This window comes from Lepidochelys olivacea (genome assembly GCF_965140295.1).
Source record: "Lepidochelys olivacea isolate rLepOli2 genome assembly, chromosome: 2".
Taxonomy (NCBI): domain Eukaryota; kingdom Metazoa; phylum Chordata; order Testudines; family Cheloniidae; genus Lepidochelys; species Lepidochelys olivacea.
In genome coordinates this window covers 9,384,091-9,528,269 of record NC_140412.1, presented here as the reverse complement: position 1 = coordinate 9,528,269, position 144,179 = coordinate 9,384,091, and the positions used below count along the sequence as shown (strand labels likewise).

Here is a 144,179-nt window from a genome sequence, read left to right as displayed (position 1 = left end):
CAGTATCATCCCTCTTCCCTTCCACTCATTTCATAGCCCAGTAACACCATACATACATTATTGACTAACTCCCTTATACAAAAAAGGAAAAACCAGCGAACATTCCTGAGCTTTCCACCTCCCCAGTTTGAACATTTAATATTCCTGTCTTTAAGTCTACCAGCGATGCAGCAATTTGGCTCTTTCTTTCCTAGGATAGGACGGAGCCAATGGTAAGAGCTATAAAACCCACATATCCCTGTTGTAAAAACGAAACAGCATTTACTGGAGTTGCCAGGCTGGGTCAGAATGGCTGCCTGGCAATGACAGAAGATAATAGTGTTACAGCTGTCTGTTACAGGCTTGCTTCTAAATTCATTTAATTAAAATTAGACCATTTATTTTAGCAAGGAAGCAAAGACACAGAATTTTGCCCATTTTGTCATTCTTAAATATGCTGCTTTTTAGCTGGCAACCCTTATTAAAAACGTAATAGTGAGTATACATCCTGCACAGAAACATACAAACCATTGGCTCCAACAAATAGCTTTGAGAGACTTTGGGTATTACCGTTTTCAAACCTGACCAGAGTACCACTGACTGTATCTTTGGGGGCACATAAACCACTCCTTTGCTGAAACAGCTTAGGCTGTATCTTCGAACAGAAGTGGAATGTAATGTATTAAAAATTGATTCTGCTTTTCAGATGTGGATTGGCGGCAGAGGACTATCCCAGGGCAAAACCCGGGGAAAGATCTATGTGATAGATGCTGAAAAGAAAACTGTGGAGAAGGAGTTGGTGGGCCATGCCGATACGGTAAAGGCACTGTGCTCCGCAGAGGACAGATACGTTCTCAGTGGTTCTGGAAGGGAAGAAGGGAAGATTGCTATTTGGAAAGTTGAATAGATTTAACTTTTCCAAGTGTGTGTAAATACCACTGTTGGAAAACTTAACGGTTTGGATTTTGTTATCCCAACTTCACCCTTCAAATGTTTTTAACAATGCATCAGTGTTATTTTTAATTTATTAGTATAATTATTTCAGTGGTAACTACATTATTGTAGTATATAGAAACAAAAGGGGATTTCTGTTTGCACCCTGCCATGATCAGCCACGACCTGCACACTTGGTAAGGAACTGGAACACTGAGTAGAGAAATCACTGGATTTTTAAACCTCAGAGATTATATTTTACAAACATTGTCATGAAAGGTCAAGGTTATGGGCCAAGTTCTTTGCTAAAGTAAATTGACTTCAGTGAAGCTGAATCGGCAGAGAGTATGGCCCAATAATTCAGCTTGATCTAGTTCTTAAAGATACATAAGTATCCTCCTACAAAATAATATTATTGATATCTTGACTACTTGACAGCTTGAAATGTTTGGAAAAATATAGAATTTGGGTGATAGAATTTGGGTGATAGAAGTACTGTAAATTCAAAGTATCTTTCTAAGCTGGCAGCCACATTAACACAAGGATGACTTTTTTCCTTCCTGCTGTATCTATATTTATGGTGCATTATTTAAAATGCTGACTTTCCCTAATAGCACTTATAGTCTGCTGGTGTGCCAAGATAGCTGGATATTTCCAGTTACGGCAACTTGAAGAAGTAAGCATCCCTTTAAAAAGCAAGTGCAGAATATCTGGGATCTGCCAGGTTCTTAGGAATGGAATCAGTGCTGTAGTAGCCCTGTCTTTGGCAAATTTAATTTCAATATATTCTTGCTAGTGGCAGCAGCATTTGTTGGAGCTATGCAAATGAACCCCACCCCAGTACCACTCTTGTTAACTGGGACTACGCAGCTGCCTTAGCCTGTTTGGGCTTCTTGGCCCAAAAGACCCTCTGTAATTTAGATTGCCTGCACCAGACGTGGAACAAATCTTTGTTTCATGTCCTTGAACCCTAGCCAGTGGGGAAGTGCCTTCCAAATCATTAAAAATTCTACTGTTGATCTACAACTAAGGCTGATTTGGCAAAAAAAAATTGTTTTGTCCACACTTGTTTTCCGGAGCCCTAGTGACTAACATGTTTTGGGACTGTCCCAGGATACAATTCTTTTGGCTAGAAGAAGGCCGGAGGATTAATATGTTTTGGATACCTCCATAAAAATTACTTCCAAGAGCTGTGTTTTGGGATATAGCTCATTATCTTGGAAACATCCCAGCTTCACAGAATGCTTGGCTCTCCAGAGCACTGCTTGTAGACAAATGACTGATACTCTTTAGCTGGAAGAGCAGACTGCCTCCAGGGGTAGCAGCGTGGCACACAGACTTTGCTGACCTGGCAGCTAAAGAGCGGGTAATGTTTTTTGGAGAGGAGGGACCTCAGTAAACTTTGAAAAGATTGGGTCTGACTTTTTAGAAACCTGATGGAAACTGAGATGTTGCTCTCCTTTCCAGTCCCTGCCCCCCTTCCTGCCTTTACTTTCCCTCCCTTTCCACTCCTTTACTCTTTTGTTCTTTGTCTTTTTGCTTTTGTTGCCCCCTTATTTTGGGGGAGGAGGGGTGCACAATGACAATTTCAATGAAATATAAACAGAGAAATAAAACCTAAAAAGACTGCCGCCATTATTTAGCTCAAACATACCTAAGAAAATAATTCAACTTATTTTTAAGTTACATGAAGGCACCATATGCTATCACACAGATAATGCAAAATAATTGAAAGTAAATGCCATTGTACTGTGGTCTGGTGTTCCATTTGGCTTATGCTTCCTAGTCCTTTCCTTTCAGGAAATGTGTGAGTTGGAGAACTATATATATGTACAGAGTAGTTGTGTCTATATCCATGCAGGATAAAGTGGGATATATAATTTCTATAAAATACTGTAAATAGATGGAAAAATCAGCTGCTACTTTCTTTGTTCATTATATATAACCTATAGTAGTGCAGGGCTAATAGAAATATTGTTATATAAACTACTGATAGTCTCTGCGTTAAGTTTTTCAGTCTGGCTATTTTATGGTGATTGAAATTCTCTCGTCATTTGTTCAGTCACTGAAAAAACTAATATGAGAAACAGAATATTAAACACTATTGCAATTCTAGCCTCTTTGTAACTTGTTTTTATTTCCATGTAATTCAACACACCACAAGGACCTAAATTTAGAGTCGGGGCCAGCATCTGTTGGGTGTAGCAGAGATAAGGCTGCAAAGAAGATGGCTGTGGCTGTCTGATACTAGGACTGTCTCTGTACCAGGTTCTGCTCGGTTCTATTCCAGGCTGAAGGCTGCTTTACTCTATGCTGGCTGGCTATGGTTCACTATAACTGCTAAGCTTCCCTTATCCCTGACATGCCTCCTATGCCAGGGACTAAAACAGGCTGTGAAGGAGCTGGCTATCCTGGCTTTATCTCATCTGGGGATTCTCCCATCCCATGGAAGTTCTAAGTTGGGGGCTCCCGCGCCCTCCCCTAAGCCTGCTGTGTCCTCATTCCTCCTCCTCCACCCCTCCCCCACCTGCAGTTGATTGGGAGGTGCAGGGAGGCACTGATAGGAGGAGCTGCTGGTGGGTGGGAAGCACTGGGAGCCAGAGGGTGGGGGAGGTGATGGGGGCTGCTGACATATTACTGTGGATCTTTGGCAATGTACATTGGTAAATTCTGGCTCCTTCTCTGGCTGAGATTGGCCACCCCGGCCTATGATGTCAGCAGAGACGTCGGGGCCATTTTCCCTTCTCCTAAAGGAAAGCAGTGGAGCCAACACTCTCTCCTTCTGGAGCTTCTTTTCTCTCTCCAAATATTCCCTAATTCTTGTTCCTTGGTAAATATAACTTTCCCTGCTAATACATCTCAAACCCTGAGAAAGCTGAAAGTATATTATGAGACTGAGTCATTTTCTCCCCCAAAACATGGAAAGGAGCTCCTGGGCTGGTACTGGCAAACGAAATGACTTCTTTACTGTGTGAGTGGTTTCTCTACAGGGAGATATATGTAAGAGCTGGCGATCACAAAGTTAGCTACTGTACAACTCAACCCTGTTACTTCATCTGATCATCCATTCGTAACTGCCTTCGTTGTCACTCTCCCAAAGCATTTTATAATTGGCTTGCCTCATCAGTGGGCTGTCAGTGCACCAGGAGTGAGCTCTCATCCTGGCAGCGATGCCCCCTGTGATACTGGGCAAGCGTTTGCCTCTGTTCCCCAAGTATAAAAGGGGTAGAACAATACAGTTCCCTTTCTGACACCAGTGTGGCCCCACTACAGAGCAGCAGCAGATGTTCTGGGCCTTGCAGTTCTGCTTTCCAGGGAGGGAGACATTAGTGACCGAGTCTGGATATACTCTTAAGGGCAACTCGCTTTATTTGCACACGCACGCACACCACAGTCCTGAAATGAAATGGTCAAACAGCAGGCGGGGCAATCCTTCAGCCACAAATCTCAGCTCAGCACCAGTGTGTGGTTTCCTTGGAGCAACCCTGCCTCAAGAACTGACTCTAAGCAGAGCCCTAGGGAGACTGCAGACTCTCCTGCTGCTTGCACAGTGCCCTGTCTCATAAAGCTGCCTCCACACACAACTTGTATAACTCAAAACTAACCACAACACACACAGCATATCTTCCCAAGAGTGGAAACCTGCTCACACGTCACAAAAAAGAACTTTAACAGACAATGTAACAGTGCAGCCTAGTGCCACCTGCCATAATACTCGGGAATTCCTGGCTCCCAATCCCGTGCTCAGACATACTCGCTCTATAGTAGTATTAATAAGAGTGTTCTCTAAGCCAGTTAGAACACAGTATGGCAACACGATCACCTGCCCTCCATATCTAATACTGAGTTTATTGATCTAGTCCCCTTTATAAGATCTGTATCTCTGTGTATAGCCATGTCTCCCATCAGTGTCCCCTGATAATGTTAATACCCAGTTCTCTTGATCCTGTTAGGCCTTTTTCCTCCAATCTTTCCTCAGTTTTGCTTGTCTGCCTTTGAGGTTACTCACTACTTTTTCCTCTTTTTAATAACATGGACCCAGATCCTCAGCTGATCTAAATCAAGATAGCACCAAAGGCAATCAGTGGAGAGAGGCTGATTTACATCAGGTGAGGATCTGTCCCATGCTGCTGAAAACTGAGTGCAGTGTTTCAGGGATCGAGAAACTAACCAGAGGCAAGTAGAGGTGGATAATTTCCTTGCTCATTGGAGCACTCATGTTACTCTTAATATGATCTAATATAATATGCCTTTATTTTGCTATAGTATTGACTCTTACTCAGTATTATCATACTAATCCCCCAGGTCCTTCCCAGGGGTGCTGTTGTGCAGCCTATATCGTGTGTCATTTCAGTCCTTCCTGCATAGATGTCATGCTGGATCCACTTCAGAGGTGGGCAAACTACGGCTCGCGGGCCACATCCGGCCCGTGGGACCATCCTGCCCAGCCCTTGAGCTCCTGGCCGGGGAGGCTAGTCCCCGTCCCGTCCCCTGCCGTCCGCGCTCCCCCGCAGCCTCAGCTCACTGTGCCACCAGTGCTCTCTCCCACTGGGTGGCCCGGCGGCATGGCTGGCTCCGGACTGCAGGGCTGCGAGCTCCTGCTGCTCTGAGCAGTATGGCGGGAGGGGTTGGGATAAGGGGCAGGAGGTCCCAGGGGACAGAGGTGTGGATAGGGGCTGGGGTAGTCAGGGGACAGGAACCATGGGGGTTGGATGGGGAGGGATCCTGGGGGCGGTTAGGGGCAGGGGTCCTGGGAGGGGTGGTCAGGGGACAAGGAGCAGGGGGAGTTGGATGGGTTGGAGGTTCTGAGGGGGGCAGTCAAGGGGTGGAAAGTCGGAGTGGGTGGATAGGCGGCAGGGGTCAGGCTGTTTGTGGAGGCACTGTCTTCGCTACCCCGTCCTCCATACAGTTTTGCAACCCTGATGTGGCCCTTGGGCCAAGAAGTTTGCCCCCCCGATCTACTTCAACAGATTTCAGCTCTCTTCTGTAACTTACCAGAGTGAATTGTATCTTGATCATGTGTTCTTTAAACCATTTACAATCTCTCTCAACTTCAGGACAGCCACAACCTGCATTATTATAGTTTCCTTTCAGCTTCCAGTGAGGATGAGGAATAGCACTGGTCCCAGGAACCAATCCCCCCTCGATACCTCTACCCAACTTGACACTAATCAGGAATATTTACTCTAGTCCAGCCTTGTGTTTCCATTCTACCACATACATAGGTTGAGTAAGCAAATCAGAAACTATATCCTGCAATCACCTGCGCTGTCACTGAACATCTAACTGACTTCTGTGGCTACACGTAGGGTAGATTCAACCCTGGTAGTATCTACTGATACTGTTTGTGGAATGGTCTCGAATGCTTTCCTGAAGGCAGCTGCATTGCCTCTTCGGTGCTGTGCTATCCCTTTGAAAAAAATAACTTGGTCCAGATCCACAGCTGATATAAATTGGTGCAGGTCTATTGAGGGAAATACTAATATATGCCAGCGCAGGATCTGGCCCAGGATCTCTAGCTTCTATTGGGTGGTACCACCTTGGTGGTGGTTGCTCATTCTCCCATTGGCCTTCAGGTGCTCACAAGGTCACTGCTTTCTCAGCTCTTGCTTGTTTCCAGAAAAGGAGGTTAGACTGCATTTTAATTGCCCTTGCCCCCTTTTTCTTCCTACTGCCTCAAAAACTGGATGCTGAGAGGAGCCCACTCCTATAGAAGTCAGTGGAGGCTGCAGGCACTCAACCCCCTTTAAGAATCGGCTGTTTTTCCTTTTGTAATCTCACCATCCTTCATCAGGTGCTGCCAGCTAGCAAGGCCAGTGGTCTCACTACAGCTAGGTCTTTAGCACTCTAACCTGAATTTCACAGGCTTAGCCTGAATATATTTATCTCAGTATCTGGCCACTTTTCTTTGTTTTCTTGTTCCAGTGACATTCCAGTAGTATCTTGTTTTGTGCACCTTGGGCAATGCAAGCCCAGTGCTGCCTCAAGCAGGCTCTGCAATGGGGATCTCTTACATACCTGTAGTTATTTAACGTATGCAGTGTTACTGTGTCGGTCTCCGATATTAGTACAACAAGGTGGGGGAGGTAATAGCTTTTACTGGACCAACTTCTCTTGGTGAGAGAAACAAGCTTTTGAGCTTACACAGAGCTGCTCTTCAGGTCTGGGAAACTTAATCAGTGTCACAGCTAAATACAAGGCTCATCTTGGATTCAAAGTGGTGTGGGTCTCAGATGCTTCGGATGAACTTCCTGTGAGCAGAGGATGTATGTAAGTGTTGCTGGATCCCTCTGGGCCTACTCTGCAGATGCCATGAATCTGTTAAAGCCCACAGTGGCAGAGACCTGGTATTTTAGTGCAAGCTGTAACAGCTCATGCTCATAGCTCTGGAGAATCCCCCGTCAGTACCTGGTGTGTAAGCTAACAGGGAGGCCATCCTATAAGAGCATAGAAACACTCTGGTGTGCTGGCTTCTGGGGCAGATCCATGCTGGGAATCAGGGAGCTTGTTTGAGCTTCGTGTTCCCATTTCAAAAGTGAGTCTAAAAACCGTTTCATTCGGACATCGAAATGCAAAGGGGAAAATACTGAGCTGCAGCTTAATGCAGCTGTTCTTAAGCAGTGGCTAGTTAAGTGAAGTGCCACAGGCAGGGAAAATGAAATCTCATTGGGCTCTATTCTACAGGACTGGAGCGGTTTTTGTGTGTCTAAAAAAAGAAATAAGATTGTTTCTTGACACAGACAGCAGGGGGCACCACTGACTTAACTAAATAAACTTAACTCTTGGAGAGAAAATTCAAAGCTTTTTGCAGGGACCCAATGCTCAATATCAGGTATTCTGCAAGCTATTTGATGGGAATATTTTTGCCTTCATTCTTCCACTGACTTGAACCTTTTGTTGCAGTTATTTTCACATGTGAACAGTAAGTGTAAACTGACCATTCTAATCTGGTAGCATTATTTGCACCATAAAAAATGGATTAATTTAGAGCAACACTCTTTGAGTGTAGGCAGCTGTTTTAGGTAAACAGATGCATCACATACCACATTTTAAAATGATTCACTCCTGGAAGTAGGAGCCAGCAGTAGCAGTTCCTGGCTGGGGAGGTGAATACAGGCCAAAGTAATTCATTTTCATTACTGCGGGACACACTGGGCAAGAATATGCTCAAGTCAATCTTGAAGGATTGCAGATTCCCAGGCCGGCTATGGGTGAGGGCTTCTGGCATAGCCCAGGAGCAAACCCAATAAGTTGTAGGAGCGTCTGGGCTTTGCTGAAATACCACAGTCCCTGGGGCCTTGCTGCCTGGAGCCCCACTCCCAGTGCCTTTACCTCTCAGTGCGGTGTCAGCCACTTAGCAGGTCACAAGCTTGCTGGGAAATGCTAACGGGGTGAGGCATTAGAGGCAAATCCTGCCAGCTCTTCCTAGGGGACACGCCAGCATTACCGGCAGAGTGACAGAATTACGTGAGTGTTTTCCAGCCCTGTGTTCCCGAGTCTATGCAGGGAGGTGGCTGATTCATCAGGCTCCGGCCACCTTCCATGCTACAAACCTCATCTGCACTTGTGCGTCTTCCTGCCATTGTCCCTGCTGGGCTCAGTCGCTGCTCGGCCACCTTCCACCTCGGCCTAGAACCTTGCCTGTTTCTTGAGAGAGCAGCAGGACGGTGTGTCCCTCTCCCTGTAGCCCTCTTGGTGCCCTGACAGCATCTCCAGCCCCATGCTGGGGCTGTCCCTGTGCCTTCAACAAGCTGGTTTCCCCCTGCTCAGGCTTCAGCTCTGTGCCGTGTTCCCCACCTGTCTCGCCACAGCCAGTGCTGGTGGCAGCCCTTACTGCACTATGTCCCACTATGCTTTTCTGAAGGCCTTTGGCACTAATCCGCTGGCACCCAGCCCACGTGCCTGCGGCCCCTTCCATTTGGTCTTGCAGCTGGGGGATGGCACAGACACCTTGTGTCAGAGTGTGGGGGGCACTGATTGGGATGGTCCCTTTTCCTGCTCGTCAGCTCCCTGCCCCCTTTAGCGGCTTTAGGTGAAGAAAAGCAGCTCCCCAGGGCTCTTGGGTTGTGCTGCCCGGCAGCTGCCCGCTGGGCTAAAGCCCTACATGGTGCGGCGGCCAAACCAGACGGGCTGGGAATGCACGAGTGGCAGCACTGTGGGGTAGCGTACCTGGGGCCAATCAGCGTGCGCAGGAAAGCCCAGCCTGAGGCAATGCCGCCATGATTGCTGGGTGTAAAGCGCTTGTGTAACCTACACACCTCCTGGGTGGGGTGTTTTGTCCCAGCCCGTGGCACCGAGACCAGTTAAAGAGAGAGGAAAGCAATAACTGAGGCTGCTCTATGCCAGCTGGCGTTTAGCTCGTGCTGTAGAGGGTAGAGGCTCATGCACTGAGCTCCAGAGGGCCTCGGTTTGATCCCGCCTGCCGCCGGCTGGGGTCTGTGGGCATTACATGCGCTCTGCTAGCTCCCCGCACCCAACTGCCGACCTCATCGGCCCTCCCAGGGCTCGAAAGGGGGCAAGCAGGTGTGCATCACGGCCTAGGGCACAGTGCTCACCGCTCCCAGGCCTGCCTGGAGACGTGCACAGCTGCTGCCTCCTCGGGCGGTGCCCGCCCTCCCCCCTTAGAGTGTCACGTGGGCCAGCCTGGCCTTTCCTTAGCAGGCAAACAGCTGTTTGCCTGCTTCGGCCACTCCTGGTGGGCGGGAGCGGGGGCTAACGGTCACTGCTGGGCCTTTTTGGGTGGGGCGGGGCAAGGGGCCTTGCTGCTCTCCGGCCCTGAATTTCCCCAACACGAGGCGCTCGGCCAGGCCCAGCCCACTCCTGGGCCTTTCAGAGCCACGCTAAGGGTTGCTTGTTCCTTTAAAGCTACAAGGCCCAGCAACCACTCACCCACCCTCCCGCTTTGCAGCACCAGGTTGAGCCAGGAGTGTGCTCAGCAGCTCCCCCGCTGGCTGGCTGCTGTATCGCAGGAGAACGAGGCACGTGCTGCTCCATTGCTCGCCAGGGTCAGCACTTTGGTAAGGACCGCGAGGGGGCATTGAGCTATGCTGAGGCAAGACCACATCAACCTGGCCCGGCGAGCCCAGGGCTGTAACGTGCCCAGCTCTGGCTGGGTGCATGCAGCCATGGCTCCCCCTCCTTTAACCATGCAGGGGTCCCTCTGGTTCTCTGCTCCAGGGGCTGGTCTGGCCCCTAGGGCCCATGCACAGGCGAGCCAGCACTCAACCCTAGCCAGCCACTGCTCCACCTTTCCTCCCCCCACCCCCCGACCTTCTCTGACCCAAGCACCTGTAGGGAGGGGGGTGGTGCAGCAGCTTGCTCTGTGTCTGCTGCGGGGCCCCCACTCACGCTGCATTTTACTCCCTTTGGCTGAGCAGAACACAGCAGCTGCCCTAAGGCACTGAGTGCTCCTGTGGACCTTTCCAACGTCATACACCTGCCCCAAGGTCAAAGCTGGCCCAGCGTTAGGGTGTTAGCCTCAGGCTCAGCATACACGAGCTGTGACCATGGGCAGATCAGGTACTCTGTGTTCCCAGGTGCACAGGGGGGATTATAGCACAGCCCCAGCTCCCAGGGTGGTGCAAAGATGAAGGCTGTGAGGCTCTCAGCCTGGAGTAGGCCACACAAATGATGGGAGTTGCAGGGAAGGGGGAGGGGGAGAAAGAAATAAATCAGGCTGCTGGCAGATGAGTCAAATCGGTGTTAGCTACTTGCCTGGGCACTGGGGCACCCTAAGGGTAGAGCTAGGTGATGCAAGGCTGCTAGCTGAAGAGCCCTTCTGTTGTGGCATCTGAAGTCAGAAACCCCTGCTCCCTCTACCCAACAGGGTGTGAGCAGAGCAGGTGGCAACTGGAGTGAGTGAGGGGTTATTGCAGGAAAGACTCATGCCTTCACCTCGCTAAAGGAGGCAGCCCCCCCCCCCCCCCACTGAGTCCTGCAGCCAGTCGGTCCACTGTGCACAGGAGCTGATCAGCTGGGAGCAGGTTCTTCAGTAATAAACCAGGAGGGCTCTTCTGACCAAGACAGCAGCTGGCTTTGCCCTTCCAGAGGACAGATAAGGACAGCAGCTGTTCAGCTTTGCCTCTAGCAGAAAGGATTAAGTCTCTGATTGTCTCTGGTCAGCTAAGGACTTCCACAGTAGCACAGCCTGCCAAGCCCATTAACTTGATGAAGACCAACCTGACCTTTCTCTCCAGCTGCCCCACAGACAAAAGTGCATCACATGCAAGCAGATCCAGGGTAATGTTTGCCCTACAAATAGACCCTGGCCTCCAGGGATGTTTCTCATCAGTGTCAGAGAATTTCCTGGCAGCATTCGGGCAGGCCTCGCATGCAGAGCTCAGCCCTCCGAGCAGCATGCCTGCCCAAAGCCTTGCTAGCCTTCCGTCAGTCCCCTCACAGCACACAGGCCAGAGCAAGAGGGAGGAGCGTGCACTTTCAGGCAGTGGTTCTCAGGGACCCGAGGGAACCAGATCATGTTTCAGTGTTTCCAAAACATTTTCAAGTTTTTAGCTTTTCATCTCAGGGTGGGATAATTTTTCTGGCAACTCAGCTATTAGAATCCAATTTTCTGTTCCACCAGCCAGCCCTACTCATAAAATACTACACAGAGTGCAGTGAACAAAGCAGCACACCATGAATTAGCATGCAAAATATTATTGCTCTGTGTTTGTACACCACCTCCCATAATGGCATCTCCTGGGCCATGTCTCCTAAACAAATAGGTAATAATGCTATTAAATGAAGTTCACAACCCAAGTCCCTCCCCAGGAGGAGTCAACAAGCCAGTTAACAAACCAGAGGCAGAGAAAGACTGAAACCTTCCATAGATGGAGATTAAAGCAAACAGTTCAGCTCTTTTCAGACTGAGACACAGTGAATAAGGGGACATGATAAAAAGATATACAAAATAATACATGGTATATACAAAGTAGAATGGGATCCCATCCCACTGTCTTGTACTGAATGTGTGGAAAGGACAATAAATCAATTAAATTAAAAGACAGCTGATTTAAAAAGGAAATACTTACACAATGCAAAATTTGCCAGTGGAACTCATTGCCAAAAGATACCATGGAGAGATCATGAATTGCTGAGCAGGATTCATAAAATGATTAGATATTTATTTAGATAAGACCATTCAGAGTTTTAAAAAAAAGTTTGGAAGAGATTGACACTGTCAAGCTTTGGGTCATAGATCAACCTATAATGGATGGGTTTGGAAAGAAACGTTCCCTATTGGCAGGTTATTCCATAACTGCCTTTGCTGAAAGGCTTCTTGCACCATTGTGCAGTGACGGTTGGAGACATACCACCAGACCAGGAGTCATTTAGTTGTTCAGTTCTGTAACCAGACTGTGATAATTTACTTTCAAACTGTTGGACTATATTTATAAGCGCTTAGGGTGACCAGATAGCAAGGGTCAAAAATCAGGACCGGAGCAGGGTAATAGGTGCCTATATAAGAAAAAGCCCCCAAAATGGGGACTGTCCCTATACAATCAGGATATATGGTCACCCTATAAGTGCAGTTACAGTCCGAAGCATAAAGAGCTAAGTCTTATTAGTGCCAAGGTAAAAACCAGGTATTTTGTTCAGAACTAGACAGCAGTAAATGCTCATTATCAGCCAAGGAGGAGGAGCAGCAGCAGCATAGCAGCGTGAGACAGTGCGTCTGGCACAAGTAGCAGTGAACATTCACTCCTCTCTGGTTTGAGGGAGCAAGAGCTTGGGCTTGGGCTTGTCACCTCCTGGAACAGATTTTAATCTTGGAGTCAGTGTTGCTATCGCTTTAGAATTCTATCAGAGAGGTTTTTAATGTTACGGGGCTAGTCTATGGTTTGGCATCACAACCATTGAATGCAGACAATAGCTGGAGTGATCCAACCCTCCCTTTTCTCACGTCTTCAATGGCACTTTTCCACTGATGCCAAAACCACCCCATCCCTCCCCTGTAACCTCCTTACATCACTAGCTGTTCCCCATCCTCTGGTGAAAAACATTATGTACAAGAACACTGGGCGAGGCTGCTCTCGCAAGAGGAACGGGGCTGATTCATTGGTGCTTTTTAAAATCCCCATTTGGGGAACCCTCTCCTTGGGGGAGATCTGTCATCCAGCACACAGGGCAGAGCCCAACACATCAGAGAGCCAAGCTGTGAACAGGAGCATTAGTCATTTTTCCTGAGCTAGACAATGGGCATTTTCTCCTCCCTTTGCAATATTCTCACAGGGTACTGGTTGTATCCCCTGATGCAGGGATTAGTAGAAGGGCTTGCAGTTCTTTCTAGATCCTGGTTAATTCAGGACACTTTCCTCTCTCCTAGGATTTAGTGCACACCGCAGTGTACCCCTCCCCTCCACTGTCATGAGTAAGGCAAGGCCCATCTTTCTTCTCCCCCTCAGAGGAACAACTTTCTGAAGTGGGTTCTCCCCTGCTCAGCCCCTTTCTTTCCAGAGGGAGAATCTCTCCCAGAGTCATTTCAAGCAGGACTCAGCAGCACAAAGGTTGACCAAGATGATCATCTCTACACGCCAGCAGCATACCAGTGGCCAGCAGAATCTTTGTGGAGTCAGTTGAGATACATGTGTAACAGGGCCTTGTAAGAGGAATTAGAAGCGAAGCAGCCCCATGGGCTTTGCCTCCCTTCTCTTGAAGCACAGAATGTGGGAAGACACTCCACTGAGGTAAACAGAGCTACTAGGAGCTTGAGTGTCTTTTCTTTAAGCAAGCTGCCTGAGCACTCTGCCATATCAGAGAGGAAGGCTACCATCTGTAGACTATACTCTTAACGGGTACATTCACAGGCATCACAGAGCAGACCAATTGCCGGAGGCTTAAGACTTCTTCTGTGCTAGGTTTTCCTTTTCTTTCACACTCCTTATCCCCTAGCACTTCAGTTTTATAGCTTGGCTGCTCTCAGATCTCCTCACCCTTTTAACATTAAGTCAGGCTCTGGTTTGGCATGGATGATGAAAATCCTATGCGACTGGGACGGGTTACTTCACTCAACTCCTGCGTCATGCAATTGCTCAGGGCAGACCATGAAAGGTCCTGTGAATGCCAACAGGACATTGCGCACTTCTCTTCATTCCTGAGTGATGGGGGAGGGGCGGGGGTTGACAGCACTATGTTCATGGAAGAATTCTTCCATTGACCTACATATAGCCTCTCAGGGAGCTGGAATAGGTACAGAGATGAACGAACCCCTCCAGTCACTGTAGTGAGCATCTATAATCAAGCACTGCATTGCTACAACGGTGCCACTCTACCATTTAAAGCGTAGACAAAGCTTATTTTAAACCCAACGCTAGGAAACACAGGCTATGTGGGTAGATCGGGATAAGACCAAAATGCATCCAGTCCCCACTAGACAAAGTGAGCTAAACGCTGAGCTGGCGTAACAAGTGCAACTCCATTGACTTCCATGAAATTGCACCTGCTTATACCGGTTGTGAGTTGTCCCCATGAGAAAGGGTTCAGCATAAAAACCTTCGAACAGACAGATAGCGTCGGAGGTTACAAGTGAGACCGTACTGAGAGAGCTTCATGTTGCAAATTTGCAAATGTCAGCTGGTAGGGCTAGTCTGATTACTGATGTGTCTGCAGAAGCCTTCAAGACTTCCTCAGTCCTGCCAGTTTAGCAATAAAACCGAAACTGATGGTCAATTTGAACTCATTTCTTTGTACAAAGGCAGACAAACACTGGTTTCAAAGCCAAGCTGGGCTTTGTTTCCTCCAGATAAAAAGACAGATAGACTGTGGATTCAAACGTGCCTCCCAGCAACATGGATCCTAAGTAGGTCAGAAATATGGGTAAAGTTATTGCCTAGTGATATTGCCTAGATCACTCTGTGCCATCTTAGGTAACAAACTATGGATGCAGAACCACTGCCTCCTCACCTGAGCAAACCAGTTTCCAGAACATGAAGTCTGTAGAAGTCCTAGGAATCAAAGTCACCAATAGCAATCTCTCCAACATAAGGTACCTCAGCCAGTGCAGAGACTAAATGGGGGTTTGCAGTCAGGCAGAATCTACAAGGCTCAGACTACAAAGTCTGGTATGCAAAGCCAGAAGAGTTCCCAGAAGTCACCTACTACAGGACAGGCCTAACAAAGAAAACAACAGAACGCCACTAGCCGTCACCTTCAGCCCCCAACTAAAACCCCTCCAACGCATTATTAAGGATCTACAACCTATCCTAAAGGATGACCCAGCACTCTCACAAATCTTGGGAGACAGGCCAGTCCTTGCCTACAGACAGCCCCGCAACCTGAAGCAAATACTCACCAACAACCACATACCACACAACAGAACCACTAACCCAGGAACTTATCCTTGCAACAAAGCCCGTTGCCAACTGTGCCCACATATCTATTCAGGGGACACCATCACAGGGCCTAATAACATCAGCCAGACTATCAGAGGCTCGTTCACCTGCACATCCACCACTGTGATATATGCCATCATGTGCCAGCAATGCCCCTCTGCCATTTACATTGGTCAAACTGGACAGTCTCTATGTAAAAGAATAAATGGACACAAATCAGATGTCAAGAATTATAACATTCATAAACCAGTCGGAGAACACTTCAATCTCTGGTCACGCGATTACAGACATGAAAGTCGCTATCTTAAAACAAAAAAACTTCAAATCCAGACTCCAGCGAGAAACTGCTGAATTGGAATTCATTTGCAAATTGGATACTATTAATTTAGGCTTAAATAGAGACTGGGAGTGGCTAAGTCATTATGCAAGGTAGCCTATTTCCCCTTGTTTTTTCCTACCCCCCCCCCCAGATGTTCTGGTTAAACTTGGATTTAAACTTGGAGAGTAGTCAGTTTGGATGAGCTATTGCCAGCAGGAGAGTGAGTTTGTGTGTGTGTGTTTCGGGGGGGAGGGGGGGAGAAAGCCTGGATTTGTGCTGGACATGGCCCACCTTGATTATCATGCACATTGTAGGGAGAGTGGTCACTTTGGATGAGCTATTACCAGCAGAATAGTGAGTTTGTGTGTGTATGGAGGTGGGGGGGGGGTGAGAAAACCTGGATTTGTGCTGGAAATGGCCCACCTTGATTATCATGCACATTGTGTAGAGAGTTGTCACTTTGGATGGGCTATTACCAGCAGGAGAGTGAGTTTGTGTGTGGGGGGGGGAGGGTGAGAAAACCTGGATTTGTGCTGGAAATGGCCCAACTTGATGATCACTTTAGATAAGCTATTACCAGCAGGAGAGTGGGGTGGGAGGAGGTATTGTTTCATGGTCTCTGTGTATATAATGTCTTCTGCAGTTTCCACAGTATGCATCCGATGAAGTGAGCTGTAGCTCACGAAAGCTCATGCTCAAATAAATGTGTTAGTCTCTAAGGTGCCACAAGTCCTCCTTTTCTTTTTGCGAATACAGACTAACACGGCTGTTACTCTGAAAGATATAATAGTACAACCCAAGCCCAGTACTGCTCATGTCAGACGTGGGTTTTATTATTTTATAGACCTGCTATTGAAAAAGATAAACAATCTCAAGTGCCTTTTAATGGTCTAGCTAGCTACAGACATACATTTTTGATAACTCAGTAAGTGACAGCTTCTCATTACACACAGGAATAGTTCAATCCAAAGGAGAAAACCCAAGCCGCTCTGTGCTTATGTAGGTTTACTACATTCCAGGCTGGTTTTGGTGTTTGACAGATGGTATGTTCTAATATTTCTAACTGTGTCATGACAATGTCACAAGTGTTAGTCAAATATGTGAAGGGTGTAACATGTTTGGACCACTGTCGAGGCCCGAACTGTAACACTTTGCATTTACATTGTGTTGTATAAACATTTAATTAAGACTCTCAAACCTTGAATTTTCCTCCAGGGCAGATTGGAAGAGGCCCTGGAGGTTTTTCACCTTCCTCTGTAGCATGGGGCACGGGTCACTTGCTGGAGGATTCTCTGCTCCTTGAAGTCTTTAAACCACGATTTGAGGACTTCAATAGCGCAGACATAGGTGAGAGGTTTTTCACAGGAGTGGGTGGGTGAAATTCTGTGGCCTGCGTTGTGCAGGAGGTCAGACTAGATGATCATAATGGTCCCTTCTGACCTAAATATCTATGAATCTATGAAAGGTTGAGGATTATTATTTTCATTTGACAGCTGAGGAATGTGAAGAAGAGAGAGTGGTTAAATGACTTGCCAGAGACTGCACAGAAAGTTAATATTAGAGGGCAAGAGTACTTGGCTCAGTCTTGAAACCAAGTCACGCTCGCAGACTCACCAGAACACTTGGCTAAGATATGCACCATACGTGCGTTTTCAAGGACAGTACTAGCCCTTGTACTTAGGATTCAGACATCACACACAGGAACACATACAAACTCTTATTTAAATGTTTATTAACTTTGAACTGTAGAACAACAGACTGGAACACAATGCAATGTGGAGTAGAGTATTTCTAAACCCATTTTTTTCTATGCATAAATGAAAAAATCAAGATTATACAAAAGAGAACAAAGTGCAGAACACAGTAAAAGTTTCTCATGCAATAAAGTTTGACCTTAAAAACAGAAAATAAGCTTAACAGTGTAGAAATAAAAAAATCATGCTGTCTACTCAAACACATTCATCTGTGACATTGCTTTTCTTTATCCCTTTTTCCTCATAAAACTTATTATGTGTTTAACACACGCTTATAAACATTGCTAAACTCAGCAAGAGCTATTATAGTGCCCCAACTTAATAAGTTGATAAAAAAATAGTTGTCATATGGCCAGTCCACAATGGAACCAAATTTTTTTTCATTAGGAGAAGCCTAGATGCAGCTTTCTATTCATAGGAGGCATTTTAAATAAGCTGGTCATTTGGCTACCAAAATGGTTTAGTGTCTATGTTACATCAGAAAGAAAAATTAGGAACCACCGATTTGTTCAGAGTTAATTCCATCTGGGGTTTGATCGACTAAATACAACTTGGAAATTACCTGGCACTAGTGGGTATTAAATCAATAATACTAATAATAGTGTTTTAGGGGCACATTCCTAGATCTTTAAATGTGATTTTAAAATTTGAATAAAAGGAGCCAGAGTTCATGGAACGTGAACTCGTGCGGTGGGTTCTCTCTCACGGAAGTTTGCACTGGAGACCTGGTACGTTTATATTCGGGTAAAATATTTGTTGGGGAAAAGATTTGTTAGCAGTTGTGTTACACTGACAGCAGCTACAGCACTGCAAGTCATCTGTTTACTGCTGGCATCAGAAGTGACAGCTCCTATTGCCATCGGGTTAATCAGGATGCTGTATGATGCAACAGGTTTTCAGTCCCCTCTGCATCAGACAAAGCTATTTGTCCCCCAGAGGGCCATAGCAACAGTTTGCAGACTGGAAAGGCAAGGTTAAAAGCAAGACAAATGTGAAGGTTGTTCAGGTCTAGAAATTCAAATCACTCTTACAGGAAATTATCTTCAATTTAATCAGGGCAAAACCAAGCATCTTAATGGTGGTACCTTTCTGCCCTGACTGGCTGAAGTCATTCATGAGTGAAATCGTGAAAGTCCTGATACAATTTCCCCTTGCTGAAGTGAAAAATCCCTTAAAATAAAAACAGTTCAACATTTGAGTAAGCAGAAGATGCATTTGCAATATGCTTATTCTGGATGCAACATGAGAAATAGGAAATTTTAGGTAGCTTATCCTTTGAGAATGACCCTTTTCAATGCAAATTTACAAATTTGCAGTGTGGTGGCTTAAGCTCAAGGACTATCTGTAGCCATAAAAATCACCTTAAGGAAAAATAAAATTTGGTATTTCTTACACAGTCATCAATACCATTCATGTGCAACATCTGGCGTGCATTACATTTATTTGGCCTATCAACAGAAAACAAGGAAAGGACAGCTGCAAATAAAAACAATCGCTCTTCCACAACAGATACTTCAGGTGCTTGGAGTTTCATGCAAGTGTTCTTTAAACAGGATATATATTTTATAGCTTAGTTCATCTTGCAGCAGACTAAGAAGTGGGGGAAACGGGAAGAACTCAAGTGAAAACACAACATTACTTAGTACAATTCAGGAAGAGCGTACAATCACCAAGGATATTTTGACCCAAACTATATAGTTCAGTTCCTAGTTTTATCTCTAGTTTAGTCACTGAACGTTTTAAATTCTATATATAAACTAGAGGTAAAACTAGGTACTGAACCACAGGATGTCACGCAACCAAATCACATTAAATTGCAGTGAGGAAAAATATGGAAATGTTGAACAAAAATAATCTGGACTATCAAAATAGGTTTCAAGGAGGGAGCCTGCCAGTTGTGCTTCTGTTGTCTGCAGCAAAACTATTTAAACTTCCTCCTCCTCCTCCTGCCGTTTGTAAATTTAGTCTTAATCCAGAGAGCTGTTAATGGGTATTAAGGGCCTGATCCAAGGCCCACTGGAGTGAATGAAAGTCCTTGCATTGACTTCCCTGGGCTTTGGAGCAAGTCCTAGATCACTGAAACCCACGAGTAGGTATGTGGATTCTAGCGAGACTATTTGCCTTCAACAATGTACTTCCCCATACAGCCACCTCTGACATGTAGTTATTGAACTGCTCTGGGACAAGAGGAATTCCTACGAGAGTGAGACTCCCCTGCTATAGTATCCATGCCCCTTTAAAAAAAAAAAAATTAGCTTTCTCGGGAACATTTGGCATGTTTCACAACTGAATCTGTCAGCCAGAATTTCCATAGTGAAAGTCTCTCATAAACCTGTGGCTAGTGATGGGGAAATTCTGATTCCCAGGAGCAGGAGTCTACGTTCAGAGTGTCCCTGCTGGTCAGACTTCTGAGGTGGGGAATGCTCCATATTTTATACAAAGGCCCATCTATGACAGGCCGAAAAAGGACACAAGATTCAGAGAGTTGTAATTTGCACTGGATTTGTTGTTTCTCCTCCAAATGCTTCTTTGCACCTTGTTGTGAAAGACATATGTTTTTCCTTGCCAACAGTTGTCCTGAACTGACTGTTGACAGAGTGGATCAGAGATAAATCAGCTTAAAATTATTTAAAGGTTATTTAGGTAATAAATCTCCATGCAAATAATTTGAGTAATTGTAAGAAAACATTCCTAAGAAATTATTGCTTCTATTTTTTGAAATCCTTACTGAGCTGCTTGGTTCAAATACGATTAGACTATGATAAATCAATGCAGCCAATTCAATTTTATAATTTCCAAAAATGGTTATGTTTAAGCCTCTCTGACTTTACGCAGCATAATGCTAGACTTGATGCCTACCAACTGGATATCTCATGCAAAGAGATACTTTTAACTAATTTAACCTTTTAAGAACATGAACCTAAAGCTGTTAAGTGTTATCAAGAAACAGATTTTTAATCAGTGGATGTAACATATTATATGGTAAAGAGAAATACAGGAAGAATTAAACAAAACTTAAACCTTACCAAAACTTAAACCTGCTACAGTATGTATCTTATTTGATACCATACACAACGTGAAGTGGACTTAGTAGTAACAGTGGCAAACCTAAACACTATTTAGAGTCACCAAGAAGTTAAACAACTCCCTCAGCTTTTTCCTCCCTTCAATTCCACAATAAGAAATAAGGTGATTACACTTTGATGGGTTTGACTAATGCAACCTTAAAGTAACAATCTCTTTGCAGCTGAAGATAAGGGATACGCTACCTACCCCACGGAAAAGCCTGGGTTACAAAGGGAATCTCTCAAAATCGAAGAGCTCTAGAATTAAAAACCGCCGATAGTCATCACTAAGCAGCAAGCTGTCCACGTTCAAAGCTGAAAAGCATCTTTAATTTCGTCAGGCTCCATAACCTGGCTAGGCAATGGAACTAGCTACTATGGTTGCAAGTCTTTAAAGGCCTAGGCAGGGCTACCCAAACACGAAGTATTGCCAGCGGGACACAAACGTGTTTACACTGAATGATGGTTTCCCTGGGATCTTTACTTTGCTGCAGCGCAGTAAAACGTCATGCTACAAAGCAGCATAGCGAGTTTACATTTTAATGTGATAATCTAAACAATGCTTTCCCAGCCCAAACTATGCACACTCTAGTCTCCAATTCTTAGGAAAGAGGCTTGGTAAAGGCTGGCCAGCACAAAATTCCATCTGACCTGATTGAAATCCTCTGGATCTGAAACAGAGCTCCACCCCAAAACCAAACTTTCACCTCCCTCTTTTAGAGGTCTGTGCGTGTGTGTGTGTGTGGGGGGGCTGAAGTAAGTGTGCCCAATTCCAAAAAGCAAAGTTTTATGATCCCTCTGTTCGCTATGTAGCAAGAGGCAGCCAACTGCTCTTTCCAAAGCTAAATTGTCACCAGCTGATGATGCCAGTGCACATTTTGGCTCAAGAAAGTGCTATGCTGGGTAATGCTAATTTAAACAACATCCAGTGAAACATTTGTCAAAAGGGAAAAGGACCAGATTGGTATGAAAGATTAAATTGATAGACAAATCTCACACGCAATGGGAACTTTAAAACTTGTTTTATGTGTCACTTACTAAGAACTACTGAGTGTGTCCGTTTAACAAAGAAGCAGAATCCTTAGAGTATTTTAAAATAAAATATTGATGCCAGACTTTAAAACTGTATAATTAGGTTTGTATTTCACAGGAATGCCAGTTTTATGGTGAAACAGCACTGCATTTCGGTTATATGTGAAGCCTACTAGACGATATACACAGAGATGATAAAACTCACTCTAAGAGTTCAGTGAGAAATATTTCTAGCAACTGATTTCTTCAATAAGGTCTTAAATGCTTCAGTAGTATTATTCTCCTATCTGAACACAAAATTCAGAAGTGTTCTAATAAAAATATTCACAGAGAAAAAAAAACAAAAACACAAAAAACCAGATTTCTTTTCCTTAACACACTTCAAACAAGAGTCCTGTGCAATTCTGTATACTTGATAGAATTTCATAGCACTCAAATGTAAAAACAGTATATTCATGCCTGTCAGAGGGAGACATGAGTACTGCCTAAAATCCTTCAGTTAAGAAGAAAACATATGATGCCATCAGTAATTTATCAATGACATTGGCAAGACGGCCAGTTAGCCTCAACTCCACCAGAATATATATTGTCTCTTAAATACACTTACAATTCAAGTAATTAAAACGGCTTTTCATTTTGAAATATATATATATATATATAACTTTGCTTTCGAGTGACTATACTGCAGCATGATTCAGTCGCACATTCTAAAGTACTGCGACTATTTAATGAGTTTGAGGCAGCAGAAATATTACAACAGTGGTCTGGATTTGCTTGACTAAACCTGTGAACTTGCTGAGGTCTCTTCTGTTCCACCTGGAAATGAGTAAATAGAGTTAGGAACACTTCTTATAAGGAAAGGACCGGAAGTTTGTTGGTTTTGTTTATAAAGACATTTTAAAAGGCTGTTGCGTCCGAGTTACAGCTACCCATGGTTTTGGGCATTGCTAAAAATTCAGTTAAGCATTTAAGTTAAAAATAGTGATCTTTCCTATCGCTCTTCACAGGAAGTTTCTTTGCACTGCAGCTATGTCCTGAATCCAGTATTATGCAGGAGGGTAAAGAGGTCAGACTGAAGGAATCAGGACAGAAGCTCAAAAGAGCTCCAGTATACAATTCCTGTGTAGGGACAGGAACAGCATTACATGCTCCTGGATTGGATTTTAAGGACCAAAGCTCTTTATGACACAGATTTTTATATAACCAGACTATGGCATAAAGTTACAGAGGTAGGCCTTCGGTTTACCTTGTTGTACTGACACTGACTATACTATTGTGATTCCCAGCCAGATCATAGAAGGATCATAGAAGTGCAATCAACAACCTCCTTCCTCTCTAAAGAGGATCCTCACATCAATTCCATGAAGCCAACTGAATGAAATTCCCTTCTCCATGGCAGTTTCATCAAAATGAGATGATCAATTTTAAATGCCGAAAGAAAAATCAACCCTAGTAAGTTCAACACACAAAACTCCCTGCTAAAATTGTCACAGCATGTTCCAATGCCACTCATTAAATTCTGCACTCACTGCAAATGCTTGCTGCAAGTGCTGATCACCTTCCCAGCTGCTGTTACTTCCATCAGCAGCTAAACCATACACGCAATACCATCAATTTCTGACAAGCAGCAGTACTTGGGAACAGATTTGTTGAACAGTTCGAATAAAAGAATTGACAGCAGTTCTCTTAAACTGTAGTAATTGCTTTTTTAAAACGTAAGTAATTGCAAAGAAAAATACTTGGTAGTAATTGCACCCACTAAAATAGGATGAAATCCAAACAAATGTTAAAAAATTGTAGCTGTCAAACCAAATATTGTGTCTACAGAAAAAAAAAAAAAGAGAAAGGCGTCTACACATCTGATTCACCTATTACATTAGCAAGATCTGAAATGTTCAGACAAAAAAATTAGCGAAGCCTATGTTCAAAATAGCTTTTGTTTTCAATTACAGTCTAAAAATTGCAAGCAACCTTCATTTTTCTAAACTGCTAATTGTATACACTGTGACTCTGTCATGACATTTTAAAAAACATGCAAGAACGAACAATGTACCTGCAGATTTATATATTTGAAATCTAAGTGTGTTCTTAATTTAAAAACTGTTCAGAAGTGACAATTTCTAAATTGTAGAGAAAGCAATCAGCGTAATAGCTATCTGTTCAAACCTATCCTAGGACTACAAAATTTCATCTACGTTTTTGCAGGAAAGAGCCATTTTTTGCTGCAGTTTAAGCAAAAAGTAACTACTGAAGAGAGTCAGAATTTTTTCCTTAAGAACGTCCTCATTCATGCACCTGCATTCATGCACCTGAACTGCTTGGAATGTGTATAAATAACAATGACCAGTTCAAACTATTGACTCGCTTTCCAATTCTGACGAGGCTGCCCCTTTACGCGAGAGCTTTATAGCAGTTGGTTTCTCTGCAACCACACCATTGCTTTCGGTGGTCTCTGGAGGGCTCAGTCCTTTCTGTTCTTCCTTTGGGTCCTCCGTAACATCAGGATAAATCACCAAGAATGTAGCTGTCAAAAAGCCCAGGAAGGATCCTACTGATGCCACCACTGGAATAACCTGGACTGTGCCTACTACATCCACCACTCCACCAAGTGCTGAGGCCACCAGGATCTGGGAGATGTAAACCTGGCATGACAGGATAGCACAGTCTATGCCAAATCCTCGCTTTGAGTTTCCAGGGCTGTGGTGAATATACTGAAAGACAAGGAATGTACATTAGAAGTCAGGCATCTAAGCATAAGCAATCTTCCCAGACTTCCTGAACCACATCCTCTCCTGGACACACCATCTCTCTACCCGAGACAGAGAGGGGGGAAAACGCTGAATAGTTAAACAGGCAACACTTTCACTTCTGCTTGAAGATTAAATGGTACAAGGAGGCAATAAAAATACTACTATCCACACAGCTCCTATTAAGGTCCATCAGATAGCTGGAATCCCTTATTCTGGAGTGATAATTCCTGCTCATTTTGCACCAGACAGGCCACTGATCACTCCGGTTTAAGGGCCTTTGCCATCTCAGTTGGCTCCAAATTAAGTTTTTATAAAGGTCATTTTTTAAAATGACTTGACCAGTAGAAACTTCGACGATTTTAAACAACGTAAATGAAAACAGATGTGTCCAAGAAGTATGTTTACAGGTTGGAACCCAAACACAGCAGTGCTAAGAATATTAAAGTGAAGTTGACTGCACTTCTGTTGTCCTGACTGATTTCCAGCAGAATCTTTGCACTTAAGATACCTGTGGTTGTATCTCCAGACTATTATCAGAGCCTCTAACATGTTTATAATACAGCAGATGGTGCTTAAATGGGACAGCTCTGTAGCCAGCCTACTCTCCCAATTAAGGAGACAGGTCCTTTGAACAAAAAGCTTCGCCAAGATTTAAGATATAGTAATGAATATGAGTGCAATGATTGCATTTATAGTGTCACTTTTTCCTTTTAATCATTATTTGACCACTCCTTTTTAATTAAAAGGTCTGCATGTGCATTTCATATGCATTTAACCCCTTTTACACCATCACTTATCAACTTGGCATCAAGCTAGTATGTTCCCACTGAGCAGAATTTATGTTAACTGTGGCCTGATTAAGTAGCAGTCATTACTGTTCGCTATCATAATCTTTTCACTGGGGGATGCCCCAACAAAGCATATATCCCAAGCAAGTGGATGTGGCAAATCTATTTGGAACTGCTGTGATTAAATATTTCACATACCTGTTTAATATCATGGTATTGTCCTAAAAGCGCATAAGGACAGTAGGATATGCTCATAGAGACTATTCCCATAGTGCTGATCATTATCATAGCCACGTACACATTGGGGAACATAGCCATCACTGCAGTTCCAATAGCAAAACCCAGCGTGCCCAGAATGTAGATCACCTTTATGCTAAGGTCATAGTTGTCCAAGTATTTTTGTAGTAAAGCTGCAGAGAATTAAAAACCAAAAATCAAATACACATCATCAGGCTACTGAATTACGTTTTACAATACTCAGTCCTTCAGTCTGACATAACATTTAAGTGCTACATACTTTTTTTGTACAACACTCTGAACATGTACTGATTAATCTTCACCACCTACCTAGGAGGTAGGAACATGTTATACCCATTTCAAAGAAGGGGGAACAGACACAGGTTAAGTGACTTGCCCAAGGCCACAATTCAAGCCTGTGGCAGAACTGAGACTAGAATTCAGGTGTTGCAGGATTCCAATTCAATGGACCATGATACCACTATATGTGATCAATGGTATTAACTAACATTTTCTGTTAAAGGAAAAAAAAAGTGTCCAGCTTTTTTAAGCACAGGATAGATTCAGTTCCTAACTCAGAGATATTTACTAAATTACACACTTTTGATAATTAAATAATTCAGGCCTAGAGCCAAACTTCCTTTTGTATTTTGGAATGAGACATCTGGCTGGACATGCCTGAATAATGAGATGGTCCCAAGGATATTAAATTGTAATTCACATGTGTGGACTGCAAAAGGCAGAATTAAAGTATATCTAAAGTTCTATATTACAGTATATTTCAAGTGCAAATGGTAGCTCTAAAGTTTATAGGGTGCTTATCTGTCAGAGACTTAACACAGATTCATGTCTTAAAATGGTATATTTAAAGAACAGTCTTTATAAATGTTTTACATAAGATTAATATTTTTGATAGTCATAGTTTTAGTTTTCTGATGGCTGGCTGGCTAAAAGACACAAGTGTCCTCAGAAGTGGTTTTAGGTTTCAAACTATTAGAAAAGAGCTGTTCATATTTCTGTATTTGAGGTACTTTACCATACAGACACTTGAGGAGCCAGACTTAAGACTCACATTATAACATGTAAAATGCATTTTCAAGTTCTCATGCCCCTCCCTTAACCTTGCAAGAATTGATTGGAAGGTGCATTCTGGAGTCTAGACAAAATTATATTTTTACTTAGAAAAAAATATTTAACGTACTGTCCCAGCAGCATCCCACCTCACATGATTAGTGAGAAATATTTCATTGCTTGTCTACATAGAGTCTCTTACCTGAGCAAACAGCAGCAGTCGCAGCATAAATGACCAAGCCCCTGCAGCCCATCTGAACTCCGGCATTGTAGGCATGCAGTTCAGTAGAATTAGAAGGACCCTGCATGAAACAAAGATTTACCAGAGTATAATCAAAACAGAATAATTACCAGCAGTTCTGTATTGGCAACACAGGCTATTTGCTCACCTTGGGATCCCCTTTAAAGATGACCTGTCCCATGAAATCCGTATAAAACACCGCTTCAGCAATGATGGAAAACCAGGTTAAGAGGTGACAAAGGCAAAGCCTCAGGAGCTCATTGGGCATTTTTAGCATAGACAGCCACAGAAGTCGGACAGTGGTTTCTGTTTCCCCTTCTTCACTCTCAGTGTCTCCACTAGAATTCGTTGTGCCACTCTGATTCCTGTGTCTGTACCTCTGCCGCTGTCTCTTCTGCATGTCGTAGATGTCATTCATGCTGCGGGAGGACTTGATCAAGACAATCGCATTGGCCCGTCGGAAACGATAGCGGTGAGAACCTATTTTGCCATAGTAGGAGAAGGTGTAAGATGGCTGACGATAGAACATGTGCCTTCGTCTGCGCATGGAGTTTGAAGTACTAGATTGCTTCATGCCAATCCTAGCATGTCCATTGAGGAGATCTTTTGGTAGGGAGCCATTGTCATTTGGGACTTTGGCTTCATTCAAGTGATTATCAAGCAACATCTCCTCTTTTTCATTTTCCCTGAGGAAAGTAGAGAGGCGGTTAAATTTGCACTTCAGAAGTTCCTGGCTGGTGCTGAGGGGAGTATTTGGGTATGACGGGTCTTGAAAAATGGAGGGCTCAATGTCATGTAGAAAAAGCAGCTCTGATTCGATTTCCAGAGTAGCATCTGGCATGTGCAGAACAGAATCGCTCTTACTCCTTACAATGTCCACCTCAAGGAAATCCATATTGAGGTCCTGCTCTGACTGAACCTCCTCTGGGTACACAGAGGTCCCATAGGGATCTTCCTCGCTAATTACATTCAGTCGATTCAGAGGTGGAAGGCTGCCACTGAGCTTAACACTAGAAAGTGTATCTGCTTCATCTTCAGTTCTGTCTTGTTGAGGGTTATACTGCTCTTCTTCAATGCTAAAAAGATGAAGAGCAACAGAGACAGAGAAAATAATGGCTGCAAAAAAGAAAAGTACTTGTTCTTGAGATTTAAAAAGGTCACCGAAGAAGGTCTGCATCCAGTCCAGCCCTCCTAACATATAGCCAATGGCTCCTCCAAGTCCTAAGGAAGGGGGAAAAAAAAACAACAGTTACTATTTTGCTGCATGAAAATAAAGAGGTTACATTTCAGTCTGACCCTCCACAGTCAGATCTCAAACTTAAGTTTCCCTTGAAATACCATCTCATCTAAAGCACCCAAAGGTGATCCAGAAATACACAGAATCAGAAAGTGAGACATGTAGAAGTTTCCACTTTCAAGTTTAAGACATTTCTTGTTTCCTGGGAAGTATGAGTCTCTGATTACAGGCAAAATTTTTGAGACTGCCATGACTTATTTTAAGTGGTGGTGCACTTTAATTCTGGATTTCCCAGCTTTAATTTAAAATATATTTCCAGGCTGGAGTCAACTCTCAGTCGGACAATGGGAAGAGGTTCAAGAAATAAAAAGCTGTCAGGCAAATTCTCACAAAATGGAAAATTCATTTTTTAAGTCTACGGCTTTAGATAAAACTTTGAGACCATATGTGATCCGTTAGTCCAATGTTATCACGTGATAACAAGCTGATGCAATTGGCCAGAGGACATAATTTCAATATTGCCCTAAACCCACATATTTCTAATGATGTGGTTTCACTTACAACGATGGAAAAAACAGAGTTTTACTATTAATGTCTTTGAGGAAACTGAAACAGATATCCATTTGGTATGTTACCATATATTTTACATATACACAACACCCACTTTTCCTTTTGGTTACACTGGTGTACATCCAGATTACTCCAGATTTATTTTAGTGGAATAACTCACTGACACCACCATAACGGTGAAACTTGGCCCACTTTATTATTGTTTTGTCTGTCTTTTCTATTTAGACTGGAAGTACTTCCGGGAAGAGAATGCCTTATTACATGTTTGCAGAGTACCCAGTGCAACAGGGTCCTAATCTTGACTGGGTCCTCCTCTAAGTACTTTCGTAATACAAATACAGGCTGTCCTTAACTTTACGAAGTTTGACTTAAGACAAACCTAGGGAGGCAACCTAGTGACAGAGGATGTGGAAAAAGCTAATGTACTCAATGCTTTTTTTGCCTCTGTTTTCACTAACAAGGTCAGCTCCCAGACTGCTGCGCTGGGCATCACAAAATGCGGAAGAGATGGCCAGCCCTCTGTGGAGATAGAGGCGGTTAGGGACTATTTAGAAAAGCTGGACGTGCACAAGTCCATGGGGCCGGACGAGTTGCATCCGAGAGTGCTGAAGGAATTGGCGGCTGTGATTGCAGAGCCACTGGCCATTATCTTTGAAAACTCGTGGCGAACCGGGGAAGTCCCGGATGACTGGAAAAAGGCTAATGTAGTGCCAATCTTTAAAAAAGGGAAGAAGGAGGATCCTGGGAACTACAGGCCAGTCAGCCTCACCTCAGTCCCTGGAAAAATCATGGAGCAGGTCCTCAAAGAATCAATCCTGAAGCACTTGCATGAGAGGAAAGTGATCAGGAACAGCCAGCATGGATTCACCAAGGGAAGGTCATGCCTGACTAATCTAATCGCCTTTTATGATGAGATTACTGGTTCTGTGGATGAAGGGAAAGCAGTGGATGTATTGTTTCTTGACTTTAGCAAAGCTTTTGACACGGTCTCCCATAGTATTCTTGTCAGCAAGTTAAGGAAGTATGGGCTGGATGAATGCACTATAAGGTGGGTAGAAAGCTGGCTAGATTGTCGGGCTCAACGGGTAGTGATCAATGGCTCCATGTCTAGTTGGCAGCCGGTATCAAGTGGAGTGCCCCAAGGGTCGGTCCTGGGGCCGGTTTTATTCAATATCTTCATAAATGATCTGGAGGATGGTGTGGATTGCACTCTCAGCAAATTTGCGGATGATACTAAACTGGGAGGAGTGGTAGATACGCTGGAGGGGAGGGATAGGATACAGAAGGACCTAGACCAATTGGAAGATTGGGCCAAAAGGAATCTGATGAGGTTCAATAAGGATAAGTGCAGGGTCCTGCACTTAGGACGGAAGAACCCAATGCACAGCTACAGACTAGGGACCGAATGGCAATGCAGCAGTTCTGCGGAAAAGGACCTAGGGGTGACAGTGGACGAGAAGCTGGATATGAGTCAGCAGTGTGCCCTTGTTGCCAAGAAGGCCAATGGCATTTTGGGATGTATAAGTAGGGGCATAGCGAGCAGATCAAGGGACGTGATCGTTCCCCTCTATTCGACATTGGTGAGGCCTCATCTGGAGTACTGTGTCCAGTTTTGGGCCCCACACTTCAAGAAGGATGTGGATAAATTGGAGAGAGTCCAGCGAAGGGCAACAAAAATGATTAGGGGACTGGAACACATGAGTTATGAGGAGAGGCTGAGGGAGCTGGGATTGTTTAGCCTGCAGAAGAGAAGAATGAGGGGGGATTTGATAGCTGCTTTCAACTACCTGAAAGGGGGTTCCAAAGAGGATGGCTCTAGACTGTTCTCAATGGTAGCAGATGACAGAACGAGGAGTAATGGTCTCAAGTTGCAGTGGGGGAGGTTTAGATTGGATATTAGGAAAAACTTTTTCACTAAGAGGGTGGTGAAACACTGGAATGCGTTACCTAGGGAGGTGGTAGAATCTCCTTCCTTAGAGGTTTTTAAGGTCAGGCTTGACAAAGCCCTGGCTGGGATGATTTAACTGGGAATTGGTCCTGCTTTGAGCAGGGGGTTGGACTAGATGACCTTCTGGGGTCCCTTCCAACCCTGATATTCTATGATTCTATGAAACGGCACTTATGTTCTGAATTGACACCCTGATGCGACTTACGATCATTGGTTTCGACTTTACGATGCTCAGTCTCACAATGGAGCGCATTGCGGTTCTGAGTTACGATGCAATTTACAGGAACCAATTATGTCGTAAGTCCGAGGATTGCCTGTAATCATATGATGCTTTATCCTAACTCCACTTGCAAGTATTATTTTGCGATAGCCAGGATTCACATAGATGTTCTCTTCATATAAAGTATCAAGACCCTCCAGACTGGGATGACTATGAGGCAGTACCGACACGAGGAGCAAGTTCAGTGAACATCGAGAGCTAATCTTTCAATGAAAGTCAGCTAAGTAATGACTTGTCAACTTCATGTAGATACAAAAACAGCAGGAGATATATAAGTGAACTGCATACCAGCTGAAAAGGCATGGATGTTGAGTGCCATGTCTTGTTCTTCGCTGTCCACCACATCCAGTAAATAGGCCCGAATTGGCCCCTCTGTTGCATCAGCACAAAAATCCAATACCACCACTCCAAGCACTGTGAGAACTATGCCAATGGGCTGCTTGTCTGGGACATCTCCAATGGCCAGACCTGTGAAAAAAACGGGGGGGTGGGTGGGGAAATCTTTAAGCATTTTATCCAAAAGGAGCAAACTACTCAAAAGCAAGGTTAATCTCCTTAAGAGAAAGGCAGCCAACGCACTAACTGGAAACATTCCTTTACTCAATAAAATGGCCATTTCAGTTCTTTGGCACAGCTTCTTGCATAGTCTGGGACAGAAGGTATGTTTTTACATTTATGAGAATGACACTTGTTTCTCAAGAGTTTATCTGTTTTAAGCACCTCAGAAAGTATCAGCTACTATTTTTCATTTCTCATACAAGTTATCCTCCAAAATCCAAAAGCAGTTTTTGGTGAAAGGCAGCCAGGTTAGAGAGGTCAGCATCCACAAAATTACATAACTGGTCAAAATACTGGTTATAAATGCAGTTATACTAGTTTCAGTTTTCCCCATTCAGTGTTGTAGATTGCACCCTTCAATATAGAGCACTCCTAGATGATCCCGCTGGTGTAAGCTACACTAATGGTACATTCCAAAAGTGGGAATGTGCAGAGCCCACTCAAACAATACTGCTTCTGTGTTTTAAAAAGAATCCTATGGAACATATTGAGCATGATGCTATTACATGCATCTCTGTTCCCTTGGCAATACTGCGACAGCCCCCCCATAGTGACAAAAGGGTAATAATTAGGGCTGTCAAGTGATTAAAAAAATTAATCATGATTAATCGCACTGTTGAATAATAGAATACCATTTATTTAAATATTTTGGGATGTTTTCTACATTTTCAAATATATGGATTTCAATTACAACACAATACAAAGTGTACAGTGCTCACTTTATATTTATTTCTGATTGCAAATACCTGCACTGTAAAAAACAAAAGAAATAGTATTTTTCAAGTACTGTAATGCAATCTCCATCACGAAAGTTGAATTTTCAAATGTAGAATTATGTACAAAAAATAACTGCATTAAAAAATAATACAATGTAAAACTTTAGAGCCTACAAGTCCACTCAGTGCTACTTCTTGTTCAGCCAATCACTAAGACAAACAAGTTTGTTTACATTTGCAGGAGATGCTGCTGCCCGCTTCTTGTTCACAATGTCACCTGAAAGTGAGAACAGGCATTTGCATGGCACTGTTGCAAGATATTTACATGCCAGGTGCGCTAAAGATTCATGTCCCTTCATGCTTCAACCCCCATTCCAGAGGGCATGCGTTCATGCTGATGACAGGTTCTGCTCGATAACAACCCAAAGCAATACGGACTGATGCATGTTGACTTTCATCATCTGAGTCAGATGCCGCCAGCAAAAGGTTGATTTTCTTTTTTGGTGGTTTGGGTTCTGTAGTTTCTGTATCGGAGTGTTCCTCTTTTAAGACTTCTGAAAGCATGCTCCACACTTTGTCCCCCTCAAATTTTGGAAGACACTTCAGATTCTTAAACCTTGAGTCAATTGCTGTAGCTATCTTTAGAAATCTCACATTGGTACCTTCTTTGCGTTTTGTCAAATCTGCAGAAGTGTTCTTAAAATGAAGAACATGTGCCGAGTTATCATCCATTACTACTACAACATGAAAGATAAGGTAGAATGTGGGTAAAACAGAAGAGGAGACATACAATTCCCCCCAAGGAGTTCAGTCACAAATTTAATTAACACATTTTTTTTTTAAAACGCATGTCATCAGCATGGAAGCATGTCCTCTGGAATGGTGGCCAAAGCATGAAGGGGCATACGAATGTTTAGCACATCTGGCACGTAAATACCTTGCAATGCGGGCTACAAAAGTCCCATGCGAACGCCTGTTCTCACTTTCTGTAAATAAGAAGTGGGCAGCATTATCTCCCATAAATGTAAATAAACTTGTTTGTCTTAGCGATTGGCTGAACAAGAAGTAGGACTGAGCGGACTTGTAGGCTCTAAAGTTTTTGCATTGTTTTGTTTTTGAGTGCAGTTATGTAACAAAGCAAAACGACATTTGTAAACTGCACTTTCACAACAAAGATTGCACTTGTATGAGGAAAACAGAAAAATACTATATTATTTTTACAGTGCAAATATTTGTAATAAAAATAATATAAAGTGAACAGTGTATACTTTGTATTCTGTGTTGTAATAAGAAAAGGAGTACTTGTGGCACCTTAGAGACTAACCAATTTATTTGAGCATAAGCTTTCGTGAGCTACAGATCTCATGAAAGCTTATGCTCAAATAAATTGGTTAGTCTCTAAGGTGTCACAAGTACTCCTTTTCTTTGTGCGAATATAGACTAACACGGCTGTTACTCTGAAACGTGTTGTAATAGAAATAGATATATCTGAAAATGTAGAAAAACATCCAAAAATATTTAATACATTTCAATTGGTATTCCATTGTTTAACAGTGATTAAAACTGCGATTAATTTTTGTGAGTTAACTGCAATTAAGTAATAATTACTTTAAAAAAAAGTATTCTCAAAGTTTGAAAACACAGACCACTTTGATTGATTTAGTAAAAAATGTAATCACAAGAAGATTGCCAAGAAAAGTTTTAGCTGATGCATTAAGCTATGTTTGCCAATATCAACAGATGCAGACCTAAACTAACATGCAGAGGTATCTTAAATCAGAATGAGCTTCCTCTCTATCTAGATAAATCTATTAGGCGGCCTGCAGTCAGATGGCTATTACAAATTTGCAGGGGGAAAAGGAATAGCAGGAGCAGAGAGAGACAACTAGCGGACAAAGCAACAAGCACATCATATATTACCCATTCCTCCAAGTATTAACATTTTCTTGCAGGGACTAAGTCTAAGAAAACTGGTAGAGCAAAGCAATGGAAGCTGCTGATGTCTAATAAGTAGACATGATTTGTTTATGAACAGGAAGAGTTTTTATCCTGGGCAAGCTGTAGGAAGTTAAAAACATCACATGGTGGGTCAGTCAAGCTTTGGAAAGGTAAAATGCTGACCCACTGTCAAATGCTCAGTTCACTTCCTACAATATTAAGACTTCTGTTAAAAATAGAGCTGCGTCTACCACACAAATAAGAGCAAAAGAGTTATGGCTCGGTTCCTTGCTATTGTATCAATCCAAAGGTGATGTAAATGTTTGCCCAAATTTTACTTGCTGCTGCCAGTCCCATACTAAATTTCACAAAGATTCTCAGATCCTAGATTAAATCTTGTAGTAAACTATGTTCTAAGCAAACAGTTTATTTTTAACAACTTTGATGAGGACTCAGAAAAAATTATTTTCCCACATACAGTTTCTGATAAACAAATATTAACAGTGTTCTGGACATTTTCAATACCAGGACTAAGAAAAGAACAAGAAAAAGTGAAAAGATAATTTTTGAAATAATGCTGGAAACAGGATGTGTTGCCAGATATGCATTAAAGGGAAAATGGATCACAACAGGAAACATTTCCCTGTGAACAGGTTGCTACAGTTTTCCCATGTCAAGAACTGGCTGAATTCATCTCAGCATCTGCAAATAGCTGGCAACCACGATTAATGACTAGGTATTAACAGTTACAGCTAGGCTTGCAACACATCTACTCTAGTATTTAGCACTGTACTGTGATTTTTTAAAGAGAAGAAACAACAAAGTTTGGGATAGTTCACATGTTAGAAATCTCAAGACTATATACTAATTTAGTACTAAACATCATTTAAATCAATCAACCGCATATCATCTCAGTTTCTTATAGAAATGTCTTAGATCCAAGACGGTAGCAAAATAGGAAGGCAAGTGATTTCCCCATTATTTACCTATAACAGAGCCATTAAGGAAAAGTGCAACACCAAAGAGGACACCAATGCAGAGAGCAAGAATAAAAGGCCGCCGGCGGCCCCAGCTCAGCGTGCAGCGGTCACTAGCCGAACCTATGAGTGGAGTGAAGATCAGGCCCAGGATGGGGCTAAGGAACCAAGTGAGGCTGTAGTATTGTTCAGGAAGACCTAAAACAAAGACAAAGAGGGTTCACAGATTACATGCTGGGTAATGAACATTTTAGATCTAACAGGATTTCTAGGTTTATGAAAAGGTATAATACATGAACAATACATCTGTCTCCAGTAATCACTCTCCTGAATGCACAACTGCCATTAGATTCCCTAAAATTATGGAACTTTAACTGGCAGAGAACTCACAGGAGTTAAAAGGGTGTATTTTCAACGTAAAACCCACATGCAGCATGAAGACTACAGTTAACATATCCGAACTGCTGAAATAAAGGTTATAAAATGAGTAGCATTATTTAGGAGTCAGTGGGGAGATTTAATTAGTCAATGCCATCCAAAAGGCTATTCTGATTTTTGCATACATAGGAAATCTGACCCTGTAGGGAGAGCAAAATAGAGGAGTCCGTGTCAGCTGTGTAGGAGTTTAGCAATAGGATTTTTGGACTTTACTTGTACATGGACATATAAAAACCGCAGTGAGCCTTCTGACATTCTTGAAGAATTACCTGTAGGCCACTGCGTCTGGTATTTCCCCTTCTTGCAGAACTATTAATGCAAAACTATTGTGATAACCAACTGATGCAAGTCTGAGAAAAGCAACATGCAGGGCTACTAAAGCTTTAATGTCTCGAGACCTATAGACAGTTTTACAGCCATATAAGTGTTCCTTTTCCCATAGAACCCTCACCAAGCAGTATATATTCCCCTGTGCTCAGTTTTTGAAAACTGGACTTATTTATAAATATCTTAAAGTGTTAAAATGAAACCAGTGCTCTACTCATTGCTGTGCTTATAATTTTGTACCAAATGGTTTATTCGGGATAAAATTGAACAATGGACAAAAAGCAATTATTTGCTAGACTTCAGAATGGATAAATAGGTTGCTCCTCTCTAAAACCAAAAGGGTTTTTTTGTATTGCTTTTTTTTTTAGGTTTCAGAGTGGCAGCCGTGTTAGTCTGTATTCGCAAAAAGAAAAGGAGTACTAGTGGAGCCTTAGAGACTAACCAATTTATTTGAGCATGAGCTTTCGTGAGCTACAGCTCACTTCATCGGATGCATTCAGATGAAGTGAGCTGTAGCTCACAAAAGCTTATGCTCAGATAAATTTGTTAGTCTCTAAGGCGCCACTAGTACTCCTTTTCTTTTTTTTTTTTTAAATTTTTCAAAAAAATTGAGTTCTGTATTCAGGACTGAGGGGGGGAAGTGAAATGGGTTTACCTGGGAAAAAGCTGGTGCAAGTGATAAATAACATCTGGAGAAAGACAAGTGAATGGAAGGAAGGAGACAAAAAAACAAAACAAAAAAACAAAACAAAAACCACAGCCCACACACCAAAGGAAAAAAAAGCCTGCTACCCACATTTAGTGTGAGTAATACTGTCCTGCAGCCTATAGATGGCTGGAGTGCTTCAGAGCAGTTGTTACATTCAGTCAGAGTCTGTTCAGAAGTGTTCTCCCTCTTTAATACAGCACTACCTCATATACTCTTTTGACACAATTTATAACAAAGCAATATGGGCAACAGTCCAATGTTTATTGTCTAAGTAGCACGGAGCCTAAAAATACCAATATTCTAATGCTAAAGAAAAATACTCAATTCAAAACCATAGGTAGTGATCACAACTGTTTGATCTTTACCATTGAGATCAAGCTGCACTTCATGTTTTCATCCTGTGGGTATTAGTTATCAAGTGGGATTATGGCAATCATTCAGAAAAACCCACATGGTAGTTCAGGAAAGTCTAATCTCATTGCTATTTAAAGTACCATCGAATCTTGACTAACATGATGACTTGTTCTATGAGAAGTTGGTTTCCCAAGAGAGCAGGAAAGAGTGTAGTGGTACAGTGAATAAGCTATATAGACAGAGAATTTAGTTGTTGCTTACTAAAGAAGGGTATTTCATCCTAAAGGCTCTCAGCGATGATCGGAAGCCAAGAACCTCTGTGATGGGACCAGCTTTTGCCCACTGTAACAAGTTCACAACCACAGCTGCTTGGTCCAATATTGGGCTATTAAGATCATCACTATTAAGATCATGCACTCTTCTGAGCTTTGTCACGACTTCTGCTACTAGTGGAAAGGCACACCGAAGCTTTCTTCCCAGTGGATGGAGCAGGCACTCTTTGATAATAGTATTTTCTTGGTTGGAGCTGAAGACCAGCAGCTTCCTGTTCAAGTGACTGGCAGAGATCCACCTCCAACATCCTCCACTAGAAGAGGATCTAGTCTCTCCTTGATGTAGATACCACTCATATGGCTTAAATTAGCTTGCAGTTGCGTTCACCTTCTGTGCTAGCTATGAGATAGTTGCCTATGGGACAAAGCTCAGAGAGACGTGCCAAGGGAACTACAAATAGAGGGGGCTGAGAGACCAAGTGTTCACACCATGGCTCATGCTGCCACCTGCTGGCTTTTGCTTAGCTTTTCTGACAGGCTGATGAGGTCTTGGATATTGGCCATGGGCAGGAAGGCTTTGAGTTGAGCTACACCTAGAAGGGAGCATCAAGATCTTCTGGGACATGTAAAGTCTACCTCCCAGTTTTCAGGGACAATTAGAAGTTAACAGCTCTGATCTGGACTGTCCCCAATCTCTGCTCGGACTACAGCTCTAGCTTGCATCTACACCCGCCAGCTCCCCTTCTATTACTGGTAGAGCACTGCACAAAGTCAGTCAGCAGGGGTGCACTCACACAGAAGTAGGTCTTAGGATACAGTCCTGCCTGGGGGCCAGCCTCTGCTTGCACACTGGTTTTATACCAGTGTTAATTCCTTTGGCATCAATAGTTTACTCCAGTATGAGAGCAGAATCAGGCCCTGAATGTTTAACATGTACCAAACCAGACCATACAAAATGTTAACACTTATGCATACCTGATCTATTGCACACGCTGGGGCTAATTTAATGCAGAAACCAACGCACAGGAGGAGGAAATTTTTCAGCACAAGAATGTACAAAGCTCAAACCCAGACAGGTTTTTAAGTCTCTTATGGTTGGATGACTTTTTGCACCTACTACATACCTGCAAGACATAAGAAGAGAAGGAAACGCCCAGCACTGTTTTACTCACTAGAAATCCTCTTTCGTCAGGTTAGCCCTGCATCAGTGGTTCATGTCATGTAATGCTGCTTGTTATAACAAGTATTACCTTAAAAGACATCCAGTAATTACAGATTCATTAACATAACTGGTCTGTGCAGAAGTCACCATGACACGAAACAAGTCAAATGCCACAAGCCTTTTGAACGTGTGTATGCTGGAAAGAGTTTAAATTTTGAGCTTCAAAACTGGGTAATTTTTGTTTTGGGACATTAAGCCTTTCTGAGTTGACTCAGAAGTCAATAAATCTATTTAAAGCCAAAAAGAAAGTGTTGCATGCTAACCATAAAACTTCACCAAACAAACGCATCTGAAGACATCCAAAGCTAGCAAAGTTTCAATTTCTTACATTGACAAATATCGACCTATTTGAAGTCAAAGAAATGTACCACATATGTAGGTACAACAGTACATAAAAATTCAGAGACTCTCTTAACTGAAGGATGGAATACCAGAGGAAAGGAACTTGATACGGCATTAACTTGTATACCAATCTTTAATCCGATCTGAACTGATCACCCAGGTACAAAATTAAAACCCACTTTTAAACCTTTTCTGTCAGCTGCAATAGAATTTGCACTTCTCTAAATTTTACAGACAGGGAACTTAATTTGCATGTTTTGAAACAAGGTTAATGAATTGCACAGAAAGGTTACTGAACTGTTGCACAAGTGTCACAAGATCCTTAAAAAACCAAAAACAAAAACAAACTGATTTTATTGCTCGCATTACTGCTTTCTGTTTACTACTTGCGAGGTCAGCTTGTTTCTGTACATTATATAAATGATGTAATAGTCAAAAGTCAGGCTAAGACAAATAGCTGTGATGGAAGTTTACAGTCTTAGTTGCCAAAAGCTAGGCTCCTAAATCCACATATAAGAGGCACTGAAAACCCTCATTTGCAAGAGTTTCAGAAGGGGCTCAGTACTTCTGGGGGGGAAAAAATAGGCCATTTAGATACCTAAAGTAAATATGGTTTTAGATGTCCAACTTTGAAATTTTTCAGGAAACTACTTTTTAGTAGCCAGAATATTCTTCTTTAGAAATATAAAGGCTTGTGCAAAACTTGAGCCACGAACAAGAGAAAAATTAAGAAGTACAACTCCTGTTTTTCTGCAGAGCTGTCAAGGCACCTAAAACTTGAATGGGTCAAAGGTAACTTCATAGAAATTGCTTCAACAGTGATTTGACCATTGTACATTTATTTAGTGGTCAGAAGAAAGGAAACCTTAGACTGCAGCTGCACCTTATCTTGTCTGACTAATCACATTGCAGTGCCAACACTACCAGGCTCTACCATTACAGTTCAGCTGCCACATGTGAACCTTGCATCCACCCTGCTGTTTGCAGGTCAGAAGTTTGCAACAGCACTTCTCTTCCCATGCAGATTCACAGTGGACAGAGAAAGGCATGTCTGACTTCCCCAAACATTGAAAGTATGCCTATGCCGGGAGGAAGCCTCTCAGGCTGGCCTGACAGGGTGGTGTTGGCAGGACTCACACTAATGCACTAAAAATAGCAACATGGACTTTGCATGCTTGAGAGCCCAAGCAGCAGAGGGAGGGGATGGGTTTGGGCACCTGAGCTCCAACGTCACAGCAACTTCCAGACTATGATTTTTAGCATGCTAGGGCAAGTCCCACAAACACAAGACTTTTGCCCCAGGCTGTGAGGCTGACTCCCAGATGCAGTCTAGACATAGCTTGCTAATTCAACAGTGCTCCTAATCTTAACAGGCCACAGTGGTAAGACTCCTCAAGACATCCCTCCTAGATGTTCTTCATAAAGTCCAAACTATCTGCATGCCTAAGGGATTTTATTTTTTGAGGAACAGAGAGCGGGCAGCACGGTGGGGGCGGGGGACTTTCAAAAATAGCATCTTGGTCACTCCAGTAGCGCTAGGGTTTGTATAGGAAGGCATTTTATGTTACAGTGAAAAGACTAAAAGACACTTTTGGAGCAGTTCCTGGCAAGAGTAACTCATATGTTAGGATAGAAGTAGAAACAATCTGTCACAGTATTTTCACGTGCGTGTGCATACACACATATATACCGTTCGGAGAAAATAAACAGAGGGAATTTGAAAGGACAAAGCTGAAGTGCCGCAAAATGTTAGGTGCCTCTTAACAAGTATGGTCCCTGCTCAGGAGATGATATGTCACATTTAGACACTGCAAAGTGAGGATCAAACACACCACAGAGGAGGTAAGAAGGGGGAAAATGATATTACAGATACTTATGAAGGCACATGGGCATCCCGATTGTTCAATTTTTTGCATTCTTCTCTCCCCTTTACAGGCAAGATTTAAATAAGGTGAGTAAGATGGCATGTTGAACATGTCCAGCCGTAAGGAGAGAAGATGAAGGGAGTACCTTCTTAAAGTTTTTGGCACTGAAAAATTCCCTACTGTGTTGTGCTGGAGAATATTCATTACCACCATCTAGTGGTAAAAAAGGCAGCCACGTGGCATTTTAAGTGAATTTCAGATTAGCAGCCCTATAGATTCCAGTTCTCTACAGGTACACAGAGGCAGACATTTTGACTGAACTTGGAATGAGTACCACACTGTACAAGATTAGTTCATCTATTCCTACCCAGTCACTGGTCCTTTCAGCTGAGTCTTGCTAAGTGAAAATTTCTGTCAATTGCTATATTCAGCAGGGAACTGGACTGTAATAAGTTCGTGATTGAGCTTATATGGGCCAAACGAGCTATCAGACAGTAAGCATTTTTAGTCAGATGGGGCTTGAATTGGGGAACCTAGAGGTGAAAGCACCTGCATCCTGTTACCAATCCCATGAGCTGTCTGGTGCTGTTCCTTTATTATAATCCTTTTGCCTGGAATTTTCCACTATTGTGTTTGTCCTGTCAGGGAATAGGATCCAAACTTTATGCTTTGTGACCATTAACAGTCATGCACTGAGCTAGGCAACACTTGTAATTGTTTTTGATTTTTCCGTTGACCTCTTGGGGGGAAAAAAGTAATTCAGGTACTGTTATTTAGCAGTCAGCGAAAACACACAAATACTGAAGAGGAAAAAATACCCTGGATAAACAAGCTCTCGCACTGGCCCCATGAGCTCACAGTGTGGAGAAGGTTAGAAGTCCTACACAACTCAGTGAAAAAAAACAATTGCATTTCTATTAGCAGCTACCACTGCCACTGAGACGCTTGCAACATGGCATTTCCCAGCAAGCTATCAACAAACAGGACACTGGCTCCCAGTAAATAAGTTTTTGTTTTTTCCCCAGACAAAAAAAAAGCCCAACAATAGTGGGACCAGCACTGCTCCTGGTTCACAGGAAATGCTTGCTGTGTCACCACTAGTCTGAGGGCTGTATGAGGTCACAAGTTGCATGGAAGAAAGACTAAGTCACATGCAGCAGTTTCTATTCAAAGTCTCTTTCTGATAAAGTTCTATGGGGGAAAAATAGCTCCTTGTAAGTATAAAACAAAAGATCTGACATGGGAATAGGAATTTAGCTTCTATTTTCACCTGTCAAATTATCACCTAGAGATTTGCTTGTATTCTTGGTATAACCAAAAATGAGAACCAAAGAGAAATAAACACCAGACAAGTATATGTGCACATAACATAAAAAGCCATTGTGTTTTGCAAATACTATGCATTCTGCACTACTGTCCCTTAATTAAAATACTGAATTTTGCTCAATATTGGCAATAATCCTTTACCTAGTTAAGTTTTCCAGACCAGTTGTTACAGACCTTGTATTTTGTTACTGTAACAAACAGTACTAAGACAAGATCAATAAATATTTGTCAATCTCAACAAAAAAATAATTTTCAAAAGCCTGAAAATAAGTGTAAAAAACCCTCAATGTCTGCACATATTCTCATTAGAAGAGAATTTTATAGAGCAGTGTCAGCTTTGTTAATTTCTTCCTCTTTCAGAGGGTTTGTATAAAGAATGGGGCTTCTGAGAGAAGAATGCAATTTTAAATAAAGGTTTTTATATTCCTTCCCTTTGAATTAGGCAAATATTTTTAATGTTAAGCTGTAACTCATTCATTATTTCCCCAAAGACAATGGGAACATGGAGGTTGCCAGAAGATTGCATGCTCACCCTGGTGAGCATTATTTTCACTATGAATCTTTATCAGAAACATTAAACGGACTATACCCCTCTACTCTTCATACGAAACCTCCTTGTAACATTCCTGCAAATCAGATGGTTCGATCTCAGAAGGTTTAGGGTTCAAAATAGACTCTGAACTACCTAGCAGGTTCCCTTTACCTGGAGTAGTCATCTCCCATGATCTGCTACTCCTGATATGCTCAGGGGAGGGATGCAGGCCAGTTCCCACCTCTCCTGGAAACTTCAGAAGTTGTCTTCCCCATTATTCACCCCAGATTCCTATCCTCCCCATAAATGATTCTTTCCATTCCTCTCTAATTCTCCTATTGATTCTGTTCTCTTAATCCCCCACCCCCAATGACAGTCCCATTTATCTGATTCATTCTCTGTTACTCTACTGGCATGTCCCATAACTGATTCTCCCTTCTCGCCATGAAGGAAGCCGCTCCATGTCTGAAAATCACTTGGGTCTGTGAACTTGACATCACTAGTAGCGGCAAGAGGACTGGCTTGGAGCCAGGCAGAGGGCATGGCATTCTTCAATCAGCCTACCATCCGTTCGACTCTGAGATCACTACTGAGGTGAGGCTGACTGGTCTGTAGCTCCCTGGATTCTCCTTTTTTTTAAAAAATGGGAACTATATTTGCCTTTTTCCAATCGCCCTGGACCTTCCCCAAGCACCATGAGTTTTCAAAGATAATGGCCTATGCTCTGCAGTCACATCAGCCAACTCCTCAGCACCCTCTGATGCATTAGATCTGGACCCATGGACTTGTCCATGTCCGGCCCCCCACCCGCCCTCAAAAAACACAAATCAGCAAAGGCTCTGAAATCTGTAGCTCTGACAGTAATAATCAGTTTGCATCCTGGTGCCTAATGAGCTGAAACAAACTAGAAATTAAATTTAATTCAACCCCCTAGCTTGTTAAACCGGCAGTTATTGACAAGTTCCTTTTGACCTTTCAGCAAGAGCAGCATGAGGATCTAAAGAAGAATGTTAACTCCAGATACAAACACTTTAAACAAGAATCCCTGAAAGCTGACAGACCTCCCAACATCTGAGGGGTGTTGGTTGTATGCTCCATGACCTACAAGTTACACCTAACCAGCCCCTCAAGATTAAGTTCATAACCTAGGTCTAATTGTGCCTAGAAGGCACAGGAGACTGCCGGTTACTGGCAGTTCAGAAAAGCTACAGATACACAAGGACTTAAAGGTCACATACAGCAGTACAACGAGTATGCAGTGCACATTGGTTTATAGCTGCACATATGTTTATGTGAATGCAGCAGTCAGAAAATTAATTTTCTGCACTGTAATCTCTCTCTCTCACACACACACACAGGATGGAATTAAAATGCATAACCTGTGCATGATGCCCCACTTATACTCCACATGCGCCATATGCAAGACTGGAGTATTTAGCACCATTCTGTCTCACTGCAAGATTAGACAATTACCGTGATGTGTGTCGCCTGCAGATATGCAGCATCCCAGTTTACCCAAAGCTCAGTTGTGAGTTTTTTGGTCACAATTTCACATTTAGAAACAGGAGCGTTCCAGTTAAGGATATAATTTAATAAGCTAGAGGAACACAAGAAAATCTTATTTATAATTTAAAAGCTTGCAATACTGATCAATAATATAAACTCTTATTTACCGCATTGATTAACATATTATTGTCCCTGAATAGGATTATACACTTTCTCATTGGAGAAACTTTTAAAGCCAAGTCATCTCTGCAATATAGCTACCTTTTTGCATCAAGGACTTTAAACTGTATACAACTAGAAATACTAAATTTACTTGAGAGGTCAAATTAGATCATCAGTGAAGAAGGGAAGCCAATGATTGTTCATCAGGTTAGAAGGTTTAGGAAACTAGTGCAGACCATTGAGGACGCTGCTTGCAGCTTTTAGGTTTGCCAAAGCCCCTCAATTGGATTCCGAATGGTCTTCCTTTAATAGGTGACCAGATGTCCTGTTTTTAAAGGGACAGTCCCATTTTTTTTTTCCTTATATAGGCACCTATTACCCCAAACCCCCTGTCCCATTTTTCCCCCACAGTTGCTATCTGGTCACCCTATCCTTTAAGAATATGAGTAGGCAATTCCTGGGATCTTCAGTTACATGAAGTGTTCATTTTTCAGTTAGGTATAACAAGATTCTCTCTCACATTTACAGAGTGTTTTCCTTTCCAAAGGATCCCCAAATTTGTAAACTGCACACATAATGGAATAACTTTAACACGAACGCAGCCACTGTTTGAATGGATGGCAACAACTCAACATAGAAGGAAGTGGGGGTAGAGTGAAGGGGATATTTTTGCCAAGGACATCAGGGGAAAACTAATCCTACGAAGACATCTCACTGCAGGGCAATTATGAGCTTCTCTCCCCCTCCCAAGATCTCATCTGACAGACCCATGCACAGAGACAGGACAAATCTGACTGTTCCGGGAGGGTTAGGACAAACAAGATTCCCATCTCAACATGACATACAACTACTTAGTGCCTGCCAAGCAAGCTACTAGCCTGCACTTAGTCTTGGATACGCTGACCAAACAATACACATTAGCCAAGGCTGAAGAGGCAGAGCAAGCAGATGGAGGGCAGGTCTACACTTAAAAACCTGCAGTAGCACAGCTGCACTGCTTTATTGAAGAGGCTACTACGCAGACGGGAGAGCTTCTCCCGGCAGCATAGTCAGGTGGTAGCTGTGTTGATGGGAGACACCTTCCTGTCGACATAGGGCTACCTACACCAGGGGGTTAGGTCAGTATAATTACGTCGCTCAGGGGTGTGAAAAATCCACACACCCCGAGTGACATAGTTACACTAGTATTTTGTAGCATAGACTCGGCCTGCGTGGAGCCTAAGGCAAGAGTTTAGTAAAGGCACAGGTAGGCATGTTATTTATTCCTTTTGTTACTTGATATTTACAAGGAAACAAAGACCAGTTTTTATTTTCAGTCTCGGGTTGTTTGCATTGGTGAGACTAGGCATCTAGGATACAGAAATGCCAGATCACAGCAGCAGCCAGTCTTTGAAGGAGTGACATACAAATAATGCACCCACACTTTTTTTGGAATTGTAAATTGCCATAAATATAAAGGGAAGGGTAATCACCTTTCTGAATACAGTGCTATAAAATCCCTCCTGGCCAGAGGCAAAATCCTTTCACCTGTAAAGGGTTAAGAAGCTAAGGTAACCCTGCTGGCACCTGACCCAAAATGGCCAACGAGGGGACAAGATTCTTTCAAATCTGGGGGGCGGGAACACAAAGGGTTTGAGCTGTCTGCGCAATGCTTTTGCCAGGAACAGATCAGGAATGCAAGCCTTACAACTCCTATAAAGTGAGTAAGTAATCTAGCTAGAAAATGTGTTAGATTTTCTTTTGTTTAATGGCTTGTAAAATAAGCTGTGCTGGAGGGAATGTATATTCCTGTTTGTGTGTCTTTTTCTAACTTATGGTTTTGCCTAGCGGGATTCTCTATGTTTTGAATCTGATTACCCTGTAAGGTGTTTACCATCCTGATTTTACAGAGGCGATTCTTTTACCTTTTCTTTAAATTCTTTTAAGAACCTGATTGATTTTTCATTGTTCTTAAGAACAAAGGGTTTGGGTCTGTGTTCACCTGTACCAACTGGTGAGGATTATTATCAAGCCTTCCCCAGGAAAGGGGGTATAGGGCTTGGGGGATATTTTGGGGAAAGACGTCTCCAAGTGGTCTCTTTCCCTGTTCTTTGTTTAAAACGATTGGTGGTGACAGCATACTGATCAAAGACAAGGCAAAGTTTGTACCTTGGGGAAGTTTTTTAACCTAAGCTGGTAAGAATAAGCTTAGGGGGTCTTTCATGCAGGTCCCCACCTCTGTACCCTAGAGTTCAGAGTGGGGAAGGAACCTTGACAGAAATCATATTTAGAATCCTGGTTGAATAATTGTAAAATGCCACTTTTTTACTGAATGTAATGTTGTAGCCATGTTGGTCCCAGGATATTAGAGAGAGACAAGGTGCGTGAGGTAATCTCTCTGGTTCTGTATAAACTCAAAAGCTTCTCTCTCTCATATATACAAACAGCAGTTGGTCCAATAAAAGATATTACCTCACCCAACTTTTCTCTGACCTTTTTACTGAGTATCGTTTTCCTCTGTGTATTTAGAGTACTATTTATTTTAGAGCCAACATAGCTAAGAGGGAGAGAGATGGGGTTTTTTCTTCTTAGGTAGCACCAGAATTGTTTACTAAATTCAAATTGGTCACACTTGTGCAATCTCACTGAAGGCCATGGCACTACAAAGGTATTATTAAAGCCATTATGAGTTTCTCAGGCATAGCTAAGGGCTTAATTTAGCATTTTTGTTATTGGTGAAGACACATGAGAAGGAAGAACCCAGCTGGAGACTCGTCCCAGAACAAATCTGAAAGGCTGGCAGCCAGAAAACATTTTCATCTGCAAGATGAGCAAGTTTGATATGGAATCAGAAATTCATGGGGAACTTGAGTGTCACAGTTCAGGGTTAGCTGCACCTTTGACCTGGTTTCCAGTTTCACCAAATAAACCCTTTCAGATGTCAGGCCCCTCATCTGCTCCTGTCTTGGAGTGATGAAGTGAGCTGTAGCTCACGAAAACTTATACTCACATGAATGTGTTAGTCTCTAAGGTGCCACAAGTACTCCTTTTCTTTTTTAAAAAAAAGGGGTACTTGTGGCACCTTAGAGACTAACCAATTTATTAGAGCATAAGCTTTCGTGAGCTACAGCTCACTTCATCAGATGCATATCGTGGAAACTGCAGCAGACTTTATATATACAGAGAGAATATGAACCAATACCTCCTCCCACCCCACTGTCCTGCTGGTAATAGCTTATCTAAAGTGATCATCAGGTGGGCCATTTCCAGCACAAAACCTGGATTTGTGCTGGAAATGGCCCACCTGATGATCACTTTAGATAAGCTATTACCAGCAGGACAGTGGGGTGGGAGGAGGTATTGGTTCATATTCTCTCTGTATATATAAAGTCTGCTGCAGTTTCCACGATATGCATCTGATGAAGTGAGCTGTAGCTCACGAAAGCTTATGCTCTAATAAATTGGTTAGTCTCTAAGGTGCCACAAGTACCCCTTTTCTTTTTGCGAATACAGACTAACACGGCTGTTACTCTGAAACGTGTCTTGGAGTGGGATCCCACAATTCTCCTACTCAAATCAAGTAGCCCCTGAGATTATGTACCAGCTGTGTTGCTCAGCAGGCCCAACTGAAAAAAATCTCTTTTGGGAACTGTGACCAGTAGGTGAACAGAATGAACCAAACCAGCCTTTTAAAACCAAGTACACTACACTTTCTATAGGAGGAACAAAGCAGAACAAAAGAAAAAAGTATTTTTTTTAAAAAGAGAGTCTACACACGTCTTTACCTAAAGTTTAGATAAGTCTAGCTTCTAGGCACCCCCACTTCTGAGAACTGGGGTTCAGTCTGCTCTCCAAGCAGTCCCTGTCTCTTCCCCCTTGTACTTCAAGGGCATCATTTTTAATCTATTCCAGAGATCTTAGACTAGAATCACCCCATCTTTTTTCCTAGCTTGAGGCAAAGAGTGACCTTAGAAGGATTAAAGGCGGAGCTGATTCTGCGTGGATTCAAACCCTATCAAACAGCCATTGCTACTGTAATATACATTTATGAGGATTTTATTGTGAATTGTCATCATGCTGCAGCAACAACCTCCTGTCTTTTCTAAAGGCTTTAGGACTGACGTTTGGGTTGTTTATAATAGGGATAAACACACTGCCATTGGCCCAATTATTTTCTGTCCCAGTTGTGCTATCGGGATGCTCTACTGACTAAAGTCCACCAAACAAAAAACTCATTCCTAAATTTATTTAATTTAAATTTTTTTTGGCTGATTTAGACATTCCAGATGCATCAATCCTTTTAGCTCACTATTCAATGTGGATTTTTTTTTTTAAAAAAAGAGGAAATTCTAAAATAATGTATACTAAGCTCCTAAAAAAAGAAGTACCTCTTTCTATGCCATTGCCTTTATTGCAGTTAACACCCCATATAGCCACATCAAGAGATGCACAAATCCTATTATTGCCTGTCCTATTATCTTAGACAAATGAACTGTGAGTTTTAGTTTGGATGCACGGTTTAATACTTAGACAATCGCTCCAGGAAAGTAGTACGGTACATTGGTTGTTAATTGAAATGTCATATGAATGGATGGCAATATACACTAATGGTGGTAAAAGCGCCATCATGTGTCGCATTTAAATTCAACAGATAAATAGCTTTTGTTTTGTCTGTCTTTTGCAAACAGTTCTCCCTCTCTAAAGCTACCAAGCATATTCAGCAACAGTCCCTTAGCTGCCTTCCTGCCCTTGGGAGGTAGAATCCATGTTAAAGCAAAGGAAGGAGGCTAATTAAAGAGGCAGAGTTCAAACTAAAAAAATTAATGTCTTGTAAGGCGGTTTTTTGGAAAGTTTGAAGGAGGATGTGACAGGCTATTAGAGAGCAACACTAAGCTAACTGAAATATATTCCAAGAATAGTCTTTCCGGAGAAGTTTAAATGGTTTAATAGTTTTTATAATAAATCACTACTTAATACAATCTAGAATATTAAAAGGAACTTCAACTACATATATTTTGAACCGAACGTTCTTTTAAAAAAACAACAAAACACACCAAAAACAAAACACACAACCAAAAAAACAAACAAACAAAAAAAACACCCACATTTCAGTAGTAGTACAATTTACTGGAAAAAAAGTCAATTTTCCCATTAACCGGTTTTTGGTGGTCAGTGGAGAAAGTTAAGCAATATTTTGTGTTAGTTAACGTGTATATTTCTTCACTAAGAGAACATCCATCTTGAAAGTAATCTTTTTGGCCCCATTCTGTCAATAATTAAGATCTACAATTTGGCAAAAGGCATAAATGTGGCAAAATGCCCAATTCTGCAACCCTTAAAGGAGTAATCCTTATATGCATGAGTCCCATCTTAGTCACTAAACCTACTCACCTAAGTAAGGAAATCAAGAGGGTAGCTAGTTTCCTAAACTTAGAAATGCATTAAAAAGTACTGCAGTTTTAAAAGTGTATTAAAACTCAGGACAGTCCTAGCCGAACTGGGGCTGTTAGCAGGTATGTTTATTGTACGCTATATGTCATTGAACAAATTTTTTTTGCATTGATGTTTTAAACTGAACAGTAGCAGGGCACATAATCTGAAATTAGAGAGATTGACAGTAATGTTACCATCTGTTCCTAATTTTTGAAAGTCAGTGTAAATCAAGCAAGCTATGCATACACTTCATACTGGGAAGGCCTCAACACTAAGCCATCTATTCTCTGCTTTGTGGCAACAGAATTGCAGAAAACTTTGTTCAAACTGTTTTTTACTAAGTGTGCTTATTCTGATAAGCAAAAAAGGAAAGAACAGCCAACACTTGGGAGAATAAACTGACTCTGCAACTGAACTTTAGTGACCAAAGAAATCTTAAATGTTCAGCTACTGGATGGAGTAAAAGAAAAATAAGTACTGCAGTAATCAAGACAACTAAATGGTCTACCGGACCTAGTACAGTTCTGTTATGTACTGAAGTTCAATGCAAAACAAAAGGAAATATGTATTTGAGACTCAGATTGAGGCACTTTAAATGTAGTATTCTTAAATTTTGTCTAATCTGCAGAGTGCAATAGAATTGTAATTATATTTTAGTCACACCATGAGACCTATGTAAGACACAGCAGGTATGCTTGTCATTACTATTGATTGCCCAAAAATGTCTGGCTATGCATGACTGCTATGCATGACTTTCCAAATGAGGAACTGCTATGCATAACTTTCCAAATGAGGAAACAAAACAGAGCGAACTCCACAATCTATCCAGTGCAGCTAACTTTTGCCCATCATAAACTCTCTGATATCTGAATAGCAAAGGCATTTTGTACTGTTCATCTTAAAGCCTAGAGCAGTGTTATAAACAGAACTAGAACGCTAACGTAACAAAAAATGGGGGAAACTTTTCTGCACCTCCAATTAGTTAAGTGGAAGTACAATTTTATATTGTATTACATTTTACTGGCTCAGAAAAGGCTCAAACTGAAAAACACAGGAGCCAGTTAAGGGACACAGAAGAGAACAGGGTAAAAGGATATGCAGGTGAAAGTAACCTTGACAATTCTTCTCTAAATGAGCTTTTAAACATTAAAACAAATGAATAGTGAGGATCTGGTGTTTTGAAACCAGCCATGCTGCTGGTTTCAGAAACTGGATCACTGGGTTGCAGTCCCCAACCATATCAATCATCTGCAAGAAGATAGCCCTCAGGGAGCCTGAGACCTGTTCATTAAAGTGACCCCAAACCAGTTTCTTCAAAACAAACATTGTTTAGGATTCCAAAAGGTACATATGAAGCAGAAGAAAGGATTAACGCAATAGAAGTTTATATGCAGGTGGTCGCACCTAAACTTTACCCTTTCCTTGCAAGTTTTGGTAAGCTCCGCTTAGCCCAGCTTCCTCCATCTCTGGGCTGCAACAGAGACCACCCTCCTGCAGTTCTCTGTCCCACATGTCCAACCAGCTGCTGCCCTCTCACCCCATCCCTGCAGGCAGGGGTTAAAGATTTAGTTGTTCTTTTGATATTTGGCTCTCGCCTTGGAAAAATAAGCCTGTTAAACTGGGTGGAGACAGGCAGGTAGGCATGTTCCAGTTAATAGCTCACTCATTGTTCTCTTAAAGACCCGTGGTATTGCTCCTGGAGATATCTTCTCTTTGTCAGTGTTTCCTTTCCCGTTTGCTTCTCCCTACCAGCCTCCTTTGTTTTAACTCCAAGCAGTGGAGCAGAATATTTCATGCAAACAAAAAAAAACAATCCCCCCAAACAGATCCTGGTATTTTTTCCACCTTCTAGTAACAAAGCATTACACAAAAGCTCACATGAGACACAGAGCAAATAGGTGCAACTCCAGAGTTCATCTGCAGCTTTCACGTGATAGGTGTGCACACTACTGTGACATTGCACTGTGACATGGGCAGCTCTCTGTCTGGGTGGGCCAGGACCCAGGATTGCGCCAAACATTTCCCTTTTCTTAGCTTCTGAAGCAAGGGAGGCCTAACAGGTGAGACTAGAAGTTAATAGTCTTCCTCTGGATAGAGTCTGGGGTCTCCATCTCTCTGTGCTGGACGCTGCTTGTGGCTGGTAATTGCACGAGCCAGTGACTGGCTTCTCTCCCTGCCCAGTGTTTTCAATGCCCCTTACCGCCTGAGAGCTAGGCATTTTTGATTGGCTCAGCCATGTGGCAGAGGCAAAACGGAGTTTTCTCCTCTACCCCGCAGAGATTAACCCAGAAGCTGTTCCTCTTTCTCCTGCTCCAAGCTCATACCCAGTAGCCAAACATCTCCCACAAACACACCATATCTGTCCAAGACCAATGCATATTTGGGCATGGGCATTACAGTTACCAACCTTGCAGGATTGTCCTGGAGTCTCCAGGAATTAAAGATGTCATGTAGTGAAACCTCCAGGAATATGTCCAACCAAACCTGGCAACCCTAAATTGGGCAGGCTGTCCAGGCCTGCAGTGAGTCTCCCTAGCATGTCTATGTCTACTTCTGAAAACTACACCTCTCTCTGACCCAGCCCCCACTGCTGGTCTAGGTTTCAAACACAGACTAGGCAAGCATTTTCCATTTCTCAGCCTCTACCTCTGTGCTGCTGGTTATGGGAGCTACAGTTCTGAAGTTCCCAAAATGGCTGAGGTGCTACATATGAGATTGGGTGGGGGATAAAAAGAAAAAAAAAAAAAGACTCTAGTAAGGAATTCTAAAGCCTGAACATATGGTTTCATACTACCACTGACAGAAGAACAGAAATCACCACCAAACAAAATGAAACTTGCTTGAAAGTCTTCCTCTTCATCCATAAAAGAGATGAAGAAACAGTGGTTGGGCAATAATTTTTCTTAAGTCAGCATAACTGCTAACTAATTGCATTTGGCATAGACTCATAGATATTAAAGGTCAGAAGGGACCATTAGGATCATCTAGTCTGACCTCCTGCACAACGTAGGCCACAGAATCTCACCCACCCACTCCTGCAATAAACCTCTCACCTATGTTTGAGTTATTGAAGTCCTCAAAGTTTAAAGACTTCAAGGTGCAGAGAATCTTCCAGCAAGTGACCCGTGCCCCATGCTTCAGAGGAAAGCGAAAAACCCCCAAGGCATAGAAGTGTGCCTGGAATAGACACGCTTTAGCTGTTCGCTCTTAAGATCTTGTGTCCAAGTAAAAGGTCATGTCATATACATGTCCTAGATCTTTCCAGGCTTCTTGTATAGCCCATGAGATTTAGCTCTCCAACTAGATTCTTCAACTCTCATTAGAGAGCAAGAGTGCATTCTCATGTGCAACTATACTGAAAAAATTAGAACAAGGGAAATAATTCATCTGTTTCCTGATTGAGATTTTCAAATCCATCTAGGAGATTCAGATAAGTTTCATTAATCACAGTGGAAAATATGCCTATACCCCTGCACTGCTTGAAATTCAGCCTCCATTTTAAAAATATTTTAAAAGATTAATTCGAGGCTCATACAGGCTTCAAGAACATGACGCCAGCTCAAGTCCTCATACTACCTTGAGCTGAATGTCTGGCTACTTATCGCTGGTGTCTCTGAAGCCCAGGCTCAAAGTTGTTTATGAAAAAGCAGCATTTTATGCCGCCTGTGCAGCTATTTTCCTGTAAGTGATGTGGTTATCCCACAGCTGTCAACCTAAAGGCTTCCAAAGGGAGTGGCACTAGCATTTTGCTTAGTATGAGGTAAAGTATGTGCTCTATTTCCTACAGGCACCTGTAGGATCAGAAATCCCATAGAATTATATTTTGTGACAAAGCTCTGTCCTTGTCTCCATGGGTCCCATGTTTCCTGGTGGATTTCGCTAGCCTCAGAGACTCCCTGTGACCCTGCATGTAGCCCTTCTCTCTCTAGAGGCAAGGGTCACAGCTTACTGAGCCATTTTCATCATAAGCCAGCAAGGCAGGCGAGGAAAAGCAACCCTCCCTCACACAGTCTCTGTTGTCTCCCAGTCTCAGTGATTAATTGGGAAGGGAGGGGGGAGCCCGGGCCTGCCCTCTACTCTGGGCTGCAGCCCAGGGACCCTAATAGTAGCAGCTATGGTAGCTGACTTTTTTGGAAATAGGACATGTACAATTCCCTGGGCCACTCCCCCACAACAGCCCCTACTCAATATCTCCTTCACCATTACCTCAGGGCCTCCTTCCTTACACCGGATATGGATTTGTATTACTTAGTTCCTCCAACAACATGGTTTCCTCCTACAGCTCCTGACACGCGCACCTCACTAACTAACTGGGAGGCTTTTAACTAGTTCCAGCCAGCCCTTGATTGGCTTCAGGCGTTCCAATCAACCTAGCTATCTCCACTGTTTTCTAGAAAGATCTTAATTGGCCCCATGTGTCTTGATTAACCTGAAGCAACTGCCATTTGGTTACCATGGTACCAGGGATTTGTTTAAACATACCTGTTCCTCACTACTTCACTATAGCCATGTGGCCTTGCCCTGTCACAATTTGCATACCACTTCAGGATCCTTGGATGAAAAGGTGCTTTCAGAGAGTTAATCTGATGCTTATAATGTTACATAGACCCCTCTCTAAGAAAATAAGACAAATCACAGATCATGTCCCAGGTACTGATTTTATGTCACAGTAAGTTATTTAATAATAAAAATTAGATTCACAGTACGAACACAACTAATTTGATCCTTGGCAGTATGCACAGCAACATCTATTAATTTTGAGACACCCCTCAGGGGCATAAATTACCAGTCGTCTATTTTTAAAAAAAAGAAAAGTGATGGGTGGGGATGTTTCAAGATGTTTTTAATATTTGCCTCAGGTGCACTGTTCACAGTATTATACGTTCACCACCTGAGACACGTATTAATGGAATAAAACATCATATTCTTTAGGGTCTTGGGCTATAGATAAAGTTATGGCTATATGCCTAAAATCTGTTTTAGAGGTTTTATTCAGTTAGTAGTAGTCTTTCCATTCTGGACTCCCTGCCCCACATAGTGGAAGAAATAGAGAAGGAAACTGAAGAGCTTAAATTTTTTTCCTTGAGTTTCAAATACAAATATTTTTTTCCCCTAGCTCCCAAATCTCTATTTTGCATGAAGAATTTTTACTCAGGACAATAATCAGAGCCTAATTCACCAGCTGTATTTGAAAAAAAAGGTAAGGAGCCCAGGTTACCATGAGCAACTTATAGACTGGGGAGGTGGGAAGCAGGCCATAGCCATAACTTGAAAACATCTTTCTGAAGTTTGTACACTTACTATCCAAAGCACACTAAAGGCAATAGAGAGATGCCCATTGATTTCAGTGGGCTTTGGCTTAGGCCTAAGAACTTCAAATGGCTCTTGGTTTTCCCTTCATCCTTCCTTATTACTTTGTCATTATCATTTTGATTGTTTCAAAATTAGATGTGGGACAGGGATGGTCTTTTCATGCACGACGACTGCACAACTTCTCCAACCACAAGCTTGTAATATTGCCCAACGCATCATTTTCATTTGAACAGTTTTGCCTGCACCTGGGCTATAAGATCTTTTGAGCAGGGATCACAGATCCTTAGGTTTGTGAAGTACCCAGCATGCTATTAGCACGTCTCATTGTGCCTAAGTTGACAAAGGCAGACCAGAGGACAAAAAGGTTATTCTACATGTAAATCAGTGAAAAGTGAAGTGCTTTCTTGATTCTACAGTATATGAGAAAATTTTCAGACAAAAATAACCCATTGTATTCTGCTTGAGTTGGTTCCACCTCTTTATTAGAGCCTATTAATTAGAATCAAAGTATTTGTTTCCTGAAATACTATTGCTTAGCATCACTGACTAAACATTATATTCAGAGGTAAGCCTGAAACAAAACGTGAATATTTAATGTGCAAATGGCGAAAGTTTACAATAAGTGGCCATTTATTCCCACATTACAATGTGATATCAGACATCCACTTGAATATGAAATGATACATAAAAAAGTTAGAGGTACTGTTGTACTAAAGCATGAATTTCAAAACATGAAATATATCAAAGACCCATTGGGCAGCATCACCTGAAATGGGTACCCCTTATTCATCACCTTAGAGAAGGAGGGATTAGAGTTTGTCTCTCTTTTAGGGAAACTTTCTTACATTTCTAAGTCACACAAAGGGTAGATGGGATAGTGTTAAAAATGTTCACTTGAACCTTAAGTAAGAGTTCACTTATTTCCCTTTTCTAAAAGAAAGAGTAATACATTTAATAATTTATGCTGCTTTAGAAAGAGGGAGAGTGGAACATTTCTGTTGCTGACAATCGGTTCTGTGCTTATTAACTATTCATAGAATACTCAATGGCATGGGGAAAAGCCTTTGAAATACAATAAAAGCTTAGTGAGTCACTTACCATATTAACTATAAAAACTGTTACAGTGACTATTATAAACTTCAAATTTTATAGACACTGCTGAAACACTATCACTCAATTGCAATGTTATAAACTTCACATTAAAAATATGATACATTAACAGTTACAAGATAGATTTCTTACACTGGAAGGCCTTAAGAATCTTCCTGATTTCATGGGCATACAAATTTTACCTTTTAAGAAAATGGTGAATAGATTTACATGAATTAACAAACCCAGCAAGCATTTGTCTGTTGGCCACATTATGCATACATTTTCCTATTTTCTAAGGATGTGAAAAGTGTTGGTAACAAAGGCCATGCATAAACAGTCTAACGAATTATCATTTTCTCTGGTATTATGAACCAAATCACTTTCTAGTTTAAAAAAAAAAAATCTAACTTAGTAAGTTTAGCAAAGCAGCATCAAAACTGCTCACCCGGTTTTGTTCTTTTCAAATCATTTCAGTGGTGTGGTAGACAGATCCACTGTAGGAACTGTTTTGACTGAAGGAAAATTTATACCATATAGGGTTAAATTTTAGAAGAGCGTTAATAATGAAACGACATCATTTGTCTGGACGGAGCATTTTGTCTGGACCAACTCATAGTTAGTATAGTTTGAAAATACTTGTGTACACACACACAAAATTCATGGAAATCCACCAACTGTGCATTTATTGCGATTTCTGCAGTCTTTTGAAGTGTGCTAAATTCAATGCTAGTTTAGTTAGTGCGGTCTAATATTCTCATATATGCAATGCTGCCACGTGCTACTTTGGGATAGCAGTTGAAGGACTACCAAACTGCCTCGGGGGGCCTCTGTGGCCAAACTATCTGTTGACCTTTGTGCCCACCAGGAGTCAAGCTGGTCGTCTCCCCACTGTAAAATCTGGCACAGTGCCAGGATCAGCCCATTTGCTCCTGGATTCCAATATAATGGCATTACAGTGATATTACTCCAAAAGCCTTTACAACTTGCCTTGAGCAGCTATTTGGCACCACGTTAAGACCCAAGATCTCCTTGCCATATGGACAGAAGCATCAGTGCAGCAAGCTCTTGGGGCCAGCCACCATGATAAAGGGGTGTTTGTGGACATCACTATTCAGATTCCCATGATGGGGGTCACAACTGGAATACTGCCCAGTAATGGATAAAGAAAAAACTGCTTAGGAGAACTTGCATTAAAGCCAGGGAACAATCCAGCTGTGGAAATGTAACCTGTAAATTTTCTGAGGCACTGACAGGTTTAAGCATTTATACCACCACCACCCCTAAGCAAGTTGGGGACCCTGGGCACTCTACACAAGGACAAGCAGCAAAAACCATCACAGGAGGAACATGGAGAGCAGTGAAACGCTTTTCCCAGAAAGCCAGAATTGCTTCAGAAACCAACTGGGTAGGAAGCCCGCCCAACTGCCAGCCAGACACTCAGGAGGCAGATCCTAGGCATGTAAGTATCTATCTTTACAGTTTATTATTTTACCATACTACCATTCTAACTTCTGCTCCGGATGCTCCAGGGCTGCAACCAGTTCTGGTTGATGTGAACTAGGACCCTTTGTCTCTAGCCCCTGCCTCCCTCAGCCCACACAGCATGATGCAGCCACAACCTATACTCCACCTCCCCTTGCGCAACATTTGAATAATTCAATCATTTAGTTTTGCAAAATTCAACAATTTAAGACCGTCATTATGAGGAAAAAAAGGTTGGTTAGTATTCTCAGTTGACACGAGGCGGACAAGGTACTAAGACTACAGCTCCCTGCTGAGGTATGTATGCCCTGATGTACACATTCACACAGGAAAAGTTTACCTTGGGATAAAGGTTGGGGGGGGGGGGAACCATCTTGGTGAATAACTTCACAGAGCATTCCGTCCACCCTTTGCCTTTTTGAATAAGGCTATTCTCTACCTCCTAGTCCCTCACCTCACTGTAATGCCATCAAGAGTCAGGAAAGCCTAAAGCAGGGGTCTCAAACTCAATTTACTTTTGGGCCAGTGCCAGACCTCAAATCCTCCCAGCGGACCAATAAGGTCACTGAAGATGGTGCTCAGAAAAGAAAACGTTTATATTGTATTTTTTATTTTGAATTTCTTAGAAATAATAAAAAGGTCATACAACTTGATACAATTCTTCGCCTGCCGGAGAGTTTTCAGTGTTTGCCAGACACCTGGCAATGCTTCAATTCTGTTAGTTTGTAGATGTTTGGCCTCAGTGACTGAGCAGTTGAACCCTTCAGGATTGCAGCGAGGTGGGCATCAGAGAGTGGTGTTCGGTATTTTGACTTGTTTATATTCATTGTGGAAAAAAGTGACACTGCCTCCATGGCTGACTCTGCCTGGCAACTAGTGATGATACCTCTGTCCCTCTGCCCCAGCCAATGGGAGCTGGGGTGTGTGTGCAGGGGCGGCACCTGCAGCAGATATTGCTGGCAGCATAGGTCTCTCCTCTGCGGGCCTCAGCGGGGAGGTTCTCAGGCCGCAGATGGCCTGCGGCCAGGACTTTGAGACCCCTGGCCTAAAGGAAACGGGGATTGCTATCCAGTTCACCTCCAGAAGCTCCTGCTAATCCCTCTAACATCACAGAAGTGCCTCCAAGGCACAGCATAGACTGCAGTGTTGAAGGGGGAACAATGCTATCCCTCTTCTCTCCCCTGCCCCCGCTCCTCCCCCCCAGCCTCCCAGGCATAACTGCAAACCCAAATGGAATAGACTGAACATCCAAAAATCCCCATCTAACCCTCCTCATGCACCCCACTTACCAACTGATGTTCCCCTCAAGAATGGGAAGAATCTCAGAGAGGGGTAAATACATATTTAAAAAAAAAGATTGACAAAAAACCACAAGTGATTCCTACTTCCCCAACCACAGCACTTGCAGCTGCCTGACCCTCAAGGACAGGGCCTTTATCAATGGCTGGCTAACCTGAGAGGGGAGAAATGAAAAACTGGAGATGAAGTGTTAGAACTCACTGCAAATGCTCCAAAAAACTGAAAAATAAGGGAGAGCTAGTTGTTTGAGATCAGAGAGGAAAGCTATCAAGAATGTGAGCGAGAGATGAAGTGGCCAGAGACCGCACTGTCATGGCAAGAGACACTGTAGTGAGAGACAGGGACATGCAGAGGCAACACATTGAGGCAATACAGAAGCAGAATGCTTTGCTACAGCATTTGCTGCTAGAGGATGTACATACAATTCAGTGTCCTCAACCAGGACATAGCCATGTTCTCCTGCCACTGGACACAGGGTACTAGGAACACTGGCATATGTTACCTGCTATGCCCCTACAGCAGTGTTTCCAAATACTATTCCCTTCTGGGCCAAGGTCAGGGCAGGGAGAACAATTGTACCTGGGAGCCCAGCTCTTTCAAGTCATCATCCGAGAGTGCTAAAGGAGTTGGCGGATGTGATTGCAGAGCCATTGGCCATTATCTTTGAAAACTCATGGTGATCGGGGGAGGTCCCGGATGTCTGGAAAAAGGCTAACGTAGTGCCCATCTTTAAAAATGGGAAGGAGGATCTGGAGAACTACAGCCCAGTCAGCCTCACCTCAGTCTCTGGAAAAATCATGGAGCAGGTCCTCAAGGAATCAATTCTGAAGCACTTAGAGGAGAGGAAAGTGATCAGGAACAGTCAGCATGGATTCACCAAGGGCAAGTCATGCCTGACTAATCTAATTGCCTTCTATGACGAGATAACTGGTTTTGTGGATGAGGGGAAAGCAGTGGATGTGTTATTCCTTGACTTTAGCAAAGCTTTTGATATAGTCTCCCAGAGTATTCTTGCCAGCAAGTTAAAGAAATATGGGCTGGATGGACTATAAGGTGGATAGAAAGCTGGCTAGTTCGTCAGGCTCAACGGGTAGTGATCAATAGCTCCATGTCTAGTTGGCAGCCGGTATCAAGTGGAGTGCCCCAAGGGTTGGTCCTGGGGTCGGTTTTGTTCAATATCTTCATTAATGATCTGGAGGATGGCGTGGACTGCACCCTCTCAAATTTGTAGATGACACTAAACTGAGAGGAGAGGCAGATACGCTGGAGGGTAGGGATAGGATACAGAGGGCCCTAGACAAATTGGAGGATTGGGCCAAAAGAAATCTGATGAGGTTCAATAAGGACAAGTGCAAAGTCCTGCACTTAGGATGGAAGACTCCCATGCACTGCTACAGACTAGGGACCGAATGGCTAGGCAGCAGTTCTGCAGAAAAGCACCTAGGGGTTACAGGGGACGAGAAGCTGGATAGGAGTCAACAGTGTGCCCTTGTTGCCAAGAAGGCGAACAGCATTTTGGGCTGTATAAGTAGGGGCATTGCTAGCAGATCGAGGGACTTGATTGTTCCCCTCTGTTCGATATTGGTGAGGCCTCATCTGTAGTACTGTGTCCAGTTTTGGGCCCCACACTACAAGAAGGATGTGGAAAAATTGGAAAGCGTCCAGGGGACTGTAACACATGACTTATGAGGAGAGGCTGAGGGAACTGGGATTGTTTAGTCTGCAGAAGAGAAGAATGAGGGGGGATTTGATAGCTCCTTTCAACTATCTGAAAGGGGGTTCCAAAGAGGATGGATCTAGACTGTTCTGTCATCTGCTACCACTGAGAACAAGGAGTAATGGTCTCAAGTTGTAGTGGGGGAGATTTGGGTTGGATATTAGGAAAAGCTTTTTCACTAGGAGGGTGGTGAAGCACTGGAATGCGTTACCTAGGGAGGTGGTGGAATCTCCTATCTTTGAGGTTTTAAAGGTCAGGCTTGACAAAACCCTGGCTGGGATGATTAGTTGGGGATTGGTCCTGCTTTGAGCAGGGGGTTGGACTAGATGACCTCCTGAGGTCCCTTCCAACCCTGATATTCTAGGATTATCTGACATCCCTGATAACTTTGAGCCCTGACATTACCCACAGGAAGACAGAAGAAGAAGAGGCAGCAGAGGAAACAGATGTACAGCTGTACATTTTCAGGCCTGAAATTCAATGTAACAGCAATACATATCCCTGACAGTACTAACCTGGCTCTTGCCATTTTCTAGTGGATACCTGGCTGGCTGCTCAAACTGCTGAGCAAGTCTCTGTACCTCAGCTTCCCACCCACTGGCAAGGCTCTCTCTCCCCCTTGCTCTCATATTATTGTGCAAAATACAACATGCAGGTATAATCTCAGGCTTTTTTCCCCCTGCAGCTTCCAACCTAACCCATTAACAGTGCCACCTTCCTTTCAGATAGCCAAACGCACACTCCGCTGTCATTCTACAACTAGTGATGTGACAGTTAAATAATTCCTTCCTTCCATCCAAGCAGTCTGTGAATGAAGCAGAGGATAAGCCAGGTCTCCTGGGATAATCTGAGCAATCTCCACACTGTTAAAGCCCATAGCGATCCTGGGGGCAAACGGTCCTTTATCCCTTAACGTAAATAGGCCTGAGTTCCAAAAGATCCTAGCATCATGGCCTTTCCAGACCATCCTCCATTTGTGTATGTTAATCTACCATGGGTAATCAACCAAATCATATAGCACCATGGAGAAATACCCCTTTGTTTAGAAGCCGACCTCGTGCAGGGGGCAGACTGTAGGCACATGGGTTCCATCAGTTGCCCCAGTGCAGTTTGGAACCCCATGTGTGCAAGCCATCAACAATCTCCTGAGCATTACCAAGCTTTATAACCGACTGCAGCAGTACCTTATGGACGTCAAGTGCCTGCATGACAATAGCCCCAGCAGTTGATCTCCCTTCTGCTGAATTAGTTGGCTATGGACTGGTATCATTTAGAGGTGGCTAGCTTCCAGATGGCAGCGGTGAGTGGGGCACTGTGCTGGTATGCTGCTATTGCAGCTCTGGAGCTACTTCAGCACAGATATCCAAAAAAGGTTGCTTTCACCACCGTGAAATTCTCTCACCACTTACTTGGTCATCCCAGGTGTATAGAACAATCCTTTCCCATCAACAGATGCTGGCTTCCCAAGCCCTGAAATGGCACCGCATGAAGCTGTTCCAGGAACAGCTTTGTTGTCGTCATTTTCTTCCTCATCCCCCTTCCTGTCACTGCTGGAGGAGCTGCTATGGCTATGCCATCTGCTTGGTGGTGCAGCAGGCAAAGTCCAAACTAAAGCTACTCAGCTTAAAGAGGTCAAATAAAGCCCAAGCAGCCTCTGTATATTTGTGGTTCCAAGCATAGCAATGCAGCCAACAATTAAAAAAACGTTACTAGCCTGCCCAGAAAAAGAGGAACCATGGGATGGAGAGAATGGAATCACAGATTTTTTTTTGGTTTGGCCTCAAGTCCCAGAATTCCACAGGTTTCTGCTATGCATCTGACAATGTTTGAAGAAAAAAACCCAGAGTATACAATGCACAGCAGTGACGCAAAGGATTGTGGAATACCTTCCCAGATAGCCATGCGCTTAGTATGCTGCATGTACATGATACAAATTGAAAGAGGGCAGAGCTGTCCTGTGTGCATGCTATTGGTATGGCTTCTGTATAGTGCAGCAAATAGCAAGTGTCAACTGAAGACAAGCTACACTCTACTCCTCCCCTGCCCATTTAGACAAGGCCATGGTTCTCCTTCAGCAACGATTGTTTACTTTTGATATAACAGTCACTCAGTTTCAGCATGTGCACATACCTTAATAGTTCAGTTGTATCTTTTAATCATAAAATGCTGAAATATATAAAGTTAATAACACATGAAAAAACACACTGAGTGTTACTGACTCACATCTTCTATTACTGTACAACCATTCAGCACTGTCAAGTTACCATATAGATTACCTGTTGGGGCAAGCCTAGGGGAAAAAAAATGGTTTGAAGTTGTGAGGAAGGGGGAATTAAACATCTAATAAATTCATGCAGGACTGGAAAAACAACAACAACTAATGTGCCAATATTTAAAGAGGGTATATTGTACGATCCACAAAATTATAGCCTCATTAACCACTGATTCCACAAACCAATCTTCAGGTTTCCAAATCACATAGGAAGGTCAAAGTAGGACTTGATCAAATGTGGCAGTGTCAGGTAATGAAGCAATACTGTTTTAAGCTGTATTTTAAAGCATATCGATATTACATACAAATAATTCACAGGCACCACTAAGCCTGCTCAAATTCTGTCCTCTTCCCATTCACCACTTGCTACAGCAAGGGATACTGAAGTGTTTATTAATCTAAAACACTTAATACCTGGCCTTCATCTTTGGTTAGAAAGTCTGGAGACTCATGTCTTTTAATGAGACCAGCAATTATTTGTGAAACTGGCACAAACACTTCCTTAATATGCAAGAAGCAGAACCGTCTACACTCATTTTAATCCTCATTTTATTTCTATTACACAATGCACTGTGGACTGCAGCAAGGATGGCCAAAGTTGCTCTGTCCATTAATGGACTTCTTGTTGGCCCTCTTGGCTGGTAACAGGAAATCCTACCGACCTCCTGTACCAACAACACTGACCTAATTAAGGGACCGAGTTGTTGGCAACTAAATTGCAATCTAGTTTTAAAACATGCTAATAGTTTAAATCAGCAACTTTATTTGAGCAAACAAAAACTGTTAGATGTTTAGTTAACATTAGCCATGGCATATTACTTCAGAGCTACACAACTTAATGACAGGTTTCAGAGTAGCAGCTGTGTTAGTCTGTATTTGCAAAAAGAAAAAGAGTACTTGTGGCACCTTAGAAGCTAACAAATTTATTTGAGCATAAGCTTTCGTGAGCTACAGCTCACTTCATCAGATGCATTCACAACTTAATGTTGACCATGGATCCATTCTATCTTCATTTTGAGATTTTTCAGACTCAAGCATAAAAAGTTAAAATATAGTTTAACATTCGGAATGACATACGATGTAAGTGAGAGGTTGAACTTGGTATAAGTACTCTCTCCTTTTCCTCATGTGCCAGTTGCCTATTGCATAATATGAGCAAGTTCTTGGCACAGTATTGCTTTGTATCTTTAAACATAAAAAAAAAGAAAGATACCAAGCAAGAGCTTCACTGAATTACAGGTAAGATAAAAGGTTCACTAGAAGCTCAATATAGAACATACAATATTATATAGCTCAATAGTTACTGTCAAAGCCAATCCACACAATAGTCTCAGCATTTTCTTGGGCAAAGTAACCTGATTAAATTTCCCAGTTCTTGTGTCAAGACTACTGAAAACAAGTTTGTACCTAAAGTCCACTGGACTCAATATTTGTCCAATACGTTAAAATGGATATCTGGATATAATCTGACACGATTTGTTCTTAGTGTATTTTTAAAAACTTTACACATTTGAAAATACATAGGTTTTATATATTTGTACTGACAACTTACAATATTAGCAAAAAATACTTGGTACTTTTCCCTCAAATCTCCTATAAGATTAACCCTAAGTTAACCCTAAGAAATAACAAGAAAAACAATTATACAAATGGTATATGCAAGTTCAAAGTGTTTAACATTTTGTTAAAGGTTACAATTAGTCAGTAGCAGAACCAAGAATGAAACTCAGATGTTCCAATTTACAGCCGATTGCTCTAGCTGTAACAAAACCACTTCTTCCTATGGCATTAACCAAAAAACATTAAGAACAAGCAATGGCTTTGTTTAAAACAGTAGATTAGACATGAAAAGAATGTACTTACCAATTTGCAACAATACCGGGGTTACCAATGCTGTCTCCATGGCATAACAGAATTCCCTGCCAAACATCACTGCGCCATGCATCACCCACAGGCGTATTGGTATCCGGTTTATGGATCCTTCGCTAATAGTCTCCTCCCTACTCTCATTCTCTTTGTTTGCTGGTTTCTGAAGATCTGTCACAGGTAGCTCTTGAACTTGCATAGATTCTGAGTCAGCATTCTGGGGAGCCATTTTCATTACCATAAAAATATATATTTATTATAACTCTATAAATAATACTATCATATCTAAGATGTCTTCTCTTTCCACTTCTGTTGTGTTCCTGATGCAAGTAATGCTTATATTCCTCTTGTACAGATAGGTACTTCACAACTTCTCAGGTAGGTATGAAACAAAGAACAGGAAGCTACTTAGTAGGAATTTCAACATATGGCTTGCTAGTTTACTGTGAATTAGAGTTAAAAATCCATAATTGCCATTCAGTTAATACCAGTTTCATAATTATTATTGACAAAGTGCCGAAGTTGTTATTCTTGCTACGCAGAGGTGGAAAGGCGACACAAAAAGGTGCTCCACTGTTAATCCCCATCGAGTGGCTGATTAATCTGCAACAAAAGTGAAGTGCAGACCATTAGATATCTAAGCAATAGGTGTCAAGATACCACCACCCTTTGGAATGTATACACTAAACAAACGTTTTCTTCACTATCAGCACCCCCGTCCAATATAGGGCCTTTTATCCCAAAGCACTTTAAAAACAGCTAACAAGCTTCACATCACACATCATTAAAATGCAGCTGCTGTTTAACGGCACTGAAACATTACTCTACAGTTTCGGGCATGAGTTGAAGGTTATTTAAGTTTGCTTAGATTACTTGCAGGAGAAAAATCTAAGTGTAATTACTATATTTAGGCTTTGGCCAGAATACTAGGTATAAGACTCAGTACACTAACTTCTCACTTAACGTCCTCCCACTTAACGTTGCTTCGAAGTTAAGTCGCTGCTCAATTAGAGAACATGCTTGTTTAAAGTTGTGCAATGCTCCCTAGGAGTGGGGAAGTGCCGTGTCTCCGCTCCTCCCCCACCTCCCAGAAAGTCCTAAGCGCTGCCAAACAGCTGTTTGGTGGCGCTTAGGACTTTCCGGAGGGTGTGTGTGTGGGGGGGAGGAGCGGGGATGAGGCATGCTCAGGAGAGGAGGTGGAATGTGGGTGAGGGTGGGAAGAGGTGGGCCTGGAGTGGAGTGGAGACGGGAAGAGGCGGGCCTGGAGCATCTCCCGGCAAAGTTGGCACCTGTTCTTCTCCGGGTAAGCTGCCACTGCTGCTGCAAAGGTGCTTTCTAGTGTCCTTGCCTGCAGCGGGCTGTGCCTGTATGGGGTAAATTAGGGGCACTTCCCAACCACAGTACCATACAGTACTGCACAGTATATAATGCCTTTTGTCTGCTCCAAAAAAATTTCCTTGGAACCTAACACTCCACATTTACATTCAATCTTATGGGAAAACTGGATTCGTTTTACAGTTTCACTAAAGTTGCATTTTTCAGGAACATAACTACGTTAAGTGAGGAGTTACTGTAATTCACAAGTTCTTTTGTCAAGTCAGCTTTAGGTTCCATTTAAGAGATGTCACAGCATACTCCAACACCACTCTCCAGGACACAGGTTCAATGCTGACAGATGGGACCACCACTTACTGACTCACCAAATACCACTTCCTGAAACACCTACAATGGCCCTCCCAGATCTCAATGGAAGAAAGTACTATGCTTTAAATATTTGAGATCCACAATTGTCATTTACACTAAGCACACAGTAATATCCATTATCCCACAGTTTCCTCCCCAAATCTCCATAATACTTCAAATACATGATCTATTGTACAGGTTAGTAGACGTTGACTTCCATGGTTTACTTAACAAATCTGAATACCCAAGAGTTTAAAAAAAAAAAAAAAAAAGAAAGTGGAGCATTCGGTTAGGAAAAACTTGATAGTCTTTCCTGTAACAAATTTAAGCAGAAATGTAAAAAAAGTCACTCAGCTGGGAAGAAACTTTTGAAGTTCAATATTTCAATATTGAACTTTGAATATGTCATGTCCCTAATGCTTACCTCTTCCCCCCATAACACCAAGACATTCAATCACAGCTCTGTCCTGGCACCATAGACCACGCTGCGCCCCAGAAGCTGCCAGCAGGTCCGGCTTCTAGGTGCGGGGGCTTCCTATGTGGCTCCATGTGCTGCCCTCACCCCAAGTACTGGCTCTGCACTCCCACTGGCCGGGAACTGTGGCCAATGGGAGCTGGGGGGCACGCGTGCCTGCAGGTGAGAGCAGCGCACCATTGCCTGCCACGCCTCTGCCTAGGACCTGAACCTGCTGGATGCTGCTGGGGCACAGCGTGGTCCACAGTGCCAGAACAGGCAGGAAGCCTGTCTTAGCCCCCCCGGCTGTGCCGCTGACTGGGAGCTGCCGCAAGCCAGCCTGTGCCCTTGCCCCCGCCCAGAGCCCCCTCCTGCACCCCAAACCCCTCAGCCCCAGCCCAGAGCCCCCTCCCACACCCCTGCCCTTGGGGCTCCAAGATGCTCCCCCTCACTGGGTTTCAAAGCCCAGGCTCCAGCCCAAGACCAGATGTCAACACTGCTCTTTTTAGCCCTGCAGCCCAAGCCCCATGAGTGCAAATCAATTGCTCTGGGTTCAGTCTCTGCACCATGGGTTTTTCTTTGCAGCAGAGACACACCTTTATAATATTCATGGAATTCTCTCTGAAGTAGAAGATATTTGGAAGGCATCTGAAGGAAGCCCAAGTGGTACTTAGTTTATCAGATTAGAATGTTTTTCCATGCATAGGGGCAGGATCAACATGCAAGTGGGAGAAGGATGAGGGTGGGGGCTGGTATCATTGGCAGAGTGAAAGGGATAAGGAGATGATGAGATCAGAGAGTTAGGCCAGGATCCATTTGAGCAAGACCCTGAAGGTGAGACTAAGATGATTAAACTTGATATGGATGGCAAGGGGGAGTCAGATTCAAAGAGTGGAGTGACAGGCTGTGATTGACAAGGGATCCTGGTTTTCTGTGATAATCCTGCTCCCCCCTCCAAAATTATCCAATAAACCCCCCCATAAAAATCCATGTTTTTCTGTGATTAAAATGAAATGCTGAACTTGAGTTTCCCTCGCACATGTGCTCTCTATATATCATCACTGGAACACAATGTTTTATTGAGATTGTTACAATTTTTAAGCAAGCTCAAAGCCTACCAGTGCCATCAATCATAGTAAAATAAAATTAATGGAATTGCAATTTGTATTTCTTACATATACCAAATACTTCTATGTATTGGGCTCAGGCTGTCAGCACTGGGTCAGTTAATATGGAGAGCTGGATGAAAAACACAGTATAATGCAGTTTATTTTTTCACAAAACATAAAAACTAAATGGTTTTCTGTTAAAATGTAAGTTCCATGTTTTTCCACAGCAAATAGATTTCTAGGATCTCTGTTGAACAAAGAAGAAAATGTTAACAGCTGCATTTTTCTTGTCTCTTTCCAGTATAATCTGTGTATCAGAGAAAGCAGTAACGATAATCAAGACAAGCGACCACGGCATGGTCAGGTTTTATCCACTGAGACAAGACAGGATGACTAAAAACCCAACACCACCTGCTTGATGGTTAAGGATTACAATGGGTTTCCCTCACTGCTGCAATTCAATTCCAAATGCAAATCTAGCACAAAAATACTATCTTGGAAGGGACTATCACATCTTCATAGTGAGGTCTTTTGCAAGACTTAAGTATAAACACAACTAGTTTATTTTAGAATAATCCTGCTTCCTCCTCTCCCCAAAAGTTATCTTTGCAGTGACATGAAGATTAATACAAGAATAAAGTTTGCCAGGACAAGAGGTTAATGCTCATTTACAGAGCCATGGGGGTTCTTCCTTACAAAGATTCCAGGTTATAACAGGTCACTGGTTTAGCGATCACTTGTTTCATTTTACTGGATCTGAAGGCTGTAGGGAGAGATTAATTCCTCTGAATCACGCTCTGCTCTTCTCCCCGCCCCATGGCATGTGGAAATCAGAAAACAGGAATACCAAGTACATTAATTTCTTGCCTTTGGGGCTAGCTAGGGTTGCCAACTTTCTAATCAAAACAAAACTGAATACCCTTGCCACACACCCTGCCCTGAGGCCCCGCCCTTCATGCCCTCCCTCCCTCCCCACTCGCTCTCCCCCACCGTCACTCACTTTTGGGCTGGGGCAGTGGATTGAGGTGCAGGAGGGAGTAAGGGCTCTGGCTGGGGCCAGCAATGAGGGATTCAGGGTGTGGCAGGGGGCGAGGGCTCCGGCTGGGAGTGTGGACTGGGTGCAGGAGGGGACTCAGGGCTGGGGCCAAGGGAATTGGGGTGTGGGCTCCAGTGAGGCCAGGGAAGAGGGGTTTGGGGTGCAGGAGGGGGTTCCGACCGAGGGCAGGGGTGTGGGAGGGGGTTCAGGGTGCGTGCTCTGGCCAGGCAGCACTTACCTCAGGCAGCTCCCAGTCAGCAGCACAGCGGGGCTAAGGCAGGCTCCCAGAAGTGGATGGCACAGCCAGCTCATAGGTGTGGGGGCCAAAGGACTCTGCACGCTGCCCGTGGTGGCAGGCACCATCCCACAGCTCCCACTGGCCGCGGTTTCTGGACAATGGGAGCTGCAGAGACAGCACTTGGGATGGGGGCTCCGCACGGAGGCTCCCTAGCCCCTGCGCCTAGGAGCCGGACATGCCGGACGCTTCTGGGAACTGTGGGGAACCAGGGCAGTCAGGGAGCCTGCCTTAAAAGTCCAGTTGGCAGGGCAAAGGGGTTAATAGCCTGGTCAGCGTTGCTGATGGGAGCCACCATAGTCCCTTTCTGACTGGGCATTCCCGTCAAAAACTGGATGCCTGGCAACTCTAGGGCCAGCAAACAATGGGGAAAGTCGCAAGTTTTCTAGAAACATCATAAAACTTAATAGCTGAGAAGAGTTACTATAGTGGTATCATTTCAGAAGTAATTATTTGAAAGACAGTGTTTGTGCCCATTTTTCAATACAGTAAAGCCTCAGTTACACAATCCACCACACACACACACACACACCCTTCTTCCCTTATTTGGGACCGGACGTATGCAATCAGGCAGCAGATACAAAAAAAAAAAAAAAGAAAATACAGTACTGTGTTTAATGTAAACTACTAAAAAAAAGGGAAAGTTTAAAAAAAGATTTGACAAGATAAGTAAACTGTTTGTGCTTGTTTCATTTAAATTAAGATAGTTAAAGGTGGCATTTTCCTTCTGCATAGTAAAGTTTCAAAGCTATAGTAAGTCAGTGTTCAGTTGTAAACTTTTGAGACAACCATAACATTTTGTTCAGAGTTATTGTCATAAATATAAAGGGAAGGGTAAACCCCTTTGAAATCCCTCCTGGCCAGGGGAAAGCTCCTCTCACCTGTAAAGGGTTAAGAAGCTAAAGGTAACCTCGCTGGCACCTGACCAAAATGACCAATGAGGAGACAAGATACTTTCAAAAGCTGGGAGGAGGGAGAGAAACAAAGGGTCTGTGTCTGTCTATATGCTGCTCTTGCCAGGGACAGAACAGGAATAGAGTCTTAGAACTTTTAGTAAGTAATCTAGCTAGGTATGTGTTAGATTATGATTTCTTTAAATGGCTGAGAAAAGAATTGTGCTGAATAGAATAACTATTTCTGTCTGTGTATCTTTTTTGTAACTTAAGGTTTGCCTAGAGGGGTTCTCTATGTTTTTGAATCTAATTACCCTGTAAGATATCTACCATCCTGATTTTACAGGGGGGATTTCTTTATTTCTATTTACTTCTATTTTTTGTAAAAAAACCTGAATGCTTTTTTCATTGTTCTCAGATCCAAGGGTTTGGGTCTGTGGTCACCTATGCAAATTGGTGAGGCTTTTTATCCAACATTTCCCAGGAAAGGGGGGGTGTAAGTGTTGGGAGGATTGTTCATTGTTCTTAAGATCCAAGGGTCTGGGTCTGTAGTCACCTAGGCAAATTGGTGAGGCTTTTTACCAAACCTTGTCCAGGAAGTGGGGTGCAGGGTTTTGGGAAGTATTTTGGGGGGAAAGACGCGTCCAAACAGCTCTTCCCCAGTAACCAGTATTAGTTTGGTGGTGGTAGCGGCCAGTCCAAGGACAACGGGGGGAATATTTTGTACCTTGGGGAAGTTTTGACCTAAGCTGGTAAAGATAAGCTTAGGAGGTTTTTTCATGCAGGTCCCCACATCTGTACCCTAGAGTTCAGAGTGGGGGAGGAACCTTGACAGTTATGAATAACTTCCATTCCCAAGGTGTTCGTAACTGAGCTTCTACTGGATTATGAAAATCCTTTTACTAGTGTCTAGGGCTCAAAAAAAAAAAAAATCTTACATTTCATGCAGCTTCCATTTAACAAAGCAGTCTATTCATTTTATTTTAAATATACCAATAAGTAGCACAGGCCAAATTTCAATGTTAGAATTACTTTGTTCCAGTTCTGTTCAATAATATTAAATCTCAGTTATACTTTTAGAAGCAATGAGTTTGGTTTACATTTTACCTGGCATTCCAGCAGTTTAGGCATTAAAACAGCTGGCTTCCCTTCCTTGAGCAGTGCAAGCAGAGAGGCATAGTAAATTGATGGCAGTGAAGGTCCCTGTGTAAAACTAGAATGTTATGAACAAGCCACATGGCATCTTAAATGTAAAGGAGGACAGAGTCAGCATATTATGCTAACTTTGTAAAACATTTGACTCAGGAAAACTAAACTATTCCTCCACCCTGCCATCTGAGTTCACCAAGCTTTTTATCATTGTTTTTGTATCATACCCAGCATCGTAGTATCTCTGCTTGTCCAGTACAGCAAGAGAAAACAGTATGAACGATTCTACTACATTTATCTCCTGCCTACCCAGAGGTAATCTTAATAAGCACTGTATAAAAGGTTGGGTAAAAAGCCGCAAGACGCTTTAGATACGAACAATTCTAAAGGGGTAAGGTGTGTACTGGGGAGGATGGACTGCTAATATAATAGCTCTTTTCCAATTCTGATTTCTAGGCATACTAGTATTTTACCTTGACCTTTAGCCAAATAAAGACAGTAACAACTATAAGTTTAGTTAATATTTCAACAGGAATATTAAGTGAGCATTATTTTGTAATATATATATATATATATAATCTTCCAGTGCAAGTTCATCTGTGCTAAGTTTTTTCACAAATATCATGAGAAACATGAGACTTCTAGAAGGGTGGTAATCTTATAATTTCGTGTCAAGGTTTTGGGTAGACTAAAAAAAGAACAGTTTTTTTCTATCTTTCACAGCTTTCTGGTCAAGCATCTACCACATCATCTGTTGTGTTGGGGGTGATGCTGCCCAGTGAAGGATTATGGAGATGGTGAATGTCTGTCCACCCCTGGCTTATAATCTGGGGCTCCGGAGCCACATGTGGCTCTTCATAAGTTAATATGCAGCTCCTTGTCTAGGTACTGACTCTGGGCCTGGAGCTACAGGTACCAACTTTCCAATGTGCCGGGGGGTGCTCACTGCTCAACCCCTGGCTCTGCCACAGGCCCTGCCCCCACTCCACCCCTTCCCACCCCCTCCCCTGAGCCTCCTATGCCCTCGCTTCGCCCCCAGAACCTTCTGCATGCCACGAAACAGCTGATTGGGAGGTGCGGGAAGGGAGGGGGAGGCGCTGATGGGTGGGGCTGCCAATGGCCAGGATGCACTGGGAGCAGGGGGGGCTGCTGACGTATTACTACGGCTCTTTGGCAATGTATAGTGAATTAGTGAATATAGTAAATTCTGGCTCCTTCTCCGGCTCAAGTTGGCCACCCCTGCTATAAGCAGTAGGAAAAATAACTGGAAGTTGAGGGAGGTGGCAAGGAAAAGGACTAGTTACACTGGATCAAACTCAAGGTCCATCCAATCCAGTGGATTTTCTCCAATGGCTAGTAGTAGGTGCTAGAGAAGTGTAAAATGCTCAAACAATTACACAGTAATATGTATCAGGCAATTGCCTATGAACCCTCATGCTTCACAGCATGTATTATGCTTTCTAAGAGAGGTAGGCAAATATTACACTTCTGCATCTGTGAAGCTCTCATTAAAGAGATCAGAGTGCAACACATCAATCCCAAATTGGTGAATTCAGGGGAGCATAGTTACCACTGTTTTCCTCCAGAAAATTCTAATATTGAACATATTTTAAACGTTTGTTCAAAGTAAGCAAAATAACACTGATGGGATGCAGAAAATGGATCGTTCTACGAACAGTCTCAGAGAATACTAACAATCATCCCCGTGGTTAGGACTAATATTCATCCCCTGGAGTTGGAGATTCCAACTTTTTTCTTTTTCTTTTTTTTTTTTTTTAAAATAAAGTAACCGGGCTTTGCAGATCCAGCTACAATCTGCTGAAGAACTGTCCTTTCCTTGTAATGCAGGACACTTTCTCCATTGATGCTTTGTATGTGTATGGCTTTCAAAAAAAGAGGCTAGACTTTAGCCTAGTCTAAAAATTTAGACTGCATTCTTTAATAAGCAGTTTTACAAAAACCTAATAAAAATGTACTTTCAAATTTTTCCAATGGAATTAAATATTTGCTTGGTGTGTTTACAGTCCAAACATTGCTGCAAGAGTGAAACCGCTAGTATATTTTCATTAGCCGAATTAAGTAAGAGGCTAAGTAAACTATTCAAACTGAGTATTTTAAAGATAAACTAACTTGGTAGATTATCACAAGTAAGGACATTTGATAGCCTTACAAGTGCCCCTTTGTAAAAGGAAGTCATAGAATATCTATTGCTTCTCTCCATTTAAGGGGGGGGTGGGTGGGAATGGGAGATAATCTGGACTTCCTTCCACAATTCTGAGTATTTAAACTTCCAGACTATTTAATGAAGTACACAAGAGAACTGGTAAATGGTCTATCTGACTTAAAGTTCATTGCTTAAATACAATGCAGAAATTCTGTAGAAGTTTAATAAAAGGTTTAAAATAACCCCTCGTCCAATGGTACCCAAAATAACTTATTTTATAAAGTGACATGTTTGCTAAACTGCATGCCTGAACTCCTTAGCCAGAGAGGTGTGCTTTTGGGATATATTGCTGGGTGTTTCTGAACATTCAGGGACAATATTGTTATGATTTGCAAACACAAGGGGAGAAGCGAAATACAATTGTTGAAGTCAACAACTTCCTCTATTGTCCTGTTTGAAATTTAAGGGTAAGGGATGCCAAAACATGTGACTTTGCTAACTCAGTAAACCCCGGCTAATGAAAACATGTTTACCATATATTTGCTAAGCTCGAATTGTACTACAGATCAATGCTGTGGATACAATTATGAGGACTATCCAGGTGCTAATTCCTTCCTCTATTAGAGATTTGTTATTCTATATTTTAAAAGCAATACTTAAAAGTTAAAAATATGGAAACTCACAAAAAAATAGTAACAGATACCAGAGAATATAAACAAGTATACATAGTTGCAAGCAAGAGGCTCTCTGAAAGATACAAGTTCTAGCCATTGGAAAAATGGGATCACCCAAAAATATTCCTTGTGTTCTAGTCTGATGCTATAGTTAGCCCAACAACTTTCCTAAAAAGCCTTTAAGCCCACTGGTCTGCTTGCGAGTTTCTCACCCACCCTGATTTCCAAAACCGAATATTAAATATAAACAGAAAAACAGGGCCATTATAATACAAGTGGAACAGCAGCATGACAGTTCTACAGTTGTGTTAGGGAGGGAAGATGGACAATGACTCCTCTGCAGCAATCATGATATTAAGAACTTCCTCGACTTCTCTCAACTAGGCCTGTTACTCTTGACCAGTTTAATTCTTTGGGTGGAGGGAAAAGATGAACTTCTGCTGGGATGGGGGGCGGGAACAGGGGGAGTTATCCTGCCCTTTTCCATCAATCAATATTCTCCGTAGCCCAGAAAGGCAGATTTGAGCATTCTGGATTCATAGATAAGCCAGAAGGAACCATTGTGACCATCAAGCCTGACCTCCTGTATAACACAGGACATAGGACTTCCTTGAATTATTTGAACTAAAGCATCTTTTCTTTTTTTTTTTGGGGGGGGGGGGGGGGGGTTTGGCGGCAGCGGGGAGAAGAATAAATAGTCTGGATTTAAAAAAAAAAAAGTTTCCAGTGATGGATTACCAATCACAGCTGTTGGTAAATTGTTCCAATGGTTCATTATCCTCACCTGTTAAAAATTCACACCTTATTTCCCATCTGAATTTGTCTAGCTTCAGTTCCAGCCATTGGGTCTTGTTATACCTTTGTCACTGTAGAGCCCTGTTATCCAATTTCTATTCCCTGTGTAGGTATTCATGAACTGTGATCAAGTCACCCCTCAACCTTTTCTTTGATAAACTAAATAGATAAACTCAAGGAGCTCAAATCACTATAAGGCAGGTTTTCCAACCCTATAATCATTTGTGTAGCTCTTCTTTGAACATTCTCCAATTTAGCAACATCCTTCTTTAATTCTTGGCAGCAGAACCGGACACAGTATTCCAGCAGCGGTGGTACCAGCAACAAATACAGAGGTAATATAGCCTACTTACTTTGACTGAAAATTCCTCTCATTATACATCCAAGAACAGCTTCATGCTGGGAGTTCATATTCAGCTGATTATCTGCCACGACCCTATGTCCTTTTCAGTCACCGATTTCCATCCTGTAAGCATGGCCTGCATTTTTAGTTTCTAGATGCATACTTTAGATTTGGTCATATTAAAGAACATTGTTTGTTTGCACCCAGTTTACCAAGCAATCCAGATCACTGTGCACCACTGACCTGTCCTCTTCATTATTTATCACTCTCTGATCGTTGAGTCATCTACAAATATTAGCAGTGATGATTTTAGGATTTCTTACAGGTCATTAACATTTTTATCAAATAGGAACTGATTCTTGGCCCTATGCTACAGGGACCACACTGGAAAACACCTGCTTGATGATGGTTCCCTGTTCAGTTACCTATAAAATGGCTTAAAAACTGACTGACTGATACCAAGTCACAGGAGTCAGCAAACAGAGCTGTAAACAGGGGAGTTTGAGTGGGAGTTTGAATGGGGAGTTTGTATTGTGGTGCTTGTTTGGGGTTTGTTTTTGCTGTGGATGGTGGTGTTTTGGTGTGGTTTGTGTTTCCCAGATTAACAGGATTTAGGTGGGAAGGCTGTGACAGATACAGAGGCAGCAGTGGGAGTGACTCATGTCGTGGAAGACACAATAAAGATGACTGGATGTGGAAGCTGCGGTATGTACATGATCCTGGAGGGGGTACCTGGTAAGAGTTTTGTCTGAATGAAATGCCATCTGATAGAGCTGATGGAGGAAAAGATCCGAGGTTTGGAGATGCAGGTGGAAAGTCTGGTTGAGTTTAGGAAGGGGTTTGAGCAGATTATGGAGCAAAGACATGAGGTATCTGAAGGGAAAAGCTCAGACTTGCAGATGGAAGCAGGACTGGGGAATTCTGAGGGGAGACTGGGTGAGGAAAGTGGTCAGTGGAAGCATGTGACTAAAAGAACTAGGCAGAGGAAAAGACGGGCTAGTGAAGGAGAAACAGAGCTCAAGAACAGGTTTTCAGAGTTGGAAAATGAAGAAGTGTCTCAGCAGGTAGTCACTGAAGGTGGAAGGGCAAGGAAGAAGAGAAGATCAGCAGGTCCTATAGGAAAAGGGGAAGAGTCAATGGAGACTACACCAAATATGAGCCCCAGGAGGATACAGGATGGGCTGAAGAGGATTACAAGGGAGAATAGGAATGGAAAGAACTTGCAGCCAGAGGGAACAGGCTGGAGAATAGCACCGTCATCAGGAAAAGGCAGGTCTATGTGATCGGGTACTCTTTACTGAGAAGAATAGACAGGCCTGTAACCAGAGCTGATCCAGAGAATAGAAGGGTGTGCTGTCTTCCAGGTGCTAAGATACGGGATGTAGACCTGAGGTTGAAAAGGATCCTAAAGGGAGCGAGAAAGAATCCCCTAATTCTCCTTCATGTGGGAACAAATGATATTGCTAGATTCTCCCTGGAAAGTATTAAGGGAGACTACGCTAGGCTGGGGAAGACGCTTAAGGAAATAGAGACTCAGGTGATCTTTAGTGGGATTCTGCCTGTTCCTAGAGAAGGGCAACAAAGGTGTGACAAGATTATGACTATCAACAGATGGCTTAGGCAGTAGTGCTATAAGGAGGACTTTGGGATGTATGGCCACTGGGAAGCATTCATGGACAGAGGACAGTTCTCTCGGGATGGACTTCATCTGAGTAGGGAAGGAAATAGACTTCTAGGAGGAGGGCTGGCACAACTGATTAAGAGAGCTTTAAACTAGGAATTTGGGGGAGATGTCCAAGTAATCTCCATGCCAGATTTTAGCATTGAGAGGGAAGAAAACGAAGTAAGAAAGGATACAGCCGTGGGTAGGAGAATGTATATAAGGAGGAAGGGCAGTGTGGATACCAGTCTAACAGGTTATACTGGCTGTAGAATGACCGTGCCTAATTGGGTAAAGAATGTGAGCGAGGCCAAACAGCAAAAATTAAGATGTTTGTACACCAGTGCGAGGAGCCTAGGTAACAAAATGGAGGAACTAGAGCTACTGTGCAGGAAGTGAAACCAGATATTATAGGGATAACAGAAACATGGTGGAATAGTAGACATGACTGGACTACAGGTATTGAATGGTATGTGCTGTTTAGGAAAGACAGAAATAAAGGTAAAGGTGGAGAAGTAGCATTTTATATCAATGAGGAGGTAGAATGTAAAGAAATAAGAAGCTATGGAATGGATAAGACAGAGTCCGTCTGGGCAAAAATCACATTGGGGAAGAAAACTTCTAGAGCTTCCCCTGGGATAGTGCTTGGGGAGTGCTATAGACCACCGGGATCTAATTTGGTTATGGATAGAGCCATTTTTAATGTTTTTAATAAAGTAAATACTAATGGAAACTGTGTGATCATGGGAGACTTTATCTTCCCAGTTATAGACTGGAGGACGAGTGCTAGTAATAATAATAGGGCTCAGATTTTCCTAGATGCGATAGCTGATGGATTCCTTCATCAAGTAGTTGCTGAACTGACTAGAGGGGATGCCATTTTAGCTTTGGTTTTGGTGAGTAGTGAGGACCTCATAGAAGAAATGGTTGTAGGGGATAATCTTGATTCAAGTGATCATGAGCTAATTCAGTTCAAACTGAACGGAAGGATTAACAAAAATAAATCTGCAACTAGGGTTTTTGATTTCAAAAGGGCTGACTTTCAAAAATTAAGGAAATTAGTTAGGGAAGTGGATTGGACGGAAGAACTTATGGATCTAAAGGTAGAGGAGGCCTGGGATTACTTTAAATCAAAGCTGCAGAAGCTATCGGAAGCCTGTATCCCAAGAAAGGGGAAAAAATTCATAGGCAGGAGTTGTAGACCAAACTGGATGAGCAAGCATCTCAGAGAGGTGATTAAGAAAAAGCAGAAAGCATGCAGGGAGTGGAAGATGGGAGGGATCAGCAAGGAAAGCTACCTTATTGAGGTCAGAACATGTAGGGATAAAGTGAGACAGGCTAAAAGTCAAGTAGAGTTGGACCTTGCAAAGGGAATTAAAACCAATAGTAAAAGGTTCTATAGCCATATAAATAAGAAAAAGAAAAAAGAAGTGGGACCGCTAAACACTGAGGATGGAGTAGAGGTCAAGGATAATCTAGGCATGGCCCAATATCTAAACAGGTACTTTGCCTCAGTCTTTAATAAGGCTAAAGAGGATCTTAGGGATAATGGCAGGAAGACAAATGGGAATGAGGATATGGAGGTAGATATTACTATATCTGAGGTAGAAGCGAAATTCGAACAGCTTAATGGGACTAAATTGGGGAGCCCAGATAATCTTCATCCAAGAATATTAAAGGAATTGGCACCCGAAATTGCAAGCCCATTAGCAAGAATTTTTAATGAATCTGTAAACTCAGAGGTTGTACCATATGATTGGAGAATTGCTAATATAGTTCCTATTTTTAAGAAAGGGAAAAAAAGTGATCCGGGTAACTACAGGCCTGTTAGTTTGACATCTGTAGTATGCAAGATCTTGGAAAAATTTTTGAAGGAGAAAGTAGTTAAGGACATTGAGGTCAATGGTAAATGGGACAAAATACAACATGGTTTTACAAAAGGTAGATCCTGCCAAACCGACCTGATCTCCTTCTTTGAGAAAGTAACAGATTTTCTAGACAAAGGAAACGCAGTGGATCTAATTTACCTAGATTTTAGTAAGGCATTTGTTACGGTACCACATGGGGAATTATTAGTTAAATTGGAAAAGATGGGGATCAATATGAAGATTGAAAGGTGGATAAGGAACTGGTTAAAGGGGAGACTACAACGGGTCCTACTGAAAGGTGAACTGTCAGGCTGGAGGGAGGTTACCAGTGGATTTCCTCAGGAATCAGTTTTGGGACCAATCTTTTTATTACTGACCTCGACACAAAAAGTGGGAGTATGCTAATAAAGTTTGCGGATGATACAAAGATGGGAGGTATTGCCAATTTAGAGAAGGACCAGGATATCATACAGGAGGATCTGGATGACCTTGTAAACTGGAGTAATAGTAATAGGATGAAATTTAATAGTGATAAGTGTAAGGTTATGCATTTAGGGATTAATAAGAATTTTAGTTATAAGCTGGGGACGCATCAATTAGAAGTAACGGAGAAGGAGAAGGATCTTAGAATCATAGAATATCAGGGTTGGAAGGGACTCCAGAAGGTCATCTAGTCCAACCCCCTGCTTGAAGCAGGACCAATTCCCAGTTAAATCATCCCAGCCAGGGCTTTGTCAAGCCTGACCTTAAAAACCTCTAAGGAAGGAGATTCTACCACCTCCCTAGGTAACGCATTCCAGTGTTTCACCACCCTCTTAGTGAAAAAGTTTTTCCTAATATCCAATCTAAACCTCCCCCACTGCAACTTGAGACCATTACTCCTCATTCTGTCATCTGCTACCATTGAGAACAGTCTCGAGCCATCCTCTTTGGAACCCCCTTTCAGGTAGTTGAAAGCAGCTATCAAATCCCCCCTCATTCTTCTCTTCTGCAGGCTAAACAATCCCAGCTCCCTCAGCCTCTCCTCATAAGTCATGTGTTCTAGACCCCTAATCATTTTTGTTGCCCTTCGCTGGACTCTCTCCAATTTATCCACATCCTTCTTGTAGCGTGGGGCCCAAAACTGGACACAGTACTCCAGATGAGGCCTCACCAATGTCGAATAGAGGGGAACGATCACGTCCCTCGATCTGCTGGCAATGCCCCTACTTATACATCCCAAAATGCCATTGGCCTTCTTGGCAACAAGGGCACACTGCTGACTCATATCCAGCTTCTCGTCCACTGTCACCCCTAGGTCCTTTTCCGCAGAACTGCTGCATTGCCTTTCGGTCCCTAGTCTGTAGCGGTGCATTGGATTCTTCCATCCTAAGTGCAGGACGCTGCACTTATCCTTATTGAACCTCATCAGATTTCTTTTGGCCCAATCCTCCAATTTGTCTAGGTCCTTCTGTATCCTATCCCTCCCCTCCAGCGTATCTACCACTCCTCCCAGTTTAGTATCATCCGCAAATTTGCTGAGAGTGCAATCCACACCATCCTCCAGATCATTTATGAAGATATTGAACAAAACCGGCCCCAGGACCGACCCTTGGGGCACTCCACTTGATACCGGCTGCCAACTAGACATGGAGCCATTGATCACTACCCGTTGAGCCCGACAATCTAGCCAGCTTTCTACCCACCTTATAATGCATTCATCCAGCCCATACTTCCTTAACTTGCTGACAAGAATACTGTGGGAGACCGTGTCAAAAGCTTTGCTAAAGTCAAGAAACAATACATCCACTGCTTTCCCTTCATCCACAGAACCAGTAATCTCATCATAAAAGGCGATTAGATTTGTCAGGCATGACCTTCCCTTGGTGAATCCATGCTGGCTGTTTCTGATCACTTTCCTCTCATGCAAGTGCTTCAGGATTGATTCTTTGAGGACCTGCTCCATGATTTTTCCAGGGACTGAGGTGAGGCTGACTGGCCTGTAGTTCCCAGGATCCTCCTTCTTCCCTTTTTTAAAGATTGGCACTACATTAGCCTTTTTCCAGTCATCCGGGACTTCCCCGGTTCGCCACGAGTTTTCAAAGATAATGGCCAATGGCTCTGCAATCACAGCCGCCAATTCCTTCAGCACTCTCGGATGCAACTCGTCCGGCCCCATGGACTTGTGCACGTCCAGCTTTTTTAAATAGTCCCTAACCACCTCTATCTCCACAGAGGGCTGGCCATCTCTTCCCCATTTTGTGATGCCCAATCTTGGAGTATTGGTTGATCATAGGATGACTATGAGCTGCCAATGTGATATGGCTGTGAAAAAAGCTAATGCTGTCTTGGGATGCATCAGGCGAGGTATTTCCAGTAGAGATAAGGAGGTTTTAGTACCGTTATACAAGGCATTGGTGATACCTCACCTGGAATACTGTGTGCAGTTCTGGTCTCCCATGTTTAAGAAGGATGAATTCAAACTGGAACAGGTACAGAGAAGGGCTACTAGGATGATCCGAGGAATGGAAAACTTGTCTTATGAAAGGAGACTCAAGGAGCTTGGCTTGTTTAACCTAACTAAAAGAAGGTTGAGGGGAGATATGATTGCTCTCTATAAATATATCAGAGGGATAAATACCAGAGAGGGAGAGGAATTATTTAAGCTCAGTACCAATGTGGACACAAGAACAAATAGATATAAACTGGCCATCGGGAAGTTTAGACTTGAAATTAGATGAAGGTTTCTAACCATCAGAAGAGTGAAGTTTTGGAATAGCCTTCCAAGGGAAGCAGTGCGGGCAAAAGATCTATCTGGCTTTAAGATGAAACTCGATAAGTTTATGGAGGAGATGGTATGATGGGATAACATGATTTTGGTAATTAAATATTCACGGTAAATAGGCCTCATGGCCTGTGATGGGATGTTAGATGGGGTGGGATGTGAGTTACCCAGTGTGGAAGTATAACATTGTATAAGTATAGCTTTGTATAAGGGGACATGCTGGATACATTGTATATGAGAGGGCATGCCAAAACATGTTACAAAGTATCTGAGGGAGCACATGTAGGGACAGTTAGCTTTTGATTGGAGAAGCAATTAAGATAGAGCCAGCACGTCTAAGAAGCAGGCATCAGAATGGAAGGTGTGAAGGGCAATTAGTTAAGTTAACTGGAAGCTGTTAAAGGAGATTGTTAAGAGTGGCAGGTAATTGAAGATACGTGACTGGTCTCAGGGATCTCGAAGGGTGGTGACTAAAATCTTTTTTCTTCTTTTGTCTGTAACTTCTCTGTAACTTGTTCTCCAAAACCTGTATAAATTAAGAGACACAAGCCCCACTCGGTGGGCTCACTTCTAAATGTATTAGCAGAGCAGCTTTGCTAATAAAACAGAGTGGTCTGATAAATTGTGAGTCTGAGACAAACTTTGACAATTTGGAGGTCCCACCAAGATGGCAAGCGGCTTCACTGAGGCTGTGTGATCCCTGACTGCCTTGCAGGACGATCGTGGCAGCCAGCGCTTGGACGCTTAGTCCAAGCGATCCTCCACAAGACAGAAAGGTACACAGCAGCAGCGCAGTCTACGCCATTGAACTTGTTGGTTTCCACTCTGTTCGGGTAGGGGTCCTTGGATCCAGCTTCTGGAATCGGACATCTCAGGTAATTATTATTTTTGTGCTTTAACCGGTTTGAGGACTGTCTTGTCTTTGTGTCTATCCGTCTTCCCCGTGGTGTGTCTGTGAATCTGGGAGCCATCTCTATCCGGAGACTGGCTGACCAATGGATCCCCATCCCCACGGTCTGAATAAGTGGAATCTGCACAGCTACAGCCGCACCACGCCTTGGGTATAACCCCTGGTGTGAAAGCAAGGGCAGTTGAGGCAGTAGCCTGTGGGCTCCTTTCTGTGTGTTGCACCAGGTACCGCTCTGCTGAGCCCGAATTTCCTTCTTGTGTGAGTGCTGTGTGAAGTCCTCCTGGATGGGTAATCAGAAGCCTAAGGTAGAACAGTTCCCTAAGGGAACTCCAGCTTATTTTATGTATTTTAGGAGGGGTCCGGACTCTTGTAGGTTTCTTGAAAAATGATCCAAATTAGCTCTAGAGAACCCCAAATTACAGTGGCCACTGTTAGGTTCTTGGGACAAGGATCGAGTGGGTGCTTTAAAAAGCAAACTCATCCTCCCAAAAACCAAATTGGAGAGAGGAGAAGTAGACTGCTTCATGCAGTGGTGGGAAGAGGCAAATCGTAGAGGGACTGAGTCAAAACTTACCTCTCTTAAAAATTCTATCAAAAAACTAACAGTTCAACTGGATGCAGTCTCTCCCACCACTAGTCCGAGCGCTCCCCTTTGCCCAGTCCTGTGCAATGATCCGGATCAAACCCGACCCCCACCATACTCCCGCGCAAATAAGAAATCAGAAAAGGAAAAATCTTCAGTGACTACAGATAATGAAAGTGAAGAAGATACCCTCATTAGCCTCGCAGCTCTGCAAAATATTATGAAGAAGAAATCCAAAGCAGACTGCAAAGATTCTCTTGACGTCTCTTCTTGGAAAAGGTAACCTGATGGGAGGTTAATGAGAGACTCTGATCAAACTGTTGTGGCACCCTTACGAGCCCTTAAGATGGGAGAAAGTGAGTCCATATGGGATTATAAGCCCTGGACTCGTACGGAACTTTTATCTATAGTTAAAAGTTTTCCCAAACCACAGGAAAACTCTGTCAAATTTGCTGAGGAGTTTCTGTTAATCTGTGAAACCTATGAACTCTCTGAGACAGATCTCCTCCAACTGTGTAAATTGTTAGCTCCTGCCAGTTATTATGAAAAATGGTTGGCTGCCGCAGACTGGCCAGCTGAGGCACACCAATCAGCCATAAAAGTACTGGCCCAGATTCGGCATACAGAGACCGGTGTATGGCTCTTTGGAAGCACCTGCATCAAGCCATTCCCAAAGTGTGTTCTCCTAAAACAAACTGGACAGCAATACGTTGCTGTAAGCAAGGGCAAGGAGAAAGCCCAGGCGACTATAGGTCCCGGCTAACTGATATTTTCCTACAACATTCAGGAATACAAGAGCCTGATGTAAATGGGCAGGGGGCCTTGGCACATGCATTTGTTGATGGTCTTCTCCCTGCCACAGGCAGCATGTTAAAACGAATAAGTGTGGGATGGGAGACTGAAACCATGGACAAATTGCTGGCAGTAGCAGAGCATTGCCACCGCACTTTAAAAGGAAAGGAGGAACAGTCCTCCCAAAAGTTAATGGCTCTGCAGATACAGCATTATTCAGGACTAAGCAGACCACACCGGGGACAGGGACGGGGTTGCGCAAGGGGGCGGGGGGCTGGATTAACTGGGGTTTGTAACTACTGTAAACAGCCTGGACACTGGAAAAAAAGAGTGTCCAAGACGACCTAATAATTGTATGGGAAATCAAGTGAACCCCCCGCTGGTTCCTCCAGCTGATCCCCAACCCTATTTTTCACCCCAACAATGACGGGATGCTGGGGAACCTCACAAAGTTTTAGCTCCCTTATTACCTCTGTCCCCTACTGGAGAATGTGTCCTGACTGTAAATGATCTCTCTCTCTCCCTTTCCTTATTGATACTGGAGCTTCTCTTTCTACAATCCGCACCACTAACTTGCCTGAGGTTCCCCGATCTGGAAAATCTGTGTCTGCTGTTGGCATTACAGGGATCCCTACTTCTTTTCCCCTCCCAAACCTTTGTCTGTTCAGGTTGGTCCCCTCTCTGAGGAGCATGCATTCCTCCTCTCTGATTCCACCCCTGCAAACCTTCTGGGACGGGACTTGCTATGCAAACTTGGCTGTTCTATTTACTGCTCACCTCTCCTCTGCTCGCCTCACTAGGTATGAACTTTTGCTGCTTTCAGCCTCACATATCACTATTAAACGCTGCTCCGGGTTAAACCCTGCTACCCTCCTTCCTTTACCTAGTGATGGTGAACCCCATGACTGCCTTGCAACTGTCTCCGCTATCACTGTCCCGCGCCCCGACCTTTCAGATGTACCTCTCCCTAACTCTGACCTGGTATTATTCACTGATGGTTCCTGTTATAGAAATGACCAAGGCCACCTTCTTGCAGGGTACGCTGTGGTCTCTCTCTCTGAGACCATAGAAGCTGCGCCCTTACCCTCTGTGACCTCTGCCCAGGTGGCTGAACTGATTGCTCTAACCCGTGCCTGCTTTCTAGCCGAGGGGCTCTCTGCTACTATTTTTACTGATTCTCGGTATGCCTTTGGGGTTGTGCATGACTTTGGCACCCACTGGCAGGCTCGAGGTTTTCTTACCTCTACTGGTACCCCTATCAAGAATGGCCCCTACATTGCCACCCTCCTGTATGCAGTTTTACTACCATCTGCCTTGGCAATTGTTAAGTGTACTGGCCACTCAGCGGCAGACACCGAGGTGGCAAAAGGTAATGCACTTGCTGATGCTACTGCAAAACATGCCGCTACTATAAAACCTTCACCAGAAGCGTTTCTTGGTCCCCTCTCTGTCTCTGTAACGCCACCATCCCTGTCTCATCTCGCTCAGCTCCAGGATTCTGCCCCAGAAACAGAGAGAGACTCCTGGAGTGCTTTGGGTTGCTCTTTGCATTCTGATTCCCTTTGGCAATCGCCCACCGGTACCTTTGTAGCCCCCCTCTCACTCTACCCGTCTCTAGCCGCCCTGCTACATGGCGTTTCGCATGTCGGCAAGGAGGGGATGGTCTCTGCTATGAGTAAGGCGGGGTGGTGGGCTCCCCATTTCAGCTCCTTTGCAACCCGCCACTGTGCTGCTTGTGTTACTTGTCAAAGCCACAATGTAGGCAAATCTGTAAAAGTAACACAAGGGTTCCGGGGTTTGCCTCAAGCACCTTTCCTACACTGGCAACTTGATTTTGTACAAATGCCAAAGTGTCAGAAATATGAATTCATTTTAGTTATAATATGTCTGTTTTCGGGTTGGATTGAAGCCTTTCCCTGTCGCAAAGCTGATTCATTGTCCGTTGCAAAATGTCTGTTAAACCACATTATCCCTACCAAGGGAATTCCTGCCACTTTGTCTAGTGACCGGGGAACACATTTTACTGGAAAAATAGTTCAACATCTAAACCAGGTATTACATGTCACCCACCTGTTGCACTGCCCTTACCATCCACAGAGTGCAGGGGCAGCTGAAAGGCGAAATGGTGTGCTTAAAAATAAGCTGGCAAAAATCTGTAGTTCCACAGGGTTAAACTGGCCAGCTGCTTTACCACTGGCCCTTATGGAAATTCGGTCATCCCCATCCCAGAGACACAAATTGAGTCCATTTGAAATCATCATGGGACGCCCTATGCGAACAATGGCTACCATTACCCCAGCCCCAGACCTAAACCTAACTCACAGCATGCTCCTCCAGTACTGCAAAGGGTTAATGCAAGCTGTGAGCTCCTTCCATTCGCAGGTGCGAGCAGCTTGGCCGACGGAACCCACCTCTGCTGCCTGTCACACTCTTGAGCCTGGTGATTGGGTCTACCTGCGGCCTTGGAACCACGGTGGAAGGGTCCATACCAGGTACTGCTCACCACCCAGACAGCAGTGAAATTATCCGGCATTGCTGCATGGATCCACGCCTCACAGTGTAAGCCAGCGCCACCTCAAGGGGACCAAGCACCTCTGCAAGACCACGCAGAACCAGCTTCAACCCCAGAAGACAAAGAGGAACAGCCTGCAATACCTTACAATCTGCGCTCTCGTAAGGGTTGCCAGAAGCAGAGGGTAAGCAGACAGCAGGACCCAACAAACAAGAAGCAGTAGTGAGCCTAGCGCCTGCTGCCTGGTGGACGTAAAACCATGACAGCGGTTCCCTCGAAAGGGGTTGTCGGAACCAGAAAGGGTCCTGCTTCCAACATGTGTCCTTTTACAAGCTTAAACCTCAACTACTGTGTCCTGACGGTCTGGGGAATCCAGAGTGCTAATCTAATGTTGTTAAATGTCACCAGTGAAAGTAATGAAAAAGAACGATTGATGTATGGAATCCAGTAAGTCATTGGTCATGGGCGTAGCCTTGACCAAAAGGGGGGATTGTGGAAGTATAACATTGTATAAGTATAGCGTTGTATAAGGGGACATGCTGGATACATTGTATATGAGAGGGCATGCCAAAACATGTTACAAAGTATCTGAGGGAGCACATGTAGGGACAGTTAGCTTTTGAATGGAGAAGCAATTAAGATAGAGCCAGCACGTCTAAGAAGCAGGCATCAGAACGGAAGGTGTGAAGGGCAATTAGTTAACTGGAAGCTGTTAAAGGAGATTGTTAAGGGTGGCAGGTAATTGAAGATACGTGACTGGTCTCAGGGATCTCGAAGGGTGGTGACTAAAATCTTTTTTCTTCTTTTGTCTGTAACTTGTTCTCCAAAAACTATATAAATTAAGAGACAAGCCCCACTCGGGGGGTTCACTTCTAAATGTATTAGCAGAGCAGCTTTGCTAATAAAACAGAGTGGTCTGATAAATTGTGAGTCTGAGTCAAACTCTGACACCAGGAAAGAATTTTCTGTAGTATCTCGCAGGTGAATCTTGCCCATATGCTCAGGGTTCAGCTGATCGCCATATTTGGGGTCAGGAAGGAATTTTCCTCCAGGGCAGACTGGAAGAGGCCCTGGAGGTTTTTTGCCTTCCTCTGTACCATGGGGCACAGGTCACTTGCTGGAGGATTCTCTGCTCCTTGAAGTCTTTAAACCACAATTTGAGGACTTTCATAGCTCAGACATAGGTGAGAGGTTTTTCGCAGGAGTGGGTGGGTGAAATTCTGTGGCCTGCATTGTGCAGGAGGTCAGACTACATGATCATAATGGTCCCTTCTGACCTTCGTATCTATGAATCTATGAAAAAAAAACATGGTACACTGAGACCATTCTAGTTTTTTTTTTTTTTTTTAAATCAAAATATCGTGTTGTACTAAGTCAAATGCCTTAAAGGTAAACCACCTATATTACCTTCATCAGGCCTGTAATCTCAAAAAAAAAAAAAAAAAAAAAAAAAAAAAAGATAATTGCTAACCAATATGGGTTTATGGAAACTAGATCTTGTCAACTAACTTGATATATTACTCCCCTTTAATTCTATATTTGAGTACCATATCAATTGTTAGTCTTTTGCCCAGGACTGATGGGAGGTTCATAGTACCTAGGTTGTCCCATTTACCATTTTAAATACTGGCACAACATTAGCTTTCTTCCAGTGTTCCAAGTCCTGCTAAAAATCCCAACATTACTGGCCCCAGCAAGCACCTCTTCCATCTTTTAAAAAACTCTAGGAATGCAAGTTATCCAGACTTGCTGCTTTAATAATGTCTAGCTTTTGTAGCTACTGTTCAACATCCTCCTAAGTTATTATGGATGGAAAGTGTTTAATCAACATAGGATATAAATACCTCATCCAGCTTTTTCTCCCAAATATAGAACAAAGTATTTATTAAACACATCTGCCTTATTGATAATCTTATTTTCATTCAGTAATGGACTAATGTTTTTTTAGGATTCCTTTTGCTCCTTAGAGTTAAAATACTCATTGTCCTTAGCGCTGATTAAATCATGCCTGTAGCTTGCAAACGAGGTTGGTCCTTGAATATTAGGCAGAGGTGTGCTGTCTAAAAGTGAAGGGAGGTAGCCAACCTGGGAGTAGGAACATAGAAATATCCTGCAATGTGAAGCATGATAGCTAGGACGAACAGACAGCCTCGAAAAGGAGGAGCTTGGATGTTCCCCATAAGGTAGATGAGGCAGCTTGAAGATTCTTGGCATGCACCCATGGCGAGCTGGATCATTATGCTCTTCCTTCCTTCAACACCAGCAGACCTCTACTTTGATGTTCTGAGGCCACAATGTAAACACATCAGCTGCAGGGAGTCAGGTTTCAGAGTAGCAGCCCTGTTAGTCTGTATTCGCAAAAAGAAAAGGAGTATTTGTGGCACCTTAGAGACTAACCAATTTATTTGAGCATAAGCTTTCGTGAGCTACAGCTACAGCATCCGATGAAGTGAGCTGTAGCTCACGAAAGCTCATGCTCAAATAAATTGGTTTTTCTCTAAGGTGCCACAAGTACTCCTTTTCTTTTTGCAGGGAGTCAGGATCTCAGAAACTTCTCAACTAATCTCATCCTCAGTACTCTAGATTATACCATAACACGACTAGTTTTTAAACAGACCACTAGCAACAATTTAACTTTGACAGGCAACATAAGTGGGGGTTAGTGTTATTAGGAGAACTTATGCATTTCCTGGTACTCAGTAAGCCATTAAAATAATAAGGTTGTAGATAAAAAGTAATAAATACCAGCAATACCTAACTCTTATCTAGGTGCTTTTCATCTGCCAATCTCAAAGCGCTTTAAAAAGGAGTTCAGGATCATTATCCCCATTTTACAATGCAGCAATAGCAGTATGGAGAGGTAAAAATAAGATTAATTTCTTAGTGCATGCATTTTAGATTTGTTAAGTTTTGCGGCTCTCCACTCCATTGGACTTTTGAAGCAGCTCTTCAATTGTTAAGGTGGTGGAATGCCACTGCAGTGAACAAATCCACACTCATGCTTCATTTTAATGATGATCTAATTATGACACACACTTCTTTCTTCCCCCCCCCCCGCCCCCCTTTGAAAAGCCTCAGATTAAGTGGTGCAAACATTTCTTAAAAGATTTGACAGACAGAAAAGAGTAACAAAATGGCTATATCAGTACAGGAGTTCACATCCATTTTAAAGTTTAACAAACAGGAACTTCTCCTTAGGCATTAGTGACATCAGTTCTGCTGAGGGGCTGGCCTGTCTGTTTTGATGGTTCTAGCTGCACATAGAATGGACTGATTAGTGAAGAACCTTTCAAGGACTTTGTAATCATTTCACTGGGGTCACATCTTTCATACTTTACCAAGGACTGTCTTTCTTTTGCATTCGCACGGCACCTGGCATAATAGGTTTTTGATCTATGACTAGGGCTCCTAAATGTACCAAATACATTTGTATTTCTGTACTGTCTACCCCCCACCCCCACCACGGGCAGGAAAAAAAAAAAAAAAGCTAAAGTGTCTTTCAGGAGACACTTTGGGCTTATAGTTAAGGCAAAAGTATGCACTTTCCAGCTAGCCATTCATAATCTTCGTTACGTTTTGAATAATGAACTGAAAGTGCAAAGTTCCTCATTGTGCAAGTTAACACAGACTGAATTGTGGTGCTAAAGAAGTTCATCTTTAAGCATTGATGTACTGTACGTCAGTAACACCTCAAAACCGAAGATCCATTTCAACCAATGGCATCACAGTGCCACAAAATCATTCCCCGAGGCGGACATTGTACTGCTTGTTGTAACAGACTATCTTCTTGACTTAATGTTTCCATGCATCATACAATGAAAATCCCAGTGAGAAGAAAGTAGTATGAGGACATCATGCTGCAGTTTTATGACTGAATTTATTCAACAGTATTTCTCTACTCTTTCCCATGCCCTCAGTGGGAGGTGCTATGTTCCCTTCTTCAAAAAAAAAACAAAACAAAACAAAAAACAGACAACTATCCAAAAATCTCTACGTCAGGAGAAAGCCTAGGGACTCAAGTATTTTTGTTCAACACTCCCAAAGCCTAGCTGGAGTCTGCGAGCATGGGAAGCACTCTTGGGATCAAAGCTTTGCTCAGAGATCAGATCAGTAGACTTCTCAAGAGTCACAGAAGGAGGCCACCAGAAAACTATTACTGCATATAAAGCACTATTTGAAAGGACCTCCTCTTTCATGGCCTTTAATAAGGCCAAGAAGATACTTTTTTCAGAGCAGCCACTTCACTGTTCCTTATAATAAAAGGAAGGGAGAGGAGGTAGTGTTCTGTTCTTAACTCAGTCAAGGCCAAACTCATAAAAGGATTTTAAAAAGAACTAGCTAAATTAATGGAGGATTGGTCCATCAATGGCTATGAGGCAGGATGGTCAGGGGTGCAACACCATGCTTTAAGTGTCCCTGGTCACTGTTTGCCAGAAGCTAAGAGTGGATGACAGGGGATGGACTGATGATTGCCTGTTGGTGTTTGGCCAATGCTAGGTGCTTCAGAGGGAACAATGTCAGAAGATAGGATACTGGGCTAGATGGACCATTGGTCTGACCCAGTATGGCTGTCTTATGTTAACTCCATCAAAAACTCAAAGTTCTTTCTTAGGCAGTGGTTCTCTAGGTATTTCATTGGGAAGACCACTTTATAAGAGAAAAATTTCACCAAGACTCCAGCACGTGATTCTCAAAAGTAAATTCAAGATACACATTAAACTGGAATTAATGGTGAGCACATATCAATAATCTAAAAAGGTAGAAATATTTTACACAGCCAGATCATCCCAAAGCCTAGCACTATAAATTCAGAGCTAAGTTTGAACCTGAAAAACTCAAAACATGTTAAGATATGGAAATACAGTTAGGCACCCAAACAACCTTAATTCTGCACTGTAGCAATGTCATGCAATAAACCATAGAAAGAGCACATTAGAATGTGTTCAAAATTACTGAAAACTGACTTTGAATGGTTCCCCCTGCCCCACACACATTCTCATTCTCCCCCCGTGAGAACACTAGGTCAGAATTAAGGTGATTTCCGGGCCTTTCAAATACTTTCCCTAACATGCTGGTGGTTTGGGTGGCAGGGATCAGCGTGGACCTCAGAATCTGCATACCCAAGGCGACTGCTACCAGCAGCATTAAGGGAAGGGGTGGGCTTCCTGTGTTCTTTCATGGCCCCAACATCACTCTCCCCCCCGAACTGCCAAAGACTGCAATCTGGCAGGCTTAATGCTGGTCTCTGGATGCTGCTTTGAGACCATGTTGCAGGGAGGTGAGGGGGGGCCCCATTGTCCACCTGCTCACTTGTGCTCCTGATGCAGGTTTCCCACAAGTTGCAGCACAGGGCCCGTTGCCCATGCCTCTAGGCGATACGCACCATGGCTGGAACAGCAAACCAGTTTATTGAATAGCTAGGGATTCTGATTATGTTCTGGCTTGCACTTTAGTGTTAAATAGCAACCTTGCACTAGACCCAGGGTTTGTGCTTTGCATGTCTTACTGTGGAAAGCTTGGCCTTCAGCACATCCTCCACACCAGCAGAGAGGCTACAGCAGATTAGAAGGCAAAAATAGAACACATGACGACATGTTCAGTGAGATAATGAATGCCTCTGGGACAGATGGCACTGAGCTCAGAGCCTGGAGGATTTCATGGTCAGAAAAACTGACCATGGGGATGCTCTCCTGCTCTCAGGAGCTTGAGCATGCCACACAGGATGAGATGCTGTGGATTATGACAGACCAGACACGCTGAAGCATCTGGCTGAACTTCAAGAAAAACAGCTTGAGACTAGACTCCCTCTGCAGTCCCTACACAATGGCCTGCAAGCATCACCCTGTTCCCAGTCCCCCTTCCCCAAATGTTCCAGGAGGTGGGTACCAAGAACAAAAGGCAGCCATTCAAAAACCTTTGATGGGCAAGACTTCTACGCTTTCATAGACAAGCTGACTTTGTTTCTCCCTTCCCAGTTCTCTCACGCTGTTTGCCCAAGGTTAAATTAATTTTTTTTAATTACACAAACAAAGAACAGGAAAAGTCAACATTGCGAGAATGAAATACTCTATTCCAAGCATGAGGGCTTGGGGGAAGGGGAGATACAGGGAAACCGAGGCAATGGTGCTGGATCATATTAAAGAAGTTCTGTATTAAAATCACAAATCAGTTTGGATTCCCCATAGTTTAAATTCCAGGGTATTACTAATTAAGAGGTCTCTTGGTTTTTGGTACTGTTTCTCTCCCTCTATGTGTGAAACTTGCAAGCTGCTAATTGTGTTAGTACATTCTAAGACAGAGTCTGTTCTCAAAGCAATTCTTTGTAACAACAACTACTCACACAGAGAGAGACTCAAAGCAATACTCTGTAACAACAGAAACAGCACCCAGAGACTCCCTGCCCTTTTGTTGTATTCATCTCACTTTGTTAACAATTGTGATTAAAATAGAGAGATAGAGGATGTATGTGGATGCATGCTTGGTGTGGATAGGTTTCAGACTAGCAGCTGTGTTAGTCTGTATTTGCAAAAAGAAAAGGAGTGCTTGTGGCACCTTAGAGACTAACCAATTTATTTGAGCATGAGCTTTTGTGAGCTACAGCTCACTTCATCGGATGCATTCAGTGGAAAATACAGTGGGGAGATTTATATACACAGAGAACATGAAACAATGGGTGTTACCATACACACTGTAACCAGAGTGATCACTTAAGGTGAGCTATTACCAGCAGGAGAGCTGGGGGGGCGGACCTTTTATAATGCTAATCAAGGTGGGCTATTTCCAGCAGTTGACAAGAACATCTGAGGAACAGTGGGGGGGGGGGGAGGGTAGTATACACATGGGGAAATAGTTTTAACTTTGTGTAATGACCCATCCACTCTCAGTCTCTATTCAAGCCTAAATCAGACGTCAAGAATTATAACATTCAAAAACCAGTTCAATCTCTCTGGTCACTCGATTACAGACCTAAAAGTGGCAATACTTCAACAAAAAACCCTTCAAAAACAGACTCCAACGACAGACTGCTGAATTGGAATTAATTTGCAAACTGGATACAATTAACGTAGGCTTGAATAGAGACTGGGAGTGGATGGGTCATTACACAAAGTAAAACTATTTCCTCATGTGTATCCTCCCCCCCCCCACTGTTCCTCAGACATTCTTGTCAACTGCTGGAAATGGCCCACCTTGATTATCACAACAAAAGGTCCGTTCCCCCCCCACCCCCCGCTCTCCTGCTGGTAATAGCTCACCTTAAGTGATCACTCTGGTTACAGTGTGTATGGTAACACCCATTGTTTCATGTTCTCTGTGTATATAAATCTCCCCACCGTATTTTCCACTGAATGTATCTGATGAAGTGAGCTGTAGCTCATGAAAGCTTATGCTCAAATAAATTGGTTAGTCTCTAAGGTGCCACAAATACTCTTTCTTTTGGTGTGGATAATAACTGAATGATCAGGGAGGTGACAGCCTAAGAATCCAGTGTCCATCGGCTGAAGAAGGTGTCAAGTGAAAATAACCAGAGGCCCCCCGGAGGGCAGACTGGAATCCACCCAACAGCCTCAAGAATGGGAGAACCAAAGAACAAGATAACATCTGGCAGCACGGAGCCGTCAGGAATGTGCCATCTGCTGATTGAGCCAGCAACAGCATGATGAAGCAATTCCCATAGACTGGCATAGGAAGAAATTCCTATAAAAATGGACTCTAGAAAGTGAGAACATTGGGGTCTGATTCTGAAAACCAACTTCCAGGAGCATCAGATGAACATCTGACAAGGCCCTGCTCCCTCCTCATGTCCAGGCCACTTGGCCAGTGGCTTGGCATGAGCAACTCTAAGGCTGGTAACTGTGATAACAATCTTGCAGAATGTGTGTGTGTGTGTATAAATATGAAATTGAATGGAATGTTATAGCTATAACTAACTGCTTACTCGGATTCTTTCTGTATTCGCAATAAATGTGGCATTTTGCTTTTTCCCCTTTAATAAGATCCTGCTGGTTTTTATTTTATTGGTATAACAATGGAAGGGATGGTACGGGAAGGCACAATGCAGATAAGTAGCACACATTACTGTAGCTCACTACTGAAGCCTCCTGGAAATGCAGAGCTCCTTGCTGGGCTGCGCTTATTGCCCTGGTATCTGGCTGCTCAAAAAACTAACTGCCAAGCGATCTGCTTCCTTGCCCCACCACTGCAGAAACTTCTCTCCCTTTGTCTCGGATATTATGGTGCATGCAGGAGGCAACGAGAACAATGGGGATATTGCTTTCACTGAGGTCTAACCCAGTAAGCAACATGCACCAGCAACCCTTTAAATATCCAAAGGCACATTCCATCATCATTCTGCGCTTGCTCAGCCTATTGTTGAACTGCTCCTTACTGCTGTCCAGGTGGCTGGTGTACAGCTTCATGAGCCATGAGAGCCAAGGATTGGCTGGGTCTCCCAGGATCACTACTGGCATATCATCAATGGTTATTTTACAACCTGGAAAGAAAGTCCCCGATTCAGCTTTCTGAATAGACCTGTGTTCCTAAAGATGTGCGCGTCATGCACCTGTCTTGACCATCCCACGTTGATGCCCTGTGATCTACCAGCTCTTGCAACACCACTGAAAAGTATCCACCACTGTTTATGTACTCTTTGGTTAGGAGGTCTGGTACCAAGATAGGGATATGCATGCCATCTATCGCTCCGTGGCAGTTAGTGGATGGTTCTGTCGCGCTGCGGTTCCCAACGTCCTGCATGTTGCCTGGAGTCACTACCCTTCTTAGGGGAAGTTGATTAATGGCCCTGCATACTTGGATCACAACAGCTCCTACAGTGCATTTACAAACTCCAAATTGATTCCCCACAGACCAGTAGCAGTCTGGCAGTGCAAGCTTCCACAGCGAGATTGCCACTTGCTTCTCCACTATCAGAGCAGGGCTCATTTTAGTGTTGCTGCACTTCAGGCCTGGGGAAAGTGCTGTGCAAAGTTCCTGGAAATTGGCCTTCCACATGCAGAAGTTCTGCAGCCACTGCTTGTCATCCCATAGTTGCATAATTATGCGATCCTACCAGTCACTGCTGGTTTCCCAGGACCAGAAACAGGGCTCCACCATATTCAGCTGCTGTACAATTGCCAGCAGCAACTGGGAATGGTTTCATTCCATTGCTTGCAGTAGGACTGCTTGAATGACATTGCAATGTTCTGTATGGAGGCTCCTGTCTGGAGTCTGGAAATACAAACACCTCATGCCTTATCCTGCAGTAATAAGAACATAACAACCATATTGGGTCAGACCAAAGGTCCATCTAGCCCAGTATCCTGCCCAACAGCGGCCAATGCCAGGTGCCCCAGAGGAAATGAACAGAACAGGTAATCAAGTGAACCATCCTCTGTCACCCATTCCCAGCTTCTGGCAAACAGAGGTTAGCAATGACATCCCTGCCCATCCCAGCCCACCAGGGTGGAACAGTTGAGCGGGGTCCATGCTTCTCGGGCTATGGCATATGCGCGGCTAAGCTAGGCTTTCAAAAAAAGCGCAAAAAGGGTTGTTTGCCATTGATAGAGGGAGGGAGGAATCTGCATCACTGGCAGTGGAAGCCATGCTCCCATCCCCTCTGCGACAATGCTTTGGTCCCATGAGGCATTGCAAGCCCATCTCAAAAGCCCCCTGCAGCTAGCTGCACTGTAGGCTAGCTACCCAGAGTGCACTTTTCTGTGTATCCATGCAAGCATTGTAATCAGATCACACTCGCGCACTTAATCAATGCGGTGTCTGGATTTCAACTTAAATTGACAACTTTGCAGCGTAGACATGCCCTCAGTGTACAAAGGAGGCAAGACAGTCGTGCCACAGAGCCTGTGAAGCATTGATGCCCAGACTGTGACCATGGGACCTTTGAAAGGTAGTATGAGCTGTGCCAAGAGGTCTCCTAGGGCACATTACTACCAACAGAATCGTTGCATGCAAATTAGCTTTAAAAGGATGGTGATCCCTTGAGTTATTTTTGAAGTAGCAATGACCCCACTCAAGAGTAATCTGAACTGTTTACTTGAGCCTGTCAGGAATGTTTAATCCTCAATTAGCTAAAACAGGTTATCTGCTACCTAATTTATTCAAATATAGCAAAAACAAGATTTCAGTTAATGTTCTTTACAAGGAAAGTTTGAAGAGAGATTATTCTGCAACTAAAATCATTTGGTGCAAGGCTGAGATGCTAAATTTATAAAAGGGATGCAGTTTTTAATTTTAGTTCTAATTAATGGATTTACTTGTAAATTCTCAGAAAAGTCACTCAGTACTCAAAGTGTTGTAAATTTAAATACAGGGGTGGGGTCTAAAGAAGGATGAGGTAGGAAGTACAGAAGCAGGATTACATACTATAATCCTATAGTATGTAATCCTTCTATAGTATGTAATTATATTCAAGTCCTCTCCCTCACTATAAGTGATGATAGCAACTGTGTCCAGGCCTCCATTTCTTCCTATACCTCACCTGAGAATTTTGAGTTAGGTAGGTAAAGTCATTTTGTAGGAAACTTTTTAAAAATACACAGCCAACAATACAGCACCATGTGCCGTTATGCCAATCTAATTTAAAAAGTGTACTTCAAAGTAATGCTGTTATATTAGATATTTGCATTTTCAAGTTATGTACTTTAGCCTCCTAGTTCATCCAGGCTTGTGGGTTTTATTGGGTTATAACCATCAGAGTCAGGAGACTACACTGCAGAAGGATGGGTTTCCTCTTCCATTTAAGAGGCCCAGTCAGCTAAATATCTGATATTACAGGTCATTTTAGCTAAAGTAACTTGCAGTAATGAACAAAATGGACATGTATTGCTTCTCTGCCCCCCACAACCCCCCAGCAGATGGCTGCATGCATTAGAGCAGCAATTCTCAAACTTTAGCAAGCTGAGGATTTAAAGGTTTCAGAGTAACAGCCGTGTTAGTCTGTATTCGCAAAAAGAAAAGGAGTACTTGTGGCACCTTAGAGACTAACCAATTTGAGCATGAGCTTTCGTGAGCTACAGCTCACTTCATCGGATGCATACCGTGGAAACTGCAGCAGACTTTATATACACACAGAGAATATGAAACAATACCTCCTCCCACCCCACTGTCCTGCTGGTAATAGCTTATCTAAAGTGATCATCAAGTTGGGCCATTTCCACCAGCAGGACAGTGGGGTGGGAGGAGGTATTGTTTCATGATCTCTGTGTGTATATAATGTCTGCTGCAGTTTCCACGGTATGCATCCGATGAAGTGAGCTGTAGCTCACGAAAGCTCATGCTCAAATAAATTGGTTAGTCTCTAAGGTGCCACAAGTACTCCTTTTCTTTTTGAGGATTTAAAAACTTTCATGGGCCCCCAAGACCTCTGCTCAGCCCCCACTCCACCCCTCCTCTTTTTGCCCCCTCCCTGCTCTTCCCCCCCGCCCCCGGCATAAAGGAAGTGCTAAGAAGTTGATCAGTGGGTCCCAGAGACCCGCATTTGAGAAATACTGCGTTAGAGGACAGAAATTTTTAAGTAACAGTACAGAAGTCTCCATTGTAAGTAATTTTCATAGCCTAAGGGACATGTTAAACCCTTCAAGTTCTCGCAGAATTCACTGCGCCAAAACTTTCTAAAACAATCTATTAGAGCTGCTGAATGTTCATCTCCAGGATTTTCTGACTGCAGCACAATTTACCCCCTATCCACACAAATACTCCTAGCTGCATCCGCATAAGTACCAAAACCACTTACCCTCTCAGCCTCTAGACTGAATTCAAAGTCAGTCTTACAGGTGCGAAGAGAAATTTATAGCTAGGGCCCTACCAAATTGATGGTCCATTTTGGTCAATTTCGCTGCCACAGGATTTTTTAAAATCGTAAATTTGATGATGATTTCAGCTATTTAGATCTGAAATTTCATGGTGGTGTAATTGTAGGTGTTCTGACCCAAAGAGAAGCTGGGGGGTCTGCAAGGTTATTGTAGGAGGGGGTGTCGTGGTACTGCTACCCTTACTTCTGTGCTGCTGGTAGCAGCGCTGCCTTGGGAGCAGGGCAGCTGGGGAGTGGCAGCTGCTGGCTGGGAGCCCATCTCTGAAGGCAGAGCTGCTGCCAGGAGCAGCACAGAAGTATTCTGCACTGGTGCTGGCAGAGCACTGCATTCAGAGCTGGGTGGCCAGCCAACAGTCACTGCTCTCCAGCCCCCCCAACTCTGAGGGCAGTGCAGAAGTAAGGGTGGCAATACCATGACCCCCCTAAAATAACCTTCTGTGACCTCCTGCAACTCCCTTTTGGGTCAGGACCCCCAATTTGGGAAACACTGGTCTCCCCCATGAAATTTACATAGTGTAAGGTAAAAGCACACAGGAGACCAGATTTCATGGTCCGTGACGTGTTTTTCATGGCAGTGAATTTGGTAGGGCCCTATTCATAGCCCAGGCACAAGTACTGCCTACTGTTTACTAGAGTGATGAAATCAGCTTAAAAAACAAACAAACAAACAAAAAAAACCCCATCCTTCATCTTTTACAAAACTAAAGCCCATGTCCCCATCCCCAGCCCATATTGCTCCAGTAGTATGAATAGAGAGCTTTTAGTTTGCTCTGATTTTTTCAAAACTATCTCCCCGAACACAAATACACCATATGAAGGGGGAAGCTATTGCTGGCCCAGAGTTTCTTAAGATGAGAGCTCATTCCCTCCTACCACCACTTAGTGAGGGTCTCAGATGCGTGGCACTGTTCCATATAATCTCAGAGAAAAGGAAATGGGAATATTTAATTAGTGGTCCAGCTCTGCAATTTTTTTTTATTTATTTTTCAAAAAATCCAGTTACATTTAATCTGACTGCAGATAAAAAACAGGTTAAAATGCTGTCCCACTTATTTGTTAATGAGGCATATAAAGACATCACTGGTAAAAGGGTACAAGAAGAACTGTATTTAATAAGCTTCCATAACAAGACTACGTACTAAAACGTCAGGTCCTAACATTTAATCTGTAGTCCTCAGGTGATCAAAAATCAAAAATGTTTTGTTCTGAGTATAAGATGGCGTGAGGATCTGAAACCTTTGACACTAAGTCATAAATAACATTTCTACACAACATGGTTTGTAGCCAATAGTTGATATTTCTTTAAAGAAAAAAAAAAAAAAGTGTTCCAGCATCAATTTGATTTCACTGACAGTGTTTTTACGCACTGCAGTACCACGTAACTGACCCAATTTTAAAATAGCAGTCGATGTACAATGTCTAAGTAATGGAGTCCAAAGAAATAAGTGTAAAAGAACAAAATGCATAATTTTACAGTGCATTCAGAAGCTAGTTTTAAGCCTTTATGAAAATAGTTCTTCATCCACACACAAGACACTCACTTTTGCCAGGATGACTTATGTACTCATGTCAGTTTGTACAAGGTTTAGTTGTTTCCTTCCTTTCCACGACCAAACAAATTGAAGACATCTGTCTCCAGGAGTCTTCATCCACTGATCTATGGGTGGCTTGTTATATTCTCTGCATCACATGCCCAATTCTTGTGGTCAGCAAGGTCTCTTGTAAAAGTCAGTCATCCACAATACTCCTTAAGGTCAGAGGAGTAGCTGTTAAATAACCCAAAGTCATGTTCTCCTACTACAGGAGGCAGGCATGCTGTTTCTGCAACTTTCCAGACAGTGCAGGCTTGAAGTGAAAAATATGGAAAACCAGGATCCCTTCCAAAACAAAGTGGAGCACTACCACCAGATGACCAGGCTGGCCCAAAGTTTGGGTCATGTTCTCCTGAGGGTTTACCCCAGCAATAGCAGAAAGTTATGACGGAAACTCAGTGTGTCACCTTGAGGAATCTGCTCCAAACTCCATAGGAAAAGATATTAATTCAGCACAAGGTTTTAACTACATGAAATATAGGCTACTTAGTGGTGACTATCAGATCCTCCATGAGGTTTCCTGGCTGTGCTGTTGTGGGAAAGTAGTAGCCTCCCCATGAGCCATGCTGCCACTGTTCTCTCCCTCACCTTATTCTACTAGGCCCTGGTCTACACTAGGAGTTTAGGTCGAATTTAGCAGTGTTAAATCAATGTAAACCTGCATCCGTCGACACGATGAAGTCCTTTTTTTCGACTTAAAGGGCTCTTAAAATCAATTTCCTTAATCCACCTCTGACAAGCGGATTAGTGTTTAAATCGGCCTTGCCGGGTTGAATTTGGGGTACTGTGGATGCAATTAGACGGTATTGGCCTCCGGGAGCTATCCCAGAGTGCTCGGTTGTGACTGCTCTGGACAGCACTCTCAACTCAGATGCACTGGCCAGGTAGACAGGAAAAGGCCCGCAAACTTTTGAATTTCCATTTCCTGTTTGCATCGTCACCTGGAAATTGCCACGCTGGCCAGAGCTCATCAGCAGAGGTGACCATGATGGAGTCCCAGAATCACAAAAGAGCTCCAGCATGGACCGAACGGGAGGTACGGGATCTGATCGCTGTACGGGGAGAGGAATCCGTGCTATCAGAACTCTGTTCCAGTTTTCGAAATGCCAAAACATTTGTCAAAATCTCCCAGGACATGAAGGACAGAGGCCATAACAGGGGCCCGAAGCAATGCTGCGTGAAACTTAAGGAAACTTAAGGAGTTCCTACCAGAAAACCAGAGGGGCAAACGGCCGCTCCGAGTCAGAGCCCCAAACATGCCGCTTCTATGATGACCTGCATGCCATTTTAGGGGGTTCAGCCACCACTACCCCAGCTGTGTTGTTTGACTCCTTCAATGGAGATGGAGGCAACACAGAAGCAGGTTTTGGGGACGAGGAAGATGATGAAGTTGTAGATAGCTCACAGCAAGCAAGTGGAGAAACCAGTTTTCCCGACAGCCAGGAACTGTTTTTCACCCTGGACCTGGAGACAGTCCCCCCCCGGACCCACCCAAGGCTGCCTCCCGGACCTGCCAGGCAGAGAAGGGACCTCTGGTGAGTGTACCTTTTAAAATACTATACATGGTTTAAAAGCAAGCTTGTTTAATGATTAATTTGCCATGGCATTTGCGGCTCTCCTGGATGTACTCCCAAAGCCTTTGCAAAAGGTTTCTGGGGAGGACAGCCTTATTCCACCCACCATGGTAGGGCACTTTACCACACCAGGCCAGTAGCACGTACTCAGGAATCACTGAAGAACAAAACATTGCAGTGTACGTTTGCTGGCATTCAAACAACATCTGTTCTTTATCTCTCTGTGTTATTCTCAGGAGAGTGATATTCATGGTCACCTGGTTGAAATGGGGTGCTTTTCTTAAGGGGACATTCAGAGGTGCCCGTTCCTGCTGGGCTGTTTGCCTGTGGCTGAACAGAAATGTTCCCCGCTGTTAGCCATGTGGTGGGGGGAGGCAAAATGCGACCTTGAAACGAAAGCACATGTGCTGTGTATGTAATGTTGACAGCAAAGTTTACCAAGAAAGAGTGTAGTCGTTCTAGAAAATGTGTCTTTTTAAATACCACTGTCCCTTTTTTTTTCCTCCACCAGCTGGATGTGTTTCAATGATCACAGGATCTTCTCCTTCCCAGAGGCTAGTGAAGATTAGAAGGCACAAAAACACACTCTTGATGAAATGTTCTGAGCTCATGCTGTCCTCCCACACTGACAGAGCACAGATGAATGCGTGGAGGCAGACAATGTCACAATGCAGGAAAGCACAATATGACCGGGAGGAGAGGTGCTGGGCTGAAGAGAGTAAGTGGCAGGCTGAAGAGAGGGCAGAAGCTCATATGTGGTGGCAGCGTGATGAGAGGAGGGAGGATTCAATGCTGAGGCTGCTGAAGGATCAAACCAATATGCTCCAGCGTATGGTTGAGCTGCAGGAAAGGCAGCAGGAGCACAGACCGCCGCTCCAGCCCCTGTGTAACCAACCGCCCTCCTCCCCAAGTTCCATAGCCTCCTCACCCAGACTCCCAAGAACGCGGTGGGGGGGGGGGGGGCGCCCCTCCGGCCACTCCACCCCAGAGGATTGCCCAAGCAACAAAAGGCTGGCATTCAATAAGTTTTAAACTTTTAAAGTGCTGTGTGGCCTTGTCCTTCCCTCCTCCACCACCCCTCCTGGGCTACCTTGGTAGTTATCCCCCTATTTGTGTGATGAATTAATAAAGAATGCATGAATGTGAAGCAACAATGACTTTATTGCTTCTGCAATCAGTGATCGAAGGGAGGAGGGGAGGGTGGTTAGCTTACAGGGAAGTAGAGTGAACCAAGGGGCGGTGGGTTTCATCATGGAGAAACAAACAGAACTTTCACACCGTAGCCTGGCCAGTCATGAAACTGGTTTTCAAAGCTTCTCTGATGCGTACCGTGCCCTCCTGTGCTCTTCTAACCGCCCTGGTGTCTGGCTGTGCGAAACCAGCAGCCAGGCGATTTGCCTCAACCTCCCACCCCACCATAAACATCTCCCCCTTACTCTCACAGACATTGTGGAGCACACAGCAATCAGTAATAACAGTGGGAATATTGGTTTCGCTGAGGTCTAACCGAGTCAGTAAACTGCGCCAGCGCGCTTTTAAATGCCCAAATGCACATTCTACCACCATTCTGCACTTGCTCATCCTGTAGTTGAACAGCTCCTGACTACTTTCCAGGCTGCCTGTGTATGGCTTCATGAGCCATGGCATTAAGGGGTAGGCTGGGTCCCCAAGGATACATATAGGCATTTCAATGTCCCCAACGGTTATTTTCTGGTCTGGGAATAAAGTTCCTTCTTGCAGCTTTTGAAACAGACCAGAGTTCCTGAAGATGCGAGAGTCATGTACCTTTCCCGGCCATCCCCCGTTGATGTTGGTGAAACGTCCCTTGTGATCCACCAGTGCTTGTAGCACTATTGAAAAGTACCCCTTGTGGTTTATGTACTCACCGGCTTGGTGCTCCGGTGCCAAGATAGGGATATGGGTTCCATCTATGGCCCCACCACCGTTCGGGAATCCCATTGCAGCAAAGCCATCCACTATGACCTGCCCATTTCCCAGGGTCACTACCCTTGATATCAGCAGATCTTTGATTGCGTTGGCTACTTGCATCACAGCAGCCCCCACAATAGATTTGCCCACTCCAAATTGATTCCCGACTGACCGGTAGCTGTCTGGCATTGCAAGCTTCTACAGGGCTACTGCCACGTGCTTCTCAACTGTGACAGCTGCTCTCATCTTGGTATTCTTGCGCCTCAGGCAGGGGAAAGCAAGTCATAAAGTTCCATGAAAGTGCCCTTACGCATGCAAAAGTTTAACCACCACTGGGAATCATCCCAGACCTGCAACACTATGCGGTCCCATAGTCTGTGTTTGTTTCCCGAGCCCAGAGTCGGCGTTCCACCGCATGAGCCTGCCACATTAGCACCATGATGCCCACATTGCCAGGGCCCATGCTTTGAGAGAAGTCTGTGTCCATGTCCTCATCACTCACGTCACTGCGCTGACATTGTCTACTCCCCGGTATCGCTTTGCCAGGTTCTGGTGCTGCATATACTGCTGGATAATGCGCGTGGTGTTTAATGTGCTCCTAATTGCCAAAGTGATCTGAGCGGGCTCCATGCTTGCCGTGGTATGGCGTCTACACAGAAAAAAGGCGCCGAATTATCGTCTGCCATTGCCCTGACGAAGGGAGGGGCAACTGATGACATGGCTTACAGGGTTGGCTTACAGGGAATTAAAATCAACAAATGGGGTGGCTTTGCAAGAAACTGAATGGCTCCCTCAAGGATAGAACTCAAAACTGGGTTTAGCAGGCCAGATTTCACAGAGGGAAGGAGGAGAAAATGAATACAAAACAAATCTGGTCTATTTCTTGTTTTGAGCCACTTCATCTATCTTTATACATCTTGCTGGCAGCAGATCGTGCAGTACAACCGCTAGCCATCATCATCTCCTGGGTGCTCGGCAGAAGATGGTGCAGTATGATGACTAGCCATCATCTTCTGCTGGCTGGAGGTTAAAAGACACTGCCAGTAGGACTGAATCTCCGCACACTGCCTGTAGGACTGAATCGGCGTGAGACGAAACAAGGGAAATGACCTGGCTGAGTCACTCCCATGTTTGCCCAGGTGCCCGATTAAAAGAGCACCCGGGACTATGTCGATGACGGCTACCAGTCATACTGCACTGTCTGCTGCCAAAAGGCCATAAACTGCTGCTGTGTAGCAATGCAGTACCATGTCTGCCAGCACCCAGGAGACATAGGGTGACGGATAGCTGAGCGGGCTCCATGCTTGCCGTGGTATGGCATCTGCACAGGTAACTCAAGAAAAAAGGTGCAAAACAATTGTCTGCCCTTGCTTTCACGGAGGGAGGGAGGGAACGGGGGCCTGACGATATGTACCCAGAACCACCCGTGAAAATGTTTTAGCCCCATCAGGCACTAGGATTTCTACCCAGGCGGCGGAGACTGTGGGAACTGTGGGATAGCCACCCACAGTGCAACGCTCCGGCAGTTGACGGTTGCCTCGGTACTGTGGACAAACTCTGCCGACTACATGCACTTAGAGCACTTGTGTGGGGGGACACACAATCAACTGTATAAAACTGCTTTCTACAAAACTGACTTCTATAAATTCGACCTAATTTCGTAGTGTAGACATACCCTAGGAGAGGCAGGGAAGGACAGTTAATTAACTTACAATTGCTGATGCAAACAGTATTAATTATGCAGATTTACCAAAGGGAATCCTGCCGGTAACTGACAGTAGCTGCCATGTACAGCAACTGTTTCCCTGGTTGGCCCATTTTCTGGGCATGCATATATATTTCTTCATCTCCTAAAGATAGATCTCTAACTGTACACAACAGGCATGGAGGGCTTCCATGGTGTCACTGTACAGAAGTGTCATTTAAGGAGCACTACTTCCTCACTCTCCTCTGCATGGCAGCCCATTAGGAGTGAATGGGTAGGGAAGTGGGTTCCTTTATCATCCTTACAGGTTTCAGAGTAGCAGCCGTGTTAGCCTGTATTTGCAAAAAGAAAAGGAGTACTTGTTGCACCTTCGAGACTAACAAATTTATTTGAGCACAAGCTTTCGTGAGCTACAGCTCACTTCATCGGATGTTCCACTGAATGCACCCGATGAAGTGAGCTGTAGCTCACGAAAGCTTGTGCTCAAATAAATGTTAGTCTCTAAGGTGCCACAAGTACTCCCTTTATTTTTATTATCTTTGATAGAGTTCTGAAACACTGCTGGGAAGACTTTAAAAAAAAAAAAAAGATTCTACAATGTAAAAGACTCTTTGCAATGGCTGTTACTAACATTAGATTCGATCCTGCTGTTAAATCACTGCTGTAATCTTCCCCTCCCTTACTTCTTTTTTTAAAAAAGACTGGAGATCACAAACCCTGATTAAACTACTTTGGTTTATTGCTAAACAAATAAAACTTCACAATCTGCTTTTAAGAAATGAGCTAAATATGCATAAGTACCAGATATATGGCCACATCTAGTTTGAGGCACAATGACTGCTTTGGAAATAAGTAATGTAAAAATTTGGCTGACCGATTAGCTACTTCCACCCACAGTGGCCTTCATTTTGACTATACTCCACAACACAATACTAGTTTGCACTGTATTAATCTTAATTAACAAAGTCCCCAAAGATAATGTACAAATACAACTTTAAATGTACCTCATTGATTGGGGGGCAGGAATGGGGAAGTGAAAAGGAGATTACAATAGAAATGACCACTGCTGGTCATAGTTAGACCAGTCCTTTGGAATAAAAAGTTTTTTTAAAAAGTATGAAGTGGAGAGGTATGAACATTCAGAGGGGAAAAAATTAATTCTCTCTGATAAACCAACAGAAAGGCATAAGCTTCTGTTGACTTATGGCACTTGGGTCCCCAAAGAGTAGGTGCTGTCCAATATCAGGATGAGGCTCAAGAGTGTCATTTTGCATAGCCAGGTATAAACTGTTAAAGGATTTAAAAACAAAAAATTCCCTGTTAGGATATAGATATTCAGGTCTGTCTGTAAAGGCCGATACTCTAAGAATTTAGGTGTATTCTTATCACTTAGCTAGTTATAGAGGTATAAAAGAAAGAAAAAAAATCAAAATCACTGTCTGCCGGCGTAAGGTCCTTCTCCTACTGTGACAGTCTGAGGCCCTGTGCTTAGGCTAAAGTCTTTGGCTAAGCAGCAGAGGCAGCCATAAGCTGGGAATCGAATGGTCACATCCTCACATTCCAACCTAGCCACACTGAAATAAGGTGCTATTGGGCTGTTAGGAATACAATCCTGTCCTGATAATACCTATCGCCTCCAGAGAAAGGGAAGTGCCTAGAAGATGTAAAAGGAAACTTAAGTTTGATAGCATCCTGTCTGGCAAGAACTCACTTATCAATAGCTGGGATGTGAAATCCTCATTTCTGTTTCAGAGTAACAGCCGTGTTAGTCTGTATTCGCAAAAAGAAAAGGAGGACTTGTGGCACCTTAGAGACTAACCAATTTATTTGAGCATAAGCTTTCATGAGCTACAGCTCACTTCATCGGATGTTCTAGCACTGTAGTCCCCATTTCCCTATTGTTTTTCTGTATAATCTCTGTCTGGTTCTGTGATTGTTTCTCTCTGCTGTATAATTAATTTTGCTGGGTGTAAACTAATTAAGGTGATGGGATATAATTGGTTACATAATCATGTTACAATATGTTAGGATTGGTTAGTTAAATTTCAGAAAAATGATTGGTTAAGCTATAGCTAAGCAGAACTCAAGTTTTACTATACAGTCTGCAGTCAATCAGGAAGGAAGTGTGTGGGGGAAATGGGAACAGGTGGGGAAACTGGAATCATGTTTTGCTATGGAGGGGAGGGAATAGGGACACAGGTAAGGCTCTATGGTGTCAGAGCTGGGAAGGGGGACACTAAGGAAGGAAACTGGAATCATGCTTGGTGGAAGTTCACCCCAATAAACATTGAATTGTTTGCACCTTTGGACTTTGGATATTGTTGCTCTCTGTTCATGTGAGAAGCACCAGGGAAGGAATCGGGTGAAGGAATAAGCCCCCTAACACCCTGTAACAGTTTAAAACCCATCCATCACTTACAGGCAGCAACCTGAAAATTTAGAAAGTAATAGGACTGAGGATTGTCAAGTCAGTGAGCAAAACAGTGCTGCTGCATTGTGAGTAAGCTGCAAGTGACAAGATGTCTGCTAAAACGGAGTTCATCCAATCTAGGCATGGGTGTTCCTGGGAGTTCAGCATGTGATAAAGACACAGAGCAGGTAAACCATATTCCTTAAAAACTCGCAGTCTCTGAATGGGATCCTTCAAAAACAGGGACACAAAAGAAGAGAACCTTCATGATCACTTAAGGATATTGCCAGCTGGATGCACTGGAGCAACCCCCTTGTCCTTGCTACTGGGAAGAGGCAAAGAATAAGCCACCAAGGTCAATGGGCAAGAGCTATTGTACTACAGCCATATAATCTGTGCTACTCTGGCTCCATATTTGCTAAGTATTTCTCTAAGAGCTTTCAAGGGGTTGCACAGTATGGGAGAGGCGTTTATACCAACATTGCAATAGTTGGTAAATTGCTCTCCAGTATGAGCTATGCTTTCGAGTCATGGAGAATTTTATGTTTTGCATATATTAAAATACATACCATAAAAAAAGGTTTATCAAGTCAAAGATTGACTAGTCAAGGATGCATAGCCTTAGTTGTTCCCTTGCATATAACACTTTAATGAATACATGCTATTTCTTAAATTGGATACTAATTTGCTCTTCAACTTTACATACAGCTATTTAAAAAGGTACTGTAATCAGTCTTACAAATAGTGATCTCTGCTTGTATAATTAAAGTAGATTAAGTCAGTTTCTCTTTGAGGCTGTTAGTATTGCCAAATTTTAAAGATTACTTATGTAAAATTTTCCCATAACAATGCATCTCATCATAGTTTAAAACCTTGTAGGAAGCTATGGGGAACAGAATTATTTACAGTAGATGCAGATTTAAAAAAGTTAAAGGTTTATAACTGTCAAAACATTGTATATTTTGACATGTGATGTTGACTCAGACATTAAGGTTAGAAGGGACCACAATCATCTAGTCTGACCTCCTGCACAGATATCCTTAAATCAAACTGGCAACTTCTCAAGCAGCCTCTTATTTTATCTGTAACTTATATATTACTGCAAATATTTGACTGTGTGTGCGCACACACCCCCACCATGAAATTGGTGTTTTACTGATACTATAATTAGGCTTTGAAGATTGATTTAATGAAAACTTTGCAAAGATTCTTACAATTTAATCCCAACTGTCTAACCTCAGCTATCCAAAACCAGATCAAGTCCATATTCTGCATAAATTTGGCTAAAGGGGATTTTCAGTCATTGTGACATTTGGATAGAGCTTGAACTGTTCCTAACTTCCTAATATAAAATGGAAATAAAGTTCTCTGGCTTGCCTTCCATAACAAACAAACAAAAAAAGGTACATCAAGCTGCCATTATTATTCTCCACTGTCAAATGATTATGGACTCACTTAGAGGTTTATGGATGTGCAGAGAAATTTTAGGTTTCAGAGTAGCAGCTGTGTTAGTCTGTATTCGCAAAAAGAAAAGGAGTACTAGTGGCACCTTAGAGATTAACAAATTTATTTGAGCATAAGCTTTCGTGAGCTACAGCTCACTTCATCGGATGCAGTGAAGTGATTGGTTAGTCTCTAAGGTGCCACTAGTACTCCTTTTCTTTTTCAGAGAAATTTTAGTCTCTTCTGTGGTGCAGTCATTTGTTATCAGTGACCCTAGCATGCCATGTGCAGGTACTGTACGTAGTACAAATGCCAACATTTATTTAAACTGCTTCAAGCTCAAGGTTGATCATTCCTAGCTTATATTTAGCTGCTTCTAGCTTGATGTATGATCTCTCAGACAACAGAAGAATGCTGACAGGTAAATCAGGTTTAGTCTCTTGTAAAGATTCTACATATATGCAAGCCTTAACTTTTTTTAAACTAACCACCCAGTGAACCAGAGTTTTAAATATGCTAAGGCTAAAGTGTCATATTGTTATAAGGTATTCAGTTTGCCATTCACATTGCAGGCACAATTGCTTCAGTGTTTTGCTCTGTAGTTAAGCTTCACAGGAAATCAGAATTCCTCTAGGAGTAACTACTGAACCTATGCCAGCATAGCCCACAGTGTAGATCCAGCATAAACTGACAGAAGGCAGAGTCCTACTGCATAGGAACCTCACCTTCCCTGAGCTATGTTAGCTATGAAACCATTTGGCTCTTCTGATCCCATCATAGTTCTACCTGTCCAACATCATTTTCAAAGTTTAAGAGTTCCTTTTCTTTTCCTCTTCTGTGAGAGCAGACCCACAGGACTGGTGTCCCATTTTCATCAGTCTCCAGACAACATCCTCAGCTCCAATAGCTTCTATAGTGTTTATGCTGCCTCATTTCAGGTGTCTGTTCACTCATGCCCTATCCCCTTTATGCAGTCTCAGGTTTTGAAATCTCTTGCTTCTTTGAAATCAACACAGCCAGGACAGGACTATTTATTTACTCCCTCCCCCTGCTGTAGTGTCCTATTACCTCTTGTTTTTGAGAGCTCTCCCATTCTATTAATCTCTTAGGCTTGCAAGATCAATGCTATTTTACTACTGAATGCACATCCAGGCTGCTTGTAGGTTCTTGGTGTTTCTTTCACCACAAGATTAAAATAAAAAAAATTAGATAACCTGATGGCTAGATTACTTGTCCATACTCTTGTTGCCTCTTGCCTTGGCTTACTGCAACTTCTCATTTAGCCTCTCAACACCAATCCCTTCTAATCTAACCAAATCACCACAACCAAAGTGATCTTCTTTGCCTGCTCAGGCCACATCAGTCCCATATTTGAATTGTTCTGCTGGCTGCTACTTGTCTGCAGTATTGCCTTTAGTGCCCTGCACAATTTAGTGCAGACCTGAGCTCCTGCTACCTGTTATTCTCTATACCTTATTTGCAATCAGCCTTACCACCCACTTTGTCCTTTCTCACACTCATTTCTTCCATTTTGCCCCTTATGCACTGAAATTTTCCTAGTTTGTCAGAACGTTAAGATCTTGTGATTAGTAGGCAGTTGAATGAATAAGTTGAAAGTCTAAGGCAACTCCTTCCTCTCCCTACAATGCATCTTCTGAATTGTGAAATCCCTACGGTAGGGCTGCCTTGCTATATTGTCTTGTACAATACTCAGATACATATGTAAGCACCAGCAATGTATGCCTAAAGATGCTTGTAGCTTTACACTTTACTTTGTACCCATATAATTGAAAACATTGCTCAGGATATGGATTATAAAAGTGTTTCACTCTTTAGGAATTCAGTCTTAACTGTTAAAATGTTTACAGTGGAAAAATGTTTGCAAGATTCCTTAACCCCAGATGAAATGCAAAACTATGAATACTATAGCCACTGGGGAAGAGAAATGTGCATAAGAATTATGCATATTATAAACTTCAGTTTTGTTGTCACAAGCCAGAGAAAGAATGGGAGGAAACACTTATGAGACACGTTTTGACAGATGATGGAAAAGCTCATTTTTAAATTTAAAAAATGAGTCTATCCTTCTGGACTAAGTTTTATTTTGGCAAGTCTGTTGAGGAAGAACAGTCATCCTCACATTCATTTCAGTGACAGCGCTACTTTACTGTGATAAACATGTTATAGGACTTGCACAGCAACCACCAAATAGGTGACAAATGTAATCTGAACGGAGCGTGCATTCAAATATAACCATATGTGATGCAATATATGCTTACTTGTATACATTACACAGGCAGGAAGCCAGTGTAACACATGTACACAGGCACAAAATGTGTAAATATTGCTGTAGCTATATTTTAACCATTATTCCTTTTCTTTTGTCATAAGCTCAAGTGGGGAGCACCAGGTCACTGTTTTTATTTTCTTCCACCACCCTCTCAATTTGTCTATTGAAGTAAGAGCTAAACAATGTTATTTCTCCCTTTTCATATCTTGTCGTAAATCATGTCATTGTTTTGAACCTGTTCACTTTCACCACAGATGTCTGAATTTCACTGCTGGCTGAAGCATTTCCTATATGTAATGTGTTTTGGCATAAATAGCTACTACTTAATAAATATGCAAAGGTCATGCTGGAAGGCAATACTTTGACACACACCAAATCTTTTCTGGAAGGAGAGGTAGGAAGGTTAATGAAGCAGGGAAATAAGTGGGAAGGACTCACTTAGGGCAGGAACCATCTTTTTATTATTTGTTTGTACAGAACTGAGCACAACAATATCCTGGCCCATGATTATCTGCATTATGTAGCACCTCACAGTTCAACCAATAAATGATAAAAAACTTGTAAAAAATTAAGGCATAAGAAATCACATTAACAATGATCTTGGCTCTTGAAGTAGAGACAGGAAAACTAAGAGCAAAAATTTCAACTAGGCCATTCTGTACTTAAATATAAATAAACTACAATACCTGATCTGAACTGATTCTAGATCTTCCCTGACAACAGGCAAGGAAAAGTCAATCTTTGTCCTTGATGTTTTCCCTAATAGTAGTTATTAGTAGGATTAGGGAGTAGTGTATTTTTACATAGTGAAATGGTTGCAAGATGGATAATTAGCATAACTTAAGTCAGAATGAAGGTGACACTACCATGGAAACACCAAGTCTCTAATTACATTCTCCAAAATAGAAGCAAAGTGAGGCTAGATTTACTGGCTCACATCTTCTAGTGAAGAAGTTGCCTTTTGCAGCCACTGCAAAAAGGTGAGGTAGACGCTCCTACAGTTGAGGGACAGGCCACAGTGGGTTTTAACAAGAGATGGATAAATTCATGGATTAAGCAAAAAATCTGTTCACCAGGAACTTGAACCAGCTTAAAAAAAAAAAAAATCTATTTTAATATCCTTCCCCTTCCTCCACCTCCAATTTTATGTAGTATAAATAGTCTAGCTTTTATTTAAAAATTCAAGTTAGTCACTCAACTAATAAGCTGACTATTTTAGCTGGGTTTTAATGTCAGAGTACTTTGCTAATGTGTTCATAAATCTACATCTGCTAACCAAGTAGATTACGCTGTAGGTATTTAATGAGCTACATATACAACATCTGCCTGGTCACCAGGACTCATTCTCACTCCACTTTAAGATCCTGCCAACAAAACATGTGGATAAAATCTTTAGAAGGACCCAAACAATTGATCTGCTGACAAAAAAAGCTGAATGAAAGGTTGGAAGTTCAGAACACAATGCAACTATTGCTGTAAATAATGTCCCGGTTTATCAGTGTAACAATGACTTTCATTCAAAAGATTAATAAACTGTTTGAATTAAGCCAGGACTGTAGATTTTAAGATATTTTACAAGATAAACATTTGTTTGGCAGTATAACTAGTCAGGAAGTGAAGATTGCTAAAGCTGCAGTTTTTAAGTGGGAAATTAAGTGAATGGTGCAGTTGTCTCGATAACATACAAACCCTTCCAGACTATTCTGATAATTAAATATACATATTTCAAGATTTGCAATTTTGTATGACTGGTTTCATACCAAGAACAAACAAGTATTAAGAACACATGTGAACTGCATTATATAGCAACCCTGTGCCCTCTGCTCCAACTCTATTATAGTTAGCTTCAATAGCTGTGAAATAGCATATGCTGAGAACGTGGGACATTTCCATATTTATGAAAATATGCATGACCCCCACCCCCAATCACTTCTGTATTGTTATTTCTGTCCAGCGACAGGGGACTAATATTGGGGTGGTCTTGGGAAGCAGAATATGACAGAGAATGGTGCCTAGAGCCTGAAAACAGAACTTAGGTGTCAGGACATTGGTATAATAATAAAAACCCTCTGCTGCCCTGTGCCAGTGGAAAAGATGGCATCTTGACTGTTTTGGACAGAGGAAGGTTATGCTGCTGGAATGGACATATAAGCTTTGCTTTTCCATTCTAAGCAAAGAACCCTAAAATACTGTATGCCAGTTGACTAATAAATGCTGGTTTGTTTAAAAAAAGGCTGTCCTGTGTTGCTACTAATATATGCCGGTTGCATAGACCCTAAAGGGGTAAAGTGTCCAGTGAGTCCAAAAGAACTTGCATGCCTGTTGAAGGAGCAACAGCTAGAGACAGCAGTGAAGCACTTCCCTCGCCTTGCAAGAAGTCTAGCACTAAAAAAGACTTACTTTCTCTGGGAAATTGTACAAAATTTGGTGACAGCATAGGATGGAAACCAAAATGTATGGATTATTTTAATATATTGAAAACTGGTGTATTAGAATCCTATTATCTAATGGAAGTTCTAAAACATCCAGCCCTGCATTTTAAACAGAATGTCCATTTTATAAAGTCATAAGTTTAACACCTTACATAAGTGTTGTTGGAATAAGTGCATGTGTAGAACGAATACTGCTTTCCCAAGTACGTGAACAGCAACATATATGTGATGCTCACACCACTTTCACAGTAGAAGTGCCTCTTAACACATCACTGTGTTACTGTCTGTCAATATCTGAACTACTTTCTCTTGGATGAGGCAAGTGTGCCTTGAAGGCATCTTCAGAAAGACAGGCCAGTATTGCCATGTTTACACTGGATTGTCAGACAAACAGTTAAAAAAAGAAAAGGAGTACTTGTGGCACCTTGTACTCCTTTTCTTTTTGCGAATACAGACTAACACAGCTGTTACTCTGAAACCAGACAAACAGTTGCCTTTCTCCCCAATGCCTTTTACTTCAGAGGAGGCTGTAAGAAGGGGAGTGGATTTAGTTTGATTTTACATTTTAATCAAAGAAAGGGAATCTTTCCTTGTTTTTGATTAGAGCCTTGCTCCTTCAATCAATTCTTAAGAGAAAGGAGTACTGAAAGAGAGTTAGACTCTTACCTGGGCTTTTGTTCTGCAGATTGAAAGCATCCAAGTAGCAAAGACCTTTCCATAAATTCACAGACTTTAAGTAGTGACTCAGACCAGACCCTCTCATCCCTTTAAGCTACTGAAAAGGGATTAACATTTTATTCTATTCACAGGTTGGTTGTCCCTACTTCATCATGTTTCCATTATGCCTCTGGCATTTAAGGCAGCAACTAAAATCCTCCACTACTGTCTATTTCTGGCAATTCTTTCAATGGTTCCCCAGCTGTGCCCCAGCTCTTTGCCATGTTGTTTTCGGATGGCCTTGTTTTCGCTTGCCTTCAGGTTCCCCTACTTACTACCCTCAAAATTACATCTGTCCTCCCCTATCAAAAAGGGAGCATGCTGTTAAGACATTTGCAATGCTACCAAACAGTCACACCTGGAATCTAGAAGAAATACTTAGCCATTCTTGCATTATGCTGAAAGCCAAGGCTTGGTCTACACCAGCTGTTCTCAAACTGAGTCACAACCCCAAAGTGGGTCACAATCCCCTTTTAACGGGGTCACCAGGGTTGGCTTAGACTTGCAGGGGCCCAGGGCCAAAGCCTGGGCTTCACTACCTGGGGCCAAAGTACTGAATGCTACAGTTATATGACTTAACGCCTACATTTAGACAGTACTATGTTGACAGGAAAAGCCCTCCTGTCAACATAGCTACCGCCTTGTGGAGGTGGAGTACCTACACCGATGGGAGAAGGTCTCCCATTGGTGTAGGTAGCTTCTTCACTAAGCATTGCATTGGTGCAGCACTGTGTGGACAAACACTGAGTCACCTGAGATGTAGTCAAAAAGTATAAACAGTTCTCTAAAATATATCTGTCACTGGTGGGGGGAGCTGGGCATTACTCTCAGATTATTAATCTGAGATTAGTGATCACTATTCCCACCTCAATTGTCCTGCATTTTCCAGGACATGTGTGATAGGATGTGCACTAGATAAGAGTGCATGCTCTTCAATATGATGTGAGCACTGAGGGTTTTCTATTTTTTGAACTCTTGGGAGTCAAAGCAGCAACAGTTCAGACTGCTGAATCATTCCTCTGGGACAATACTAGATTATCTGCACAGGCGGCTATATTTGCACAGAACATCTTCTCTCTCTCCCCCCCGGGGGAGCAATATTACACTAGAATTATATTTCCACAGGCTGTCTGAAAGAACATTCTGCAAAGGACAGGCAGACAACAGGACAGTGTGCTGCCTTCCTGGAGCCAAGGCTTTTGAAGTCCAAGGGAAATGATCCACTGGTGATGGTTCATATCAGCATTAATGACACTGCATTGTGGGATATCATGTTGATAGATTTCAGGGAAACTCAGAAGCATGCTGAAGAGCATCCAAGCAATCTCCTAAAACAGAAGGCAGGCTATTCTGGAATAGAACTGCTACCTAGCTAAATTGGGTAGGTTGGAAAGTTGTGGACACTGGTTCACCTTCTATTAAAGCGGAGTCCATCCAAATTATACAGCCCCATCTCCCCATAGAAGGTGGGCCAATCTTCTGAGGGACAGGTTGGCTACAGTAGTCAAGGTGTTAATAAAAGCAGAGGGTAAAGAGGGGGAAGATATGAATCCAGCACAAGACTGAGATGTTGAGAACAAGATTAGTCAAGGAACCAAAGGCCATGAAGAGAAGAAATTTTATAACTGCCTATATATCAATGCTAGAAGCCTGGGTAACAAACATGAGGAGTTGGCATAAATTTGATCTAGCTGGTACTACTGAAGCCTGGTGGGATGACTCCCATGGTTGGAGAGTTAAAAGTCAATGTATTACGAAGGATCAAGTGGGCAAAAAGGGAAAAGAGTAGCATTGTCAAGGTGGCACTACCTGTTTCCAAGTCACTGATCTCAGATGAAAATGATCTTGAAGGCTTATGGATCAATGTTCTGTCATATGAAGCGCAAGATGGTGTCTGCTATGCAAACTAAGACAAGCCAGCATATCATACTAGGGAGCAGGATAACCAGCTCCTTACATACCAATCTATAATGCATAGGAAAAGAGCTGCAGGATCGTGGGGGACTACAGTTTGGGTGACATATGCTGTGGGTCTCATGCTACCAGTACTAACATATCCTTGCAACTTCTAAATATTCTAGAAGACAGCTTACTAACTCAAAAAAAAAAGTGTTGCATTCAACAACACAGGGAAATTATATTAGAACTCATAAGACAATGGCCTTTTAAGACAATTTTTTTCAAGCTTTGAAATTTGGAGTCAAATCTTCAAGAGGAAGAATTTCAAAAAAAAAAAAATCAGAAAGTGAATGATAAGTGGGAACTGTTTAAGAACACTTTACCTGATGCCCAAAAAGTCTCACTCAGAGTTGTGGAAGAAGGCCATATTGGTTAAAATAGCCACCTTCACTTCCCCCCAAACCTGGTTATCTATATTAATGGAAAAAAGGGAAAGTTGATAGTAATGAATATGAAGCAGAAGCTAGAAATTGTAGAAAATTGATAAGGGATACAATGGCCAGAGTCCATTAGGATCTAAAGAATCCTAACAATGGTACTGGGCCATTATTAGATGGAAATGGTACACTTAATGCAGAAAAGTTCAATAAGTTTGTTCTGCATTTGGAAAGAGATACATCATATGATAACTCTTTCCATTATCAGCCACTATCTGCCTGACATCAATCCAAGGCAAGATAGAGTGGCTAACATGATATTTTAGATTAATAAAGAATTAAAGGAGGAGAATATAATTAATGCCAATCAACATGGGCTTATGGAAAATAGATCCTGTATAACCTGATATCTTCTTTTGTAGAAGTTATTGCCTTCATCAGCTAAGTGTTGAGACTTAGACTTCTGTAAGTTTAAAAAAACTAGAAAGATAAAATTAATCAGACTGGTGAACTGATGGGTCTCAAAATGTAATTGTAAATGGGGAATCATCATCATCAGAAGGGTGGGTTTCCAGCATAATCATGCAGGGATCAGTTCTTGGCCTTATGCCATTTCACATTTTCAATAATGATTTGTAGACTTCACTAACTCAGCCAGAGATTAGGGGGTCTATTTCAGGAGTGGGTGAGGTTCTGTGGCCTGCAACGCCCAGGAGGTCAGACTAGAGGACCACAACGGTCCCTTCTGATCTTAAAATCAATTTTTTTTGTCTTTCATATTTGCAGAGGACATGAACCGGAGGAATAGTAAATAATGAAGAGGACAAGTCACTAGTACAGAATAATCTGGATCACTTGATAAACTGGGCAGAAGCAAACAATGTGTTTTAATATGGCTAAATGCATACATCTAGGAACAAAGAATGCAGGCCTTACAGACAGTATAGAAGATTCTATCCTGGGAAGCAGTGACTGAAAAAGATCTGGGGGTTGTGGTGATAGTAGGTTGAACCTGAGCGACCAGAGAGACATTGTGGCCAAAAGAGCTATACAATTCTTGGATACATAAAGAGGAGAATCTAGATAAGGAGTAGGGATTACTTTACCTTTGTATTTAGCACTAGTGCGATAGCTGCTGGAATACTGTCTCCAGTTCTGGTGTCCATAATTCAAGAACGATGTTGATATAAATGATTAAAGGTCTAGAAAACATGAACTATGAGGAAAGACTGAAAAAATTGTGTTTGTTTAGTCTGGAGAAGACATGACTGAAGGGGGATATGATAAGAGTTTTAAAGCACATAAAAGGTTGTTACAAGGAGGAAGGAAAAAAAAATTGTTCTCAACCTCCGAGAAGATTAGCAGCAATGGGCTTTAATTGCAGCAATGGAGGTTTAGGTTGGACATTATTAATAAAGAGAAGGTTAAGGGTTGATTTGATTAGTCTATGAGTACTACATGGGGGAAAATATTTCATAAAGGGCAGAACTTGACAAAGGTGGTTCTTGATTCTCCATCACGGATTATTTTAATGTCAAGATTGGATGGGTTTCCTAAGAGATGCTCTAGGAATTATTTTGGGGAAGTTGTATGACACAAGCCATACAAGAGGTCAGACTAGATCAGAATGGTTCCTTCTGGCCTGAGAATCTACGAAGTCCATTATGGTCTGAAGATGAAGATCCAGTACTTTGAGACTATAAATTCCTTCTGTAAGTCACCAAGAAAAAAAAGGGGTCGTTACAGTCTTTAAGATGAAGTATTTTTTCACAATAATGCTGCTTGTGTATAAAAATATTAGAAGGAATAGGAAGTTAACTGGCACAGAAGTCTGTTTTACTGTTCTGTAATAAGACATCAAGTGACCCAACCACTGCTTTCTGGATATGGTCCAGACAATCTGATCACCTATTCAAGGACAAAGAACAAGAAAAATAACTCAAGTGTGAGTATAGCAGTAATGTTTTGTAAAACAAAACAAAAAAAAACCCAGCACACTGGGTTCAGTCCCCAGCTAGGTCATTTATTTGGCACTCAAGGGTGATAATGGATTTGTTTTTGAGCTTCTCAAAATAAATGAGCTAGTACTGCATGCAGAAGTAACCCAGGCTGGCTAACGGAGGAGAAAGAAAATGCAGGGTCAGCAAAACACTGGTTTCATATTCAGCTACAAAAACAGAGCCCTTATTTAAAGCAAAATGAAGAAACTGAGTTAAGGAAGAAAACCCAGCTAAGGACTCTAGTCAATCTCCCAGCAACATTAGTTTATTAACTAAGCTTTTAAGTTATTAAAAGTTTTTGCTATTGATAAATCTTAACACAATCAGCATTTATATACTTTTTTATAGTTCTGCTTAAAAAAAAAAGCATTACTACCAATCCTTATTTGATCAGATGATCTTTCATTCTGTTTCTTCTTGGCTAAGAACTGCCCAAATCCCATTTTTGTTACCTGTTCTCCCCCCTTACCTCCCCATTTCACCCTAATGCGCGTTTGTCTCATCTACCTGTTTTGTCTTTTAGATTGCAAGCTCTTCAGAGCAGGGACTATCATTTTCCTATGTTTGTACAGCACCTAGCATAATGGGACTCCAACCTGGTTGGCCTCTAGGCTCTACCACAATATAAAGTGTTAGTGTGCAGTGAAGGCTAGTAAATGTCAATGCAACTATTTAACTTAATTCATACCACTTATGCAATTGACACTGCTGTGTTTGATGGCCAATGCCCATTGATTAGACAAGGGCATAAGGTCCAGGAAAGTGAACCTACTCATCTTTACTTTAAGTGGTATTTCATTTTACATCACCTATCACAAGTGCACATAATAAAACAACATTTTAAGGGGCTTAAGTTATTTATGTCACCCTAAATAAGTTAATAGTCTTAGTGCCACTATCATAAGAGAGCATCATTCCCTCGCATGGCATGTTAATACAAAAAGTCAACCCACAAACCAAAACAAATAAATTGGAACTTCACATTAAGCTAAACCAGTTAAAACTAAAAAAAGAGCCTTAAGTTATGCCCTAAAGCTCGACAAACTGGCAATATGCCAATACAACCTGTTTCAGATGCAGAGATCCTTTGACAACAAATCTCTGCAGCTGGTCCTGGAAGTGTTGTACACATATATCGTAATGTACATTGAAAGTTAGTTCCTCCCCAAGTCCCAGACGATTCATGATTTCAGAGACTCACCAACACCAGGAAAGAGTGCAACTGCAAAGACTTGAGTACTAGCATTAGTACTCAGAAGCCCATGCTGTATAGGAAGTAGGAAGCCATATCCTTTATCTCCTGAAGTTTCTGGGTGGTCCTTGTGCACACTCCTAACCACAGCACAATTCTAGCAGTACAACTTGAACCTACAGATGTGTGGTTAACTATTACAAGCTCTAAAGTGAAGAGGAGCAGCTTCAGCAGCTGTCCAGGGTTGATTTTAAAATCTAATTAGATTGCATAGTGCAAAGACACTGCTTAGAGCAAAGTTTTATAATAAACTCATATTGCTGTGCATTCTGTCTAAGTTATTTCAGTGTTTTCACCCTAGGAGGGTCAACTTTAGCAAACTTAGCTTTCAGACTAAAATTTGGCATGTTTGTCAGTGTGACTTGGAAGCGTTTGAGCAGAAGTGGGTGGGAGAGGAGGGGGGAGAAAAATCACAAAGCTCTTTCCAAATTGACACAAATATGGTACCTCAGCATGATGTGTCAAATTGGAAGGTATATAGTTACTTAGAGATGTAACTCACTGGCCCAGTAAAGAATTTGATTTGACAGGGGGTCCCAAAAAAAACCCCACAAACAAAACCAGATACTTCACACATGAAGTTATACCAAGAAATGAAACACTGGCAGATGCTTCGATGACACTGTCACTCAACTTACATGTGCACAACTTTTCAGCTTGGAAAAAGAGCGCTAAGGAGAGATAATTGAGGTCTATAAAATCATGACTGGTGTAGCGAAAGTAGATGAGGAAGTGTTATTTACTACGTCTCATAACACAAGAACTAGGGGGTCACCAAATGAAATTAATAGGCAGCAGGTTTAATACAAATAAAAGGAAGTATTTCTTCACACACACAAAGAAAAGGAGTACTTGTGGCACCTTAGAGACTAACCAATTTATTTGAGCATGAGCTTTCGTGAGCTACAGCTCACTTCATCGGATGCATCCGATGAAGTGAGCTGTAGCTCACGAAAGCTCATGCTCAAATAAATTGGTTAGTCTCTAAGGTGCCACAAGTACTCCTTTTCTTTTTGCGAATACAGACTAACATGGATGTTACTCTGAAACTCTTCACACACACAGTCAATCTGTGGAACTCCTTGCCAGAGGACGTTGTGAAGGCCAAGACCATAACAGGGTTCAAAAAAGAACTACATAAATTCATGGAGGATAGGTCCATCAATGGTTATTAACCAGGATGGGCAGGAATGGTGTCCCTAGCCTGAAATTGGGAATGAGTGACAGGGGATGGATCACTTGATGATTACCTGTTCTGTTCATTCCCTCTGGGGCACCTGGTACTGGCCACTGTCGGAGGACAGGATACTGGGCTAGATGGACCTTTGGGGTCTGACCCAGTAGGGCCATTCTTATGTTATGTTTATGTTCACAATCTCCACTAAATAAATTTAAGTATTCGCCTGAATTACACTTTCATGCTTGAGCGTGGAGTGGAATTTCAGTTGCAATATGTAAGGACTTGCAGAATATGCTAGTTACTGAAGGATGGAGAACCCCACAGGAATGTCGTCAAGTCAGTTTAGATTTGTTTGATCTTGTCTGCAAAATAAATGACAGTTTCACACAGCCAGGCACACTGGACTAACTAAGACAAAGTAGTATGGATTAATCAAACTGCCTATCATTTGGAATAGTTTTTACAGGCCTGGATTTTAAAGGTGTTATGACCAAGAGGAAAAGTTCCATTCAGCAAGGCCACAGGCACAACACAGGCATGCAAAAATTCTTTGATGCAAACAAGCATTCTCAGATTAATTCCTCCTTGACCATTTAAACTCTTAGTCTCTACCTCTAAACCAACTGTTCTCAAACTTTGAAATGGGTCACCAGTACCATATAGCAAACCTCCGAATGCAACCCCCATATACATTAAAAACACCATTATAAATGCTGGAGGCAAAGCGGGCTTTGGAGTGGAGGCGGATAGCCCGTGACCCCCCATGTATTAACCTTGAGACCCCCTAAGGGGTCCCGTCCCCCAGTTTGAGAACCCCTGCTCCAAACCATTGTTTGCAAGCATATTGCAGGGGGATGACTTCTAATTGCCTCGGCCTCAGTGATCATGGAAGACAAATGGTTGTGAAGTTTGCAACCATTTGGAGTAGTTGTTTACATCAATGTGACTGTTAAGATGCTTGCTAATACAGAATCAGGTACCATCATCTCTAAACTAAGATCTTAATTGCCTTTTTGGAACATGGAACAAAATCTTCTTCTTGTACTGGCCACAGGCATTTATTCATACCGCAGATAATTGCCATTTAATTCAGAGAGTGATGCAAGTTTGTGAATGGCAGTGTTGAGTACAACTTGATGTTCCAAGTTGAAACAGAGCGAGTGGCTAAACAAATATTAAAAAGCCCGTACTAAGCCAGTAAGTCTCTTTAGAGTTATGGGAACTTGGACACTGAGGAAGTGGAAACTTGAGAAGTTTCCATCTTTTACTTTCTTAAAAAAAAGTGTAGATTTGCATTAACCTTCAATGCACAATTCCATATCAGAACTTTTTTGAAACATCTATTTATAGTCAATATTCAGAAGTACTCTGGCATCATGGTTATATAAATTTTTACCTTTTGTAGTGTCTGCTGATGCATATGCATTTTCAGTAATAAATATTGAAGTTTATATTTAATGACACGGGAAAGATTCAACTTACAATAGTGTTGGCAAGTTTAAGATTGTTAAGTCTACCCAAAAAGTAATTTTACATCTTTCAAGGTCACAACCAGTAAGTTAATAATTATGGCAATGTCATCAAGTCCAAGTCCATGTTCAAGCTTTTTTTAGTCTAATCTCTTAGAGAGGTCGTGTAATTCCAATTATCCGGGGGCAAGCACCCGAAGAAAAAAAGTACAGACTGATTTATTTTTAAAGAGAGTCACAGCTACCATGTACTCAACAGCAACCCTACAAGAAAACGATTCCCACTCCAGCACTTGGGTATGTGATATTTGCCTTTTGGAATAAGGGTATAAACAAAACACAAAAGGGCAAGCAAAACATGGAGATAAAAATGTTAAAGAAAATTGTAAAATATGTAAGCCAATAAGCTTGCATATTTTTTTCCTAGCCACACAAAAAGCCTCAAAATCAATAATGTCACCATAATTTACATAAATTCTAATGGGAAGCCAGTGTTCTTTCCCCACTATTAGTAACCCAAGTGTTGCATCATTGTGTTTATACATGAGAACTAGGAAGTGGAAGTGAAACTGAGTGGTTTATTTTCATTAATTAAGGTTAGACAAATAAACCAAGGATCAGAAGCTACATAGACTTGGATTAAACATTTCTGTTTCAATCATTTATGGTGCTATAACACAAGGAAAACAGTCTTTAAAATATGCTATATATTTATCCTTAAAGCCTGTTTCATGTGTGAGATTTTCTATCAAGCTAAAGCAATGCACAACAAAAAGCAGGTATATACAAGATAATCTAATTCAGTTATAAATCAGCCAACTGCTAATGAAAACAAATTTCAGCTTCAAAAGGTAAGCCATTAAGTTATTTTAATTATGATCAGTGTGACAATTGAAGACTCATTTACCAAATAAACAAGAACAATTTGCAGACATAGCTCATATCACCAGAGTTCAGTGTTTAAATAAATGTGAACACCTGCAAACATATGAAGTGTCCTCTACCCTTCAGGAGTTCAATAGAAAACTAGAGAGTGCACACGTCACAACTCAGAAAGAGGCTGTACACAAAACAGGAAACTCTTTTGCCTGACTTAAGGCCCCTCAGTTGTCTACATTCTGTCTTCCACCTATATGTAGACAAGAAAATTACAGCCTCTTCTTTATTCAAGGACACCTGAACTGACTTGAATGTAGATTCGCCTCCAATAATTTAAGTACCTAACTAAGAAATATAAATTACTAAATTAATGCAACTATCTATTAGGTCATGCAATTGCTCATTACTGTAATGAAGTCTCTCTTGAATACTTAAGTTAAAAAAAAACAAACAAACAACTTACTAAAACCTATACACCACAGATTAAAGCTATGGATGTGAGGTTCCAGTGTATTATTTCTAAGACAACAGCTGACAGTACCATTATAGTCATTTTCATATCTATTCCCTCATGTGCCTTTTGGCAGCCTACTTAATGTAAAGATCCCTGGATTTGCTTTAAGCCTGAACAAGGCAGGTTCCTTTGTTGTGAAGACTGATGAGTCAATCTTAAGATTATAAGCCAACAGTATATTTTTTCTGTAAGAGAAAACATTTGTTAAAAATTGTCTGTTATTAAAATATAAACATATTTAAACAATAGTTTCAAAACTTTCCATTTGTACTTTACTAGTGCAATTTAAAACAGATCCCAGGAGATAGTGTGTTCATTGATTTCTAGTACAATAATTAAACCAAAACAAGCAGACCTTGTCTTTTGTAGGTACTGCTTCCCTGCAAACACTGCAGTATGCAGTACTACCTTAAGATCCACTGCAGATGCTAGAGAATACATACCACAGCTTAAAGTGATTCTTTCCCTCACATTTCAATCACGTATGTTTACTTAAGAAATCTTGCAGGTTGCAAGGCAAAAAATAGGTAAATAATCCACCAACTCACACTTTAAATGAAGCAATCACTAAATTGTTTTAGTGGACTAACTTCTGTTGTAATAGACAAGCTTTTGAGCTACACAGAGGTGACCTGAAGCGCTCTATGTAGCTCAAAAGCTTGTCTCTTTCACCAAGAGAAGTTGGTCCAATAGAAGATATTACCTAACTCACCTTGTCTCTCATATACCAGGATCAATATGGCTACAACACTGCAAACATTAAATATTTTAGTAGCACTGTCTGAGCCAGGCAGTGAATGTGGAGCAGATAACATTTAGACAAGTTAATATAAGAACAGCATGTTATGCAAGTTACTGTGACCATACACACTTGTAACAGTGAGCTCTCTTCAGCCACTACACTCCTAATGGATATTTGAAATTCTAGATAGTTTTTCTACCCTACTCCCTATAATCCACTTCATTTCAGGTCCACTTCTGAGCTGGGCACACCCCCCCTTCTTTGTGGCCAGAATCAGAACTATTCAATATTGCCTCACCTAGCATGACAGACAACTTGAAATATTTTTATTAAGCTTCTTTCCTGACCCCTCCTACTAGTCACTATCAGCAACATTAGACTTCCCCCCTCTGCCTCCAAACTTGAGTCACAGCCAAGTCTTCATTCTCTCTACCCACTAATTAAAGACACCAGCTGAGACACTCTCCCAACAGATAACATAGAAAGTTACAGGACTTATTGCGTTGTTTCTATTGCAACAAAGAGCGCACACTGCCTCTTCTGGGGCAATCTCAAGGTCAGCAGCACATTTTTCAGCTTCCATAAAGAAGTTTCTCCAACAGCACCACGTCCATCGTTAGCCACCTTAAGAACTTTTTATAATAGGTAGTTCTGTATTAACTTTTTCTTCAAGAGTTTAAATTGATGCAACTAAGTTTCAACCTATCAAAGATCATCAGGTTCTGGAAGTGAAGGGAAGTATTCTATTACTGTAACCTCTTACTGGATTCAGCAACTAGCATTTCCCTTTTCTCTCCACCAGGATGGTGACAAATTAAGCAGAAATCTGCTCTCATGAAAATAAAAGGATTAAATCTGGTTACAGTTAAAGCATGCAAACATTTAACAGGAAAAAAAGACCAACTCCAGGTCTCTGATAGCCTGGCTGCTCAAGGACAAATTCACACCCTTAGAACCCTGCAAAACAACTCATCTCCCACACCAACCAAAACCAGCACTGGGGCCCCCTATCTACAGTACCTGTCTCTTCTGGCTTCTGTTCATCTTCCCCTTTCCATTCACCCACTCACTTTATTTTATCTGTCTTACCCCAGTAACAACTACTTGTTTCCTACTCCTCACCCACACAGTCATCCAGCCCAACTCGCTGTTCTGTTATCTTCCTCCTCTCAGCCCCATCTCCTGCACTGTCTCACCACTCAGCCCCATGTCCATTTACCTCACCTTCCACCTCCCCATTTTACCCTTTACCATCCCCAAAACTATGTGCCTTACCCCCACAGGGGCCTAGTATGAGGCAAGACCTCCCCTTCCACCTGTCATTCCACAGCCCTTTCCCCCTCCCTTGTTGTTCCTCTACCAAAAGCCCCCATTCGCTTTTACATGTCCCATGCCCCAGAGCCCCCCAGCACCTCACTCCCCATTTATCCCCTCCACCCAGCACCTCACTTGCTTGGCTGTCCTAATCCAGCAAAACAACTCCTTCACTTTCCTCCTAAGCCCCTCATCCAGCCACACCCCCCCACCTGTCAGCCATCCCCCTCACCTCATCACCCACCTATTTACCTCCCTCCCCTCCACCTGTTCTGTCCACACTTCCTCAGCCACCTTCCCATCACCCTCCATCGCCCCTCCTGTCTATTTACACCCAGTCCTAACCTAGTCCCTCAATCAGTTGCTCCCCCCTCACCTGTCAACAGTCCGTCACTAAGTCACCTGTCCCAATGCCCCGGGTGCCTCACCCGGTCTCATCCCAGCCAAATGCACTCAGTCTCATCCCCCATTCCAATCTCCCCTGGTCCCAGCCCCCCACCTGTCCCAATGCCCCTGGCCCCTCCCCCACCTGTCCAGGTCCCTCACCCAGCCACCTGTCCCAATGCCTCTGGTGCCTCACCCAGTCCCATCCCAGCCCAATCCCCCCCAGCGCCTCACTCGGTCCCATCCCCCACACCTCTCCCAGTCCTTCACCCAGCCACCCCCCTCCCCACCTGTCCTGGTCCCTCACCCAGCCACCTGTCCCAATGCCCCTGGTCCCTCACCCCCCCCCCCCACCTGTCCCGGTCCCTCACCCAGTCCCATTCCAGCCCAATGCCCCCAGCCCCATCCCCGCTTCCAATCCCCACCAGCGCCTCACCTGGTCCCATCCCCCCACCTGTCCCAGTCCTTCACCCTGCCACCCCCCTCCCCACCTGTCCTGGTCCCTCACCCAGCCACCTGTCCCAACACCCCCGGACCCTCACCCAGTCCCATCCCAGTGCCCCCTCACCTGGTCCCTCACCCAGCCACCTGCCCCATCCCCCCCCAGAGCTCCCTCACCCAGTCCCATCCCCCCCACCTGTCCCAGCCCCTCACCCAGCCACCTGTCCCAATGCCCCTGGCCCCACCCCCCCGTCCCATCCCCCCACCTGTCCCAGCCCCTCACCCAGCCACCTGTCCCAATGCCCCCAGCCCCTCACCCGGTCCCATCCCCACCACCTGTCCCAATGTCCCCGGCCCCTCACCCGGTCCCATCCCCACCACCTGTCCCAGTCCCTCACCCAGCCACCTGTCCCAATGCCCCCCAGAGCCCCCCCACCTAGCCACCTGTCCCAGCCCCCCCAGAGCCCCCTCACCCGGTCCCATCGCCCCCACCCCTCACCCAGCCACCTGTCCCAATGCCCCCCAGAGCCCCCTCACCCGGTCCCATCGCCCCCACCCCTCACCCAGCCACCTGTCCCAATGCCCCCCAGAGCCCCCCCACCTAGCCACCTGTCCCGGCCCCCCCAGAGCCCCCTCACCCGGTCCCATCGCCCCCACCCCTCACCCAGCCACCTGTCCCAATGCCCCCCAGAGCCCCCCCACCTAGCCACCTGTCCCGGCCCCCCCAGAGCCCCCTCACCCGGTCCCATCGCCCCCACCCCTCACCCAGCCACCTGTCCCAATGCCCCCCAGAGCCCCCCCACCTAGCCACCTGTCCCAATGGCCCCCAGAGCCCCCTCACCCGGTCCCATCGCCCCCACCCCTCACCCAGCCACCTGTCTCAATGGCCCCCAGAGCCCCCTCACCCGGTCCCATCGCCCCCACCCCTCACCCAGCCACCTGTCTCAATGGCCCCCAGAGCCCCCTCACCCGGTCCCATCGCCCCCACCCCTCACCCAGCCACCTGTCTCAATGGCCCCCAGAGCCCCCTCACCCGGTCCCATCGCCCCCACCCCTCACCCAGCCACCTGTCCCAATGGCCCCCAGAGCCCCCTCACCCGGTCCCATCGCCCCCACCCCTCACTCAGCCACCTGTCCCAATGCCCCCAGCCCCATCCCCCCCTTGCAATACTCCCTAGCGCCTCACCCAGCCACCCCCCCCCCAACACCTGTCCCGGTCCCTCACCCAGCCACCCCCCCACCTGTCCCAATGCCCCCGGCGCCTCACCCCCCCACCTGTCCCAATGCCCCCGGCGCCTCACCCCCCCACCTGTCCCAATGCCCCCGGCGCCTCACCCGGTCCCAGCCCAGCTCCCCTGGTGCCTCCTTTACCTGCCGCCGGGTCTCCCCCTCTGCCCGGTACCTGGCCCCTGTGGCCGCGGAGGGGGTGGCTGGCTGGCTCCGGCAGGTGGGTCGGTCAGGACCGGGCGGCTGGGTCCCGGCTGCTCCCCAGGGGCGAGTCGGGTCGGGCCGGCGCGGACGGGTGCGGGCAGCAGCGTCCGCTTTATACCGGGCTCCTCGGAAACCGTCTCCCTGCAACGCTTCCGCTTCCGCCCCCTCCGCGGGGCTCATGAATATTCAGAGAGGGGCGGGGCTTGAGGGCAGGCGCGCAGCCGGTGCGGGAGGGGGGCGCCCTGCGGGAGACCGCACGCCCCGTGGGCGACCCCGCCGGCCGCTCAGGCGGGGGCGCGCGCGCCAGCCAGGGCCCCCCTGAGGGACGCGAGGGAGGCCCAAGGCTGGGATGCTGGGAGGGGGCACCTGGGTGCACCTAGCGAGTGGGGGGGGGGGCCCAGCTTGGCAAGCAGGAAGGGGCGGGAGGCGCTGCCATAGGGGGTGGCACAAAATGGAAGCGGGGTCGGGGTTGGAGGGGGTGTCCCAGCCCGGGTATCACTCCAGGGCGGAGGGGGAAGAAGAAGGGGAAAGGAGGAGGCCTCAGACTAAAGGGGAGATAAAGCAAGAGGGAGGGGCACCAAGAAGGAGAAGGGGGTCCCATGGCGGGTCACGTGAATGGGCATGAGGACTGGTGGGAGAGTCAGATTAAACACTAGATGACATGGGATCCTAGCCTGGGTATTTGGGGGAAAGAGGATGTCCCAGACTGACTGGGGGCGAATGGTGGCCCAGGGCCCGCGTGCCAGTTCTGCCTCTAACAAAAACACAACAACTGCAAAGCCTAAAGGAACCCAATACTTTGTCATATAGCTCTCTCAAAACTGTGTACAATATTTTTAATACCTCACGCTAATTCATACAAGGGTATCAATAAGGGCACAGTTTAGTAATGATAGGAGCTATTCATAACAAGATCATCCCTAGAGTCCATTGAAAAACAAGGGCTGAGAAGCCAGAGTCAGATTTAGTGGCAGCGTTGCCATCTCTTGGTGAACAAACTCATCTGTCTCACACTGCAGCATCAGCACAGGGCAGTGCTGCCACTGAAGGTATTGCCCTAACAGAGATAACAAAAAGCAATACGGATACGACCATGGAGACTGCTGCCTTTGGGACAGCAGGGCTTAGTTTTTCAGTTTTCAAACCCTGGGATGATCAGGAGAATCCCACAGAACTTGGGAAAAAGAACAAGGAGTCCCTGTAGCACCTTAGAGACTAACAAATTTATTTGAGCATAAGCTTTCATGGGCTAAAACCCACTTCACCTGATGCATGCAGTAGAAAATACAGTAGGAAGATATGTGTGTGTGTGTATATATACACACAGAGAACATGAAAAAATGGGTGTTGCCATACACACTATAACGAGAGTGATCAGTTAAGGTGAGCTATTACCAGCAGGAGAAAAAAATACCGTCCGTAGTTATAATCAGGATGGCCCATTTCCAGCAGTTGACAAGAAGGTGCGAGTAACAGTAGGGGGGAAAATAAGCATGGGTAAATAGTTTTACTTTATGTAATGACCCATCCACTCCTCTGTAGCTCGTGACCCTGTTCCATGTGGTCCATAGTACATTGATCTGTGCAACAGCAAATGCACTGATTCCACTGCTTACCTGTCTCACCCCAAAAGAGTTTCTGTACAGTGAGCTGCAATGGAGTTGCATTCCTAATTGCACACTCCCTGTGCAGCCTCCTGAAATCCCTCTCCTCTCCCCATCAAGCAATGGAATGAGTTTGGGAGGGCTCCTCCACATGCCCATGCAAGAAGGAAATAGGGAGGGGCAAAATTTGTTCCTAGCAGCACCGTGCAAGTTAAAGTAAATTGTAATCTAATTGGTCAAATCACCTCTTGCTCAGTAATTACCATCTTGAAATCAAACTAAGTGTAAACAAGTTCAAAGAGCTGCAGTCATTGAAAGCGCAGGAGACATATTAAACTCTGACCAAAAAAAGCCACTGTGGTTTTATGCATTTCATTGATCACACAGTGTGGGAAAATGGCAAGTCTGTATGCACATCAGAAACCAGGAGATCTCTAGCCTGGTCCAGGACACTGTCAGCTTTCTATGTGACACCCTCCATCTAGAGACACAAAATGGAACTGCTGTCTCTTCCTTGTTCAGGGATGCTTTAATTAAGCTGAACGTAGGTTCGTTGTCAAACAGCCATCAGTTACCATGCTCCACTACTTGGGTATTTTCACTGTAATTTGTAAAACTGTTATGAAAATTTACCAGCCACGACCCAACATCTACTTGCCTACCCTTTCCCACGATTATTAGGAGGAAAAACAAAAAGCATAATACAATTTTACTTGCACATCAAAAGAAATAACTTGCCTCAAGCTAGTGGGTGACCAGGGTTTACAAGGCTGCTTATGAACCTCACCCCCAAACAGTTAAATAAATGTTGTACAAGGAAAGGGACAGAAAAGAGGAGACAGTTGGTTAGTAATTAATTAAAAGTTTGAACATTATCATGAGATAATGGATTATTTAGAGGATTATTCTCCAGTGTTCAGATCTGGGGTGAATAGCTTGCATGAGATGCTGGCATGCCTAGATTATTTTAACCTTACTTGCCTCTACTGCTCAGTCCCTTAAAAGCCCTAGTTTTTAAAAGACTAATCAACAGAATGGGCTAAATCGCATGGATTGTTTTGTCTGCAAACTCTGGGGAGGAAAGTATCATGGCAGTTTTTTAAAGTATTGTCTTCTGACACAGATCACTTTTCAAAGCGGCTTGTAATTTAGATGACTCCATTTTTAAAACAACTGGAGCTTGATATTAAGAAGTTTAAGAGCTGAGCATCCACAACTCCAATTCAGGTGTCTCAGGTTAGGCACCCAGAAAATGGGAACATGCACAGTTAGTGGCCACTTTTGAAAATGTGGCCCTTCTTCCACAGGAATCTCTTGTAAAAAGCTTCAGATTCTTGTTATTGGAGGGAACACAATGTCCTGGGCTGGAGACTGAAAATGGTTTTTTTAATCTAGTGTTTTTGTTGCCAACATGCAGTCATTAGGTTAGCACTTTAATTACTGAACCTAAGGGTTACTGGTGTAAAAAGTCTTTATCTTGCAGTATTTTTCCTAAAGAGCATTTGGGAAAATTCTAGATTTTTCTTATTTGAGATACAGGATATAGTCTCAGGGTAAACCAACAAAAGGTGTTTTGTTTAGACACAGAAAAGTTGTAACAGGACCTAGTATAGCAGGAGAGAGCGAGAATGAATGTGTGGGCCTCTCTCTCTGTTTCCTACTTAGGGGCCAAATTATGAGATGGAATTTATAAAGGATTCCCTCAAGAATCATCAAAGGCCAAGGGGCAAAATCCTTAGCTCCAACTGGCCAGGTCTGCCAGCTGCTGATATCAACCATGAGGCAATGTAATGGACTTATGCTGCTGTCACTGCCACCTATGAGTTGTCTAGATCAGTTTATACCCTGAAGAATGAGATTTGCCTATAATTATTTTTCCTGGTTTGCACTGTTAAAAATTATGTTTGTCATCATAAAATTATCCTGCCCTTTTAAATTACAGCCTCAGTATATGATTAACTTCACTATAAAACATCAAGGAATTAAGTTAATATGCAGTTTACAGTTAACAAGGGATGATTTGATAGGCCTCCAAGTAACATAATGAATAGCTATGTGCTAAGAGCAATTAAAATACTAACACACACACACTATAAGAACTGCAGTCAGTGTTTAATATAGTCATTCTTCTCTTCAAAGAACATTGTCAGGAGAGATCCGAATTTCTAAAAATTTACTTTCCCCTCCATTTATGCTGTTTGTTTACTTCTATTTCTCTCAGCCTGTACAATGCAACTAGATTAGCTGGTTTCACTTCCTGGTTGTCACATAGTTGCTCTTGGCTATTGTGTTTGCATTTGCAGTATTGAACAGGAGTATTTAAACTCTGATCTTTAAAGTTTATTGAAAGCAAAATAAAAATATTCTATTCATAGTGGATTTTGCAAAACACTGAAAAAAAAAATCTTTACATTTTAAGCCTAAACTACTACCCAGTGTCTAAGTACAACGATGCTAGCACTGATCTCATGCATTGAAGTTTTAAACTGGAATTACACCTGATTTACACTTGTGAAAGAGAGAAGACAATCAGGCCCCAGAACTTCTGAATATTAATTCTGTTCCCCCATGAAATCCTGAGTAGAGCTCAGTGAAATTTTTTTGATTAATTTATTTTTTCATTGAAAAATGCATTTTTCAGAACCTAAAATTACAGTATTTATTGAATTCAGATCAAATTAGACAAATAGTTCCAGCTGAAATTTTTTTCAAAAGAATTAAAGCATTTTGTTTCAACAGTTTGATTCAAAATGCCATTTCAATTTCAAATTTGTCCAATTAAAAAAAGGGTGAAAGACACCCAAAACTGCCAAACTGAAATGAAACACTTGGAATTTTTTTTTTTGCTTTCAGTCAACTACTCAGAATGAAGCATTTCTGAGTTTTCAATTCAGTGAAAAAGTCACAAAAATGTATTTGTTTGAATTGAAACAGAATTTTTAAATTTTTTGGTTTGGCCCCCCCAAACCTAAAACTCCATTATTCACTCAGCCCTGCCCTGAATAGCAGTCGTAAATGTATCCTCCTGGGTGTGGTGTTCTGTCCCATCTAGTGGCACCAAGCTCACTTAGAGAGATTAATGAGTGTGCTCTACTACGTTAGCTAACAGCCACATAACCTTTAGCTCATGCAGTAGAGGCTCATGCATTTAGCTCCAGAAGTACCAGGTTCAATTCCGCCTGCCAATGATCTGTCGGTGTTACATAAGCATGCCCGAAAACTAGAGTTTTCATAAGAGTTTACTGAACTCCCAATTGTGTGCTGACTTGGATCCTTCTATGCTATCAGAAGGAAACAACTCTGCTTAAGCATGGATTACACTCTTCTGTAGCCAAACTAGGTCATAGAGCAGGTTTGGCTGGCCCAGCGTGCATGGAAAGAAAAATGTATTTTTACCGGGATAAAACAAAAATCTGCTTTAGCCTATCTGATTAGAAATCAAAACATGTTTTTCCACTGGGTGATAGCAACACAGTATTTGGTCCTGCTCACACTAGCTGGTTATCTTGTAACCTGATCAGCCACAAGAGTTTAAACAACACTTAGTATTATTAGACATAGATGTTTTGATAATTTAGATAATTCTAATGTCTTTCTTGGAGGAAGTACTTTATTCTTTGTTCTGACGTTGTGTTACTACCATGCATCAAGCCTTATCTGATCTGTACCCCTTGACTGAACAGTGCCAAGTCTACAGTGTCTATAGATGTCTACAGTAGAAAATGGTCTGATTACTAGTAACATTATAGGAGCTAAGACAGACAGGGCATTTTTAGCATGGTCATGAAATCTTGCAGCTGGAAAACAGATGTAATATTCTCTACTTTAGACCAGGCCTGGAAAACTGCTTGGCATGTAGAGTTTGAAGCTGCATCTCAGCTAGTGGTCGTAGCTGTAATTCACCACCAGCGCTGCTCCACTGGTGATAGTGTACCGGGGAGGGGTAAAAGGAAGAGGGGAGGAATTGGGGGTGGGGATCTCAGGCAATATGCTGTATAACTACTACACAATCCCCGTCTTTTTGCACCTCACCATAACTCTTTGCGAAAGCACAGGCCAGAGTTCTGTCTTTTCAGGATGTTTCAGAAAACACTACACAGGGTTAAACGTCAGGGCAATTGTATGTAAAACCCTCATAAAATGGATGGTAATAGTCCACAGTAAATTTTAAAGAGTGAGCACCTTTCACTTTCTGAGTAAAACAAACATTTAATGCAGGCAGAGCACATTGTAAGTAGTATAAATATTGTGAACAGTCTTTGGAATACTATGAATAACTTTTCAACAAAAGCTATTTGTGGCCCAGAGTCCTTTTGATGCCGACAAGCAGAAGGTACAAGGATGCATAGGAGTTACTAGGTCTACATACTGCTTTGCCAAAGGGTGTAATAATGTAACATCTTTACTGAAAGCCTGTGTCATGCTGGTCTTCATAATCATTGCAAGATGTATGTACAGCTAATACATAAGGAGTTATGTACGTAACTCATGCCTGCTTGATGTAGAGCTCTGTCCCCCTCTAATGGCACTTAGCCCAGCTAGAGATTGATGAGTCTGCTACAGCCTTGGCTAAGAGCCACCTGTAGGGCCCTACCAAATTCAGTCCATTTTGGTCAATTTCACGGTCACAGGATTTTAAAAATTGTAAATTTCATGATTTCAGCTATTTAAATCTGAAATTTATGGTGTTGTAATTTTAGGGGTCCTGACCCAGAAAGGAGTGGGGGGGGGTTCGCAAGGTTATTATAGGGGAGGTTGTGGTACTGCGACCCTTACTTCTGCGCTGCTGTTGGGGGTGGCTCTGCTGTCAGAGCTGGGCAGCTGGAACGTGGCAGCTGCTGGCCGGGAGCCCAGCTCTGAAGGCAGAGCCGCCCCCAGCAGCAGTGCAGAAGTAAGGATGGCCTGGTATGGTATCGCCACCCTTACTTCTGCGCTGCTGCTGGCAGAGCACTGCCTTCAGAGCTGGGTGCCTGGCTAACAGCCACCGCTCTCCAGCCACCCAGATCTGAAGGCAGTACGGAAGTAAGGGTGGCAATACTGCGACCTCCCCCTTAAAATAACCTTGTGACTCCCCTGCAACTCCCTTTGGGATTAGGACCCCCAATTTGAGAAACACTAGTTTCCCCTGTAAAATCTTTACAGTATAGGGGGTTCCAAAGAGGATGGATCTAGATTGTTCTCAGTGGTAGCTGATGACAGAACAAGGAGTAATGGTCTCAAGTTGCAGTGGGGAAGGTTTAGGTTGGATATTAGGAAAAACTTTTTCACTAGGAGGGTGGTGAAGCACTGGAATGGGTTACCTAGGGAGGTGGTAGAATCTCCTTCCTTAGATATTTTTAAGGTCAGGCTTGACAAAGCCCTGGCTGGGATGATTTAGTTGGGGATTGGTCCTGCTTTGAGCAGGGGGTTGGACTAGATGACCTCCTGAGATCCCTTCCAACCCTGATAGTCTATGATTCTATAAAAGCACACAAAAGACCAGTTTTTCATCGCTGTGAATTAGGTAGGGCCTTAACCATGTGGCATTTAGCTCATGCAGTAGAGGCTCATACACTAAGCTTCAGAGGTCTCAAATTTGCTCTTACCTGCCGACATCCAGGATCTGTTGGTGCTACAAGTGGGGGCTCAGTCAGGATATCAACTGGAAAGTCTCTGAAGCTTGGGACATGCTTTCTCAACTAGGGGAAGTATGTAACCCATGCCTGCTTGGCATGGTGCTCTGTCCTCCGCAAGTGGCACCCAGTCAAACTACAGATTGCTGAGTCTGCTACAGCCTTGACTAAGAGCCATGTGGCCGTTAACTAATATACTAAGCTTCAGAAATCCCAGGTTCAATCCTGCCTGCTAACAACTGGAGTCTTTTGGCATTACACGTACACATACATTGCGTTCTTAAGGTCTGTGAGTTGGGACTAGTCACCAGAAGGTGATGGAAATCTCTTTCAGGCAAGAGTTGTTTTATCTATCTGGCTATATGTAAATTGAGTATTATGTGCTTCACAATGGCTGCCTGTTTACAGGCTGAGCAAATGCTAATCAAAAGTTTGCAAAGGCTATAGGGGAGATTTTCTACAGAAAAAAAAAAAAACCAACAAGCAGCAGGGGGTGTCCTGTTTGTAAACAAACAACTGAATGTTAGAACTATATCTGGAGATAAAAAGATCTTTCCACTGAGGAGGCAAGAGGACAGTGTGTCTTGCCTCATGAACGGAACATCACAGCTAAGCCTGGAAGGATTTTGGGTGACCTTTTGCTCTATTAAGAGAGGACAATAACCAGTTAAGCAAGGCTAGATTCTAGAAAACACGTTATGGTTTAATTTACATGTATCCAGCTGTTTCTAATACTACTATCCATAGGCGCCGACTTCTACTGGCACTGGTGGGTGCTTGATCCCCCTCTGCCCCCAGCCGCACCCCGACTCCACTCCTGCCCCCTACCATCCCCCGTTTCAACCCCTTCCCCAAATCCCCGCCCCTTCCTCTGAGCGCACCATGTTCCCACTCCTCTCCCTTCCCTCCCAGAGCTTGCTACTGCTGTTTGGTGGCAACAAGCGCTGGGAGGTAGGTGGAGGAATGGGGATGCAGCACGCTCAGGGGAGGGGGCGGAGGTGAGGTGAGCTTGGGGGGGAGCGTGGGCGGGGAGCTTGGCTGCCGGTGGGTGCAGAGCACCCACTAATTTTCCCCCATGGATGCTCCAGCCCCAGAGCACCCACGGAGTCGGCGCCGCTGCTACTATCTACTTGCTATTACCTGAATCTCTGTTCTTTCTTAAATAAACTTATTCTTGTTTTCACTATAAACAAATCGTAAGTGCTGTGTATTAAGCAGAGCTGTCTGTGTTCAAAGGAGTAGCTGGTAAGCGGAGGTGTACTGTTCCTTTGGGAACAGCTTATCTGTGAATACTGTGTGTGTCCAGCAGACCAGGGGCTGAACACAGAGAGCTTGGGGGTAGATGTGTTCACATCACGAACATGCAGACAGACAGGGGAGTCTGCATAGGCTGAGAGGGGAGGGCTTGTGTTGCCTGTGGTTGGTGGAGCCAGGGAACTGACTACTGGAAGGCACACCCAGGGACAGGTGGTAGTGAGGCGCCTCACAAACCTGGGTACCCCCAGGAAACACCACACTATTAGACAGTAAAGCTAGTAATGTGCATTATACAGCCTTTCCCCCCTTTTGTTTCTGTTACAGACCTTCGGATGGAAGGTTTCAGCATAACAGTACCTATACTTTAGTACACACACATGTAAACCAGGGGCAGGCAAACTTTTTGGCCTAGTGCCACACTGGGTTTCCAAAATTGTATGGAGGGCCGGTTAGGAGAGGCTATGTCTCCCCAAACAGCCGGGCATGGCCCAGCCCCCACCTCCTATCCGACCCCACGGCTTCTCGCCACCTGACGGCTCCCTGGGGACTCCTGCCCTGTCCAAGCCCCCCTGTCTCCTGACGGCCCCCCCCCCGGACTCCTACACTATCCACCACCCCTTGCTCTGTCCCCTGACCACCCCTGACTGTCCTGCACCACCCCATCCAACCCCTCCTCTAATTCCTCACTGCCCCCATCCAACTCCCCATCCTCTGACCACCCTAACCCCTATCCACACCCCTCACCCCCAACCCCCCCACTCCCTGCCCCCTTACCGCGCTGCCTGGAGCGCCGGTGGCATTACAGACATGCCGGCCAGAGCACCAGGTCAGGCCGTGGCTCTGCAACTGCCCTGCGCTGCCCTGCCACCCAGAGTGTTGGGCCAGCGGCGCGCTGAGGCCGTGTGGGAGGGGGAACAACAGGGGAGGGGCCGGGGACTAGCCTCCCGGGCCAGGAACTCAGGGGTCGGGCAGGAGGGGCCCACAGGCCGTAGTTTGCCCACCTCTGATCTAAACACATTGCCTCTGATCTTCTCTCCGAGATGATTTCTCACTCTTTATAGGGTGACCATAGGCTGCAACGTGGGTCATCTAGAGCTTGAGAAATGGCAGCACCTCAGTCCTTTCAAACACTTCAGAACCTGGTCAGCAAACTGTCCAGGGATCTCCACAGCTAGCTGCATTCCAGCCCTTTGGTTAATAGCGGACTGGTCCTCTCAGTTGCTGGTGATACAGGTCTGGAGCCTATACAGAGTGGTAGAGGGACTGGGATCAGCATACAAAATATTCATTTTCCAACTCAAATAAATTGGTTAGTCTCTAAGGTGCCACAAGTACTCCTTTCTTTTTGCGAATACAGACTAACACGGCTGTTACTCTGAAACCAGCTCTCTCCAAGGTTCTTGCTCTATCAGGCACCATCTTCTCCCCATACACTCAGTGAAGTCAGGCAAGAATCCACAAATCCTTACCTCACTAAATGCTGCCCCATTTGCTCTCTTTAACTGAACCAGAATCCCATCTAAAGCAGTTAGCTGATACCTCAATGTAAATTACAGAGCCCCTGTAGCCTCCAGGGGTAACAAAAGCTCCCCTGGGTCTCCCTATAGGTCCATAAAACACACTGTGGTGGCCCAAACATCCTAATGGTAAAACATCCCTGGTAAAAGTGGAATAGCACTGACCTGTATCCAAAGTAATACAGCGATTGGGACCTAGCACAAACATCTCTTGGCCTGGGCAGATCAGCCACTGAATCCACAAGTCTTTCTGTCATTCCTGTAATTATAACCTTTTCCCCTTTTGCTCTGATTGGCTCATTTCTCAGAGGGTGACTAGCGTCTGACCAGCCAGGTGGGTTGCTCACATAATGAAAACTTCTTATACAGCCTCAAACAGCTTCTGAGCATATGAGGTTACTGCCACACCCTGTTCTGGAAATTTCTGGGTCTTTCTAGCTGAGGTGCATTGCTTTCTGCATGTGTGCAGAAACACAGAATATCCAACTAACATCCCTGTCTCCTCTTCACTGTTCTCTCCCCAGCCCAGGGAAATGCAAAGTCAAATGCTGCTATAGAAAGCATTCAGAGTAACAGCCGTGTTAGTCTGTATTCGCAAAAAGAAAAGGAGCCACAAGTACTCCTTTTCTTTATAGAAAGCATGTGGGTTTACCATAACAATGGTGGAAGCTGTTGTGTTGACAAGTTTCAGGTGTTTTTTATACTCCCCTGAGTAGATGAGGAACCTTCATCTGAGTAACTGAAAAGCAAGCTGGATTGACATTTATTGGCAAGAGAATGAAAAAATAGTATTTAAAGAATCTAGGGATTAAGATAATATAGTGATGTTAGAGTCATACATTTGGCCAAGTTTTGCAGCCCTGGAGCTTCCAGTTATGAAATTCTTGGCTCCTGTCTCATCTCTGAAACTTAAATATTTTTAACAACTTTGGTAACTCAAGACTCCAGAAAGCTCAGCCCTGCCGGTGTGTGGTTGTGATTTTGATCAAACGACTGAGTCCTGGGTTTCTATTAACAGCTGTGCAGTCCCAATGGTTCAATTAGCTAGGGTACAGTTTTCTAGTGCATACAGACCTTTCATGCCTGCCTGTCAAAGCTGCGTGTGCATACAATTGTTTGTGCAGTTATTGCAATTGCATATGCAAATTAAGTACTGCCATATACACACAGGCAGGCCAGTGACTCATTTAGATATGCAATTAACATGCACAATAGCACCAACTGCACGTGCACAGTTTTGAAAATCAGGCCCTTCGTGGCCCAATACTCCCTTTATAATACCAAAATTCTTCATAATTCTGATTTTGTTGCTGATAGTTAGTGAACCAGAAATTAAAGCTAAAAGGATTGCATTCAGGGGCACTTCCTACTGGAAATTAAGGCCCCTTTCCCTGGTTGGCTTTCAGGCCATTATTTTCAGGCTTTTATATTATTTTCTTTGGATGTAGCTTGCTGCTTATGAAAACAAGAAGCTTCTAGCACTACCCTGAATCATAGCACAGACAGACTATGAAAGCTCCCACACATGCAGCTGACTGCTCTCCCAGCTCCAGAGAGAAAATTTTGGGAGTAGCAATGCGGGAGGGACAGCAGAAGATGAAAAGGTAACAAATTTTAATGCAGGAAGGGAATTATTCACAGTCTCAGAAACTTGTAAGACACTAATGGCCTCGAAACAGGAAGGGAAAGCTTAGGCTAGAGAAGGTTCTTATCAATAAGATTCTTTGGGAAATTTAATAAGTTCCTTGGGGAGGTGTTGGAAACACCGTCACTGTAAAGAGTCAACAACAGATTAGATGAATTGTTTTTAAGAGGTTTAAGGCTTTTTCTCCCTGATAATTACATAGTGTGTTGCAGGGGTGCAAAAACTGGGCCCATTCATGCAGGAATTTACCTGACAGAACACTCAATCTTTGTTTTTTTATGGTTGAAGACAGTTTCATGCATTTTCCTCCCTCTTTTTCAGTTACTGGTTTTGGTCAGACCAGAAAAAGAGGTCACAAAAGCCTGCCAGAAACGTTATTTTCTCAATAGATATTTTCCTCAAGTGCTCTTGAAAATTTTCCAGTTGACAACTTTTATGTAGCAACTACGGTTCTCAATTAATCTCAGTTAAGTCATGCGATTAACTCAAAAAAATTAATCACAATTAAAAAGCTTATCGCGATTAATAGCACTGTTCAACAATAGAATACCAATTGCAATTTATTAAATATTTTTGCATGTTTTTCTACATTTTCAAATATATCAATAAAAATTACAACACAGAAAACAAAGTGCACAGTGCTCATGTTATATTATTTTTAATACAAATATTTGCACTGTAAAAATGATAAAAGAAATAGTATTTTTCAAGTCACCTCATACAAGTACTGTAGTGCAATCTCTTTATCATGAAAGTACAAGTTACAAATGTAGATTTTTTTATTACATAACTGCATGCAAAAACAAAACAAATGTCAAACTTTAGAGCCTACAAGTCCACTCAGTCTTACTTCTTGTTCAGCCAATCGCTCAGAGAAACAAGTTTGTTTACATTTACGGGAGATAATGCTGCCCACTTCTTATTTACAATGTCACCAGCAAGTAAGAACAGGCGTTTGCTTGGCACAGTTGTAGCTGGCGTCACGAGATATTTATGCCAGATGCACTAAAGATTCATATGCCTCTTCATGCTTTGGCCACCATTCCAGAGGACATGCTTCCATGCTGAAGACGCATGTTAAAAAAATAATGCGTTAATTAAATTTGCGACTGAACTCCTTGGGGGAGAATTTTATGTCGCTTGCTGTGTTTTACCCACATTCTGACAAATATTTCGTGTTATAGCAGTCTCGGATGATGATCCAGCAAATGTTCGTTTTAAGAACACTTTCACTGCAGATTTGACAAAATGCAAAGAAGATACCCATGTGAAATTTCTAAAGATAGCTATAGCATTCAACCCAAGATTTAAGAATCTGAAGTGCCTTCCAAAATCTTAGAGGGATGAAGTGTTGAGCATGCTTTCAGAAGTCTTAAAAGAGCAACACTTTGCTGCGGAAACTATAGAACCAAAACCACCAAAAAAGAAAATCAACCTTCTGCTGGCAGCATCTGACTCAGATGATGAAAATGAACATGCATCGGTCTGCTCTGCTTTGGATCCTTATCAATCAGAACCCGTCATCAGCATGGACGCATGTCCTCTGGAATGGTGGTTGAAGCCTCAAGCAACATATGAATCTTTAGTGCATCTGGCACGTAAATATCTTGCAACGCTGGCTACAACAGTGCCATGGAAACGCCTGTTCTCACTTTCAGGTGACATTGTAAAGAAGCAGCAGGCAGCATTATCTTCTGAAAATGTAAACAACCTTGTTTGTCTGAGTGATTGGCTGAACAAGAAGTAGGACTGATTGGACTTGTAAGCTCTAAAGTTTTACATTGTTTTATTTTTGAATGTAAGGGGTTTTTTTGTACATAATTCTACATTTGTAAGTTGCACTCTCACGACAAAGAGATTGCACTGCAGTACTTGTATGAGGTGACTTGAAAAATAATATTTCATTTGTTTATCATTTTTGCAGTGCAAATATTTGTAAGTATAAAGTGAACACTGCACACTTTGTATTCCATGCTGTAATTGAAACCAATATATTTGAAAATGTAGAAAACATCCAAAAATATTTAAATAAATGGTATTCTATTATGGTTTAACAGCTCAATTAATCACGATTAATTATTTTAATCATGCGATTAACCACAATTAATTTTTTTAATCACTTTACAGCCCTAGTAAAAACGTAACAGGTACATCATAGGCAATGACTACAGCAGTTTCCTCTAGGCTCTCCCCTCATGATTCAGACCCGAACTGGAGAAAGGGTAGTTCAGTCTCCATAGCTCATTTAGCCCTTGGGTACACTGCTAAGATTCCTAACAAGGGTGCAAATGTACAAGGTTGGCATTTGTGAATTTTTGTGGTATTGTCCATCTGATAAGAGAGCCTGTTCCTCACAAGATTCCCAGTTTGGAGTAGTTCAGAGGAGTAGTAAGCTTTGGGGTACTTATCTGAGTTAAAGCTTTTAGGTTTTGTTTCACTGGTGGATAGTCCTGAGAATTATCAGAGTCAGACTGGCTAGCCCCAGGAGCTCTGTGACCAGTGTTTCTGTGAGTTGGAATGATCACCCTGGTGTTCATCTCCTGGGTCTTCTGACAGGGGTGACTGCATTTTGTGTTGGATGTGTGCTCTGTGCAGAAGTGGGAACAAGGAGAAGATCAAACCCGTGTTCACTTTTGTCCTAAGTTGGTGTTTGAACTTCACTCTCCAGCACTAAGAAGCTAGTGTGCAAATCCATACCACTAAAAATAGAGATGGGTTCAATCTGGAGAATTTGGATATAGACTCCAATCATCCCCAAAGTTTGAGGAGGGGGGAGGGGAAGTGTTTGGATTGTAGGTTTTGGTCTGCTCAAAGCCATTTGTGAATTCCAGATGACCCAGGTTCCGGAAAGTTTACAGTTGCTCAGATCTCTGGCTTTGCCTTAGATTTAGCTCTAATAAAAAGCTTACAATGGACACTAGTCTGATAGATCCTTGACAACTGATGGTGCTGTTAATGAGAGGAAGTGCTCTTTAGTGGCTGGAGCATAAGGCAGTCAGGTGAGCCATACCTATTTCCAACTCTGCCACTGACTTACTGTGTGAACTTTGTCAAGTCACTTAACCTATGTGTGTCTCACTTTCCTAAATAAATATATCAGCACCTTCCTCAGAGGGGCTTTATGGGATTTAATCTTTCTAGAAAGTATGGACATCCTGGGAAGAAAGGTGCTATGTAAATACAGAGTATTATTATGATGCAGAATTGGGAGCCTTGCATTATTTTTGGACTAGAACTAGGTGAGTTTTTTCACATTTCATTCATTAGCTTTGCTTACTCTTTAATGACCTATGTGTGTCTCTCTTGTCTCTTGGAATTGAGTGTTTGTGCTTGTTCACAGTTTCCTTTCCTTCCGCTATCCAGCGAGAAAGTCAGCTGAAGTAGTTTTTATGAACTCTTTCAAGATCCCTAGAAGGATGATACAGGAAATAGCAAGTTTCCTTTCAGTTAACTTTCTATACAAAATCCTAGGGTACTCCGAGACTATTACAATTTCTCTGCATTCAGCTGATTGCAGTTGAAAAAAAAAAAAAGAGGGATTTTTATTGCATTTGCAAGGGATAATACCAAATACAAGTAAAAACAACGAGGAGTCTGGTGGCACCAAATATGAGTAACATTTCAGAAAGGATAGCTCTCTTCATAAAATAATCTGACATTTGTACAGCACCTTTGGTCCCAAAGCATTATACTGAGCTTGCCAAACACTGTCCCTTTATATCGTCATATTTCCAAGTGCTTACAGTTTGGCCAAATGTTAACCATTCAGGCTGTAATTTTCCATAATTGCTGTCTGCCGCAGGTTGAGTGACTACTTGTTTTGGAAAGTTACAGCAAAAACAGTGCAGCCATTTTTCAGAAGGAAAGAGAAGCAGGTTTGCCAATGTTAAAATTGTCTGACCACTTTCACTGGAAGAGCTCTAGAATCTCAGGAGTTTGGAACAGAAATGTGACACTTCGCAGAAGGATAGACCTGGGCCAGGGAGGTGCATTTTGCTGTCCTGGTGAAAATCCATTTGGACCGGTCCAAATTATAAACCACTGCAAAACCACTCTTTGATTTTTTTTAGATGGTTGCGCCTTAAGTTTTTGCACATGCCCACTGTGGTGTGCATGCTCTCCAGCCCCCGCAAAGCAGCCACACAGACCAGAATATCTGGACAGGACGGAGACAAGAAGGATCCTTTTCCTCCCACTGTGACAATGCATCGCTTGTGAGATCTGATAGAATCATAGTAGCAAGCAGGATGTCAGTACCTGTGCATAAAGCGTACAGGGTTGATCATTAAAAGGCAAAATCCAAACTAAATAAACCAGTTACTTGTGCATTAGCCCTCCCCCCCAAAATCTATTTTGGACGGCTCATTCTGACACTCCATGAGTCAGAGAGTCTCCCACGAGATGAGACCACACTTCACCAGAAATAAACATAGATAAAGGTATTAGTGCTCAGCTAAATACAGTCTAAGAGAACACGCTCTCCTCTAGTTGGATACGGAATCTGCTTTCAAACATTTATTATCCTGCCCATCCCCTTGCCTTTCAAGTGGTCAGATCTGGGCAGGCTTTAAAACATTTAATATACTGTGGTTAACACGTCATTTCTTTAGGGAACAGGAAATTTTCTTGCCACCTCTTCTGGAGAGGGAGAGCGCGAGAGTGTGTGTGACATCCCCTACCCCCAGTATTAACCCAGCAATAAAAATCGATGCGATACTGCTCCTTCTAACACGCCTGTTAGCATTTCCACAGTGGTCCAGTTACAGAAGTCAAA

At 43.2% G+C, this 144,179-nt stretch overlaps 2 protein-coding genes across 9 annotated transcripts in view; one reads left to right on the top strand and one right to left on the bottom strand.

Moving 5' to 3' along the window:
- The window catches only part of DENND3 (DENN domain containing 3), a 218,223-nt gene extending 215,218 nt beyond the window's left edge, over positions 1-3,005 (top strand). For 5 of the 8 annotated variants that reach the window (XM_084619966.1, XM_084619967.1, XM_084619968.1 and 2 more), the window contains one exon: positions 686-3,005. In XM_084619966.1, the coding sequence (XP_084476092.1) occupies positions 686-886 (201 nt within the window). In that variant the 3' untranslated portion in view covers positions 887-3,005. The remainder of the gene's footprint in view (positions 1-685) is intronic. The other 3 variants (XM_084619972.1, XM_084619970.1, XM_084619971.1) reach the window with 1 other exon arrangement.
- Positions 3,006-23,326: 20,321 nt separating this feature from the next.
- On the bottom strand, positions 23,327-127,905 carry SLC45A4 (solute carrier family 45 member 4). Its single transcript, XM_084621017.1, has 8 exons — positions 127,711-127,905; positions 64,229-64,834; positions 34,733-34,921; positions 30,823-31,002; positions 26,648-27,720; positions 26,461-26,560; positions 25,149-25,360; positions 23,327-24,123 (listed from the first exon to the last, which is right to left on the bottom strand). The coding sequence occupies exons 2-8, from the start codon at positions 64,470-64,472 to the stop codon at positions 23,761-23,763; spliced, it is 2,361 nt and encodes a 786-aa protein (XP_084477143.1). The 5' UTR covers positions 64,473-64,834; positions 127,711-127,905; the 3' UTR covers positions 23,327-23,760.
- Positions 127,906-144,179: the final 16,274 nt, after the last annotated feature.

What these genes read in the sequence shown, in the direction of transcription:
- SLC45A4 (XM_084621017.1), bottom strand. Translation starts at nt 64,472, where the DNA reads ATGGTAATGAAAATGGCTCCCCAGAATGCTGACTCAGAATCTATGCAA. An exon ending in CCTTAATGGCTCTGTTATAG is followed by an intron (nt 31,003 to 34,732) that starts GTAAATAATGGG and finishes TTTTTTTCACAG; the next exon opens with GTCTGGCCATTGGAGATGTC. An exon ending in GACTGCTGCTGTTTGCTCAG is followed by an intron (nt 25,361 to 26,460) that starts GTAAGAGACTCT and finishes AATTCTCTGCAG; the next exon opens with CTTTACTACAAAAATACTTG.